Source organism: Pinus tabuliformis, chromosome 9 (assembly GCF_031772625.1).
Source record: "Pinus tabuliformis cultivar Carrire ecotype Pingquan chromosome 9, CPIR1, whole genome shotgun sequence".
NCBI lineage: Eukaryota > Viridiplantae > Streptophyta > Pinopsida > Pinales > Pinaceae > Pinus > Pinus tabuliformis.
The window spans coordinates 859,998,725-860,142,903 of NC_142307.1; positions in this window are offsets into that span (position 1 = coordinate 859,998,725).

A 144,179-nucleotide genomic window follows, 5' to 3' on the forward strand; every position below is an offset into this window, starting at 1 on the left:
CTTCACTGCTGTTCCCCGAAGCCCATTCCTTATGAATTTGATTTAACTTGCCCTCTATGATGGTTTTTTCCTGGAAGATGTTCCCAAATTCAGTTGCATTCCATTCTTTAATTCTGTTTTTGATGTGTTTTAATTTGCTTTGGAGCTTAAACATTCTGGTTCCTCTGATGTCCAATGGTTCACACCACCATTTCTCCAGCAAATGAACAAAATTGGGGTGAGTCAACCAGAACTTTTCGAATCTAAAGGGCTTGTTTCTAGGGGTCCCTAGGAAGGCTGCCTCCAAAGAGATTGGCCAGTGATCTGATCCTCCACTGGGAAGAATGTCAGAATCCACTGTTATTCCTTCAAGTAAAATGCTTTCAGAGATAAGAAATCTGTCCAAACGAGAGGCAATCAGCTTCTCTCCTCCTCTCCTATTGTTCCAAGTGAAGGATCCATTTTTGGGTAGGATGTCTACTAGTTTGGCAGAATCAATGAATTCAGCAAAGAGTTCTGCATCCTTATTGAGCCTTCTGATTCCTCCTTTCTTCTCCAGGAGAGAGGTTATCATATTAAAATCTCTGCCCATGATTATCTTCGTGGTGGGATGTCTAAGCTTTAAACTCATGAGAGAACTAAGAAAAGAAAATTTATCTTCTAACCTTTGCGGTCCATAAACATTTATGCATAAGTAAGTTTCAGAATTACCTATCATTTGAACTTCCGTGGCTACGAACGATCTTGTAGCTTCCATTGAGAGGATATCTACCACTTTGGTGTCCCAAAGAGTAACTATGCCTCCTTCCCATCCCTGACTGGCTACATTTATAAAATCTATAGGTTTACCCAGCCTTTTGCTGATGTTCACCATTTGATTAATGGCACATTTGGTTTCCTGTATGAACATAATATCTGGCTTTTCTTTTTGGAACTTTCTCTTAAGAAGTCTTTGTTTCGCTTGGCTATTGACGGGAAGGCATTTAGAGCCTTCATTTTTCCTGAATTTAATATTAAAATCCCCAAATCTTGCAATACCTCCCCATTTGTTCTTCGGCCTCTTTTCTTTCTTTGCTTCAGACCTGTTGGATTAAGAGAAATGCTCTTTGAATGGTTTCCTGTGCCTTTTGCTATACCTAATCTCCTGTTTTGCCTGTCTAATTCCGCCTTTTGTCTTGCGATGAATAGATCACTGATCTTCCTTATTTCTTCTTCCGGAATATTTTCTAGTCCTTGAGTTCTCCAGTTTTCTTCCATGTCTGGTAGGTTCACCCCTTCCTTCTCTAGAACTTCATTGAGCTCCATCTCCTCACTACCCCCATCGCTGGTTAGCATATCAGTATCTTCATCGCGTTCGTCTTCTAGCTCTTGCATTTGGACTTCTGTTCTGACTAGATTTTCCTCCCCGTCCTTTGTTTTATGGCCTTGCTTGTCTTTTGGTTCTTCATTAAGTTTCTTTTCCCTGTTTGTTCCTTCTGAATCTGTATCGGTTTCCAGAATGCTAAAGGTGTTGTTGGTAATGCCTGGGTCTACCCCTGCTCTGTTCATTCTTTTCCTGTTAGCTCTTTGTCTTGCTTTTGGCTTTGTGAAGGCTTCTTTGCTCTTTGCTGCTTGCTCTGGTTTGTGTTCTTCCCCTATTCTGTTTAAAGGGCATTCTCTGACAAGGTGTCCATGTTCATGACACCTTCTACATTGGAAGGGGATTTGCTCATAATCGATGGCTTGAAAATAGTCCTCATCTCTAAACTCCAGCCATAAGCCTTCATGCAGAGCTCCTGAGACATCCATCTCCACACAGATTCTTGCACAGGAAGTGTATCTTCGTTGCATCGTTGCTTCTGAAGCTTTGATGAAGGTTCCTAGATGGTCTCCTATTTGCTTAAGCGTCGCTAATCCCCAATAGTCTATTGGAAGGGAGAATAAACGGATCCACACAGGAACCTGTGTAAAGGTTTCTTTTTCTGGCACAAAGTTGGCTTTCCAGGGTCTCATATAGAGTCCCATTGATGCAAAGAAGTAAGAACCTCCATCAAAAACCCTGTCCTTGTCCTCTAAGTTCGTAAAAACAACAGTAAAAAAACCTTTTGCCCCTAGGTGTAGTTTAACATCACCTTAAGGTTTCCAATGTTGCTTGATCCATTAACAGAGCACTCGTTCCATTGGCCACAATCTCATGAACTTGCATATTATTGCATGTTCCGACATATGTTCTCTATAGGCTTGAATATCCGGATCTGAGAAAACCACTCTGAGGGTTTCTATTTTTTTTGGTTTGCATGCTCCTTGCGTTGCTTTGTTGGAACTGGGGTTTAGAGCTGTTTCTTTCTCCTCTTCATCGCGAGATTGCTTCTCTGCCTCATGTTCCCCTTCTACCTCTGTTTGGATATTTATTGGTGTTGTGTCTCTTTGGTCTGCATCTGCCCTTTTGTCGCTATTCTCCTTTCCATTACTTACTTTTTCTTTCATTTTTGGGTTGCTTCTTGTCTCTTTTTGCAACTTCTGTGTCCTTTCTTTGCTGGTTCCGCTATTTTCCTTACGCTCTCCATAGCCAGTGATTTTAAATCCTTCCTGCGCTTTCTGTTTCTGCATTATAACTTTCTTGAAGGATGGGGTCCCAGTGGACCCCCCGTTTACCATTTGTCGGGTCAGTCCTCGACCTCTGTTGAGTAGATCCTCTATCCTGTCTCTATGTGCTTCCAGAACTGGTTCTGAGTCTGCAGGTTTGAAGCCCTAAACCCTAGACCTAGAAACTCACAGTTTCTCTCACGACTTCAAAGTTTTCTTAAATTGAAAACTATAGATGATATGCTTTTCATGTATTCCTGAAATCTTGTCTCAGCAATAAATAGGCAATGTTCATTTAGTTGTGGCATCTGCAACATACAATCAATTTTTCAACTCTCTATTTTCAGTGTGCATTCAACATCGTGCTTATAGATAAATCTTGTGTCATCTTTACAGATTGTGCATTTAGTTATGTTTGGGTGAACGCGTTGTATGCATTTACTGCAAATTTGCTGAAAAGGAGGAGAGAAAACATTTTTGGCTTTCAACACTCCTTCGATTTGTGTTTTTTTTTCTGAAGAAAATTGAATTGTTAGGTTCAATAATGTATCATCAAAATGCAAGATTTTGTACATCAAATTAAAACTATTGTTACTTTAACAAAGAAGCTATTAGTAAACATACTTATGTTCTGGACATGACAAAAGATAATAAATGTGCTCTTGCAAATTCATCATTCAATGGCTCAACAAAAGTTGTTTATCTGAAGTGTAACTATTGAATGCCTTTCACATCATTTTTGATCATGTTTTTTAACAAATAGAGGGAAGTCTTCTTTCATTACAATTCATAATATATTTTGAAAAAATGTTCTCTATGACTATCATTCAATAGCAACTGCAGTGAATTGGGTAACATATTTTTGGTTGAGCAGTCTGTGCAAGAAATAATGAGATAAGTTCTACCTTGATAACAATGGAAAACAAACATAAAACAATGTAGTTTCAAAGAAACTATTACCTTTTGTTCAAAATGCAAGTATAGTTATTCGATCAGTAGACTTACAATTGCATTGTCATATGCAACTTCACCATCTTTTATATTGAGTTCAAGTGTCTTTTTATCTTGTTAACAACCTATTACTATTGCTCCTATTGACCCAACTCCATGTGTATCATTTGAGACAATAAGACTTTGTATTGTTGCATCTGGAGCTAGAATGTGTTTTTTGCAAACCTATGCAATTGATTCAACAATGGTTTTGTTCTGTAATACTATGCAACATTTTGTGTCTCTTTGTTCATAAATACCCTTGTTTCTTATCAAAAAATATGTAGTTCGAAAATTGTTTCCAATAGTAAACATATTTTGGAAGCACTCCATAAGATTGTTTTTCATGTTGACTGTGATAGTGAGTTGACCATGGCTATCAGCCAAATCAGCATGGAGTAGTTGTGCCCTTGGAGGAGAGTTATGACTTTTGGTTTGTGCTAGCCCATAAATAACCAATATATTGCCTTCAAAAGTCTTTGCATATGCTCCTGAGCATATTTCAATGATTGACGAGGATGTTGGTTCCATTGTTTTTGGTCTATTTATATGCAAAGTCAATACAATGTGCTTCAAAAAACATTGACATTGATTTAATGCAAACATGTCATTTGAATATACAAACATTCAGTGCAACACAAACCTAAAATTTTTGGATTCTCATCTTCCCCGACTTCTTCTTCCAATAACTATTTGTTAGATCTATGTGTTTCCATGATATTTTTCTAAATGACTGGACCAATCATAGCCAGAAAACAAAAATGCAAGTCATCAAGTTTGAGATAAGTGTATAAAGAACATTTAAAACAATGTATGACCTATGGTGATACATTATATATACATGTATTATGTTTTTATAGTACTATCAGTCATTTCTTGTGGCTATGTAGTAAATGTGCATAAGTTACAATAAAGAAAATGTTTTATAGATTTTATTGACAAATACAGATATAGTTCATTTATGGAAATGTGTTATTAAGAATCACTATGACCACAATTTTTTTCAAAATGAGTTACACAAGAAATAATGAAATATGAACTAGAAGTTAAAGCAAATAATACTATTAAGTATATAAAACAAAATGCCACAAAGTGAAAATGAAAATGCATAAATTGCATGCTAACCATGACACAAAAAATTATAGTTCTACAAGACAAACTGAACAAATTTATGTTGATGGTTCATATACTTTTCAGAGTTTGATATTTCTGTGTTTTTGTTTTCTTCTTGTTTCTTCTTGTCCAAAATATTTTTGTTTTTCAATGTTTGCAAATCAAAGCATATGTCAAAGGTGCACATTTGCAAATGTGATAAATATTGTGACTAGTCAACAATGAAATTGTAGAATATGAACATTGGCGAAATGACTCAAGGTGACAACAAAGATATGGTAAGACAAATTGTATGATGATCTATCCAATAAGCATTGAAGAAAAGGAAAGAAATAGTACTAGCTGAAATGTTTGTCCAAGATCTAGCATTGAGCGATAGTCAGTTTCTGGTTTTTAGGTATGAAAATTGAAACCATTATTTTGCATAAATGAAAGTAGTTTTTTTGTTGATGGCTAGTTTGAAACATGTCCAAATTGAAATCACCAACAAGCACAATTGGGTAGTTTTTGCACGTGTTCTTTAAAATTAATTTGGATGAAATTAATTGTTTCTTTAATGTTTTCATTTGGTGCAATATATACATTTTCAACTATAATGGTTTTTTTTTCAATATGGAATGTTGGAGCTCTTGATTCAACCTTTTTTATAAGTGAAATGATTCTCAAGCACACTGTTATTTATGTAGTATGTGAGAATTCCATGTAAATGGTATAAATGTATGTAGTGATATTTTCTTGGAAATAATGGATTCGATGGAGGTGATTTTTCTTTTGTTTCTTGGAAACAAAGAATGTCATCGCTCTTAGATCATAGTCAGAAATGATATCTTCAAAATGCAATGACAAACTACGAGTGTTCAATGAACATATTGTCAAATCGTCACTTGTTTTACTTTGATACATGCTATATTAAAGTTCATAAAAGGCATTTTGTCTAAGTCTATTTAGCTCAATAGAAACTTTGTCATTGAGGGAAACATTATTATGTCCTAATTTGTTTAATAAATAAAAGGATTTCATATCATTGGCACGAGAAAGTGTAGTATAAACAAGTCATGTTGCCTAAGTCATTTTGGGTCAAAAGCCAAATTGTCCATTGTTAACCCATGTGATCGATGTGTAGTTCGTGAACATGCATGTTGAACAAGAAATTGTTCTCTTGTAAAACTAATTTTGTTGTTTGATTCATTATTCCTACAAACTCTAGTTATAGGTGTCCATGTGGACATTATTCCATCTTTTAAAAATGTGCCATTTTTTAATTTATTTTTTTCCATTGAATAGTGCCAATAGTTAGATCAACAAATTTTATCCAAATTGTGCCATTTTAAAATGTCGTTGATGCTCTAAGAATTCCTTCATCACCATTGACCAACTGAATATTGTAATTTCTACCAATTAGTGCAATAAGCATATTTTATTTGAGCACAATAGAAGGTGGCAACTACATTTTGATCTGTTTATTGTGATTTATATTTGTTTATTCAATTATTATATCATATGCATTAAATATAATTGATTCTTTTTTGATGAGAGAAGACATTATTTCATTATGTTCATGTACATTTTTGTTTAAATGAAAGAGGTATGGAAAAGTTGGATCATTTGGTGTTGATCTATAACAATGTTTGTTCAAGAATGAAAGATCATCATGAGTATGTGAACATGTCCTGATTATGTTTAAGATGGATACAAATTATTTATTGTCTTGTCGTATTACTTGTTTTAGTTCATAAGTTTTCACATTTTCTTTCCAAAAGTTGGAAGGAGCACTAGTTCCTTTAAGATGTGTTTTTTCAAATATCCAACAATCACGTACAGGTTGTGCTTGACATAGGTCACTACAAGATATTATGTCAAGGTTCCCAAACGGGGAAGCTAGAGTATGCATAATTTTTTGGAGTCGATTGTCAATGTTATATAGAAATCAAGACCCAATTAATGAATCCTCATCTATTAATAGAAATTTAAGTTGTTCATATTCTTTGTCAATATATTGAGTGTGTTAGAAGACAATGGCACCATGTGACATGGTGAAAGTGGAAAATGAAAAGCTGAATGGATTGTAACACCATGTGCAATATATGTAGCTTTGCCAGTAAATGCAAGTATTACACCTTTTTAAAGGGTCACTTTGTAAGTCTTTGTTATATGCGTGGTAAAGTGCTTGTGCAGTGAATGTCTTTCCTGTACCTTCACCTCTAGTGATGAACAAATACAAGTGCTTACTAAGATTATTATTTTTCCATAGAACTATTTGTTTGATTATTGATTGTCACTCTTGATTTAATTATCTCATAATTTCATGGTATGCCAATGTGTCCAAATAAAAGTGATGATTAATGAATTCATTGTTTTTTGTATATTTAGTTTGAGTGTTTTTAATTGAATTTTCTCTTGCAAATCTTATTGAATGTCATATTTTTCATTAAAAGAAGCCCTATTGTCAATTTATAATGGAAAGTGAAGCATAAATATCTGGTCACTTTGGGATGAAATCGTAGTAGAAGAAGTTTGAATATCACCCCATGGTGTGACTAAACGAGAAAATTGTTTTTCTGTGACATCGATAATGTGTTTATGAAAAAAGTATGCTTCAACCCATGTTTCTTCATTTTCCTTTAATGTGTATTCATACTCTCTATATGGGATGTAAAGAATCATTTTTTCTCTACAATGGTTTTTTGGGTCATGTGTTCATTGTATGGAATGAATCTTATGACACATGGACATTTTCTTCTTTTTTATGTTGTTTTCATGATTGAATAAGAAGAAACATATCTTTCCAAGCAAACTTGCTCAAGGGAAATGGGACATGCAACACATATATCAATAGTTATCATGCAAACAATGTATTCAAAATTATCGGGTTCTTGTTCTAACAAAATAGGTCTTTTTAGAACATATGTTTGTTTTTCAACTCGAACAGTGTTAATGAAATTGTTTTTTTAGAAGCTAAATATAAAGGCAATGATGGAGCAATGTGGAATTCTTGTCGATTTGACATTTTTTCATATTTAGAAATGTGTTTCTAAGCTTACAAATAGTCTACATTTTGTTGTCTCCGCAAGATATGGAATTTTCTTGAATTTGTTTGAATGCAATTATCACAAAGTTATCCATTTTTGTCATATAAGAGCTGCAATATGTTGTTGTGGCATATGCATCTAAAATAAATTGAGCATTTGTGTTTTCTTGCAACAACGAAGGGATTTTTTTTGCAAACACATTTATCCACACATCGCAAGGATTTCTTTTGAGCAACACAATTGACTGAGTAATACAAAATTCTAAGAGCATAATTTATTCTTGTTTTGTAATTCCAAGATCGACTAAAAACATGGCAAATGTTATGTTTTTTTAATAGGATTTGTCCTGTAGAAGAAACGAAAGTTTATTTTGCATTATTTGGGTATCATTGTTTTCATTGCACAAAGGGTGCAACATACACGTTTCATCAATTGGTGGGATAGGGAAACCAAATGTAAAAGTATAATTTTTATTTTTTTGCAAGTTTTATGTGGTGATGAGTTTGAAATTGAATCATTTGATTCGACAAAAATGTTGAATCACAAGCCAAATATTGGTAAATGAAACCTATGACATCGACATAAGGGATTGTTGATATATTGGTGCATTTTGAATCCAAAGTAATCTTTGGCCATGCTTTGTTCCTCTACTTTGGAATTCTGTAATAAAAAAATAATCTTGCACTTAACCAAATAATTCATTTTTTTTTTGGTTATCAAAGAACGCAGTGACGAGATTGTATGCCTATAATATCGACTACACATGATCGGTTCACGTTTGATCAATGTGTCAATGAATCCATCATCAAAGTTATTTGCTTGATTTGTTATGGAGTCAGTACTTTGTATTTTTAGTGTATTTACCAATGGTTCCCAAAGATGCTCAGCACTAGTGAATGTGACAAAGAAATTCGTTGGGCCAAGATGTCGTATCATTGCAAATATATCTTTTCTTAAATGTTCAAAATAGTCAGGCAATGTGCGAATGCTTCTTAAACATTGATATGCAATGGGTGTTTTTAATATTTTTGAAGATTTCTTTTATTTTTAACATATTTAGCAACTATTTCTTGTCCTTTCAGTTCTCCTTTGCAAATAGAAATCCAAGCTGAGTTAGAAACCTAGTTTATCAGAATACGAATTCATTTAAAGAATATATTTGTAAGTTTTTTTTTTAAATTCACCAAACACGTCAAATATTTCCCAATGTGAAATTTTTTGATATGAAAAGTGATTGATAACATAAATAGGGTGACTTCATCCAAAGAACAGTGTCGGGAAGTTCACTTCTTTGGAGAATTTGTCTTGAAAAATGCATAGGGGATGAAACCCTTTAGAAGGTGCAATTTGTGTTATCCTCGTATCAGGATCATGAATAAGGTGGGACTCTGAATAACCATGTACAAGTGTTTTAGTTTCTGGCTCTATATCATTATCTACATTTGATGAGTCTAGTTCCTTCATTTTTGGACTATTGTTCTGATGATATTGACTACTCTGATAAAAATGTTTTTTCCATTCATAGTTGATTACTATTTGTTCGCTCTTGTTTAGAGATGTGTAGCACAAGTCATGTAATGCACACATCACTTTCTTGGGTCGAATATTTCTAGATAAATAGGCATTCTTGTTTTCTGATTTTCTTTTTAGCATAATTCCCAATGTCACATTGTCATCAATATCTCTAGGTAATTCTCTCTAAATTATATCTAGATAATAAGGAACATTTATGAATGTTCCTGTTAATCCAATTTGTGATATTTTGTAACCAAGTTGTCTTATTTGTGCAAAATCCATCCTTGGTGCCACTAATCTCTCTTCCAAATATGTCAATTGTGCAACGGAGATCAATTTTTTGTTTCGTCCAATATGAAGAGGTGATGAAAATGAAGGCACTTTTTCATTGAGTATTATATTATTACAAGATTTGAATATTTTTTCATTGAGTTTAATGGCTTTGAAGTTTGAAGCAGACATCAAATAACAAATAGTAGATAATATGTCTTTGTTAATAGACTGCATGTCCTTTCCAAACGAAAATCTATCACAAATGAAACATGCATATATAGGTGTGTCGTGGATTGGTTGTAAATATGCCTCGATTTCTTTATTTGAATTTACATGTTTCTTTTGTGCTTCTTGTATTATAGAACCTTGTGCTCATATTGCAGATTTCAACTGATGCAAGTGAGCGTACCACTTACTATATCCATTGGAAAAATAAGTAGATACTTCTTTGTTATTTTATGTCTTCATTGAAAAAGGATTATTTTCCTCATTTGATGATGTGGAATCATTTGATACTTCAACCAATTTTTTTTTTAATATTGTATTGCCAATTGACAAATGCTTTAATTGAGTAGAACGTATAGTAAACCTAGATTCTTTGTTAACAAGATATCTACAAGATACACTTGACATCAGCTTGTAGTTTTCTCTTTCCGAGATTCTTTAGAGAATTTGTGGTGTCTTGTCATTATCATTAATATTTTCAACATTCTGAATTTCCATAATTGCATGGCATTTTGCATGTGATGTAGATATTGATACATGCATAAGGTACAAGACTTTAGAGAAATTTTTTGATGAATGAAATCTTAAGGAAATATCTTTTGTTTCTATATTTTAGATATTTATGTTAACATCAAGGAGTTCACACATCCATTTTATTGCAAAACGCTTTCCCTCTATATGTCCATATGAATATGACATTGATAAGTTTATAATATAAGCTTGTGAGTCATTGATACATTGCTCTTATTTAATATGTCTAACACCTAGGTGTTGTTGTAAGAAATTGATAGGTCTATCATCAATGCAAATGAAACAATTGTAAAAATTTTGTGAAATTGTTTTTCTCGTATTAGACATATCAAACCATGGTGCAAGTGTGCAAATAAAATCAAACAAAGAGTCATGACAGTCATTGAAATTTTTTCGATAGATCAAGAAACCTTGTTCAAATAAGATTTTCTCAATTGACAATATGTCAAACTGTCCAAGTGAGAATTGGTATGGACAACTGCATGGGCCAATTTTTCTATCTATTGAAGCTACATTATCTATTGTTCTATGTGACAAGAGTGGTTCGAAATGTCCACATTCAGGATTTTGGTTATGTAGAAAAATATTATATTGGTAGCCATGAATGTCTGAATTGAACCATAGATATGCTATATAGAATGCGTCCCCCCTAAGCTAATTGTAGATGGAGAACAAATAGAAGAAGGTGTATACAATCATTTCAAGTACATTTTAAGATCATTAACATGATGAAGTTACTAAATGTATTTAGCAGTCATTTTGTATTCAATGAATGCAAAGCAACATCATGTCAATGCGATAAGAAATGTCGAAAGTGATTTAGAATTCCATGTCATATTCCAGTTGAACTATAGCGAAAGTGAAGAAGAACAACTAACGAGTCAAATAAACAATCACCAAGATAATAGAAGAAATGCACTAATCTATGTAAATTGAATCTATATAACTTGTGATCAATTTCTTGTAATTTGGATCCTTTCAACTCAAAACTATTTTTCATTTCCATAAAGTATATTGGGACAATCTCAGAAATTGTCCAAAATTGTGATAATGATTTATAGCATTAAGAGCATGTATTTCATTGAGTGTTCAATCACCACATATGATACTAGAAAAATTTTAGACCTCATATATTATCTAGCGTACACTGTCTTTTTTCCCTGTTTTTTGTTTAACAATACTTTGAAAATGAGCACCTAACACTATGACACAGGAGTAGAATAAATGTCCATAAGGAACCTTGAAAATTTCATTTTTTTCAATTGAAACATAATTTAAAACTAAAGCCATGTATGCAATTTAAAATAATAGCAACATAAACATTATTATCATTTTAACAAATTTCAAAACACAATATTTAATTTGCAAAATTTCGTAATTTTTTTGAAAATTACTGTAAATTCTTTTCAAAATGTATAAATCAAATAGAATCCAAATATTAGTTTCAAAAACAAATTACAATACATATTTCTATAATAAACAATTATAATTTAAAATAACAAGAATAAAACTACTTAAAACAATAATCATATTCAAAAGTTTATTGAAATAATAAACATATTCGAATGCTTATTACTATGAAGCTATAAATTGCACCATGTCTAAGTTACTAACCTATTGTTGCATTATAAATACATTATACTATCAAATAAAATGTAAAGTATTTAGTTTCCTAGAATAATGTAGTATTTGTTTTTTAAAACTTGATGCAAATGGATATAGTTCCAATTGATTGAGCATACCTATGGTTAACACATGAACAACATAGTTTCGACATATCCACATCATAGAAATTGGATAAAGTCTCATAGCTAGTGTGTGCATATGCAGGATTAAATCCCAAACGTAATTGGTGGAAAAAAAACAATGAGTGGAGTTAATAGAAAACGTGAAAATGTGAAAACTAGTAATTGATATTTCTATGTAGCAAGAAGCACCATAGAAACATTATAAGTGTTTTGATCAATAAAACACACCACACATTTTTTTTTTGACAAATACCTATCAAACTTTTTTTCCATAAAAATTATAGTTTGTTTGATATATATATATATATATATATATATATATATATATATATATATATATATATATATATATATATATATATATATATATATATATATATATATATATATATATATATATAAATTTAGAATTCTTCTATCTCAATTGTCTCTTTATGATTTATGACACAATAAAATTAATCACATTAGTCTATAAAATTTATCTTCATGCATAGCCTATAAATAGTTCAAATGTATTCGTGATCACCCACTGATCATTAAGAGATTGACATACTTAGAATGAGACTAGATGTGAACTGCCAACAATTTATGCAAGCTACACAACACTTGTGTACAAAGACAAACTAACATTACATTCAATGCTACTAGAAAAATAATATACATACACACACACACATATATATACATACATATATACATACATATATATATATATATATATATATATATATATATATATATATATATATATATATATATATATATAGACACACACATACATATTGTTCAAATAACAATGACCAAAGATGGCTAATGTCATTTTGTATCATATTGTTTGCTAGACATTGAAAGCATTACCTACTATGTCATAAGTAACAAACAATATTCTTTGGACACATGACTAAACAAAGTGAAATAAAAAATCATTGCCCAATTGTAATCATAGTACTATAACTACATTAAATTGCAAATCAAGGTGGGTAATGTGACTGTATTATATTGTTTGCTAGCCATTGAAAGCATTATCTACTATGCCATAAATAACAAATATCATTCTAGCCACACATGACTACAAAAATTGCAAATAAAAACCATCGCTCAATATTAATCATAGTTCTATAACTAAATTAAATTGAATATGTACTTTAGTAAATGTGTCAATTTGAGCAAAACATATTGCACTGAAATCGTCTAGAAATGCAATATTTTAAGCTTCTATAGCCACTCGTCTTCGATTAAGATTCCAAGTAGACATACATAACTTCTTTTTCACATGAGACATATTGAATCAACAAATTTATCTTTTAAATCACACACAAAAAATTGTTTCATGTTGGCCTTTGACAGTCATTCACTATTCTCTAGACTCAAACAAAAATAATGCATGCAACAATGCAAACATTTGCACCAATTAAAACTGCAACTAATCCACCTACCACGAAAATTACATTCAAACTCCTCATTGTTTTTCCTCTTCTCTGTTTTGTTTGCAGAATCCAATTTATGATTATTAGTCTCCTCCTCCTCTATAAGTTGTTGGAATTATTTTAACAATTGCACAACTACACATTCCATGACTCAAAATCATTCACAATTGCATAGCACTGTTTTATAATAGATTCCACCCAAACTAGTAGACATCACCTGAATCCACTATACAATCAAGTCAAATAATGGTTTAACAATGTAAATAATACTACTCTTTAAAGGCTTTTCAGTATCAACTACAATAAATAATACCAGGACAAATTGTTCTAAAAACTAATTTCATTGGTCGAAGATGTTCAACTGTAAACATATTATACATTGTACTTCGAGTCATATCAAACATCAATTTACCAAAAAATTTAAGTCTAAGTATCTAAAAGTATTTGAAAAACCTTATAATTTTGTTTAACTGTTTATACATTAAATGTTATTAAACAACACAATTGCAAATAACAAAGGTTGTAAGGTTCTTTAATTCCTTCTAGTTCCCATTTTCTTTTATTGCTTTTCACTTGTTTTGAAAAAAAAAATGAACATAATTGCTCCAAAAAAATGTCAATGTTATTCCATAATTCAAAAAAAAAAAATTAGATTCTTCCTAGACATAAATAACCTGCAATTTAACCCCAAATTAAAGGACAAGAATAAAGTTCAATTAAAATTTCTGAAAAATTTGTTAATTTTTGGATATTGCCCTATCTAGGTAGAAGTATTTAGCACTTTAAAATTTAGAGAAACTTGAAATGTGCACAAATGTCCACAACATCTTAATCATTACGAACCCATATCTATAAAATAAAAAGCACATGCATAATCAAATATTTCTCAACTAATATAGAAATCACTTTATCGAATCCTAAAAATATATATTTCAAAGGTCTATTATAAATATTATGAAGGCGGTAAACTAATGCATGATCTATTTACATAAAACACCTAAATAAAATAATTGATATTAGTGATTTGTATCCATGGCTCTATATTTGTATTGCTCAAATCAATTACATTTTTTTTTTCTATAACGTTTATTCATTGAATATCAAGGAATGTGTCATGATTTACAAAAACCAACATTAAAAATAATAAAATGTTTCTAACTATATATCATTAAATATATATATATATATATATAGTTATAATATAATACAAGACAATGTATTTATTAACTATAAGATTATTGTAATTTTCATGTTTATTTACATATTTTTTTTCCTTAAATTCAATATAAAGGAACAAACTAGAATACTAGCGAATAAGAAATTTTAATATCCATGGAATTTAAAATAAGCAAATATAACACAACTTAATATAATAGTTTAATACTCTATTTATTTATATATAAAAACAACCAATTTTAATAATAAAGTTTTTAGCATGATGTAAACAATTAAAAGAATACAACATTATTGAAAATTATATATATATATATATATATATATGGAAATTATTATAAATGAAATTAATTTTAAATATAATTAATTATTTAATATTCCAAATAGTTAATTTACAATATATATATAGTATATTAAGTTTTTATGTTCTTGGGGCGTTGGTAGAAAACACATAGAGCTAGGGTTTGCAGTAGAAGTTCAGTGTTGGGCACCATGGAGAGGCAAGAGGGGGGTAGTTCCACTCCCTCCTACAATCACGCAGTCTCTAATCAATTCAGGAAACCACTAGGGGCTGAAACTGGGGTTTCAGGAGGAGGGAAACAGGCAAACAAAAGCTCACAGGGGTTGGATGATACGCAGGAAGAAGTCAAATGAGAGAAGCGAATAGAAGGAGAAAACCAAAATGCTGACACCAGAAATCGGACTAGACCATGTAAGCCTAGGGAAACCATCACACCCCGAGTGGTGTTAAGTGATCCAGCACTACAGGCACATAGGGAACACATGGCGACTTATGCAGTCATTTGTAAATTCATGGGGTTATGGCCAACGAAGAATGCTTTACATGCATGGATAAAGAATCATTGGAAACCTAAGGGGGATATAGATCTGCACCTTGGATCCAAGGGTTTCTTCACTGTTGTTTTTACAAACATAGAGGATAAAGACAGGGTGTTTGAAGGAGGACCTTACTTCTATGCTGTTACAGGCCTCTATATGCGGCCTTGGGTGATGAATTTTGTCTCGAGGCGTGAGACATTCACTTCGGTCCTGGTTTGGGTAAGGCTCTATTCCCTACCTCTTGATTATTGGCATCCAGAATCATTAAAAGCAATAGGAAATAAACTAGGAAATTTTGTAAAAATATCAGAAGCCACAATGCGAGGAAAGTATACCTCCTTTGCCCATATATGCGTAGAGATGGACCTCTCTGGAGCTCTACCAGATGAAATAATTCTAGAAGTTTTTGATGAAGAATGGGTGCAAACAGTGGACTATGAGCATGTTCCTTTCAGATGCCGCAAATGCCATGAACACGAGCATCTATTCAGAGACTTCCCCTTAAACAAAATGGAAAGCAGAACTAAAGCAACCTCAGGGAAAGAAACTGAAAGCTTTAACAAAGTGGGGAGAAGAGGTAAAGGAGGGAGAAAGTACCAAAAGAAAAGCAACAAGGAAAAGCAATTAAGTTAGAATAGGTTTAAGGTATTAGAAGAAGAAGAGAAGCATGATAAAGCGAACCAGACACCGAAGGACAACCTTGTAGAGAGGGAAAAGGAAGAGAGCATGGAAGATATACCTGAAAAAAACCAACAAAAGGAGGAGTTTTCGAACATTGGAACTTGATAGGGACCAAGAGATGACCTCGAGCGAGGTGGGAATAGAGGATCATGAGCTACAGGATATTCTTGATAGGGAGCATCTAGATCTAGAAAAGTTTCTAGAGCAGGGAACTACCAAAGGAATGGATTCACTACCTCAAGAGGGGTTTAATAGAGTGCAACAAATATTCCTATGGAGAACTCAGGTAAAAGGTTTAGGAGTCAAAAGAAACCATTATAGTCAGGACACCGAAGGGGTGAAAACAATGAAGACAACATCGGGACTAGCTCCTAGGAACCCAGGCAAGAAAAGAGGTACAAAAAAACAGAATGATTTGCTGATAGAATGTGGAAAACTCATGATCAATTCAAGTAAGATGAAAGACCTAACTAGTTACTCATTTACAAATCTTTCTTAATGAAGCTCACAACATGGAATATTAGAGGTCTAGGAAGTAAAAGGAAACAAAGAAATCTTAGCAATAGAATGAAAGAAGAAAAACCAGATATGATTTTCATCCAGGAAACAAAATGTTCAATAGAAAAAATAAGAGAGATACATAGCAAATGGCCTATCAAATATGAATATCTAGAAGTTAAAGCAGACAAAGCAGCAGGAGGGATCCTCACAGTCTGGAACCCTTAGAATCTTGGTATCCTAGATGCTGAAGCATCTAGGAACTATTTATCAGTGGTCATCCAACCTTTGGGGGACAAGGAAGTTTCTTTGCTCACAAATGTTTATGGTCCACAAAAGCCGAAGATAAACTTAGACTTATAACCTCACTGGAGGAGTTAAGAGGAAGACATTCGTGTATCCCCTGGATTCTGGGAGGGGACTTCAATATGATCACGTCTCTATCGAAAAAAAAAAGAGGAACTAGATCACTAAGCAGAGATTCGATAGAATTTCATAATTTCATAAATAGCATGAAGCTTGCAGATACAAAGACAAGTAACGGTATCTTTACCTGGAATAATAAGAGAGGAGGAGTGTCTCAAGTGGCCTCTAAACTTGATAGATTCATTATCTCGAAGGACCTCATCCTCACAAGACATAACTTGGTATCAATGATACTTCCTTTTGGAGGCTCGGACCACTAGCCTATTCAAATTGAATCGTCCTTTATAGGAACTCCAAGAAATAGACCTTTCAGGTTTGAAAACATTTGGCTTACCCATCCTGACTTCATCAGCAATATTGAAAGATGCTGGACAGAAGATATGCAAGTGCAGGGTACTAAAATGTTCTTTTTGAATCGGAGATTGAAACACGTCAAACAAAGGCTTAAAGATTGGAATAAGAATGAATTTGGTAATATTTTTGAAGCCAAAAAAGCAGCAGAATGGAAACTATAGAAAATTAACCAAACCCTCATTACAGAGGGCTTCATTGAGGAGAGTAAGGAAAAAGTTGATTATGTTCAACAAGAATGGGAAGGCTTATGCAAGCAAGAGGAGATTTTTTGGAAACAGAAGTCGAGGGTACAATGGTTAAAAGAAGGAGAAAGAAATAAAAGGTTTTTTCAAAAATTGACCATGGATCATAGGTCACAAAACAGGATTTCAAAGATCAAAGATACTCATAGAAAATAGCTCACTACACACCAAGAAATAGAAGTTGTTCTGGTTGATCATTTCCAAGGCATAGACGAGGAAACTCGCATAGATAGATCTCAATTTATCAAGGACTTCACAATGCACACTCCTAAACTAGTGACAAGAGAAGACAATTATAATCTTAACAAGCCAGTGAATGAAGAGTAAATCAGCGAAGTCATCAAAGAAATGCAAAATGGGAAAGCTCCAGGTCCAGATGGTTTCAACGTTGACTTCTTCAAAGCATGTTGGGAAAGAGTCAAGAAAGATATCCTCGATGTGGTGGAGGACTCAAGGAAAAACAAAATTGTTCTTAAGGCGCTCAACACCTCTTTCATAGCCCTGATTCCAAAGCAGGAGAATGTTATCACACTAGACAGATTTTGTTGTAGATCTAACCTGGAAATATTTCAGAAATAGAAATAAACCCAATAAGAACAAGATCAAAATAGATATAAATGATTCACTTTATTGATCAAACCCTAAAGGTAGGGCAACACCATACATTCACTCCTTAAGGAAGGAGAGCACTCCACAAGCCATATGCCTGTTCATACAATAATTCTTCTCTTCATATCCTCCATGTGGAGTCTCTAGCCTCTATATAGGCCTCATACATACAATATCATGCATCATTACCATGGTTTCCTCATACCATCAACTAATACCATGGGCCCTTTACATTATTATTAACTACTTGTGGTCCCTTACATGACATGGGTTAACCACCTTATTTATTACTATGGCCCATCCCATTATTACATTATTACCTTGGGTACCTCCCTTGGTACCCCATATTATCCCCCCTAGGTATATAACAGATTTAGACCCATAGCGTTATGCAATGTGGTGTATAAAATTATTTCAAAAGTAATTGCGAATAGACTTAAGCCCCCACTCCCAACTCTCGTATCTGAGGAGCAAACTGGATATGTGGAAGGCAGGAAAATTCTTAATAACATCATTCAAGCTCACGAGGTGGTGCACTCACTTAAGGGTAATAAGCAGGCAAGTATGATCATTCAGCTTGACATAGAAAAGGCTTATGATAAGCTGAGTGGGCTTACATCAAGGAAGTACTAATAGCATATGGCTTTGACCATAACTAGATAAGATGGGTAATGGCCCTTGTAACCACCCCAAGTTTTTCAATCCTACTAAATGGCTCACCATTAAAGACCTTTAAGCCCTCGAGAGGACTCAGACAAGGAGATCCGCTCTCACCCTTCATCTTTATTCTCATGATGGAAGGGTTAGGCAATGTGATTAAATATGCCAAAGGAGAGGGCAAAATCCAGGGTCTTAAACTCACTTTAAATGGGGATGCCTTGACCCATCAACAATTTGTGGATGACACCATGCTGCAAGGTATACCCACAGCCAAGGAAGCTCAAGCCTTCAAAAAAATCCTGAACGACTTTTCTAAGGCTACGGGGGCAGAGGTAAGCCTAAGAAAATCAAAGATTTTTTTTTTAATACTGATATTTCTATTTAGAGAAACCTCACAAGAATTCTAGGCTTCCAAAGAGATATGCTACCCTCCAGATATTTAGGAGTACCTCTAACAGACAAACCTCTAAGAAAGGCAGTTTGGGAGATGGCTACTAATAAACTTCAAGACAAAATTAGGAAGTGGACTATCGGGTCTTTGAATATAGCAGGATGGCTAGTTCTTACAAAAGCTATCCTACAAACTGTCCCCATCTTCATGCTTTCAGTCCTTCCAGCTCCTAAAGGAGTAATGCAACACATCAGAAATATCCAAATGGATTTTCTTTGGGGCAAAGGGCAAGAGAAAAAGGAATGGGCTTTGGTAGCCTGGGATAAAATATGTAAGCCAAAGATACATGGAGGTTTTGGATTTGATGACCCTGAAACCCTAAACAAAGTCTTGGGGGAAAAACTATGGTGTAGATGGCTAAAAGAATCGGTTTCCCCTTAGGCCAAAGTATGGAAACATAAATATGCAAGAAATTGGAAAGAAAGGGATTACATTGGGATGATGGGACTCATCAAAGGCTCCCACATTTGGAACAAAGCTTGGGAAGATAGAGCCATAATTTAGAAACACAATTTCAGAGAGATCGGAGATGGAAACCTCGCTTGGTTTTGGGAGGGTAATTGGCAACAGGAACCTAGACTGTTAAAAGAAGAATTTGTCAATCTCAAGAATGAAACTGACGATAAAGGGTTACTCAAAGTAAAGGACTTTTGGGATCAAGAAAGAAATGATGGAAAATGGAGAAAATGGAAGAACCTAGTTTACAGTGATGACTCCCCATTGAAAGCCCAGGCAGAAGCTCTTACAGTTGTCTTGGAACAGAGAAAGATTCTAATATCAACATCTTCAAATCAACTAAGATGGGGTAAAAACAATGAAGGCAACTTTAACCTCAAAGAGGCCAAGCAAATAGCCCTAGGGATAGACTTCCCTAACCCTGATAAGGTATGGAAGGACCTATGGTAGAGCCAAAAATGGATGAAAATTAAAGTGTTCACATGGTTAGTGCAGCATAAAAAAAAATCCGACTTGGGAAAATCTCAGGAAAAGAGGGGTAGCTGGACCATCCAGATGCAAGCTATGTGAATTACAGGAGGAAACTATGGAATACCTTCTCAACCTATGCCCATTCACCTCCACCTTATGGAATTGGGTGGCTTCAATCTTTAGACAAACAAACAAGGACATAAGCAGCATTTCCAGTACCTTGACGAATTGGAGGAAAGTTTTCTCGCCAAATGAAATAATCAACAAGGCGTGGGCTTTGGTTCCAAGCTTTATAGTCTGGGATGTCTGGAAAGAATGCAATAATAGAATCTTCAAGAACAAGATTGGGTCACCACAGAGCATCATGACTCAGATCCTAAGATAGCTCAAAGAGACTATAGGAACCCTTTTAAAAAATCTCCCTGATAACCAACCTCAAGATCAGGATGAGTAGATACTTCTAAATTTGGGACTACATGGGCTTTCCCCCAAGGGCACAAATAAGACAGTAAGTCATATAACAGCTGATAAGGAATTCTGGAAACCTCCACCTTAGGGTTTTATGAAATGCAATATAGATGGATCCTCAAAAGGAAACCCCGGTATGGCTGGTTATGGAGGAGTCATAAGAGATGAAAGAGGTTTCATAAAACCAATCTTTCACTGTCATTTGGGGAAGGCCACCAATAATATGGCAGAGCTCATGGCCATGTAACATTGCCTAGAAATCCTAAGGGACTCAAATCTACATAACATCATAATTGAAGCTGATTCCGAATTGATAATTGATTTGGTCAAGAAAATTGGTAATGGATCAGCACCAGACAAAGTGTCGAGACACTGGAGGTTACTGCAAGTTTATCAACGCATTCAATCCCACCTGCAAAACATGAGAACCCTTAGTTTTATCCATGTGCGCAGAACAACCAACAAATTAGTGGATATTTTGGCAAACGAAGGCATGCTCTGTTCAAAAACCAATATAAGATATGACTGGATAGGGACTCCCCAAGGACATTTGAGGGAAGAATGTTCCAGACAAGCGACCTTAGACAGAGAGCTCTATCAGAGCAAGGAGAATAAGTAGGATGAAGACTATGGGAGAAAAAGAAATTTTGGTCCATAGGGGAAAGCAGTATATGGAAAAGCACGAGAAGGAGGTTAGGTATCCCTCTAAAGTCTGCATTTGGACTTCGGGTGGGAAATTGCTCGTGGAACTTTATATATTAATGGTACTCAGGCCGAAGAATACAAACAGGATTAGGTGGTCCAAAGACACACTTATGGACCCTAATTATATCAAGATTAAAACATGGACCCTGATTCATTGGGACACGAATGCAGTTAAAAGGGAAGCAGGTAGGAGAAATCGCAGCAATCCCTTGCATTTCGCATGGAGAACAACAAGAAAGATAACGAGGAAACTGGACCTGAAATTTTTTAGGCAGGATTTTAATCCAACTTCGGGTCCGAAGCAGATGTTAAGTTCCATGCTAGTCGCACAGCCTCATCAGGATCGCGCACAAATGATGGATTTCGAGCAGGAAAAGTGCTCAGAGGTTAGAACCCCAAACGGACTTGAAATGCTTATTAAATATGGTTTATTTGGCTCATCATGTCCAAATTGAAGGCTAAAAGGTGTGCTTGTTAACCACCCGAAATGATTATTGACCGCTAGATCTGTAGAGGAGGATCGCACGGTCTTTGGAGGACTGTTTTTTATGTTTTGTGGGCCCTCGGCCCGTTGTTTGAGATGATGTCGCGGGATCATAGGCTTTGGTTGGCCGGTCATATCAGTGGGCCACCCCACCTTGGTCTTTATTGTATATTATGTCTCTTTTTTTAATAAATGAATAGAAGGATCCGCTCTTGACTAAGCAAAAAAAAAAAAATTACAATATATATGAATAATTTTAAATTAAAATTGAAATTCACATTTACATCACTTTAAATTAAGTCCCTTTTACTTTTATAAAGTTTATTCAAAATAATTAAAACACTCATTGAAACTTTAATTCATTGCAACCATCCACAATTTTAAGTAAAACCAATAAAACTTAACAATTTAGTAGCTTGCCACAATTTAAAATAATTAGGACCAAAACAAAAAAGAACATGGTCAACAAAGAAAGTAAAAAAGATCTTCATATAAAATGTACTATAAACCAAAAATTAAATATAAATTGATAAAATAACTAAAAAGTATAATAGAATTTAATTATTGTATATACATTTTTAACTAACTTAGTTGTGTATTTTTGACAAGATTATGTATATATATAAGCATCTAAATAAACTTAATGTTTTAGAATTCATTGTCTAAAATTGTAATTTAAATAAATAATTTTCAAATTTAAAACAAAATTGATTTAGGAAAAAAAAGAGAAAAAGAACTCAAACATAAAAACTAATGTATAATAACAACTAATTTTACTAGATATTTAACTTTTAATTCATAACATATCAACTAATGATAGACTTGATTATAGAACTTATTTAATTCGTTTATAAATAATAATAATAACCTCGATTCTAGAAAACAAAACCCAAACTATATTTTCTGTCTATTTTGAATAAAAAAGTACATTACATGTTGAATATGTATGAACATAAAGAAAGCACAGACGATGGAATAAGTTACAATTTGGTAATAAATGACATCATTATTCTGAAATCTCAACACAAATGATAAAAATCATGAAGCAAGAAAATTTCACCACTGCTACTCATTTCCTTGTAAAAACAACACAACACTTTATCTCGCCTAATATCAACATTAATGTATATGTGAATAATTTTGATTAAAATAATATTTAAATACAACGCATATTGCAAGCTTCGTTCAATTTGTCAGTGTTGGCACCAACTTGCATGTAGTATTGTAGTTGGAGTCGATTTGGTCGAGGACTGTCAATAGTTGGGAGTGTCTAGAGAGACCATTCAAACAACAAGACCAACTTCCAACCTAATATTCGGCCCTGACTTCCTTCTTTCTTTCAGTAGGGACCACAAAGAAATATGTATGTATAGTTGTCGATGTTTACAAGGAGCCAAATTGATCACAGATTGTGATAACATCGTTTGAAAGACAATGTTGACCTTCGACCTCGTAGCCAACCCAACCTCTAACTTTCTTCTCGCAAGGCCCACAAAAGAAACATATATGTATAATTGACCTGTTTATAGTATATTATTTTTTTTTCATGTAACGTATTATTTAATAAAATTTATTTAATTTTTTTTTATCAATAAAAAAAATTAATTGAATAAATTATTCTTATAAGATAAAATGTTTAAAAGATGTTAAAAAAAAATAATAATGTGAATATGATTTTTTTCTTTTCTCTTTTTCAAATATTAATGATTTAAATTAGTCAACAATAAACAATATATATATTATTATAAAACTATTTTCTTCCTTCGTTGAATTTTTCTAACCTCACACGAGCTTGCATGAAGTACTAAAGATGGAGCCAAATTGGTCGGGGAGTATCACTGGTCAGGAGTGTCTAGAGAGACCATTTGAACGACAATGCCGACCCCCGACTTTCTTCTACGAAGGCCCACAAAAGAAACATATATATGTATAATTTATTATTTTGGTTTTTCATATAACATATTATTTAAAATACTTTTTTTAACAATAAAAACAAATTCAACAAATTATTTTTATAAGAAAATTTTATTTAAAGCAATTTTACAGAAAGATTATTATTCATTCTATCTAAAAGTTTCAGATAACAAATTCAAAAAATACGTGCAAATTAAAACAAATTACTATTAAAATGTTTAAAAGATATGAACCCGTTATCCCTCACCTAAAGAAAAAAATAATCTGAATATGGTTCATAAATTACAAAATTCGAAAACAATTAACTGAAACGGCAATCGCAACTTCAATATCATTTGAAACTTAACCTTTTCCAAGATGGGTCGGAGGTCAACCTTTTCCTTATGATTCTTCTCCATAAGCGCGTCGACTACCCGACCTCAACTACGAGTTTCCTCAGATTCCAAAGAAACCCAAAAAACTGAAATATAGAGGGATGCCCTTATTCTAAATTTGAATTTTTTTAAACGTTCTCTTACAACCGTGGCTCAAGCATGTTCCTCTATGCATAAAATTTAGGAAAAACATACATTAGAAAATCCCACCATTGGAAACTCAATACTGGTAGCATTGGTCTCAAAAGTTCTCCAATATCGTTTGGCATCAATTCTTTTATGCTTTTGTTTTTCTAGGTGGGAATTATCTAAGACTATAATTTTTTATCAATTAAACTATAACTTTTATTCCAATAAATTTAGTGTTTAGAAAAATAAAGTAATAGCAACAACGTGTCCTATCACAATGGACTAAACGTAAAAGCCATGAGAAAACTCGCACAGGGAGGATGAAACTCTGAACTGCAAAATTAACGATCTAATAAAGCTTATTTATGTATTTTTTCATATATTTATTGCTCAAGGGACTTGTGGAAATGGAAAGATCAGTCAACTTGTGACATTGCAAATTTTAGAAACTTAAAACACTATGTCTATGGGTTAGAGGTCGTTTTTATCAATAGAACTTCGACTCCCCAACTATTTAAAAGACCATGATATCGAGTCTGCGTTGAGACCTTGTTCACGAGTCTTGTAAAACGAAAACATGCATCAACTTCCAACATCGCGAATTTTAGAGACTTAATAATTAACACACCCTTGTGTCTATGCGTCGGGCCCAACTGAGCTCAGATTTATTTTCTTCCGGAGCTAGATATTTATGTCAATAGAACTTCGACCCCGACTATCTAAAACAACACTATATTGAGTCGCAGTTTCCACCTTGCTCACGAGCCTTCTAAAAATGCAAAGATCCATATACTCCTCACTTTGCAACTTTCAGAGTAAATTGCGAGAAATCTTCGCCATAACCACTAAAGAAAAACATGCAATTAGGATTGATAGTCAATTTAAAAGCAAAACATATGGAATCGTCATCGACACCTTGCTTACATGACTTCAGCAAATGCAAATATGGGCCGACCTCTGACCTAGTTGTGGTCTGTCACTACTGGTATAATCCTACAACATTGCATCCAAACCATCGAAACTCGACCCTGCAATGTATTTAACATATCTGTTGAGAAATAAAATCACCCATTAAACCAAAGTTTGATCGGAGTGAGAACTAAAAACCTCACGAGGTTTCAGTAAGCAAAATCCAACAATGCTCTAAATTCTAAAGTGTCACCTGCATAACCAAACACCTTCAGTGTTCCACACAAAAATTTTACTGCAAAAACTTACTTGGTAACAACAAAATCCTGACAACAAGGAGTTATGTCGCACATAAAATGTACGCATAGAAACAAGAAATCCAGCTTCAATGAGCGCCACAACACCAATAAAAAAAAGAAAACAACCCCTTTAAACATCGAAACACCTAAATCAACTTATCCATAATCCATTAACCATAATAAATTCTCCACCAACACTCTTAAAATGAAATTTACACTAAAAGAGCTCAAAGCAACCCAAGTTAACTCCAAATTGTATGAAAGATAGCTATTTCCTATACCTACAATATACAATGAAATCAACCCAGTATATAATGCATAGTAGCTTAATGTCAACCCTCAAAATCCCTTTGGGATGGCGCGTTCCCGACTACACACAAAATTCAACCAAAAACTTAATGTTAACTATATTGCACCTAATATTACACACTAATAGGTTGGAATCAACTACCTTAAACAATGAAATAGTAAAATAAATTTAAACAATGAAATAGAAATAGGCATCCCAAAAGTTGCTGTTTGATGTTGTATAATTATGTTATCATTAATTAAAGGGCATCAGTATTCAAGACTCATCCGTAAGCCTGACATGGAATCAATCCAGCTGTGTGCCAAATTCTTTTGAATACAAAATATGAAAACCATAAATACACTCAATGTCTGGAAAATACTATTTGAATCTTCATTAAGATATGTCTGGCAATAGCCCTGCAAGACCTGCAATCTATCAAATGCCACTTTATTTTAAGACACTTTTACGAAATGGATTTCCAATCATAAACAATCGGTTGTTGCTATTTCCATCTCTATAGTTTCATAAATGCTCATCTTTTACAGCCTAGAGACCTTCCGAATTGAATGCAAGTTGATGAGTAGATCATATTGTACTTCATCTGCGTATTGTGTGCTGGCTTATAATTTATTCTAGTCTTTAGCTTCTACATTCCTTTCATGCCAAGTACGAAAGAATCTCTGTAATTTAGTTTAGTTTTTAGCTTTGACATTTCCCTCAGGTCAAGTACGAAAGAATCTTTCTTTGTTTTTTTTTTCTTTGATTTTACTTAAAAAACAAAGGTTTTCAGGTAAAAGATAACGATAAATAAAATAAAAAATTAATTAATTATTAGTGTGAATAAAATGAAATACTGAATTCCTGTATAATCTTTCTATTATTATTCACATTACCTTTTTATTAATCATATATTTATTATTTCTCTGTACATTAATTTGATTATTGAAGTTTGTTAACATGTATACACTCTCTCTCGACTTGAGCCTCGAACACTAAATCACACTAATTTATTTTAGTTTTTAGCTTTCACATTCCTTTCATGTCAAGTACGAACGAATCTTTCTGTAATTTAGTTTAATTTTTAGCACATGCACGATTTTACCTCAATATGGGATTTTATGTAAAAGATAACGATGGATGAAATACAAAATTTAATTATTTTTTATCTTGAATGAAGTGAAATATTGAATTAATGTATAAATTTTTTTATTATTCAAATTAGTGTAAAAGATTTTCTTATATTTTTCTATATATTAATATGATTATTAAAGTTTATAAACATGTATATATTCCATTTTTAGGGCTTGAATTTACGTTACATAAATTTTAAGAATGTTTGGAATATGGATAATATGAGTATTTCTATTAAACATTTTTAAAATATTAAAAAAAAAACAAATTTTTCTGAAGTTTATTATAACTTAGTTGTGAAACAAAAGATGTGATAGTTATTATTTGGTGATATCTATTAATGTAAATTAGTCATTTCCTTATTCAAGGAAAACTATGTCACTTGGAATCATCATGTTATTCAAAGAAAATTACACCACTTGGAATTATCTGCTTGGTCTCAAAGGTGGCAGGCTTTCACTCCTATGAGATGCCTCTAGGGTTTGCCTTGGTAACTTGTTTCTTGCTCTTAATGAGATAGAAACAATTTTAGGACATACTCCAAACCCATAGACAAAACATCAAATTAAAAAATAAAATATTATATATTAAAAATATAAAATATAAGTTAGATTACAATAAATTTAGATACTAGATATTATTACATTGTAAATTCTATTTTATATTTTATCTCCCAAAAATTAGAGGGAAATTAGGATGCATCCACTCCTATAATTTCTATTTAGTATTTATATTGTAGTACATTAGATTTTATTATATTAATATATTAAATTTTATTTTTGGTATTAATAATTATTTACTTTGAATTTATAAAATTAAATTAATATATTATTACAATAATTATAATATTGAAATTATTAAGTTAAGTCTCACTAGACAAACGATTGAGGATGGACGTCGTTAGCAAGGCGGCCCAGGATCAAACCTCACTGTCATGTCCGTGCTATGGGGACGAGACATGTTAATGCCCCTGAGTCACGGTTTCTAAAGCCATAGGTCAAGCCTGGAAGAACATAAATAACTTGACAAAAAAATATATTAAAATTATTAATTTAATTTGCGTTAATAATTGTATGAACATATTTAATATAATATTAAAATTTTAATGTTCATAAATATTCAATTACAAAATAAAATAAAATGCATATATAAAGTTTTAACCTTTTTGTAAAATTAAAGTTTATATACATAAATTTGAAAAGTCTTTGTAAGCTTGAAATATTATTTTATATGCAATTGGAAAAAAGCTAAATAGTTGGTGCAATCTCTCAATATAATGATAATTAACTACTAAGACGTATATGGTTATGACACATTAAGAAGGTAAGAGATTAAATATGATTCATTAACATTTTAATTCTGTGCTTAAAAAGAAGTGAGAGAAATGCTCCAAATCACCATTGTTTTGTTGGCTTAAAAAGTCAAGGGAGGTTAGTAGTGTGATAGACATTTGGAAAATTAGATTGAATGTGAGTATAAGATGGACAAGGAATCTATGTATCGAACAAGGCTTTGGGTAAGCATCTCCAGCAAACTACAACTATCTTGGCGATTTTCAGACAGGCTCCTCTCTTAGTGATAATACCGGAAGGTAGAGTCTTTCACGAGCATCGAATTCAGGTTTGTGGAACAGGGTTATTGTCTACGAGGTATCAAGGAAGCATTCAACATCTACAGGTCAAGATTCGTATCGATGAGATGGACGAATATCTAGTTGATTATTCAACTATCCCCTATGACTCAATGTTGATCTGGATTGAGTCTCCACCTCAGCATAACACCATGGGGTCACCGGATGTAGATGGTTTACAGGCTTCACAAGTTATCGAACCTAATGTTTTTCTGGATCAGGTCTTTGCATGCTCCACTTCATCATTTTTTGGGAATACCCTTTTCGCCGGTGAGTGCTCCTTAAGGCTTTAGTCTTCTAGTTTCACAGTGAAGCAATTCTCATAGACTCCCACTAATATACCGATTTCGTCACCATCCTCTCTCCAGTGTTTGGAGTCTTGCATAAACCCTACCTCTTCTGTTGATTTTGGTGGGGACTCATCCCACCAAGAAGGATGCCTTGATGCCTTGAAAACATTTGGCTTACCCATCCTGACTTCATCAGCAATATTGAAAGATGGTGGACATAAGATATGCAAGTGCAGGGTATTAAAATGTTCCTTTTGCATCAGAGATTGAAAAACGTCAAACAAAGGCTTAAAGATTGGAATAAGAATGAATTTGGTAATATTTTCAAAGCCAAAAAAGTAGCAGAACAGAACTACAGAAAATTAACCAAACCCTCATTACAGAGGGCTTCACCGAGGAGAGTAAGGAAAAAGCTTATTATGTTCAACAAGAATGGGAAGGCTTATGCAAGCAAGAGGAGATTTTCTGGAACAGAAATCGAGGGTATAATGGTTAAAATAAGGAGAAAGAAATACAAGTTTTTTTCACAAATCTACCATGGATCATAGGTCACAAAACAGGATTTCAAAGATCAAAGATACTCAAGCAAAATAGCTCACTACACACGAAGAAATAGAAACTGTTTTGGTTCAGCATTTCCAAGGCATAAACAAGGAAACTCGCATAGACAGATCTCAATTTATCAAGGACTTCACAAAGCACATTCCTAAACTAGTGACAAGAGAAGACAACTATAATCTTAACAAGCCAGTGAATGAAGAGGAAATCACCGAAGTCATCAAAGAAATGCAAAATGGGAAAGCTCCAGGTCCAGATGGTTTCAACGTTGACTTCTTCAAAGCATGCTGGGAAATAGTCAAGCAAGATATCCTCGATGTGGTGGAGCACTCAAGGAAAAACAAAATTGTTCTGAAGGCGCTCAACACCTCTTTCATATCCCTGATTCTAAAGCAGGAGAATGCTATCACACTAGACAGATTTAGACCCATAGCATTATGCAATGTGGTGTATAAAATTATTTCAAAAGTAATTGCGAATAGACTTAAGCCCCCACTCCCAACTCTCGTATCTGAGGAGCAAACTAGTTATGTGGAAGGCAGGCAAATTCTTAATAACATCATTCAAGCTCACGAGGTGGTGCACTCACTTAAGGGTAATAAGCAGGCAGGTATGATCATTCTGCTTGACATAGAAAAGGCTTATGATAAGTTGAGCTGGGCTTACATCAAGGAAGTACTAATAGCATATGGCTTTGACCATAACTGGATAAGATGGGTAATGGCCCTTGTAACCACCCCAAGTTTTTCAATCCTGCTAAATGGCTCACCATTAAAGACATTTAAGCCCTCAAGAGGACTCAGACAAGGAGATCCGCTCTCACCCTTCATCTTTATTCTCATGATGGAAGGGCTAGGCAATGCGATTAAATATGCCAAAGGAAAGGGAAAAATTCAGGGTCTCAAACTCACTTTAAATGGGGATGCCTTGAACCATCAACAATTTGTGGACGACACCATGCTGCAAGGTATACCCACAGTCAAGGAAGCTCAAGCCTTCAAACAAATCCTGAACAACTTTGCTAAGGCTGCGAGGGCAGAGGTAAGCCCAAGAAAATCAAAGATTTTCTTTTTTAATACTGATATTGCTATTCAGAGAAACCTCACCAGAATTCTAGGCTTCCAAAGAGATATGCTACCCTCCAGATATTTGGGAGTACCTCTAACAAACAAACCTCTAAGCAAGGCAGTTTGGGAGCTGGCTACTAATAAACTTCATGACAAAATCAGGAAATGGACTATCAGGTCTTTGAATATAGCAGGATGACTAGTTCTTACAAAAGCTATCCTACAAACTATCCCCATCTTCATGCTTTCAGTCCTTCCATCTCCTAAAGGAGTAATGCAACACATCAGAAATATCCAAAGGGATTTTCTTTGGGGCAAAGGGGAAGAGAAAAAGGAATGGGCTTTGGTAGCCTGGGATAAAATATTTAAGCCAAAGATACATGGAGGTTTGGGATTTGATGACCCTGAAACCCTAAACAAAGTCTTGGGGGAAAAACTATGGTGGAGATGGCTAAAAGAATCGGTTTCCCCTTAGGCCAAAGTATGGAAACAGAAATATGCAAGCAATTGGAAAGAAAGGGATTACATTAGGATGATGGGACTCATCAAAGGCTCCCACATTTGGAACAAAGCCTGGGAAAATAGAGCCATAATTTAGAAACACAATTTCAGAGAGATCGGAGATGGAACCTCGCTTGGTTTTGGGAGGGTAATTGGCAACAGGAACCTAGACTGTTAAAAGAAGAATTTTTCAATCTCAAGAATGAAACTGACGATAAAGGGTTACTCAAAGTAAAGGACTTTTGGGATCAAGAAAGAAATGATGGAAAATGGAGAAAATGGAAGAACCTAGTTTACAGTGATGACTCCCCATTGAAAGCCCAGGCAGAAGCGCTTATAGTTGTCTTGGAACAGAGGAAGATTCTAATATCAACATCTTCAGATCAACTAAGATGGGGTAAAAACAATGAAGGAAACTTTAACCTCAAAGAGGCCAAGCAAATAGCCCTGGGGCTAGAGTTCCCTAACCCTAATAAGGTATGGAAGGACCTATGGTAGAGCCAAAACTGGATGAAAATTAAAGTGTTCACGTGGTTAGTGTAGCATAAAAAAAAATCTGACTTGGGAAAATCTCAGGAAAAGAGGGGTAGCTAGACCATCCAGATGCAAGCTATGTGAATTACAGGAGGAAACTATGGAACACCTTTTCAACCTATGCCCATTCACCTCCACCTTATGGAATTGGGTGGCTTCAATCTTTAGGCAAACAAACAGGGACATAAGCAGCATTACCAGTACCTTGACAAATTGGAGGAAAATTTTCTCGCCAAATGAAATAATCAACAAGGCATGGGCTTTGGTTCCAAGCTGTATAATCTAGGATTTCTAGAAAGAACGCAACAATAGAATCTTCAAGAACAAGATTGGGTCACCACAGAGCATCATGACTCAGATTCTAAGACAACTCAAAGAGACTATAGGAACCCTTTTAAAAAATCTCCCTGATAACCAACCTCAAGATCAGGATGAACATATACTTCTAAATTTGGGACTGCGGGGGCTTTCCCCCAAGGGCATAAACAAGACAGTAAGTCATATAACAGCTAATAAGGAATTCTGGCAACCTCCACTTTAGGGTTTTATGAAATGCAATATAGATGGAGCCTCAAAAGGAAACCCTGGTATGGTTGGGTATGGAGGAGTCATAAGAGATGAAATAGGTTTCATAAAAACCATATTTCACTGTCATTTGGGGAAGGCCACCAATAATATGGCAGAGCTCATGGCCATGGAACATTGCCTAGAAATCCTAAGGGAATCAAAACTACATAACATCATAAATGAAGCTGATTTCGAATTGATAATTGATTTGGTCAAGAAAATTGGTAATGGATCAGCACCAGACAAAGTGTCGAGACACTGGAGGTTACTGCAAGTTTATCAACGCATTCAATCCCACCTGCAAAACATGAGAACCCTTAGTTTTATCCATGTGCGCAGAACAACCAACAAATTCGTGGATATTTTGGCAAACGAAGGCATGCTCTGTTCAAAAACCAATATAAGATATGACTGGATAGGGACTCCCCAAGGAAATTTGAGGGAAGAATGTTCTAGAAAGGCGACCTTAGACAGAGAGCTCTATCAGAGAAAGGAGAATAAGTAGGATGAAGATTATGGGAGACAAATAAATTTTGGTCCACAGGGGAAAGCAGTATATGGAAAAGCACGAGCAAGAGGTTAGGTATCCCTCTAAAGTCTGCATTTGGACTTCGAGCGGGAAATTTCTCCTGGAACTTTATATATTAATGGTACTCAGGCCGGAGAATACAAACAGGATTAGGTGGGCCAAAGACACACTTATGGACCCTAATTATATCAAGATTAAAACATGGACCCTAATTCATTGGGACACAAATGCAGTTAAAAGGGAAGCACGTAGGAGAAATCGCAGCAATCCCTGGCATTTCACATGGAGAACAACAAGAAAGATAACGAGGAAACCGGACCCAAAATTGTTTAGGCGGGATTTTAATCCAACTTCGGGTCCGAAGCTGAGGATAAGTTCCGTGCTAGTTGCACGACCTCATCAGGATCTCGCGCAAATGATGGATTTCGAGCAGGAAAAGTGCTCGAAGGTTAGAACCCTAAACGGACCTGAAATGCTTATGAAATATGGTTTATTGGGCTCATCATGTCCGAATTTAAGGTTAAAAGGTGTGCTTGTTAACCACCCGAAATGATTATTGATCGCTAGATCTGTAGAGGAGGATCGCACGGTCTTTGGAGGACTGTTTGTTATGTTTTGTGGGCCCTTAGCCCGTTGTTTGAGATGATGTCGCAGGATCATAGGCTTTGGTTGGCTAGTCATATCGGTGGGCCACACCACCTATTGTATATTATGTCTCTTTTTTTAATAAATGAATAGAAGGATCCGCTCTTGCCTAAGCAAAAAAAATAATTTACAATATATATGAATAATTTTAAATTAAAATTGAAATAAAATTGAAAATCACATTTACATCACTTTAAATTAAGTCCCTTTTACTTTTATAAAGTTTAGTCAAAATAATTAAAACACTGGTTGAAACTTGAATTCATTGCAACCATCCACAATTTTAAGTAAAACCAATAAAACTTAACAATTTAGTAGCTTGCCACAATTTAAAATAATTAGGACCAAAAAAAAAAAGAACATGGTCAGCAAAGAAAGTAAAAAAGATCTTCATATAAAGTGTACTATAAACCAAAAATTAAATATAAATTGATAAAATAGCTAAAAAGTATAATAGAATTTAATTATTGTATATACATTTTTAACTAAGTTAGTTGTATATTTTTGACAAGATTATATATATATATATATATATATATATATATATATATATATATATATATATATATATATATAAGCATCTAATTAAACTTAATGTTTTAGAATTCATTGTCTAAAATTGTAATTTAAATAAATAATTTTCAAATTTAAAACAAAATTGATTTAGGAAAAAAAAAACTCAAACATAAAAACTAATGTATAATAACAACTAATTTTACTAGATATTTAACTTTTAATTCATAACATATCAACTAATGATAAACTTGATTATAGAACTTATTTAAGTCGTTTATAAATAATAATAATAACCTCGATTCTAGAAAACAAAATCCAAAAACTATATTTTCAATCTATTTTGAATAAAAAAGTACATTACATGTCGAATATGTATGAACATAAAGAAAGCACGGATGATGGAATAAGTTACAACTTGGTAATAAATGACATCATTACTCTGAAATCTCAACACAAACGATAAGAAGCATGAAGCAATAAAATTTCACCATTGCTACTCATTTCCTTGTAAAAACAACACAACACTTTATCTCGCCTAATATCAACATTAATGTATATGTGAATAATTTTGATTAAAATAATATTTAAATATAACGCATATTGCAATCTTCGTAGAAAATTTCACCATTGCTACTCATTTCCTTGTAAAAACAACAAAACACTTTATCTCGCCTAATATCAACATTAATGTATATGTGAATAATTTTGATTAAAATAATATTTAAATATAACACATATTGCAATCTTCGTTCAATTTGTCAATGCTCGCACCAACTTGCATGTAGTATTGTAGTTGGAGTCGATTTGGTCGAGGACTGTCAATAGTTGGGAGTCTGTAGAGAGACCATTCAAACAACAAGGCCGACTTCCAACTTAATATTCCGGCCTGACTTCCTTCTTTCTTTTAGTAGGGACCACAAAGAAATATGTACGTATAGTTGCCCATGTTTACAAGGAACCAAATTGATCACAGATTGTGATAACACCGTTTGAAAGACAATGTTGACCTTCGACCTCGTAGCCAACCCGACCTCTAACTTTCTTCTCCCAAGGCCCACAAAAGAAACATATATGTATAATTGACCTATTTATAATATATTATTTTGTTTTTCATATAACGTATTATTTAATAAAATTAATTTTATATATATATATATATATATATATATAATCAATAAAAAATTAATTGAATAAATTATTCTTATAAGATAAAATGTTTAAAAGATGTTAAAGAAAAAAAAATGTGAATATGATTTTTTTCTTTTTTCTTTTTCAAATATTAATGATTTAAATTAGTCAACAATAAACAATATATATTATTATAAAACTATTTTCTTCCTTATTTATGTTTATAGAAAACATAAATTGACATAAACATTTTTTCCTTCACCAAATATCACATAGTGAATGTATAATAACAACTAGTTTCATTAGATATTTAAAACTTAAATTATAACATCAAACTCATGATAAAACTGATCATAAACTTCATTTTACTCGTTTATAAGAAATAGTAATAATAATAATAATCATCATAATAATGGCAATGAACCTTGACTCTAGTAAACAAAATGCAATAAAATATATTTTCAATCTATATTGAATAAAAAAACTAAATTACCAACACAATACTTTAATCTCACATAATATCAACATTAATGTATACCACAATAATTTTGATTAAAATAATATTTAAATGAAACAGATATTCCAACCTTCGTACAAAAGAAACATATGTATGTATAATTTATTATTTTGGTTTTTCATATAACATATTATTTAAAACACTTTTTTTAACAATAAAAACAAATTCAACAAATTATTTTTATAAGAAAAATTTATTTAAAGCAATTTTACAGAAAGATTATTATTCATTCTATCTAAAAGTTTAAGATAACAAATCTAAAAAATACGTGCAAATTAAAACAAATTAGTATTAAAATGTTTAAAAGATATGAACCCGTTATCCCTCACCTAAAGAAAAAAATACTCTGAATATGGTTCATAAATTACAAAATTCGAAAACAATTAACTCAAACGGCAATCACAACTTCAATATCATTTGAAACTTAACCTTTTCCAAGATGGGTCGGAGGTCAACCTTTTCCCTATGATTCTTCTCCATAAGCGAGTCGACTACCCGACCTCAACTACGAATTTCCTCAGACTCCAAAGAAACCCAAAAAACTGAAATATAAAGGGATGCCCTTATTCTAAATTTGAATTTTTTTAAACGTTCTCTTACAACCATGGCTCAAGCATGTTCCTCTATGCATAAAATTTAGGAAAAACGTACATTAGAAAATCCCACCATTGGAAACTCAATACTGGTAGCATTGGTCTCAAAAGTTCTCCAATATCGTTTGGCATCAATTCTTTTATGTTTTTGTTTTTCTAGGTGGGAATTATCTAAGACTATAATTTTTCATCAGTTAAACTATAACTTTTATTCCAATAAATTTAGTTTTTAGAAAAACAAAGTAATAGCAACAATGTGTCCTATCACAATGGACTAAACGTAAAAGCCATGAGAAAACTCGCACAGGGAGGATGAAACTCTGAACTTCAAAAATTAACGATCTAATAAAGCTTATTTATGTATTTTTTCATATATTTATTGCTCAAGGGACTTGTGGAAATGGAAAGATCAGTCAACTTGTGACATTGCAAATTTTAGAAACTTAAAACACTATGTCTATGGGTTAGAGGTCATTTTTATTTTCTTCGCTGCGTAGATATTTGTGCCAATAGAACTTCGACTCCCCAACTATTTAAAAGACCATGATATTGAGTCTGCGTTGAGACCTTGTTCACGAGTCTTGTAAAACGAAAACATGCATCAACTTCCAACATCGCGAATTTTAGAGACTTAATAATTAACACACCCTTGTGTCTATGCGTCGGGCCCGACTGAGCTCAGATTTATTTTATTCCGGAGCTAGATGTTTATGTCAATAGAACTTCGACCCCGACTATCTAAAACAACACTATATTGAGTCGCAGTTTCCACCTTGCTCACGAGCCTTCTAAAAATGCAAAGATCCATATACTCCTCACTTTGCAACTTTCAGAGTAAATTGCGAGAAATCTTCGCCATAACCACTAAAGAAAAACATGCAATTAGGATTGATAGTCAATTTAAAAGCAGAACATATGGAATCGTCATCGACACCTTGCTTACATGACTTCTGCAAATGCAAATATGGGCTGACCTCTGACCTAGTTGTGGTCATTCACTACTGGTATATTCCTACAGCATTGCATCCAAACCATCGAAACTCTACCCTGCAATGTATTTAACATATCTGTTGAGAAATAAAATCACCCATTAAACCAAAGTTTGATCGGAGAGAGAACCAAAAACCTCACGAGGTTTCAGTAAGCAAAATCCAACAATGCTCTAAATTTTAAAGTGTCACCTGCATAACCAAACACCTTCAGTGTTCCACACAAAAATTTTACTGCAAAAACTTACTTGGTAACAACAAAATCCTGACAACAAGGAGTTATGTCGCACATAAAATGCAGGCATAGAAACAAGAAATCCAGCTTCAATGAGCGCCACAACACCAATAAAAAAAAGAAAACAACCCCTTTGAACATCGAAAACACCTAAATCCACTTATCCATAATCCATTAACCATAATAAATTCTCCACCAACACTCTTAAAACGAAATTTACACTACGAAAGCTCAAAGCAGCCCAAGTTAACTCCAAATATATAAAAGATAGCTATTTCCTATACCTACAATATACAATGGAATCAACCCAGTATATAATGCATAGTAGCATGATGTCAACCCTCAAAATCCCAAACTGGGATAGCGCGTCCCGACTACACACAAAATTCAACCAAAAACTCAATGTTAACTATATTGCACCTAATATTACACACTAATAGCTTGGAACCAACTACCTTAAACAATGAAATAGTAAAATAAATTTAAACAATTAAAATAGAAATAGGCATCCCAAAAGTTTCTATTTGATGTTGTATAATTATGTAATCATTAATTAAAGGGCATCAGTATTCAAGAGTCATCCGTAAGCCTGACATGGAATCAATCCAGCTGTGTGCCAAATTCTTTTGAATACAAAATATAAAAACCATAAATACACTCAATGTCTGGAAAATATTATTTGAATCTTCATTAAGATATGTCTGGCAATAGCCCTGCAAGACCTGCAATCTATCAAATGCCACCTTATTTTAAGACACATTTACGAAATGGATTTCCAATCACAAACAACGGGTTGTTGCTATTTCTACCTCTATAATTTCATAAATGTTCATTTTTTACAGCCCAGAGACCTTTCTCTACGTCAACATTCGATAGATGCATGATTGAGAACATGCCATGACTTAAAGAGGATGGGTCTCTGGGCGGTTAAAAAAAGACATTCATAAAACTATAGAAGTGGAAATAGCAACAACCGAATTAAATGCAATCTGATGAGTCGATCATATTGTACTTCATCTGCGTATTCTGTGCTGGCTTATAATTTATTTTAGTCTTTAGCTTCTACATTCCTTTCATGTCAAGTACGAAAGAATCTCTCTGTAATTTAGTTTAGTTTTTAGCTTTGACATTTCTCTCAGGTCAAGTACGAAAGAATATTTTTTTTTTTTTTTTCTTTGATTTTACTTAAAAAAACAAAAGTTTTCAGGTAAAAGATAACGATAAATAAAATAAAAAATTTAATTAATTATTAGTGTGAATAAAATGAAATATTGAATTCCTGTATAATCTTTCTATTATTATTCACATTACCTTTTTATTAATCATATATTTATTATTTCTCTGTACATGAATTTGATTATTGAAGTTTGTTAACATGTATACACTCTCTCTCGACTTGAGCCTCGAACACTAAATCACACTAATTTATTTTAGTTTTTAGCTTTCACATTCCTTTCATGTCAAGTACGAACGAATCTTTCTGTAATTTAGTTTAACTTTTAGCACATGCACGATTTTACCTCAATATGGGATTTTATGTAAAAGATAACGATGGATGAAATACAAAATTTAATTATTTTTTATCTTGAATGAAGTGAAATATTGAATTAATGTATAATTTTTTTTATTATTCAAATTAGTGTAAAAGATTTTCTTATATTTTTCTATATATTAATATGATTATTAAAGTTTATAAACATGTATATATTCTATTTTTGGGGCTTGAATTTACGTTAATGTTTGGAATATGGATAATATGAGTATTTCTATTAAACATTTTTAAAATATTTAAAAAAAAAAATCAAATTTTTCTTGAAGTTTATTATAACTTAGTTGTGAAAAAAAAGATGTGATAGTTATTATTTGGTGATATCTATTAATGCAAATTAGTCATTTCGTTATTCAAGGAAAACTATGTCACTTGGAATCATCATGGTATTCAAAGAAAATTACACCACTTGGAATTATCTGCTTGGTCTCAAAGGTCTCAAAGGTGGCAGGCTTTCACTCCTATGAGATGCCTCTAGGGCTTGCCTTGGTAACTTGTTTCTTTACATCTGTGAATGAGCTCTTAATGAGATAGAAACAATTTTAGGACATACTCCAAACCCATAGACAAAACATCAAATTAAAAAATAAAATATTATATATTAAAAATATAAAATATAAGTTAGATTACAATAAATTTAGATACTAGTTATTATTACATTGTAAATTCTATTTTATATTTTATCTCCCAAAAATTAGAGGGAAATTAGGATGCATCCACTCCTATAATTTCTATTTAGTATTTATATTGTAGTACATTAGATTTTATTATATTAATATATTAAATTTTATTTTTGGTATTAATAATTATTTACTTTGAATTTATAAAATTAAATTAATTTTTTATTACAATAATTATAATATTGAAATTATTAAGTTAAGTCTCACTAGACATTCGATTGAGGATGTACGTCGTTAGCAAGGCGGTCCAGGATCAAACCTCACTGTCATGTCCGTGCTATGGGGACAAGACATGCTAATGCCCCTGAGTCACGGTTTCTAAAGCCATAGGTCAAGCCTGGAAGAACTAAATAACTTGACAAAAAAATATTAAAATTATTAATTTAATTTGCGTTAATAATTGTATGAACATATTTAATATAATATTAAAATTTTAATGTTCATAAATATTCAATTACAAAATAAAATAAAATGCATATATAAAGTTTTAACCTTTTTGTAAAATTAAAGTTTATATACATAAATTTGAAAAGTCTTTGTAAGCTTGAAATATTATTTTATATGCAATTGGAAAAAAGCTAAATAGTTGGTGCAATCTCTCAATATAATGATAATTAACTACTAAGACTTATATGGTCTATGACACATTAAGAAGGTAAGAGATTAAATATGATTCATTAACATTTTAATTCTATGCTTAAAAAGAAGTGAGAGAAATGCTCCAAATCACCATTGTTTTGTTGGCTTAAAAAGTCAAGGAAGGTTAGTAGTGTGATAGACATTTGGAAAATTAGATTGAATGTGAGTATAAGATGGACAAGGAATCTATGTATCGAACAAGGCTTTGGGTAAGCATCTCTAGCAAACTACAACTATCTTGGCGATTTTCAGACAGGCTCCTCTCTTAGTGATCATACCAGAAGGTAGAGTCTTTCACGAGCATTGAATTCAGGTTTGTGGAACAGGGTTATTGTCTACCAGGTATCAAGGAAGCATTCAACATCTACAGGTCAAGATTCGTATCGATGAGATGGACGAATATCTAGTTGATTATTCAACTATCCCCTATGACTCAATGTTGATCTGGATTGAGTCTCCACCTCAGCATAACACCATGGGGTCACCGGATGTAGATGGTTTACAGGCTTCACAAGTTATCGAACCTAATGTTTTTCTGGATCAGGTCTTTGCATGCTCCACTTCATCATTTTTTGGGAATACCCTTTTCGTCGGTGAGTGCTCCTTAAGGCTTTAGTCTTCTGGTTTCACAATGAAGCAATTCTCACAGACTCCCACTATTATACCGATTTCGTCACCATCCTCTCTCCAGTGTTTGGAGTCTTTCATAAACCCTACCTCTTCTGTTGATTTTGGTGGGGACTCATCCCACCAAGAAGGATGCCTTGATGCCTTGAAAACATTTGGCTTACCATCCTGACTTCATCAGCGATATTGAAAGATGGTGGACAGAAGATATGCAAGTGCAGGGTACTAAAATGTTCCTTTTGCATCAGAGATTGAAAAACGTCAAACAAAGGCTTAAAGATTGGAATAAGAATGAATTTGGTAATATTTTCGAAGCCAAAAAAGTAGAAGAACGGAAACTACAGAAAATTAACCAAACCCTCATTACAGAGGGCTTCGCCGAGGAGAGTAAGGAAAAAGCTGATTATGTTCAACAAGAATGGGAAGGCTTATGCAAGCAAGAGGAGATTTTCTGGAAACCGAAATCGAGGGTATAATGGTTAAAAGAAGGAGAAAGAAATACAAGGTTTTTTCACAAATCTACTATGGATCATAGGTCACAAAACAGGATTTCAAAGATCAAAGATACTCAAGGGAAATAGCTCACTACACACCAAGAAATAGAAACTGTTTTGGTTCAGCATTTCCAAGGCATAAACGAGGAAACTCGCATAGACAGATCTCAATTTATCAAGGACTTCACAAAGCACATTCCTAAACTAGTGACAAGAGAAGACAATTATAATCTTAACAAGCCAGTGAATGAAGAGTAAATCAGTGAAGTCATCAAAGAAATGCAAAATGGGAAATCTCCAGGTCCAGATGGTTTCAACGTTGACTTCTTCAAAGCATGCTGGGAAATAGTCAAGCAAGATATCCTCGATGTGGTGGAGGACTCAAGGAAAAAAAAAATTGTTCTGAAGGCGCTCAACACCTCTTTCATAGCCCTGATTCCAAAGCAGGAGAATGCTATCACACTAGTCAGATTTAGACCCATAGCATTATGCAATGTGGTGTATAAAATTATTTCAAAAGTAATTGCGAATCGACTTAAGCCCCCACTCCCAACTCTCGTATCTGAGGAGCAAACTAGTTATGTGGAAGGCAGGCAAATTCTTAATAACATCATTCAAGCTCACGAGGTGGTGCACTCACTTAAGGGTAATAAGCAGGCAGGTATGATCATTCAGCTGGACATAGAAAAGGCTTATGATAAGTTGAGTTGGGCTTACATCAAGGAAGTACTAATAGCATATGGCTTTGACCATAACTGGATAAGATGGGTAATGGCCCTTGTAACCACCCCAAGTTTTTCAATCCTGCTAAATGGCTCACCATTAAAGACATTTAAGCCCTCAAGAGGACTCAGACAAGGAGATCCGCTCTCACCCTTCATCTTTATTCTCATGATGGAAGGGCTAGGCAATGTGATTAAATATGCCAAAGGAAAGGGAAAAATCCAGGGTCTCAAACTCACTTTAAATGGGGATGCCTTGAACCATCAACAATTTGTGGACGACACCATGCTGCAAGGTATACCCACAGTCAAGGAAGCTCAAGCCTTCAAACAAATCCTGAACAACTTTGCTAAGGCTGCGGGGGCAGAGGTAAGCCTAAGCAAATCAAAGATTTTCTTTTTTAATACTGATATTGCTATTCAGAGAAACCTCACAAGAATTCTAGGCTTCCAAAGAGATATGCTACTCTCCAGATATTTGGGAGTACCTCTAACAGACAAACCTCTAAGCAAGGTAGTTTGGGAGCTGGCTACTAATAAACTTCAGGAAAAAATCAGGAAATGGACTATCAGGTCTTTGAATATAGCAGGATGACTAGTTCTTACAAAAGCTATCCTACAAACTGTCCCCATCTTCATGCTTTCAATCCTTCCATCTCCTAAAGGAGTAGTGCAACACATCAGAAATATCCAAAGGGATTTTCTTTGGGGAAAAGGGGAAGAGAAAAAGGAATGGGCTTTGGTAGCCTGGGATAAAATATGTAAGCCAAAGATACATGGAGGTTTGGGACTTGATGACCCTGATACCCTAAACAATGTCTTGGGGGAAAAACTATGGTGTAGATGGCTAAAAGAATCGGTTTCCCCTTGGGCCAAAGTATGGAAACAGAAATATGAAAGCAATTGGAAAGAAAGGGATTACATTAGGATGACGGGACTCATCAAAGGCTCCCATGTTTGGAACAAAGCTTGGGAAAATAGAGCCATAATTTAGAAACACAGTTTCTGAGAGATCGGAGATGGAAACCTCGCTTGGTTTTGGGAGGATAATTGGCAACAGGAACTTAGACTGTTAAAAGAAGAATTTGTCAATCTCAAGAATGACACTGACGATAAAGGGTTACTCAAAGTAAAGGACTTTTGGGATCAAGAAAGAAATGATGGAAAATGGAGAAAATGGAAGAACCTAGTTTACAGTGATGACTCCCCATTGCAAGCCTAGGCAGAAGCTCTTATAGTCGTCTTGGAACAGAGAAAGATTATAATATCAACATCTTCAGATCAGCTAAGATGGGGTAAAAACAATGAAGGCAACTTTAACCTTAAAGAGGCCAAGCGAATAGCCCTGGGGCTAGACTTCCCTAACCCTGATAAGGTATGGAAGGACCTATGGCAGAGCCAAAACTGGATGAAAATTAAACTGTTCATGTGGTTAGTGCAGCATAAAAAAATTCCGACTTGGGAAAATCTCAGGAAAAGAGGGGTAGCTGGACCATCTAGATGCAAGCTATGTGAATTACAGGAGGAAACTATGGAACACCTTCTCAACCTATGCCCATTCACCTCCACCTTATGGAATTGGGTGGCTTCAATCTTTAGACAAACAGACAAGGACATAGGCAGCATTACCAGTGCCTTGAAGAATTGGAGGAAAAATTTCTCGCCAAATGAAATAATCAACAAGGCGTGGGCTTTGGTTCCAAGCTTTATAATCTAGGATGTCTGGAAAGAACGCAACAATAGAATCTTCAAGAACAAGATTGGGTCACCACAGAGCATCATGACTCAGATCCTAAGACAACTCAAAGAGACTATAGGAACCCTTTTAAAAAATCTCCCTGATAACCAACCTCAAGATCAGGATGAGCAGATACTTCTAAATTTGGGACTGCAGGGGCTTTCCCCCAAGGGCACAAACAAGACAGTAAGTCATATAACAGGTAATAAGGAATTCTGGCAACCTACACCTTAGGGTTTTATGAAATGCAATATAGATGGAGTCTCAAAAGGAAACCTTGGTATGGTTGGGTATGGAGGAGTCATAAGAGATGAAAGAGGTTTCATAAAAACCATCTTTCATTGTCATTTGGGGAAGGCCACCAATAATATGGCAGAGCTCATGGCCATGGAACATTGCCTAGAAATCCTAAGGGAATCAAAACTACATAACATCATAATTGAAGCTGATTTCGAATTGATAATTGATTTGGTCAAGAAATTTGGTAATGGATCAGCACCAGACAAAGTGTCGAGACACTGGAGGTTACTGCAAGTTTATCAACGCATTCAATCCCACCTGCGAAACATGAGAACCCTTAGTTTTATCCATGTGCGCAGAACAACCAATAAATTAGTGGATATTTTGGCAAACGAAGGCATGCTCTGTTCAAAACCTATATAAAATATGACTGGATAGGGACTCCCCAAGGACATTTGAGGGAAGAATGTTCCAGACAGGCGACCTTAGACAGAGAGCTCTATCAGAGCAAGGAGAATAAGTAGGATGAAGACTATGGGAGACAAAGAAATTTTGGTCCACAGGGGAAAGCAGTATATGGAAAAGCACGAGCAGGAGGTTAGGTATCCCTCTAAAGTCTGCATTTGGCCTTCGAGCGGGAAATTGCTCCTGGAACTTTATATATTAATGGTACTCAGGCCGGAGAATACAAACAGGATTAGGTGGGCCAAAGACACACTTATGGACCCTAATTATATCAAGATTAAAACATGGACCCTAATTCATTGGGACACGAATGCAGTTAAAAGGGAAGCAGGTAGGAGAAATCGCAACAATCCCTTGCATTTCACATGGAGAACAACAAGAAAGATAACGAGGAAACCGGACCCAAAATTGTTTAGGCGGGATTTTAATCCAGCTTCGGCTCCGAAGCTGAGGATAAGTTCTGTGCTAGTCGCACGGCCTCATGAGGATCGCGCGCAAATGATGGATTTCGAGTAGGAAAAGTGCTCGGAGGTTAGAACCCTAGATGGACCTGAAATGCTTATTAAATATGGTTTATTGGGCTCATCAGGTCCGAATTGAAGGTTAAAGGGTGTGCTTGTTAACCACCCGAAATGATTATTGACCGCTAGATCTGTAGAGGAGGATTGCACGGTCTTTGGAGGACTGTTTGTTATGTTTTGTGGGCCCTCAGCCCGTTGTTTGAGATGATGTCGCAGGATCATAGGCTTTGGTTGGCCAGTCATATCGGTGGGCCACACCACCTATTGTATATTATGTCTCTTTTTTTAAGAAATTTATAGAAGGATCCGCTTTTGCCTAAGCAAAAAAAATAATTTACAATATATATGAATAATTTTAAATTAAAATTGAAAATCACATTTACATCACTTTAAATTAAGTACCTTTTACTTTTATAAAGTTTATTCAAAATAATTAAAACACTCATTGAAACTTTAATTCGTTGCAACCATTCACAATTTTAAGTAAAACCAATAAAACTTAACAATTTAGTAGCTTGCCACAATTTAAAATAATTAGGACAAAAAAAAAAGAACATGGTCAGCAAAGAAAGTAAAAAAGATCTTCATATAAAGTGTACTATAAACCAAAAATTAAATATAAATTGATAAAATAGCTAAAAAGTATAATAGAATTTAATTATTGTATATACATTTTTAACTAAGTTAGTTGTATATTTTTTTGACAAGATTATATATATATATATATATATATATAAGCATCTAATTAAACTTAATGTTTTAGAATTCAGTGTCTAAAATTGTAGTTTAAATAAATAATTTTCAAATTTAAAACAAAATTGATTTAGGAAAAAAAAGAAAAAGAACTCAAAAATAAAAACTAATGTATAATAACAACTAATTTTACTAGATATTTAACTTTTAATTCATAACATATCAACTAATGATAGACTCGATTATAGAACTTATTTAAGTTGTTTATAAATAATAATAATAACCTCGATTCTAGAAAACAAAACCCAAAAACTATATTTTCAATATATTTTGAATAAAAAAGTACATTACATGTCGAATATGTATGAACATAAAGAAAGCACGGACGATGGAATAAGTTACAATTTGGTAATAAATGACATCATTACTCTGAAATCTCAACACAAATGATAAGAAGCATGAAGCAAGAAAATTTCACCATTGCTACTCATTTCCTTGTAAAAACAACACAACATTGTATCTCGCCTAATATCAACATTAATGTATATGTGAATAATTTTGATTAAAATAATATTTAAATATAACGCATATTGCAATCTTCGTAGAAAATTTCACCATTGCTACTCATTTCCTTGTAAAAACAACACAACACTTTATCTCGCCTAATATCAACATTAATGTATATGTGAATAATTTTGATTAAAATAATATTTAAATATAACGCATATTGCAATCTTCGTTCAATTTGTCAGTGCTCACACCAACTTGCATGTAGTAGTATTGTAGTTGGAGTTGATTTGGTCGAGGACTATCAATAGTTGGGAGTGTCTAGAGAGACCATTCAAACAACAAGGCCGACTTCCGACCTAATATTTGGGCCTGACTTCCTTCTTTCTTTTAGTAGGGACCACAAAGAAATATGTACGTATAGTTGCCCATGTTTGCAAGGAACCAAATTGATCACAGATTGTGATAACACCGTTTGAAAGACAATGTTGACCTTCTACCTCGTAGCCAACCCGACCTCTAACTTTCTTTTCCCAAGGCCCACAAAAGAAACATATATGTATAATTGACCTGTTTATAATATATTATTTTGTTTTTCATATAACGTATTATTTACTAAAATTAATTATATATATATATATATATATATATATATATATATATATATATATATATATAATCGATAAAAAAATTAATTGAATAAATTATTCTTATAAGATAAAATGTTTAAAAGAGGTTAAAGAAAAAAATAATGTGAATATGATTTTTTTTTTTTTTTTTTTCAAATATTAATGATTTAAATTTGTCAACAATAAACAATATATATTATTATAAAATTATTTTCTTCCTTATTTATGTTTATAAAAAACATAAATTGACATAAACATTTTTTCCTTCGACCAAATATCACATAGTGAATGTATAATAACAACTAGTTTCATTAGATATTTAAAACTTAAGTTATAACATCAAACTCATGATAAAACTGATCATAGACCTCATTGAACTCGTTTATAAGAAATAGTAATAATAATAATCATCATCATAATAATGGCAATGAACCTCGACTCTAGTAAACAAAATGCAATAAAATATATTTTCAATCTATATTGAATAAAAAAACTAAATTACCAACACAATACTTTAATCTCACATAATATCAACATTAATGTATACCACAATAATTTTGATTAAAATAATATTTAAATGAAACATATATTCCAACCTTCGTTGATTTTTTCTAACCTCGCACGAGCTTGCGTGAAGTACTAAAGATGGAGCCAAATTGGTCGGGGAGTGTCAGTGGTCAGGAGTGTCTAGAGAGACCATTTGAACGATGGAGCCAAATTGGTCGGGGAGTGTCAGTGGTCAGGAGTGTCTAGAGAGACCATTTGAACGACAATGCCGACCTCCGACTTTCTTCTACGAAGGCCCACAAAAGAAACATATGTATGTATAATTTATTATTTTGGTTTTTCATATAACATATTATTTAAAATACTTTTTTTAACAATAAAAACAAATTCAACAAATTATTTTTATAAGAAAAAATTATTTAAAGCAATTTTAGAGAAAGATTATTATTCATTCTATCTAATAGTTTAAGATAACAAATCCAAAAAATACGTGCAAATTAAACCAAATTAGTATTAAAATGTTTAAAAGATATGAACCTGTTATCCCTCACCTAAAGAAAAAATAATCTGAATATGGTTCATAAATTACAAAATTCGAAAACAACTAACTCAAACGGCAATCGCAACTTCAATATCATTTGAAACTTAACCTTTTCCAAGATGGGTCAGAGGTCAACATTTTCCTTATGATTCTTCTCCATAAGCGGGTCGACTACCCGACCTCAACTACGAGTTTCCTCAGACTCCAAAGAAACCCAAAAAGCTGAAATATAGAGGGATGCCCTTATTCTAAATTTGAATTTTTTTAAACGTTCTCTTACAACCGTGGCTCAAGCATGTTCCTCTATGCATAAAATTTAGGAAAAACGTACATTAGAAAATCCCACCATTGGAAACCCAATACTCGTAGCATTGGTCTCAAAAGTTCTCCAATATCATTTGGCATCAATTCTTTTATGTTTTTGTTTTTCTAGGTGGGAATTATCTAAGACTATAATTTTCCATCAGTTAAACTATAACTTTTATTCCAATAAATTTAGTGTTTAGAAAAATAAATTAATAGCAACAATGTGTCTTATCACAATGGACTAAATGTAAAAGCCATGAGAAAACTCGCACAGGGAGGATGAAACTCTGAACTGCAAAATTAACGATCTAATAAAGCTTATTTATGTATTTTTTCATATATTTATTGCTCAAGGGACTTGTGGAAATGGAAAGATCAGTCAACTTGTGACATTGCAAATTTTAGAAACTTAAAACACTATGTCTATGGGTTAGAGGTCGTTTTTATTTTCTTCGCCGCCTAGATATTTGTGCCAATAGAACTTAGACTCCCCAACTATTTAAAAGACCATGATATCTTGTCTGTGTTGATACCTTGTTCACGAGTCTTGTAAAACGAAAACATGCATCAACTTCCAACATCGCGAATTTTAGAGACTTAATAATTTATTTTCTTCCGGAGCTAGATGTTTATGTCAATAGAACTTCAACCCCGACTATCTAAAACAACACTATATTGAGTCACAGTTTCCACCTTGCTCACGAGCCTTCTAAAAATGCAAAGATCCATATACTCCTCACTTTGCAACTTTCAGAGTAAATTGCGAGAAATCTTCGCCATAACCACTAAAGAAAAACATGCAATTAGGATTGATAGTCAATTTAAAAGCAGAACATATGGAATGGTCATCGACACCTTGCTTACATGACTTCCGCAAATGCAAATATGGGCCGACCTCTCACCTAGTTGTGGTCGGTCACTACTGGTATATTCCTACAACATTGCATCCAAACCATGAAACTCGACCCTGCAATGTATTTAACATATCTATTGAGAAATAAAATCACCCATTAAACCAAAGTTTGATTGGAGAGAGAACTAAAAACCTCACGAGGTTTCAGTAAGCAAAATCCAACAATGCTCTAAATTCTAAAGTGTCACCTGCATAACCAAACACCTTTAGTGTTCCACACAAAAATTTTACTGCAAAAACTTACTTGGTAACAACAAAATCCTCACAACAAGGAGTTATGTCGCACATAAAATGCAGGCATAGAAACAAGAAATCCAGCTTCAATGAGCGCCACAACACCAATAAAAAAAAGAAAACAACCCCTTTGAACATCGAAAACACCTAAATCCACTTATCCATAATCCATTAACCATAATAAATTCTCCACCAACACTCTTAAAACGAAATTTACACTAAAAGAACTCAAAGCAGCTCAAGTTAACTCCAAATTGTATGAAAGATAGCTATTTCCTATGCCTACCATATACAATAAAATCAACCGAATATATAATGCATAGTAGCATGATGTCAACCCTCAAAATCCCAAACTGGGATGGCGCGTACCGACTACACACAAAATTCAACCAAAAACTTAATGTTAACTATATTGCACCTAATATTACACACTAATAGCTTGGAACCAACTACCTTAGACAATGAAATAGTAAAATAAATTTAAACAATTAAAATAGAAATAGGCATCCCAAAAGTTGCTCTTTGATGTTATATAATTATGTTATCATTAATTAAAGGGCATCAGTATTCAAGACTCATCCATAAGCCTGAGATGGAATCAATCCAGCTGTGTGCCAAATTCTTTTGAATACAAAATATAAAAACCATAAATACACTCATAGCCACGGTATTAAATTGCAAGACCTGCAATCTATCAAATGCCACCTTATTTTAAGACACTTGTACGAAATGGATTTCCAACCATAAACAACCTATTGAATGCACGCTGATGAGTCGATCATATTGTACTTCATCTGCGTATTGTGTGCTGGCTTATAATTAATTTTAGTCTTTAGCATTCTACATTCTTTCTGTAATTTAGTTTATGCTTCAGAGCTAACGTCAATAGAATCTTCAGAGCAGTACGCGACTTAACGCGTAATTAAATAATAGTTATTAGTGGCGTTGCTCTAGCAATATATTGGAGACATTTTTCGGTCAGGTCAAGTACGAACGAATCTTTCTGTCATTTAATTTAATTTTTAACACATGCACGATTTTACCTCAATATGGGATTTTATGCAAAAGATAACGATGGATGAAATACAAAATTTAATTATTTTTTATCTTGAATGAAGTGAAATATTGAATTAATGTATAATTTTTTATATTATTCAAATTAGTGTCAAAGATTTTCTTATATTTTTCTATATATTAATATGATTATTAAAGTTTATAAACATGTATATATTCTATTTCTAGGGCTTGAATTTATGTTACATAAATTTTAAGAATGTTTGGAATATGGATAATGTTAGTATTTCTATTAAATATTTAAAAAAAAAAACAATTTTTTTTAAAGTTTATTATAACTTAGGTGTGAAACAAAAGATGTGATAGTTATTATTTGGTGATATTTATTAATGCAAATTAGTCATTTCGTTATTCAAAGAAAACTACATCACTTGGAATCATCATGTCATTTAAAGAAAATTACACCACTTGGAATTATCTGTTTGGTCTCAAAGGTGGCAGGGTTTCACTCCTATGAGATGCCTCTAGGTCTTGCCTTGGTAACTTGTTTCTTTACATGTGTGAATGAGATCTTAATGAAAGAGAAACAATTTTAGGACATACTCCAAACCCATACACAAAACATCAAATTGAAAAATAAAATATCATATATTAAAAATATAAAATATAAGTTAGATTACAATAAATTTAGATATTAGATATTATTACATTGTAAATTCTATTTTAAATTTTATCTCCAAAAAATTAGAGGGCAATTAGGATGCATCCACTCCTATAATTTCTATTTAGTATTTATATTGTAGTACATTAGAATTTATTATATTAATATATTAAATTTTATTTTTGGTATTAATAATTATTTACTTCGAATTTATAAAATTAAATTAATATGTTATTACAATAATTATAATATTGAAATTATTAAGTCTCACTAGACAATCGATTGAGGATGGACATCATTAGCAAGGCGGCCCAGGATCAAACCTCACTGTCATGTCCGTGCTATGGGGACGAGACATGCTAATGCCCCTGAGCCACGATTTCTAAAGCCATAGGTCAAGCCTGGAAGAACATAAATAACTTGACAAAAAAATATATTAAAATTATTAATTTAATTTGCGTTAATAATTGTATGAACATATTTAATATAATATTAAAATTTTAATGTTCATAAATATTCAATTACAAAATAAAAATAAAATGCATATATAAAGTTTTAACCTTTTTGTAAAATTAAAGTTTATATACATAAATTTGAAAAGTTTGTGTAAGCTTGAAATATTATTTTATATGCAATTGGAAAAAAGCTAAATAGTAGGTGCAATCTCTCAATATAATGATAATTAACCACTAAGACGTATATGGTCTATGACACATTAAGAAGGTAAGAGATTAAATGTGATTCATTAACATTTTAATACTATGCTTAAAAAGAAGTGAGAGAAGTGCTCCCAAATCACCATTGTTTTGTTGGCTTAAAAGGTCAAGGAAGGTTAGTAGTGTGATAGACATTTGGAAAATAAGATTGAATGTGAGTATAAGATGGACAAGGAATCTGTGTATCGAACAAGGCTTTGGGTGAGCATCTCTAGCAAACTACAACTATCTCGACAATTTTCAGACAGGCTCCTCTCTTAATGATCGTACTAGAAGGTAGAGTCTTTCAAAAGCATCGAATTCAGGTTTGTGGAACAGGGTTATTATCTACCAGGTATCAAGGAAGCATTCAACCTCTACATGTAAAGATTCGTATCGATGAGATGGACGAATATCTAGTTGATTATTCAACTAGCCCCTATGACTCAATGTTGATCTGGATTGAGTCTCCACCTCAGCATAACACCATGGGGTCACCAGATGCAGATGGTTTACAGGCTTCACAAGTTATTGAACCTAATGTTTTTCTGGATCAGGTCTTTGTATGCTCCACTTCATTAGTTTTTGGGAATACCCTTTTCGCCGGTGAGTGCTCCTTAAGGCTTTAGTCTTCTGGTTTCACAATGGAGCAATTCTCACAGAATCTCACTGGTATACCGATTTCGACACCATCCTCTCTCCAGTTTTTGGAGTCTTGCATAAACCCTACCTCTTCTGTTGATTTTGGTGGGGACTCATCCCACCAAGAAGGATGCCTTGATGTCGCAGCTTTCAATATTGAACCAAACTCCTCGAGAGTTCAATTTGTGGCAGCAGGTGGACAGGTATCAATCCATGAGGTGGTAATCCCAGATCAGAACATTAGGGTCTCTTTTCCTATGCAAACTTTAGGTTTTTTTGAGGGCACTCCCGTCATATCAATGGAGGACCACTAGTCGGAATCTAGGGTTAGATCACCTCCAGATTCTCACGCACAGGATTGTGGCATATCCAGTGATGGTAACTAGCAGAAGAAAGGGAAGAAATCCAAAAGTACCAAGGTCAGATAAAGAGGTAGAGTGTTGGTATTTGGGGAAGGCATCAAACTGGATGAAGTTATGGAAATGGTAGATTGTGTGTTGGTGGGTAGGGTTTGTGGTAGAGAATACACATCATCTCGATTGAAGAAATGGATTATAGAAATTTGGGGACAAATTTTGGATAGCCTGTCGTCGGTGGTAACTATGACCAGGGGATGGTTTGCATTGAGATTTCACAGGCCAGAACATGCCTCTTGGGTCATGACTAGATATTGGCACATTGAAATGATGCCTGTAATGTTGAAGAGATGGATGCCCCTTTTCGATCCTGAGCGAGAACAGCTGGGAGCTGGCCCCATATGGGTCAGATTTCCAAGTTTACCTCTACAATTCTAGACAGAGGATGTATTTAGGTGTATTGGGAATGATTTGGGGATATTTATCGATTATGATAAATCCTTTATAGAGTCTAGAAAAATTTATTATGCATGCATTCTAGTCCATCTCAACATGAGAGAGGGATTGGTGGAGAGTATGAAGTTGCAATTGTGGAATATCATCAGATTGCAGAAATTGGACTATGAAGGGGTCCCTTTTCATTGTAGACGGTGTCATGATGTTGGACACCTCTACAGGGAATGCCCCCTGATTTCCAAGGATAAGGTATAAGATGACTTGTTGGATGGGAAAGCTAGACTCAGGATGGGAACTGATGTCACGCACCATATGCCTCAATCGAGCTCTGATCATGTTCTTAGACAACACACCATGGAAAAAAGGAAGCAATACTCTATTGCTCGGCCTCCAACCATGATGTTACTCGAGTGGGTGCATCTACAACCGCCCCCCTCTAGGTACTGTCTCCTCTCTCACATCTCTTTCTCCTAATTTTTTGAATGGGATTTCTGAATCCCATCTGATACAAAATATTGTGATTCCTCTTTCTCTTTATGATTTTACTTCAATACCATTCGCCTCGATCTCCATATTTACTTGTTTCCCAACACCCTCTCCCTCTATCCCTGTAGTTTCGATGGCAACTACAATTGTTAGGGACAATAACTCATTGGATTTAAATAGTAGCCACAGATATAATTTGTGATCTCTGGCTAGACCATTTGTTGTCATGGGTCGGGGCATTGGCTTATCGACTCACCTGAATTTACCCAAATCATCCTATGGAAGACAATCTTATATCTCAAAAGCCATCCATAAGGTCAGTATGGATGTTGCTGAAGGTATGAAATTATCACTTGAAGGGGTTCTTAGAGCAAGAGGCAACCCAGAATCAGTTTCCCAATGAAGTGGCTATCTTTTAATTGTAGAGGGTTGGCTATCCCTACCAAGAAACTAGCCCTTAGAAGACAATTAGAATTAGAAAAGGAAGATGTGATTTTTCTTCAAGAGACTCTTGGGAGCAGCTCACATATTTGTTCTATTATGGAGGCATTACGACCAGGTTGGACTTTCCATGCCTTAGATGTACAAGGTAGATTAGGAGGCATTGCTATAGGTATAGATTGTAAATTGATGAAGCTTTTGAATGTATGGGGGAGGGAAGGAGTCCTAATGGCAGATATTTTCTCAGAAGAATTAGGGATGGATCTCAGAATTGTTAATATCTATGGACCCTACCACAATCATGTAGAATTTTGGGAATCCCTCATGCACTCCTCGTTATTAATGGAAGATAACATAATCCTTGGGGGTGACCTCAAATTCTCTATGGGACATGCAGAATCTTGGGGAAATCATGCATAGATAAACAGCCAATCAGATTTCTTCGTCTAGATCCTAGAGACAAATAATATATTCATCATACCTATAACATGAATTCATCCAACCTGGAGAAATCAGAGAATTAGGGATGCCATGCTAGCCAGAGGGCTCGATCGATTTCTTATAGAAGAATCTCTAATGAACAAATTTGACATGATCCAACAATTGGATGGGTCAAGAGGTATCTCATATCACTTGCCAATCTACTTAGAAATTTTGGGATTATCCCCAAAGCATAAGGTTCCTTTTAAATTCAAATCAACTTGGTTAAGAGATGAAGAATTCCATCAAATTGTAAAAGAAACTTGGCAGGTAAACCCATTAAATGAAGGTTAGACGGTGTCCAAACCTTTTTCCAGAAACATGAACCTACTCAAGAAAGGGACAATAGATAGGGCAATGGCCAATAAAATGAGGGAAGAAGAAACTCTTAGAAACATTGAGGATGAACTCCACAGGTTAGAAGATCCAGCCAGCAATAAATATACAATGATGGAAGAAAAATCTCAGATTATTCATCTGGAATCTGAAAGACTTGGGATTTTTAAGGAAATGGAAGAAACTTGGAGGGTTAAGAGTAGAGCCATTTGGTTACAATCTGGAGATGAGAATACCAAATTATTTCAATAGTTCACCTGTAGGTTCTAACCCCGTACATAAATTACCTGCATGCGAATTCTAAAACACAGAAAACAAACACTGCGAAAGCATAACTCATAAAACACATATACACAGAGATTTTCCCCTGGATCCCAAAACCGGGACTACCAGCTTGATTTTTCATTATATTCCTTTCAATGTTATGATACATATTTATACATGCCAAAGCATCCAATACCATGGACCGAAAACCATCGCATCCAAAACCATGGACCTAAAACCATCGTGTCCAAAACTATTTGCAAAAACCATGCACAAAACCATAGGTAGGTTCGCCCAACCTAATATAAGGTCCAAAAAAAAATCTCCCTAGCGTGCTTGCTCTGGACCCCATAGAGGGGGGCTAACTGCCCCCCTCAAACCCCTCATACAAGGGGGGGGCTGCTACCCCCCCACTGCGTAGTTGGCACAACGAAGGGGGGCTCCACCCCCCCTCTAACCCCCTCGTAAACTACGTAGGCTAGTCGTGGAAAGAATATAACACAACCCAACATCACCAAGGATTAGAAAGAAGTCAACACAATCTGGGCACTGAAAGATGAACAGGGTTTAGCTATTCAATCTTTCAGAGGTCTTGCAAATATGGGAATCTCTCATTTTAGAAAATTATTTAAAGCACATCAAGAGGCCACACTAGCAGAAATACTAAAAATTGCAGGACTTTTTCCCCATTTTGTAGATGAGGAGGTAGATGAGGAATTAGATGGGCTAGCGACTATGGGCGAATTGGACATTGTGCCTAAATGGTTTATGAAAGATTTAAGATTCTTGGCTCAGATGGCTAGCCTTTGGAATTCTACTTACCTTTCTTTGATATGATTGCACATGATATTCTTAAGGTCATTGAGGACTGTCAGGTGAATTACCAAATGTATGATGCATTTAATACAACTTTTATTTCACTTATCCCCAAACCTAACAACCCCAAATCCTTCAATGAATTCCAACCCATATCCCTTTGTAATTGTATATACAATATTATGGAAAAAATCATTGCAAACCACATCAAGCCTATCCTTTCGCAGCATATACCACAAGAACAATTCACCTTTTTAGAAAATTGTCAGATCCACGAAGCTATAGGTATTTCTCAAGAAGGATTACATTTTATGAAAACAAAAAATATGAAGGCCATGATACTCAAAATTGATTTATCGGAGGCTTTTGACAGAACTAGTTCCCTATATTTGAGGATGTTACTGACTCATTTGGGATTCCCTCATGCTTTCATAAATTGGATAATGTGTTGTATATCCACAGTTTCATAAACTTTCCTCATCAATTGGTTTCACTTCCAGTTTCTTTCATGCAAAATGTGGATTCACGCAGGGATGCCCATTATCACCATTACTCTTTCTATTAGTAATGGATGGTATGAGTAGATTAATCACCGAAGATAAGAACCAAGGAAGACTTAGAGGTGTCATAATTGCATACAACATCATTTTGTCACATCTCTTATTTGTGGATGAAATCCTCGTCTTCTTGAATGACAAGATAAAGACTCTTCTGTGTTCAATACCACACTTAATTTATTTTGCAAAGCTACTGGGATGGTCAGAAATCAAGAGAAGTCTACACTTACCACTATTGGATGTTCTCAGCTTGAAATCGACTATGATCTTCATATGTTTCCATACACAATACTCCCCTTTGAAGACGAACTTAAGTTTATGGGATTCCACCTCAAGCCCAACAACTACAGAATTGCTAATTGGACATGGCTGGTAGCCAAGGTTGAAAAAAGAATAAACATTTGGCATCATCGATGGTTATCTCGAGTGGGATACCTTGTTCTTATCAAATCAGTATTAGAGGCAATTATTGTTTATTGTATGTCATTGGCTTGGATCCCAAAAGGAATTATATCCAGAACTCAACAGTTATGTTGCAAGCTACTATGGAGAGGTGACAATGAACATAAACCATTTTCATGGATAAAATGGGAACAAATTGCATTACCAAAGAAATGGGGAGGTTGGGGAATGAAGAATCTAGCTTTCTTTGCAAAGACCCTTGCAACTAAAGTGGGATGGAAGTTACTCTCCACAAAAAATCTATGGATAGAAGTGGTCATAGAAAAGTACATTCACCCTTAGTGTATTGATGATTGGATCAGGAGCCCCAACTAGAATAGATCTTCTATATCAACGATTTGTTTTGATTTTTATGGAATACATCCGTTCCGTACTGGCTTGGAAAGTTTGAGTAGGCACCAAGGTTTGCATCGAGACGGATGCTTGGTCTGGAAGCATAAACACTCATATTATTCCGCCTGATCTCATTCACCATCTCGATACATCTGGGATAAGGACACTAAACCAAATAAAAAATTCTAACAATTCCACCATATTTGGTCAAGCTTGGAAATCCGCACTGAACTTTAGGATCCAAGATAGATGGAATCAGGAATGGTCTACTTATACCAACGCACTCTTGGATGCTTAAATTCGGATTCAGTACACTTGAGGATGAATTAGTCTAGGCCATATCTCATCAAGGTAATTACTCTCCAAAAGCAGGATATCCCTTTATATACGCAAATCATGAAACCATAATACTATTTGGTGGTGGCTTCCACTATGGAAGTTAAAAAATCCCTCCCAAAGACAAGTTGTTTATGTCATGTCTACTTCACAATAAATCACCTATAGGTGATATCCTTCAACGTTGCTCCTTCCAAGGTTCCACTTGGTGCATTCTTTGTAGATGTTGTTCAGAATGTATTGATCATGTATTTTTGCGATTTGAGGTTGTGACTCAATTATGGAATATGATATATCAATCGATGGAAATTACATATATATGGGTGGGATAATTTGTTTGCTACACTTGGGAATCCTGGTGGAATTAGGTTCACACTACAAGGCTTCGTAACCTTCCCCTAGTAGTAGGATGGAGTATATGGATTGCTCGAAATAAACTCATTTTCCAGGACAAGGAACCCTATTGGAAATGATCAATATCCCATATTATGGCTCTGCATAATTTTATCCTGGATGATGACATTAAGCATTAATAAAGCCAAATTATTGTTGTTGAAACCATCAATAAATCTATACCATGGATTTATTTCGATGGTTCAGCTCAACAGAAAGAGGGTGGTGGTGGAGCCATATTATATCTTAGTGATGAAAACTTTTACAAAATGAGTATGGGTTTAGGGAGAGGCACACACAATTATTCTCAATTCAACAACCTCAGACTCCTCCTTATTTTTTCTTTTGAGAAGGGATGCTGGAAACTTCAGATTTTTGGTGATTCCAAACTTGTTATCAATTGGTTCAATCTACAGGATGAATGTCATGTGCACACACTCAGAAATTTATTGGAATAAATCTATGCTATTAAATCACGTTTTGACTATATTTATTGTCGACACATCTACAGGGAGAGGAACCAGCTTTCTGACAACCTTTCCAAGGAATTCACGCAATAACCTCCTGGTAGTTGGATGATACAGGAACAACATGGACATGATATTTACCAATATTATCACAGGCCTTTCATGGATCAGCATCCATAGGGAGCACCTATGCCCTGATGATACATAGATCTTTGATGGATACCTCATAGTAGATAGTTTACATTTTTGTGTCGGTTTATAGAACTATATATGTACATTTATGTTTTGTATACCAGTATCATAGCACCTTTTATGGTTTATGTAGAATCTCTACAGTTGTGGCTAGGCCACCAATTTTGACATATGCACTATATGCAACATCTACAGTATGAAATTTTCAATATTTAACATAATGAAAGTTATGATTTTTCCATTCGGAAAAAGGATGGAAAATATAAGAGAAAATGATTTTCATCATCAACCCTCATATGGTTTCATGATAGACTCTTTCATCCCACGGTGTTTTGGGAATTGAAAAATGATGTGTATCAATATGAAGTTCATCAGAATTGGTTCTAATATTAGCAATGCTTATTTTCTTCATAACTCTACTCAAGACGAAGAGATAATTTTGGTTTTGGAGATTGGGTTTCATCACTTCCTTATACTATGGTAGTTTCCTTTTTCCTTCCAGCTCTTTATATCCCTACATTTTCTCCTGAAATTTGGAAGTAATAATATTTTTAATATTATTCGAATTCTTCAAGGTGATCTCATCCTTATTCCCCAATTGTTTAGTGAAGATTGGGTATCCTTATGCTACCCTCACTTGAGTCTAAGGTGGGGAATTTAGCTAGAGTTAGAAGTAATTTTAGGAGTCCTCTTTCCATTATGTTGTATAAATTCTCCTTATACATAAAATAATTAGTCATGGCCATGCTTTCAAGAGGTGAACACTTGTTAGGAGATAGGGTAGGGAGTATTTTATTTAATCTTGAGGTTGTATGCTATAATAAACTGCTTTTGAATTTCTTCAATCTTCCTCCATGACTTTGATATGCTATAATCCCAAACCTCACATCCATATAAAATAACAATTGTGACAAGAGTCTCAAGGAGAGAATTCTTTTAATACCAAATCCCATTATCTCCTAACTTACAATTGTTTTCAGGGCCATAGTAAATTTGTCAACCTTCATTTATATTTTTCTCAACGCTATAATTCCAATTGAGCTTATGATGAATGTAAATTCATAGATATTTGTATGAAGGAAATTTAACAATTCTTGGATGATACAAATGATAATACCTCCTTGGTATATATAGGAGTCTAAGAGGTCACAATATAATCAGAGCCTACATAAGAATAATAATGTAAGGGCACAACAATAACAACATGGGGGATAGATGGGCGCAACAACAAAAATAAGAGGAATACAATAGTATTATAAGGAACTAAATAGAATATGGTGACTTGAAAACCTTCGATAAAAGGGTTATTCAACATGTCAAAGCCCTCAGGAAAGCGTCTAAACCGATTCAACAAAATCTATGAAAGATGCATGCTTCCGTAGAGATAGTGGTAGAAAAAGAATTAAATAAACTTCTAGCTACAAGGATCATCTTTCCTATGAGGCACAATGAGTGGTTTGCCAATATGGTTCTAGTTAGGAATAAAAATGATGATATTTGCCTATGTGTGGACTTCATGAGCCTAAATATAACATCACAAAGTATTTTTTCCTTCGTATGGATCAAATCCTTCAGTATGTTGCAAGCTCCAAAATGTTATCCACGTTTAATGGATTTTCAAGGTACAATAAAATATTAGTGTCTCACCCCGACCATCTTAAAACTACTTTCATGACTAAGTGGGGAACATATGGATTTTGGAATATCCCTTTCAAACTTATAAACACATTGGCCACCTTTCAAAGTGTGATGGATATAAAATTCATAGGATTCATTAAATAATATGTGGTCATGTATTTAGTTGATGTGATAGTCTAGTCCAAAAGGATGGGTGATCGCTTGCAAAGCCTAGGACAAATTTTTGATAAATGCAAGAATTTTTGGATCTTCGTGAACCCTAAAAAATCCTTTTTTACGGTCACCAAAGGAAAAATATTAGCATTTATTATTGTAACACCCTCTTCACACATCTACCCAACTAACCAGCCAACTAGGGTAAACATGCGAAGAGAGGCTACTACGATTGGATTCAACGTCTTATGTGACCTTATGGAAGTGGAATTGAGGGAACACATCAACCAACCTATCCACATCAGCAAAAAAACCCTCAAGAGAGATGTCAGCCACTCAGACATCTTATCCCTAGATCCCACTGATGTTTTGGACATCTTAAGCCTCAATCTCTCTCATGTTATAAGCATGACAACATCCAGAAACCCAAAGTCGCTCTCATCAACTTGTCGGCAAGCATCCAGAGACACAATTTACCAGTGTTATGCCAGCCTTCCCTAGATATGAGCCACCCTTTTAGGCCCATAGCCCAGGTCATTACCCATAATGGAATGATAACCTAGGAGAAATAAAAGAATAAGGAAACAATAATGCAAAAGAAATAAATTAAACAACACATTAATCATATCCGTACAAGCCATGACACACATTTCATCAAACATGTCACAAGCATAAATCTACAGGTGTAAACAACATAATTAAACATAGGGATTTTGTACTTATCTAAGAATCGCTAAGAACCATTGTTCCCTCAATTCATTTGCTGCATTACCATGTATTATGCCATAGATACATTATCCATTAATTTACAAGTAAAAACATGTTGAAAGCTATACATAGCTACTGTCATAAAACACACATATAACCAACATAATAACAACATAAATACTCATGAAAGTACAACCATATAGACCACATATAATCGATCAAAATATTCATAGAAATACAAGGGGAAATAACATTTCATTAATGATGCAAAAACCAAAACCAGGATAGGACCTCCACATTCCACCCGACCATAGAATGGTTGAGCCTAATCTCTCTCCAGCCATTCACCCCCGTGATATATTCCAAGCATGAATGTGGGACTCAAACCAAAAGAACCAACTAGGGCATCCTGAGGCTAAACCACCTCACCCTCATTAATAGAAACCAAGCTTTATTGTAATCCATCCTGAATCACTAGGCCAACATAATAAACATGTCATAACAGGCTTTACCATGATCTCCACCCAATGACTAGGCCAAGCAAGCATGGATGCCACCATATTTTCCACCTACATAGTGAGGAATTTTCTTGTCATCTAGTCTCTTATGCTTTACCGCAATCCAAACCAGATCAATAGGCCATAAATAGAGACCCACTCTCCAAGCTTTATCACATATCCCAAACCCGAGATTACTAGGACCAATGGAGAGCAAACCACCTCTTGGATTTACCGTATATCCTTCCATTCAGAGACAAGGATTCACAAGCCCATCGAGGAAAAACAATCTTGGCTTTACCACAACCCACAGTCTAGCATAGGGGTCACTAGGCTAGTGGCTTTACTGTGATCCACAGTCTAGCTCAAGTACCATTAGGCCATGTTCTCTATCATTCGGAGATCCACCTCACATAGCTTTGAATCCATCTAGAAATCCATCTAAACCAAAACATGAGAACCCCATCACACAATGGCTATCCGAAAATGGAAAGGCCAGGTTGAAAACACTGTTACACCTGGAAAGACCCATGCCATAATAGAAAAGAACCACATGCAATATCATGCATGCCAAATCTAGCAAGGAAAATACACATTCAAATCAATTACTACAAATAATTTTGTTATAGCTGCTTGATCCTACCTTTCCCAGCTTTATCTTTACTTCCTCTTGCCTCCTTTGCCTTTCTTGATCCAATACCTAAGTGCTCCAAGAAAAATCTAAGTATCCAAGAGTGAGAGAGATGTAGAGAATAATGAGAGAGCTCCAAAACTGAACTGACAAAATGTTTCTAATTGATAATCATAAGCCTTTTTATGAATGAGGCCTCTATTTTCTTCATTTCCTATTATTTCCTTCAATTTCCTCCTCACATGCAACCTACAACCTTTCACCTCATTTTTCTCCTAATTTCCATTATTTTCATAAATAAATGTGCCAGAAATGCCATTTTTCCTTTCTAAAGCCTTAGTCATTTCCTTTGCCAATTTCCTTAGCCATAAACACCATGTTGTAGCGGCTACAACCACCCTCCAAAATTTTGGCCTGCACCAATTTCAGAGCCTCCCATGAAGAGTTTCACTTGATGATTTCACACACTCGGGTTCACTCCGTGAGCTCATGTGAGTCTTTACATTCACCTTGCTTGTCCATTGCATCCAAGTCTCTACATGGTGATGTCCAAGTCATGCTTGCGGCCGTGTTTTGGTTATGCTCAAAGTCTTTGCTTCGTATGTGTCTGTTGTGTTTGCCATGAAAGCATCTGTCACACTTACACACGGAATCAGATTCACTGTTGTGCAAGTGTCATCTCGATCATGAACAATCAACCACGAGTGTCACGCTTGTCGCTTACATCGTCGATCAGTCATGTTGAATATGTGTATCTGGATGGTTCGGTCATTTCATTGTCAATTTATGCGAGTGTGTGTTGGTATGATCACATATGCATCTTTCGACTAGTCACACACTTAGTCATTTTCGTTGAAGTTCTGACGACTATACTCCTCACTGATAGCCGGGCCATCACCCTGCTTTCAAATTGATTGATTGTCAACCAGAATAGTGCAGAAACAACAAGCTAGTCCTTTCAAGCTGTGCTCCCTGCAAGCAACTCAATCACCACTCATGCTAGCTACCCAGACAGTTGGAACCGGTAGTCACCCCAAGACTGACTCCCCTCAAAAATTGTGCAGAGGCCATTGACCTTACCTGTTGAATTGACTGAGGAAATTATGCAGAGAGGCCAGATAGACACCAAGTTCCCATCCCTGTCTCCTTCAGAAAATTGCATAGTTTTCCCAGTTAGTCATCCAGACAATCGACCGACTGTTCATCTTAGAAATTATGCAGTAATCATGAGCAAGCCTTCCGTTGCCCATCAGTTAGCTTAGCTCATAAATTGTGCAAAGATGACCAGCAGGCCAACCTCAGTGCAGTTTTCCCAGCCAATAGCTCCTAGCAGCATACTGCTTGTTCCCCCCAGGAATTGCACAGTTTCTGCTGCTAGTGACTGAGCACCCAACTGCCAGTTCCCTCTGGGAATTGCGCAATTTTGGCTGCCAGTAACCCCATCAGCCAACTAGCAGTTCCCTCTAGGAATTGCGCAGTTTTGGCTGCTAGTGACCTAGCAGCCAACTGGTATTTCCCTCTAGGAATTGCGCAATTCTGGATGCCAGTCTCCTGGGCAGTACCCTAGAAAAACTACGCAATCCCTGCCTACTAAGCCTTCATGCAAACCACTCCATTCTTCTGGAAAATTGCACAAATATAGATGTCCAGCCCCTGCTAATTGTTCATTCCAGAAAATGTGGAGAGCATGCCTGCCTTGCACTCTTACAACCCAGATTGTCCCTCCCAAACTTTGCGCAATTTTTCCTCCTAGCCGAGCCAAACCTTGTAGACTGTCATTATCGACTCAGATTGTTTATCTCCATCCCTCAGTGATTCTTACGCAATTTTCATCAGCAGTTGCCAAAGCCATCATCCCGCATCACAACCCTGTTGCCTTTCCCAGTGACCTGCATTTGAATGATCATGTGTCATGGTAGACTAGGAGGTTTTGGATTTGATGTTGTCTCGTCATAAGTGATTGCAAGTACAGGTACACCAACAAACATGTCAAGATGACGAATGGTATGTACGAAGGGAGCACATGCATATGGATAGGTTCACCAATGGATGAACGAATGAAGCATGCGAAGTGGACGAACGCGACAAACATGCACCTTCACAAACAAGTGAGCCTGTCAAGCCTTCTAGCATGAAAGCAAGGAACACAATGCTAAAGCTTCATCAAGTGAACCAAGGACCATCGAAGACTCCATGCACTTCGTCATGCGAAGGTGAAGCTATGATAAACCATGAATACATCCATCACTCAGTAGCACTGTAGCTCGACATGCACTCCAATAGAAGCACGAATGTACCAGCATTGTCATGTCAAGTGATGTCGAGTCAAGTCATGAGTCATGCTGCCCACATCTCCACTATGGGCTTGTTGTCAATCAATGTGATGTAACATGGAAGTCGAAGAGACCCGCTTGTTGAACATAGAGTCATGTAAGTTGAAAATTCACAGAAGGTGAACAGTCATGAGGGTAGTCGAACAACCACAAGGGTCAGTTTCACACTTGGCTATAAATACCCCCCTCATTTGTACATGAAAGGACTTTTCACCTTAACTCCTCCCACATAGACAAGAGAGTCTGTAATCTTTTCTTTGAGGAGTAAGTAGTGGCTCCAACACCCTGCTGACAGGGTTAATGATGTATGGTGTAACGATGTGTCTTGAAACTTTCGCTTAATTCAAAACCCGTAACAAGCCAACACGTTTTCTGACATGTATTGTATTTGTTGTAAGACTGAACTTTAACACTTGTAATGCATGTTGCTTTAACCTGTGTTCTACATCTAAGCTAATTCATTTATTGTAATACATAATTTATTAATGGAAATGTGTTGTATATGTTATTAATGATGTCCTATCCATGTCAACTATTCTATCAGACATCAAACAAACCTTTCACATAAACCTTGCTGTAACAATTGTTGCACTCATTCGGACTGATCCGTGAGTGTTGTATGTGTTATCTTACCTTATACATTGTGACTTCCGCATCCGAGTGGATTGCTCCGCCGGAAGATGTGTATTTCCTTTTGTGTTGTGTGTTCCTAGCCAAGTTGGGACTGATCCCTTTCAACCTGAAACTCACCTTCACTCTCTTCCCCTCATAATGAAAGAACCATTGACATAAGTACACCTAAACTCACTAGGCATGTGAACCTCACTTCTGGAAGATGAAGTAGACCACTCTCATGTGCTCACAAGCAAGAGTTGAGGCAAATACTTAAGACAATGGAAACTGGGCCATCATACCGGATGGGACTCCCACACCAAATGGTGTGAGGTCTAGTTGGGACTTCATACCAGGGTGATCCCCTGAATGTTAGTGGGTCCAGCACCGTCAACATTTCTGGTGCTAGAAGGAGGGAAACCAATTGTACATGGCTGAAATTCCCCTCACACTCATGCATCAATCATCTTGTCAAGGCAGTAACTCGCACTCCCTCTTGCACGACTCTGCAGTTGGTTACTCCTCACCTTCCATAATTTAACACAATATTTCATATCAACACATTTGCTCCGTCCATCCCATCACTTTCTAGTTCACAAAAGCATTCAGACTAATCCCAGGCATACAACATCTTCCACACACATCTAGGAAGCCAAAAGCCACCCCCGTAGGAGTTGTTGTATCATAAGTGGAAGAAGCAGTCCTTGCCACAATTGAAGGTCTAGGGGAAGCTATTGAAGATGAAGAGGAACCTCCAATCTTCTTAGAAGACGAACAAGGCACTCTTGTGATCCTCGGATCGAACTCTAGTATAAGAGGTGGAGGGGAAGGTAGCGGAGGAGGTGGAGGCAGAGACGAACTAATAGACTCAGATCTTGAACTATCAGACTCCGAAGGAGAGGAAGAAGATGAAGAGATGGCTGACCCAAATCTTGAATGGATGACTCAGGGACCATTGTCTCTCCCGGTTGTTCTACACAAGATGCCAAAATGAACGGAGAGAATGAACATCAAGTTCAATCCTGACAACACGGTGAAGGCAGAAGACCATTTGGACAAATTTTACCTTCAATTGCAGACCCTTGAGGTTTGGCATGACGATGTAACTTGTATATTGTTCCCATGTACCTTGGACGGTCGCGCAGTTGTGTTGTATCACAGCGTTCCACCAAACTCCATATAGAACTGGGGTGCATTCAAATGCATGTTCCTTGAAAATTTTGCTAATGGAAAGACCCCAGCTATGTTACTAAAAGAATTGGGTAGCCTAAAGATGGAGGGGAAAGAAAAGGTAAAAGATTTCAACCAGAGGTTTACATGCATATTGAAAAAATTTGCAACGGACACCAAACCTCATGACTCCATCATTGTTGATTACTACAGGTCTACACTGTCGACCAACATTATGAAGTTCGTCAAGCGTGCTGTGAAACCAACACTCTTGGAAAACTGCAAAGAGGTTGTTGTTGTTATCGAAAAATGCCTACGCGTGATTGGATTCATCAAGGATGATGAACCAACAAAGGACTCCTAAGATGCGAGCAGGAAGTCCCAAGAAATGGTGAGCAAGGGTAGAGACAAGGAATAAAATGATATTGAAATCCTAACTCTCCTCATCAAGAACTTAACAACTGAAGTGTTTGAGCTTAAACAACGGAAAACAAACATATTTGCAAGGAGTTATCCACCTAGATAGAGACAGGGAAGCAACTCATCAAGAAACAACTAGTCCACTCAAGAAAATGCATAGAGCTTTGTGTTCAATGTTGATCAATGTGAAGATCCCAAGTTCTATTCGTTCCATGAAGAACATCACCCCGAGAACTTCTGTTCGGATTGGAAGCAAGTCACAAACTCAGTATACAGTCATACACTCGATGCAGAGAGTGGTATGCAGAAGCAACCGGATGACAGAGATTATGATGAAGGTATTGCACCTGTTGAAGCATCAAGTTCTGGGCATGTGGTGAATGCATATCAGTGCTCACAAGCAGTGCCGAAGACAAACACCGAGAAGCATCCCCCAAGACAAAATGACCGTTACAATCTTAGGAGTAAAGGGGCTCCCCCTACACTTGGGGAAATGAAAGAGAAGATTAGACTACTGATAAGGAAGGATGATCCACTGGTCACCCCAAACCAGAAAACACAAAACAAGTCCGGGAAGACAATGACGGGCAAGAGTACTTCCATGAGTATCAAACTCCAAAACACTCCACTGGACAAGACGAACATATATTCTACTCTGAACACCTCGATAAGTCTACCACCTCTAGAATACAACATTGTTGATGACATGAAGAAAACTCGAGCAAACATCAATTTGTTCGAGTTGGCTAAGATCCAGATTCAACGAGATATCCTGCTGCGTGAACTGGGACAGACAACGCAACCTCTACCAGCAATGGAGAAAGAACACCTCCCAAATCACTTTCCACTATGCTCAATACACTCCAGATGGAAGAAGAACAGTCAGGTTGCCCCCCTTTCCTGCTATCTTTTCAATTTTTCAACTGCAATGTTCACAACTGTCTGGTTGATTTCGGCACGTCAGCCAACGTCATGCCGCTCTCCATTTCTGAGAAGATCAATGCACGATGGAGCACAACATCCATGAGAATCATCCAAATTGACAGAACATCAATACCAGCCATTGGTGAACTTCGAAATGTGATCATCCGACTATCTCATGACGGTCGATTTCACCAATGCATCAACATAGTTGTTATGGACATACCGGAAGAATATGGCTTGCTACTCAATAGAGATTGGTCCAGCAAGTTAGATGGATATTTTGCTATAGACTGGTTTCACATGTGGCTTCTGTCCAAGGGAAAATGCAACCAAATTTGGGTGTTATCCGAGAGGTATATGAAACATAATGTCACTCCCCTTGACGGCGAGAACGAACCGTTGGCCTTTGTAGAACTCATGTTTGGAAACTACCTCCTAGAAAAGACATTGGAGTGTTATCATGCATGGCTAGCTCCAACCTCATCAGGTAAGCAGTTGGGACTCCTTCCTCACCCAACTGATGATAATGAAACTTGTACAGTTTGTTTTTCCGATAGTAGCAGTAGCAACAACAATGGTAGTAGCAGCAGTACCATCATGCCAAATGGTCCATATACAGACAAGCTGTCAGTCGTGAGTCTTGAAAAATCAGGAACATATGATGGCGCAAGGACCGAGTGTATCACAGCCATCCAAAACAATGAACCATGCATGACTTCAAGTTTTTTGAAGATCGAAGTCACAAACTATGATTATGAAGTACTCATATTGAACACACGAAGGACTAACACCATGAACGAATAGAGAAACGTGGGAACCCACCATTATCTGAAGATGGCCAATCTCGGTACAAGTTACACACTACAATAGCAACCAACTGTTGACCACTTGATCAAACAGTACTGAGATGGGTCTACACGAGTAGATGATGACCTGAGTACCCATTGCACCTAGCCAATCCAACATGATATTCCAAGTAAAGGAGGAGACAAGACCTTGCAACAAAGAATAGGTAACACATACATGTTGTTTATCCTCCTTTTGCCAAAAATATTGACTAACAATTTAAGTGTTTGGATTACTTGCAAAGTTTGTCATCATACTTGGTTTTATAATTCAAATCCTACACGTAAGAAATCTGGAAAGATCCGCTTATGCATTGACTTCAGAAACTTGAATCCTTCCAGGAATAAAAATAACTACCCCATGCCATCATCTGAGCCCATGTTGCACACAGTACCTGAAACAGTGGTGTTGTCTTCACTTGAATGTCTTCTGGAATTCCACCAGTTTCTGGTAGTGGAGCTCAGTGGACCAACACTGGTCCACAATAAACTTGGCTCACACACCTATCATTTGCAATCACTTGATGGGAGGATTGATAATTATCCTGTCAAAGGTCAAGTCCTCAAACACTAGTTTTAGTAGGACGGTCTGTGCCCATGCCATGTACATAGTCTGCTTGCTACTTGTTGTTTTCATTTCGTTTGTTTTGCTTATTATCCTTGCTTTTTCTTTGTTTGATTGTTCACGTTCATTTTCTTTGTTTGATATATTACTTTTTTTGTTTCCGGAAATAAGTGTTTCCAACTACTACGTTCTTGCTTTTGAATAGAGTATGTGGTTTAAATTTGAAGAGACTTGCAACACTGCAACACTTGTCTCATCTTGTGTCCATTTTCTTTGTGCTTGGTTACAACCTTCGGCCGATGAAGTCCTGAAAAAACTATGAACTATCTGTAAGGTAAGCTTTGGTCTAACCATGAAACTGTGTCCACACTGGGAAGCCCCATGCCTATACTCAGCTTTCTTCTTTGTGTGTTTAACTTAATCCAACTAGTAGAAATGGATAAGGGGAAAAATCTAAACACGAAAACCTATGTCAGAGGTCTTACATGCTTCTCTGAAGGAACAACCTCTTCTACTCTCAATAAGTGAGGATCCCTCTTATGCCCTAAAAACAAATAAGTGCCTATGCACATTTCTCTTAAAAATTAAAGGCAAAAGAAGAGAAAGGCTTCCTGCGCAGAGAGGTAAAGCATGCAACTCCATCGGGGTAATGACCAGGCTCACTGGTAGTGGAGCAATGTGTTTGTTCCTTGCATGACTCTGTCGGGGTACTGTCCAGGCCTATTGGTAGTGAAGCAACACCATAGATGAAAACTTATACTCTGAAAATATTCAACTCGCGAACTAAAATACCCTTCCCGGATTCGAAACACTGAGATCTAAGCTGAACTTTTGATTGTGTTTGACTGAGTTGGCAAAGGGTGAACCATGTATGTCCATGGGGTAAGTGGGGAAACTGAAGTAACCTACACAGTGATTCAATACTCCCCGAAAGACCAAGGCCCTGTGCTAGCAATGAACCAAAACAGAGAAACTAGAGTTCTACCAGTGTGTCACCAAGTGTTGTAGAGGCTACAAACACCCTCCACAATTTTGGCATGCACCAATTTCGGAGCCTCCCCTAAAGAGTTTCACTTGATGATTGCACACACTGGGGTTCACTCCATAAGCTCGTGTGAGTCTTTACATTCACCTTGCTTGTTCATTGCATCCAAGTCTCTGCATGCTGATGTCTAAGTCTTGCTTGTGAGCGTGTTCTAGTTATGCTCAAAGTCTTTGCTTCGTATGTGTCTGTTGTGTTCGCCATGAAAGCATCTGTCGCACTCACACACAAAGTCACATTCACTGTCGCACAAACGACGTCTTGATCATGAACGATCAACCATGAGTGTCACACTTGTCGCTTACATCATCGGTCAGTCATGTTGAATATGTGTATCTAGATGGTTTGGTTGTTTCGTCATCAATTCATGCGAGTGTGTGTTCGTATGATCACCTATGCATCTTTCGACTGTTCACACACTTAGTCATGTTCGTTGAAGTTCTGATGACTAGAATCCTTACTAATAGCCAGACCATCACCCTGCATCTAACTCGATCAACTATCAACCAGAACAACGTAGAAGCACCAAGCTAGTCCTTTCAAACTGTGTTGCCTGCAAGAAACTCAATCAGCACTCATGCTGGCCACCCGAACAATCGGACCCAACAGTCACCCTGAGACTGACTCCCCTAAAAAATTTGACCTTACCCACTCAACTAACTGAGGAAATTGCACAGATAGGTCAGATAGACACCAAGTGCCTGTCCCTGTCTCCTTCACAAATTTGCGCAGTTTTCCCAATCAGTCATCTGGGTAGTCAACCGACTGTTCATCTTAAAAATTGCGCAGTACTTATGAGCGGGCCTTTCGCTTCCCATCAGTCAGCTTAGCTCAAAAATTATGCAAAGATGATCAATAGGTGGGCCTCCCAGCCTTAGTGCAGTTTTCCTAGCCAAAAGCTCCTAGCAATAGACTACCTATTCCCTTCAGGAATTACGTAGTTTCTGCTTCCAGTGACTGAGCACCTAATTGCCAGTTCCCTCCGGGAATTGCGCAATTTTGGCTACCAGTGACTTAGCATCCAACTGGTAGTTCCCTCTGGGAATTGCACAGTTCTGATTGCCAGTCTCTCAGGTAGTTCCACAGAAAAACTATGCAATCCCTGCATGTTGACCCTTCATGCAGCCCGGTCCGCTCCTCTGGATTGCGCAAATCTAGCTGTCCAGCGCCTTCTGATTGTTCATTCTAGACTGTCCCTCCCAAAATTTGTGCAATTTTTCCTCCCAGTCAAGCCAGACCTTGGAGACTGTCACTATCGACTTAGATTGTCTGTCTCCATCCCTCAGTGATTCTTGTGCAGTTTTCATCAGCAGTTGCCCAGAGCCATGATCTCGCATCACAGCCCTGCTGCCTCTCCCGGTCCCTTACATCTGAATGATCATGTGTCATGGTAGACTAGGAGGTTTTGGATTTGATGTCATCTTGTCATAAGTGATTACAGGTACGGGTACACCAAAAGACATGTCAAGATGATGAACGAGATGTACGAAGGGAGCACATCTAGATGGACAAGTTCACCAATGGATGAATGTACGAAGCATGTGAAGTGGACGAACGTGACAAACATGCACCTTCGCAAACAAGTGAGCCTGTCAAGCCTTCTAGCATGAAAGCAAGGAACACCATGCTAAAGCTTCATCAAGTGAACTAAGGACCATCGAAGACTCCGTGCACTTCGCCATGCAGAGGTGAAGCTATGATACACTGTGAAGACATCCATCACTTAGCAATACTGTAGTTTGACATGCACTCCAGCAGTAGCACGAATGTACCAACATTGTAATGTCAAGTGATGTCGAGTCATGTCATGAGTCATGTTTCCCACATCTCCACTATGGGCTTGTTTTCAATCAATGTGATGTAATGTGGAAGTCCAAGAGACCCACTTGTTGAACATAGAGTAATGTAAGTTGAAACTTCATGGAAGTGGAATGGTCATGAGGGTAGTCGAACAACCACAAGGGTCAATTTCACCCTTGGCTATAAATATCCCCGTCATTTGTACATGAAAGGAATTTTCACCTCAACTCCTCCCACATAGACAAGAGAGTCTGTAATCTTTTCTTTGAGGAGTAAGTAGTGGCTCCAATGCCCCACTGACATGGTTAGTTATGTATGGTGTAACGATGGGTCTTGGAACTTTCGCTTAATTCAAAATCCTGTTAACAGGCCAACACGTTTTCACACATGTATTGTATTTGTTGTAATATTGATCTTTAATACTTGTAATGCATGTTTCTTTAACCTGCTTTCTACATATGAACTAATTCATTTGTTGTAATGCATAATCTATTAACGGAAACGTGTTGTATATGCTGTTAATGTTGTCCCGTGCGTGTCGATTGTTTTGTCGGACATTAGAAAAACCTTTCACATGAACCTTGCTATAACAATCATTGCACTCGTTCGTACTAATCTGTGAGTGTTGTACACGTTATCTTACCTTGTACGTTGTGACTGCCGCATCCGAGTGGATTGCTTCGCCGGAAGTTGTGTATGTCCTTTTGTGTTGTGCGTTCCTAGCTGAGTTGGGACTGATCCCTTTCAACCTAGAACTAACATTCACTCTCTTCCCCTCACAGTGAAAGAACCATTGACACAAGTACACTTACACTCACCAGGCACATGAACCTCACTTCCTGAAGATGAAGCAGACCACTCTCCTATACTGACAAGAAAGAGTTGAGGCAAATCCTTAAGACAATGGCAACTGGGCCATCATACCAAATGGTACTCCCACACCAAACGATGTGGTTGGGACTTCATACCGGGGTGATCCCCTGAATGTTGGTGGGCCTAGCACCATCAACACACCCAAATGAACACCATCTAGGATTTCTTTCCCAACATTTAGCTTGGTATAAGTGTCCCATTAACTGTGGTTATTATCTTTTCCTTTATTAACGTCTATTACATGGAATTTTCACCAGGGTTGTTACAGAACCCTCCCTCTTGGGGAATGTCATCCTTGGTGTTAGACCACACCAAGACATCAACAAAACCACTGAAAAGAAAACATACTACCCATGGAGCTTTATAACATAGGTTGATGCAGTATTTACAATTATCACCCTGCTGAAAAGCAAACCAACATAACAACATAAAAACATGACATCATAATGACATGAAACCCATACGGCTTATTGGATCTTTATAACATAGCTCATGGCGATATTTACATCCATATACATACATATACCAAACATCTTCAAAACATATACCAAGACATATGCCACATCATATACCAAAAACCACACCAAAACACCAAGCCAAAATTGCTTTGCCTCAACCGAAAAACAAGGAAGGGTACATAGCCCATATGTGATCCATCATCTCCCATGTAGCTTCATTGTGCCAAAAGTGATTCCACTGCACTTTAACTTGCTTGATTGCTCAGTTCCGGAGCATGAGCACCTTTTTCTGCAATATACACTAAGGCTTCAGCTAGAATTCTCCATCTGGTTCTACCTGCAATACAAACCAGTCAATCACATGATCAACATCTTTAATATAACTCTTAAGCAGTGACATATGGAAGACATTATGGAATTTCACTATCGGGGGCAGCACAATTTGATATGCTACTGACCCAATCCTCCCAACAATACTGAAGGTTCCACAAAACTCTAGTGCCAACTTGCCACATGATCCAAACCGTAAGGAGCTCTTCTTCAGTTTGATGTGTAAGTACGCTTGTTCCCCAACCCGGGAGTCCTTGAACAACATATTCCTATATACATAGTTTTTCTTCCTATCCTGTGTTGCGTTTAGATTTTTCTTGATTACTTGCATTTCTTGTTCCATGTTTTCCAACATGTCTACTCCAATCAACACCCTATTAACCAGGTCTCTCCAACTGATGGGAGTATTGAAACTCCACCCATACAATGCCTCAAATGGACTCATCCTCAATGACTCCTGATAACTATTGTTGTATGATAACGCTTCCAAGGGGAGATACTCTTCCCACTTCTACTACTGATGCATCACATACATCCTCAACATGTCCTCCAATATCCTGTTGACCCTATCTTTTTGTCCATCTGTCTGTGGATGATAAGCCACGTTGAAGGCCAAATCTGTGCCCAAACTTGCAAATAACTCCTTCCAAAACTTGGAAGTGAACTTCACATCCCTGTTTGACTCGATATTCTTTGGAACACCATGAAATCTGACAACATCGTAGATGATTATCTGTGCTACATCACTAGCTGAGAATATAGACTTCATTGGAATGAAATGTGCAACCTTTGTCAACCTGTCCACAACAACCATGATGGAATCATGTTGTCTCATTGTCTTCAGAAATCCTGTGATGAAGTCTATGGAAATTAGTTTCCATTTCCACTATGGAATCAAAATTGGCTGTAGTATTCCACCTATATGTTTACACTTTTCCTTCACTCGTTGAAAATAAAAACATCTAGCCACAAACTTTGCTACATCCCTCTTCAAATTTTACTAATAGTAAAATATCTTCACTATTTTTAGTGTCTTCTGATAACATGGGTGACTTGAATATGGTTTCGCATGAAACTCTCTCAAGGTCACCTTTTTGAGCTCACTTCTATCCAACACCTATATCCTGTCTTGGAACCTAAACAATGCATCTGCTATAAGAAAATAATCCATACCCTATTCACCTGCACCTGCACCTGCACTTGTACCTGTGCTTGTACCTGTACTACCACCTATACCACTACCTGTACCTATACATGTACCATGACCCATAGTTGTACCTGTACTATCACCTATACCTGTATCAACACCCTGCTGCAACCTATGCACAATGTCCATATACCTAACATCCTGTTGACTTTCCCGCATGATCCTATCCTATAAGTTTGTCCCATAGAAGCTCATAGCTTCCAAGTGATTTACCTGTACCTGCCTACTAAGAGTATCTACCACCTTGTTCTCTTTACCTTCGATGTACCTAATCTCAAAATCAAACTCACTGATCGTGGCCAACCATCTAGCCTTCCCGGCGTTAAGATTCCACTAGTCAAACAAATATATCAACCCAATATGATCACTCATTACAAACCTCCTTCCAAGAAGATAGTGCCTTCACATCTTCAAGGCATGTATGATTGCTGCTAATGCAAGGTCATTTGTGAGGTAGTTATTCTCTTGCTCATTCAGCTTTCACGACTCATAGAATACCACCTGTCCATCCTGCATAAGGACTCCACCAAGTCCTCTCTTTCAATCATTTGTACATACTATAAAATCTTTGTCTAGATATGCAATCTATAGAACTCATGCATGTGTCAATAACTACTTAAGCTTCTCAAAGATAGCCTCACACTCCTTTGTCCATTTGAACTTCTTACCTTTCCTTTGCAATGAGGTAATAGGATAAGAAATATGCGAGAATTTCTTGATGAACCTCCTATAATATCCTGTAAAACCCATGAAATATCTCACCTCATCCACACTCTTAGTTTCTACCCACTCCATGATGGATCTTGTCTTCTCTGGATCTACGACAATGACCTCCTTGGAGACCATATGCCCCAAGTAATGTACCTCACTCTGAAAGAAACTACACTTGCTAAGCTTAACATACAACTGATGCTCTCTCATTCAATATAAGATACCTTTAAAGGGCAGGTTGAAACCATATAAAGAGAATCTTAGGCAAATTAATTCTCTGTTACTTCCATCAATTGAAAAAGAGGTAAATAATTTACTCCAGGCAAAAATCATTTACCATTGATGTATTCGGTATTGGTGGAAAATTTATTCCATGTTAGGAATAATAATGGGGAGATAAGGTTATGTGTTGACTTTAGAAATTTGAACAAGGCTTAATTAAAAGTCAATTACCCTCTACCAAAAATGGACTACATGCTACAAAAGGTGGTAGGTTTGGCCCAGATGTCTATGATGGATGTTTTTTCTAGATACAATCAAGTGAATTTCCACCCTAAAGACCATAAGAAAACTACTTTCACCACACCTTGGGGAACATTTATGTAAGAATTCCCTTTGACCTCATAAATACAAGAGCCACTTTTCAAAGAGCCATGGATATAACGTTTGTAGGAGAATAGGAAAAAATTGTGGTAGTTTACTTGGATGACATCACCGTGTTTCAAAAATAGCTATAATTCACATTAAACATCTAAGGCTCACTTTTGAGAAATGTAGAGAGAATGGGTTGTCTTTAAATCCGAAGAAATCTCAGTTCACTCTAAGTGAGGGAAAATTGCCAGGGAACATTGTGGCAAAGGAGGGGGTGAAGATTGATCCCAAAAGGGTGGAAGCCATCAAAAACATCTCAATACCAAGAAATAAGAAGAAATTCCATGTTTTCTCAGGAAGAATCAACTTTCTAACAAGGTTCATACAAAACTACGTTGAGATAATCAAACGAATTACAAAGATGTTGAGGAAGGATAAGGAAGTGAAGTAGACTTCAGAAGCTTAGGAATCATTTTCCAGAATCAAAAGGGCTTTCACAAAAGCTCTTGTATTGGTCAACCTTGATTATTTAAAACCATTTTTATTTTTTCCTTTTCTTCCCCTCAAACAGTGGTTGTTGTCTAACTGCAGAATAATGATGAAGGGCATGAGCAACCAATTGCATTTTTTAGTTAGGTGCTAAGGGAAGTTGAGCTAAAATACAATATTTTGGAGAATAGGTTGATGCCTTGGTCAAAGCCCTGAAGGCTTTTTAGAAGCTATGTCTTGCAATCAAATATAACTTCCCGTGTTCCTACAACTTTTGCGAAAGATATCCTGGTGCAAGGTGATAGTGAGGGAAAAAGAGGAAAGTGGATTGCAAAAATACAGGAGTATGAAATGGATATCAAACCTACCAAGTTGATCAAGGGGAAGGGGCTAACTAAAATTTTGTCTGAAGCAAATTTCCAAGCATTAGGCATAAACTTACTCACTAGAAAATATGGGGAAGGTGAAAAATTTGAGCAACAATAAGGGATTGAAACCTCAACCCAAGAAATTCACATGAAATATATTGTGTCCCACTGGTATAAACATATTTTCCATTATCTACTTAGTTAGAGGTGCCCAGTTAACTTTGAAAAAATTAAGTACATGGCTCTAAGGTTGCAAGCCCATAATTTTTTTATCTCAAATGGCCAATTGTATTGGAAGGACCCAGTGGGGATTTTACTCCTATGCCTCGTTGAAGAAGAAATCAACAAAATGATTGATGGATTCCATAATTGTGTTTGTGGAGGGCATTACAGCTGGAGAGCTACAACCCACAAAATTCTCAAGGTAGGCTTTTATTAGCCTAAGTTGTTTGCTGAGGTGTATACCTATGTTCAGGCCTGTGAGAAGTGCCAAAGATTTGTAGAAAAGAAGAAGTTAGCGCCTTTTCCTTTAATCCTTGTTTTTGATGAAGAACATTTCAGGAAGTGGGGGTTAGACTTCATTAGGGAAATACATCCACCTTCTAGCGGTCAACACAAGTGGATACTCACAGATATAGATTACTTCACTAAGTGGGTAGAAGCATCCCCAAACATAAATGAAATGGATGTTGTAGTCATTAAGTTCATGGAGGAAAATATCCTTTCCAGGTTTGGCTGCCCCAAGAAGATTGTCACTAAAAATGCATAGGTTTTCAAGTTAGACACGTTTATTGTTTTTTCAAAAAGTATAGCATCATAATGGGCCATTCTACCGCCTATTATCCACAAGGAAATGGATTGGATGAATCTTCAAATATAACCTTAGTATGGATTTAAAAAAAAATATATCAAAAAATCTGAAGAACTGGGATTCACAGCTGAAATTTTCCCTATGGGCCAACAAGGTTACTGCCAAGAGGTCCATTGGGAAGTCCCCTTTTGAGTTGGTTTATGGGAAGGTTGCAATCTTCCCCATGCAGTTAGCTATGCCATTAGTTAAATTCTTGAAATATGTTGAGGAGGAACAAAATTCTATGACCAGAAGGATAAATCAGTGGGCAGAACATCAAGAGAGTAGAGAATGGGTGAATCAAAGTTTGATCAATTAATAGGAAAAAATGAAGTCTCTGTTTGATAGAAAGGAAAAAGACAGGTATATGCAGCCAGGAGATTTAGTGCTTAGATGGGATGTCAGAAGGGAAGACAAAGGAAAACATGTCAAATTTGACCCCCTGTGGTTTGGACCTTTTGAGATTTCTGAAGAAAAAGGGAATAATACCGTCTTGTTGGAGAATTTAGATGGTGAAGTGCTTGAGCTACCATTGAAGGGGCAGTTTCTCAATCCTTACTTTCAACACTGAAGAATTCCACTCTCATCCATTGTAAATATTAGTGAGCCATTGTAAATAACAACAATGTTTTATGCTTTTTATTATTTATTTTTGTTTTATAGAGGTTTAAATAAAACTGCATACCCAGGGAGTAAGGCAGCAATCTGAAGGTTCTCAATGCATTGTATACAATACATTGTCCCCAGTTGGAGCTAATGTTGTTTCCCTCTAGTACTTGGGTAGAGAGAGAGAGATAAGAGGTCAAAATCAAGATCCCTAACTAAAAATAAATCAAATGAGTGATGGGGGCAAATTTTCAGGCCCTAGTGCCATGGAAGAGGTTCCAAAGTTCAAATCTGCGCCCATGGAGCCCCCACCAAGTAAGCAAAACCGACTAAAATGAAAATTGTAGCATACGTGTCTGTTTGGTTAAAATCCAAATAGGTTAACAAGTGGATCGCCATTCATCTATGCCTGATCAGCCCCCGGAAGCATTTGGGGGGGGTAACCTGCGCGGGTGATAAGTATGTGCTACCCCATGGAGTTGACAAGTCAACTTGGTGGGCCCATCGATCTAGCGACCCAGATTGATTTCGAGGGCTAACCGATGGATCTAGCGTCCCGCCCTCCCATCCTCCGAAGGATGGTGGGGAACCCTGCCACAATGGTTGGTCCAATAGCACTAATTCAAGCTAGCCATAAATTCAAATCAAAATAGTAACACATTCACCCTCTTCTACTCACTCTAACACTATGGCAAAGGTGTAAGAATTTTGTTAATCCTCCCGTGCTTCATCATCAACCCAATGGCGTTGCCTCCAGAATTTGATTCTTATGACTAAGGATGTCGTTGATCATTTTGGTCATAAAATTTTGATTTTTTCTTTATGTAAATATTTTATTTAAAAAATAACTATGTCATTTAGTTAGAATTTTGTTTGTATAGCTGTGTCACTGAGCACGTTGATATTTTGTTATGATGATTCACTGCCAAATCAAGAAAGAATATTTTGTAATGGGATCTCCCTCTAAGGCCCTATATAAATAGTTTATGATATTGAACCAAGGGTTTAGAATTTTGGTTTTCCAAGAGAGAAGCTCTACAAGTTGTCCATGAAATGTATGCTCTGTGGAAGATTAATAAAAGTTTTTGGTGATTCTAGCTCATATAAATGTGCAGTATGTATTTCTTCTTGTGTTTTTTCCATATGTTTCACTCTTCTTCTCATATTACATGTAATAGCAGTTGTTGGATATGTTTTTCATGGAATTATGGATTCATCTAGGTCTAATGTTGATTAAAGATGCCTATAACTGATATGAATTGTTATCCTTAAAATGTGCTCCATGTATCTTAACACTTCATTAAAATCTCCTTCTCATACGTTTCACGTTGAACTTCAATGAACATGATTCTTAGGTTTAAGCCATGTGCGTTGGTTTTCTCTCCTCTTTATTTCTTCCATCTAATATACTACAAATGACCTATGAAATTGCATGTGTATATGATGTTGGCCGCTAGAGCCAGATATTAATGCTTCTATGAGTTATGTTTGACGTTCAATATTGTATTTCTCCTCTTAAGGAAGGTTATGAATAAATTTCATCTCAAATATGATAAATACCGAGTGTAGTAGGAAATATCAACATTTATTTGAAGCACTCATTAAGATTTCCTGGGCACTAGTCTCCTTTCAACCGAGAGGTTGTATCTAGTAGCTACAACAAATTGGATATACACATGTACAAATAATTATGGTGTTATTGTCAGGCTCCAAAGATCACCTGTACAAAATTCCTTACATTGAAAACATTTGTGATGGCATCTGCGAAAGGATTCCACCCTTGGGTCAACATGCCAGCTCCCAGATCAACCACATTCACACCATTGTCATATTTTGGATTATGTGAGGTTGTGATCATTAATTCGGTAACATATCTAGTTTTCAATGACCTTAGAGCAGTCAGAACAACAACAATGAATACAGTTGATGATAAAAGAAATCCATTATATTGAAACCCTATTGTCCCATAAGAAAAATCGAACAAAATATTTAAAAGAAAAAAAATGGAAGCAACCATCATGACATAGATCCTAAGGAAAAAATGACCCCAAAATCCCATTTGCATAAACAATTCGAAATTGACATTTAATACTTTATTTTTTGCAGTATAAATAATATATGGGGCTTGACCTCATAACAACTTGTGGATAAATGTCAACCACTAATTATTAGACATTTTTGTACAGAGGGACACATTCAACATCATAGGTAGGGGAAAGGATGGTCCATCAACAATTGTATTTGTGTGTGTGTTTGTGTAACACTTTGATACCTAGGGACACATTCAACATCACAGGTGATGGAAGGCTTAGGGAAGGTGGTTGGTGGATGGAATGAGGCAAGGGAGTACCTAGGACCACTTCAGAACTCAAAACCAAAGTGTGAGATAGATGGATTTTCTCAGCAAGCTTGGAGAAGTATTCTTGTGAAATGATGAAATTGGTCTGGGTTTTAGTGAAGGAAAGGAATGATCATGGGTGGATGAAGTTGGAATGAGGTTGTTGATCATGAAATCTCTGTGTACTTCTAAAACACCTGCACTACACCAAACATTGACATTTACCCAAAAATCATGTAAACAAGAAGCATTTCAATTAAATAGGGAAAACAAAATTTCATGAGATAGCTGCCTACTTCACGCATGAGGAAAAATTGGAGTATGATATGAAACATTGATGAGATCTAATGTAATATTGAAGATAGAAGAAATGATAACTAAATCCTACTCTTGCAAACTGATCAAATGCTGGCCTAGGTACAGAAAAACCCTAAATTCCATGAGGAAGTAGAAAACTGTCTTTTTGAGGCTGCATAGGAGTTCTTTCCTCAAACCATGATCCCCGAAGGAAGGAGTGAGGCCAAAACTACCTACTAGAAGATTTTTTATGTTCCTTTATCTGTTCTAAGATACTACCGAAGTAGAGCACAAATGGAAGAAAACTAATAAGAAAACTAATCAAATATACACCACTTTCAATGGAATAATTATAAAGACAATTCAACCATTAATTTATGAAATCAATCTAAGCATACAAATACAAGAAGAGGAGCCTTTGCTGCTAGGGTTGGGACCTAACCTAATAGCTTCAGTCCTCTGAGTTAACTCAGTGCTAGATCAAGGAAACACTCATTCTCCTTATCAAAACATAAAATTACATAGCAATGTCTTCCACAAGTCTTGAACTTGAACATGACTAGTGTTTTTACAGCAAAAATTTGAATCCTAATGAGGATATAGGCCTCTTTATTTATACAAATGAAGTCTCCAACGACTTCCTTAAATATAGGGAGGCGCGACTCCCAAACTCGAGATAAACTAGCTCTTTAATCACTTGCTCAACTGCCTTTTGATCTCCATGACTTGGTTGATTATACTCAGATCTAGTGTGATTGATGGAGGAATATTCAAATCATTGAATGAGGAGGATTCACCTCCTACAATCACTCCTTGTCTCATTCGAGTTTCATCCTTTAATTAGCCAAAATTTCCATGATTTTCTCTCAAAAACCTGCAATTAATGCACATTAGTCCACTAGGCATAATATCTCACTTTGACTCATCTCTCTAAACAAAATACAATCAAACTATGTAATAAATTATGAGAATAGTTGATTTAACTAAGCTGGAGGTGGATTAAGTTCCATATAGTTACCTAATGGTGAGGCTCATCATCACCCCCCTACTGAAAGTGTTTCTCATCCTTTGAGCAACTCAATCAATATCCATGGCTTTCATTGCTCTAGTGGCCTCCTTGACATCCCATGCTTCTGTTGTAGTTTCCTCTTCTTGTGCATAAAATCTTGCCTTCCTTTCTATCTCTTCCCACTGATTTCTTTCTTCCTCTTCCTTCCTTCCTTCCAAAATTCCTAAGAGCAATGGTGGAATGAGTCTTAAGCCAATCCAATTGACTTTGAGTCTTTGGAGATCTTGCTTCTACATGGGTGTCCTATTCAGTGCTTCTCTCATTCTGTGAGGAGAATGGTATTCTCTAATTTTCAAAATGTAACGAAAAGTATTCCATCTCCTTTGACAATCTTGCATGCTTTCATCCCCTAATAGCCTGAGCATATCCTCAAAGTGTGTGATTTCTTGTTCTTGGGAAGCAAGCTACCTGGGTACGAGTTGAGGGTCATTTGCAATCAAGTTATGTGTGTTGATGACAACCATGGATTTGACTACTCAACTCTTATCATGAGACGTTTTGTTTCTTCCCTTTCCATTATTTTCTTCATTTTTTTATCCCTTGCTTCTCCATGGTTCATCCATGATGCCAAATCCATCAACTATAAGTCCCCTAGTTTTGAATTAGGGTCCCATACATTTAGATTTGTCAAGGCCAAGTTATGTAGGTAGAACTCAGACAGTTTAGCCCTATCCTCCAATGTGATTTCATCACAAAGATCAATGAACTGTCTATAATCCTGAAATGGCATAGTCCTTCTCTATGCTAAAGTTTTGATTTGGAACTGCAACCACTATTCCTTAAGGTATAATGCATAGGACTTAGCTGACATCCTGTACTAGATTGTCTCTAAGGATAGACTAGCCATGGATTCCAATTGATTCTCTCTCTTGTAGATCTCCTCTTAACCATGCATTTTCTTCCTCCAACTAAGCTTTCATCATTGCCTCTCCATCCCTCAGGCTGCTCAGTTCTCTGCCCATCTCTTTAACTTTTTCCTCCATGTGACCTATGTCCTCCACTCCTTTGGATTTGGCACTCTACATCCATCTATGTGTTCTTGCCCTTTCTTTCCCAACCTTAAATAATAATGGGATGGAAAATATTTGTGGAATGACCCTACCCCCTTCAAAAAATTTGTAGTAGGAGTCAAGGTTAGGTTGAGGACTAGGTTCCCTTAACTCTGGATCCTCTTTCTTTGTTTCTTGCTGCATACTCCCTTCTTTGTCCAATTTTTGAGTTTCGTGTAGGTTTAGCAAAGTTTCCTGTAGGATTGTCTCTGCTTCCTGTAGGTCCTTCTGTGTATCTTGTAGGAGGACTTTTCCTTTGGATGAGGTAGATCTAGTGAGAAGCCACCTAACATAAGTGTTAGGAGACTTGGGAGAGGCTTTTCCTGATGATCCTCCTCCTTGAGATTTCATAAGAGGAGCCATCTTCTCCTACTGTTTAGGTGAGTATTCAATGACAATAGGAACCTTGGTGGGAGTTTGAGGTTTTCCCTGCCTTATTCTTGTACTTTTTCTTATCCTAAAGTACAATGGATTTTGTCTCTGTCTTTTCCCTTTTTGTTTGATAGGAGTACTAAGGGCAGTGAGGGCAGCTGTTGCCCCTTTCTCAGTGGGTTCTAGAGATAACTTAGGTGATTCCTCCTTGTCTTCTACCTCCCCTTTTTCATTTTACTTTTCACTCTTGTCTTTCTCCTCTTCTTCTCCCTTTAGTTCCTCACTCTGTTCATCAGTTTCCTCCTTTGCATCCTCTTATGTCTCTTCGCCACTTTCCTTCTATTTTTCTTCCTCTTCTTCCTCATCTATTTCCTCTCCATCCCTCTCTATTTCTTCTTCCTCCTTTTCAGTTTCTTCTTCATCCCTTTCACTCGCAGTGGGGCTCTTTTCATATTCAAGGGCTTTTATATCTTCCTTTGTCTGCATGTCTCTTAAAGTTGCCCATGTGATAGGGATTCTGAGGTTTTGGTGGCCATCTTTTATGATAAGTCTAATTAACCCATGATGGGTAGTTTTTGATGGTTTCCTTCCTGCAACTTCATGCTCATATCTATCATTGATTGAAGAAGGAAGTAGGGTATGCTGAGCCTGTTTTGAGGAGGTGTGTCCGCTCTAAACCTCAATTCTTGGAGAAGCGTAAAATGGTAACCATATACCACACTGTACCTACCTTCACATGAGATATAATTTATAAGGTGGTATCTAATTTCATTCCAGGTATATGGTAGGCTTGCTCTTCTGACTCCATTTTTGTCTTCCATGGCCTTCTCTCCTTCTAAAAATAATTTCTTCTTTGCAGTTTGGCTATTACCCTTATCCTCCTTTCTCTAAGGCACTCCTAAGGGAAGTGTGGTAATTCTACCTATGATTTCAGGGGTGAATTTTATAGAGAGGACTTTCACCACAATAGTGGAATGGGTCCTAGTCAGTGGAATGAGGGAGAGAGCAAAATCTCTGGCTACTTCATCATCATACCCCCTCAATTTCTCAAAGAAACCCATCCAATTGTGCCTTGTGAATATCTCTAGCACAGGATGGTGCTGATGAATCCTCACTGTGTTAATGGGTTCCCTCTTATTAAATCCCCTTGTCATTTTCTCTGATGGATGGAGGGTTGTATATGTCTGATACCAAATTTAATGAATGAGGAATTTCAAATGAAAATTTTGTGTATACAATTCCCCTATACTGTAATCTTTTTCAACACAATAGAAGGTTTATATATATATATATATATATATATATATATATTCTTTTCACTGGGAAATTGTGGGGAAATATAGAGCCTACCTCCTTATCACTAATTGATGAAGCCAACCTCTATTTTTCCCTTTTAAAACTACTCACTTCCAATCATGTAGGTGCTCAATTATATCCTGTAGGATCTCTTGTAGGATTTCCTATAGGATCTTGTATGTGGTCTTGCGCTAGAAAAAAATGAATTCTGCCTTTCCTGTAGACTGCTTGAGGGCCGACAAAAAGTTTTCTAGTGTGTAGCCTCAAAAATGTGAATGCCTATATGCATGGGGATCAATGTTTATTTCCTCATATGGGTGATTTATGTGGGGTTGTGTGCTGGAAGCCGAGGTACGAGTATCCATTTTTGGACCGTTGGTCCCACTACCACATCATCATTCTCCTCTCCTCGTAATCAACTCCCACTTCAGGCATCCATAACTTAAACAGTTTTGACCTCATCTCTCCTTTTCCTTGACTTCACTACTATCACGTGTGTAAGAACTAACTATCTTCTCCTCGTTGATTGAGCGAAGGTGACCAAGTTAACTAGCCACCTTTTGCTTATAAAACAACTCTTTCACAAATTTTACATGTTTCATCATATTATGCTAACGAGAGAGTGGAAGCGAGATACTTACCTATGGTAATGATGCCTTGATGCTGTTTGTTGAAGAATGAAGTCTTTTCTATGTGTTTGTTGCATGTGATTTTCTCCTCTCTTTTTTATTGTCCTCTAATGGTTTTCTTTGATGTGCAGGTACTTGGATGTTGATGTTGATGATCCTGATGCTACTGCTAGGCTCTGGAGGAGCTTCTCTGACCTCTGGATCTCCATGCTTGAAGCTGACTGCAACCTGTGATTTTTTTGTTTTGTGGGATAGGCTGCTTCAGGATTTCCTACAAGATTTCTTGTAGCTGCTTCTCCCTCAAAATTTTTAATCATTTTCCACTTCTGGAGAATGAGGATGGTTGGCGTGGGTAGAGAAGGGGTCTATGAATTTGTGAATGAGGAAAATATCCTGCAGGTGTTCTCCCCTTGTTCTCTATCTTCATCCTCTTTTGTCTGTTTTTTCTTCGAAAACTGTAAATTTTTTTTTGGATGAATGCAGGGGTGATCATGATGGAGAGAGGTATGGTGATGAGATGGTGAAGTATATCTATATATATATATATATATAGATATATATAGAGAGAGAGAGAGAGAGAGAGAGAGAAATATATATATATATATATATATATTTCTCTCTCTCTCTCTCTCTCTCTCTCTCTCTCTATATATATATATATATATATATATATATATATATATATATATAGATATAGAAATATATATTTGACATCGGTAGGTCATTCCCTTGCTCTAGGGTTACTTCCTTTAGGATTCCCAAGCCACTGTAATTCCTACAGGATCATCCTATAGGTTTTCAGGGAATCCTGTAGGTTTACATGGAATCTTGTAGAAACACAGAACCCTTGCAAACTGAGATAAATGAGTGGAAAAATGGAGGGAATGATGGAATGATGAAGGATAATTAATGGAGAAATAAAAAAATGAGCTGGATAGGTCCCTTTTTATTCTCTCTTGTTGCTCTGATCCTCCTCCTACTGACCTGCAAACAATATTTTCAAAGTTTTCTTTTTTCTCTTTTTGAAAGCAACTAGTCTGCCTCCAAGAGGTTTTCATCCTAGTTTCTTGCCCTGGGTGCCTCAAAAGAGGTTTTCACCCAGACATCTTTTTATTTCTCTTTTCTTTTTTGTTTCGACACCATTGGGCTGCCTCAAGAGGTTTTCAACCCAATAGTGGGACTGAGGTGCCTCATGGAGGTTTTCACCTGAGTCTCCTTATTTTTCTCTCTTTTTTTTCTTTTTCAGTGACTTGATGAGGTAGAAGTTGAGACTTGCTCCACCACCATCACTATTTTGCTGATACCATCAATGAACTCTTGCTTTGACAATGGCTTCTTGTAAACCTTCAATCTATGCCCATTAACAAGTAAAGGAATAGCCTTTGCATCTATGGTTCTAATCTGTACTGAACCATTATCATGACATCTTTCTATGACATAAGGCCCTAACCATCTAGTCCTTAGCTTGCCCTTAAAGTCTCTATATCTGGAATCATATAACAAATCCCAATCACCTTCTTGAAATTGTTTGTCCTTGATGTTCTTGTCATTCCAGATCTTCCTCTGAATTTGAGTCACCTCTATTTGCGGGAGGGCCTGCATTTTAAGCTCATGTAACCCATTCAGCTGGAGAAATATTTGTTTTTGTGCACCGCAGAGATCTAGATCTAGTTGGGTTGCTATCCTCAATGTATTGTACTCAAATTCAATGGACAGCAGGACCTCCTTCCCATAGACGAACTCATAAGGGGTGAACCCAGTGGTGGTCTTCTAGGTGGTATTGTAGGCCCAAGTGACCTCAACTAATCTATCTTCCCAATATTTTCTGTTGCTGCTAACCACTTTAGTCAGAATGCCCTCCAACACTCTGTTGATCACCTCCACTTTCCCATTAGATTGTGGGCGATAAGAAGTGGATGTTCTATGCTTGATCTTGTGTTGCCTTAACAAGTCTATAATCATGTTGGATGTAAACTCGTTGCCTTGATCAGTGACCAGTTCTCTAGGGTACCCAAACTTGTAAAATACATTTTTCCTTAAGAACTTAGCCACCTTCTCCTCTGTTGCTCCCTTGATTCCCTTTGTTTCAGCCCACTTGGTCAAATATTTAGTGCACACAATGATGTACTTCTTTTGATTCGATGGAGGGTCAATTAGCCCAACGAAATCCATGCCCCACTTGTAAAATGGTTCGAAATTCACTGAGTTTGCAGAGGAATTTCATCCCTTGGAATAGGCTTTCCCATCCTTTGGCACCGATCACACTAACTAGTATACCTTCTCACATCCTGATGAAGAGTGGGCCAATAATAACTAGCTTGTAACACCTTGAATGTTGTCCTCTTGGCTACAAAATGACCTCCACAAGGCCCATCATGACAGGTTGGAAGGATGTCAAAGACTTCCTCCTCCCTGACACATCTTCTCAACATCTAATCTGGGCATAATTTGAAGAGGTTGCCTCCAATCCAAGTGAATGGGGCGCTCTTCCTCACAATCTTGCTTTCTCTTTGGAGGACGAATTCAGTGGGAATTATGCAGGCACCAAGTATTTTGCTATATCAGCCAATCATGGAAAGAGAACTGAAATGGCAAATAAGTGTTCATCCAGTAACTGATCATCAACCATTCCTTCCTCCCCTACAAGAAAAGTTAATCTGGACAAAAAATCTGCAACAACATTTTCCTTGCCAGGCTTATCAACAATAGTTAGATCAAACTGTTGTAATAAAAGTAACCATCTAATAATCTAGGCATTCACATCAGATTTATTCATTAAATATTTAATTGCAGCATGGTCAGTATGTACAAATGTTTGATAACCTGTAATTTAATGCCTAAATTTGTTCAATGAATGCACAACAACTAGGAGCTCCTTTTCGGTCACTGTGTAGTTCATTTCGGCCTTTGACAGATTCTTATTGATAAAGTAAATGGCATAAGTCAATTTGTCATCTATCTGGCCTAGAGCTGCTCCTATGGCTATGTGTGAGGCATTAGCACGTATATGAAAATGAAGGGCCCAATTTGGGCCTCAGAGAATAGGTGCAGTGGTCAACTTGTCCTTCAATGTGTTTAAGGCTTCTTAACAGCTTTTTGACCATACAAATTCAGAGTCCTTGGCCAACAACCCAAATAAAGGAGAATCTAACTTGCTTAAGTCTTTTATAAACCTTTGATAGTATCCAACTAAACCTAGAAAACTTCTGACATCTCTCTGTTTTTGTGGAGGTGGGACCCTTTGATTGATGGCTATTTGGTTTAGGTCCACTTGCAGTCCTTGCTGGGATATTGAATGAACTAGAATAGTCCCTGCAGTCATCAAAAACTCACATTTTTCGGGACTAAGGGACAGGTTCATTTCAATGCATTTGGTTGTATAGAGCCTCTTGGAAATCACACCCATAGGGTGTGAAATCATCCATATAAATCTCTACTTCATCATGGACTAGCTCGAAAAAGATACTCAAGACTACTCTCTAGAAAGTGGCAGGGGTATTTCATAGGCCAAAGGGAAGGACCCTATAGGTGAAAGTACCCTAAGGAAAAGTGAAGGTGGTTTTATCCTAGTCTTCTGGGATGATCTGGATTTGATTGTACCCGCTAAACCCATCTAGGAAAGAGAAAAATGTTTTCCCTGCCAGGCCATCTAGCACTTGGTCAATGAAAGGTAGAGGGAAATGGTCCTTTTTTTTTGCTTTGTTTAACTCTCTGTAATCAACACAAATCCTCCACTTCCCATTTTTCTTTGGAACCAACACCAAAGGATAGACCCACTCACTGTCTGAGATAGGGTGAATGAATCCTGCATCTAACAACTTTTGCAGTTCTTCTTTGACTATATCCTTGAGAGCTAGATTCATTATCCTTTGGGGTTGTCAGATTGGTTTGAAACCTTCTTTGATATAAATCTGGTGAGTACACAGCGTGGGGTGCACTCCCTTAATTTCCTTGTAACTCCAAGCAAAGGCATCCAGATGTTCCTTTAGCATGTTGCAAAACTTTTCTTCTTAGTGTATAGAAAGAGATGGGTTGATTTTCAAGGTTCACTGAGGGCCAAATTCTATGGTTTTGACACTGGTAGGATTTGAATAAGCTAAGCATAGATTAATCTGATGGTTGTTCTCGGTTTCCTTTACTACTTCCTCTAAAGACAATGTGCTGGGAGTTGGACTTTGGAGTATGTGTTCCATCAAATAATCTTCATCTGGTTGTCCTCCTCCCATGGTTGTTTCTAAGGTATAGAGTTGGGTTGAATAAAATTCATCTTCTTCCTCCTCTTCCAGACATAAAGGTAAGTCACGTTCTAGAGATGGCTGAGTAGGAGGGTATAGGACTAACTTCTTGGACATATGCCCATTTTTAATATTCATATTTCCAGCCCTACAACTAATGTAGGCATGAACAGTGGCTAACCAAGGTCTCCCAAGGATGAGAGGGTAACCAGTAAGCTTAGCCTTAAGCTGGAGGACTAGGAAATATGTAGGGTACTCCGAAGAGTCAATGGAGACCATCACATCCTCCACAATCCCCTCAGACGTCATTGTGGAACGTCAGCAAGTTGCAAAACTGTTGTGGTCTTTCTCAAGGAACCCTTGAGATTGAGCTTGAGCATAGTGTCCTTAGTCATCACATTAATGGCAACCCCAGTATCAATAAAAGCGTGTGGGACAATGGTGCCATTGATGTGCACATCTACTACAAGGCTTCTAGGGTCCAAATACTTCGAACACATTATCTTTCCTAGCATTAAGTCGGACATCTCTCCAATGACATTAATGACAAGAGTGTCTCTTTTTCACCTCCCTGGATGTTCGAAGCACTTATCCTTAATCAAATTGTTGTAAATAGGTACATATTTTATAGCTTGGAGAAGTGGAATTTTGACATATATTTTTCAATTCTCCCAAAAGTTCAGTCTCTTCTGGGGTAGGTTGGACTGTATGAGTTAATCTCTCAGGAAAGGGTGGTGGATTTACTTTAGGCATGCTTTCCTCTCTTTCTTCCTCACTCTCCCTAGGTGGAGGTAGAGGTTGGTTGTCCGGGAGTACTCTCCCAGATCTCAGGTTGATTTCCTGAATCTCCACAGCATAAGTAGGATAGGATGTCTCTCCACTGTATACTTGTTGTGTCTATCTGTTGTTCGGGTTCGGATTTGGCTGGGTAGGCATCTGGGGTTGTTTAGGTGGAGTAGGGTGTAAAAGATGTGGTTGAGTAGGTGGTGAAGGCAATAAAGTTGGAGCATTATTGTATGGGGGCCTCCACCCCTGGGGCGGTGCATTCCATTGAGGCTATGGTAGAGCATATGGCTGAAATGACTAGCTGGTTGGCTGGGAATGATACTGAAGTGCAAGGGACCAAGGAGGAGGTGTAGACTAGTAAGGATGAGCAGGGCCCCCCCAATAGGGAATGGATGTGGTCTGGCTAGGGTTGTAATAGGCATGGGATGACCCTTGCATGTCCGGATGGTATGGCTAAGGCCCATGAGGTCCCCTTTGATTTATGTAGCAGAACTATTCAGTCACCCCTTTAACTCTGTGATACATAGCTTTTAGTCCACGTAGAGAAGGGAACTTGTCTGTGGAGTGGTTTTGTTCACAGAATGAGCATACTTCAATCAATTTCAATGGACATTCATTCCTAGGGTGCCTCCTTGTGCATCTAGGGCAGAAAATGGCTAAGGCTCTCTTTGCTTCCTCTTGTTTTATCTTAATGTGCATAGTGTCCATATGTAGAGCAAGGGTTTGCAGCATCTCAATCTTGAAATCTTCCAGCATGTTTCCAATTTCACCCTTGATGGATGTAGTGGAAGAGGATGGACTGGCCATTGGTTGACTACCCCTGCCCTTTTTCTTAGCTGCCCTAGAATGGTTCCTAAAGACAGTCTTGACATCTTCATAGGGTAGCTAGTAGATGTCCCCTCCTGCTAGCAGGTTTATGGTATCCCGAAGATCTTCCCTTACCCCTCTAATTAGGACTAACTTCAGTGACTCAAGGTCAAGTGTGCACTTGACACTTTTGTAGCTAAGTTGGAATCTTTCTTCATAGTCCTCTAAGGATTCATCATGCCCTAAGGTCATCCTAAAAATTTCGTCTTTAGTTTCTTTAGACCTGTAGTAGTCTCGATACTTGTTGTTGAAGGCTTGTTGTATCTGAGCCCAACTTGTGATGCTATCCCCAGGTAAACCCATGAACTAGCGCAAAGTTGCATCTTTGAGAATGGATGGGAATAGTTTCAACTTCTGCTCATCATTGGCGTAATCATAGGTTCTACATATGACAACAAACTCAAACAAGAAAGTGACTGGATCTTCTGAGGTCAGGCCATGGAAATAAGGAAGGGTAGAGGGTATTATATTCTTCATCTTAGTATCCGCATTAGTTTTTCTGATGGGAAAGGCACCCTCAACTCTTTCTCTATTTCCTCTGTCATTTCTATTTTCAACCATTGGGTTAGTTGGAATGGGTTCTTCTTCTTCTTGTCCCCCTGTAGGCCCTTCAAATATCTCTGGTTGTTCACCTAAGGGTTCCTCCAATTCACAACCACCGCAAAAGAGGGAAGGTTGGTTGTTTGAAGCGGTGGGGGTATTTGGCAAAATTTTCCCTAAGTTATCCCTATTCCTATGAGGCATGAAAAAAAGTGTTTTTGGTTTTGTTTTGTGTTTTTTTTCAAGATTTGAAAATAATTGTAGAATTGAAATTGCAGACTAAACAAAAATTAACTACTTGAATTAAAACTAACTTGCATAATGGGAAAGGAATGTAAAGAATTATAAATGGAAAAGAAAGAAATCTAAATTACTTTTGCATAAATGAAGCTAATAGCAGAATACCAGAGACAAGAAATGGAAGAAAGAAAGAAGTAATCACATATTACTCCGACACCTCCCTGGAAATCATGCAAAAAAGTGATGAGAACCAGTATTGCACCAAGAATGCTGCAATTCCTGGGGCTACCAACTTTACTTTATGAACCCGGGGTTCGTACAAGCTTGGAGGTGATAGTGTTCTATGCACAAGTAAATGTGATGGGTCTGCTCTTTTTCATTGCTAAGCGGGAGATAGAACACTAAGTTTTTTCAAACCAGACTTCTATGGATTCAAAAGAATCTTGATTACCAATGAGGAAAAGAGAAATCTACATTAAGAGAAAGCTTGTCTACTGCAGTAAGGAAAAAGACTGAAATCAAATGCTTAAACACACCATTTTCTAACTAACTGCTGAGAGGCTATGCTTCAAAAGAATGCTAAGTTAACATGTATGCAATCCTACTGTCCTAAGCACCCCGGATGCGGGTGGCATTGTGATATTTAATGGCGAGCCACATGCTGACCATGGGCTGCCACGTGATGGCGCTCCATCTTTAAATGCTGCAAGCCGCCGAAACTTCACAACGGCAGCGGCCTCTGAGCATCCTTAATGGAGCCGAGGGAAGGAATGGCCGTCATGCGAGGCGCATTCAATGCTGGTCATCTCATTCGAAATGCTATGCGGTTTAAGTATGTGGTCTATGTGGGGAAGGGAGCTCATTCTAGCAAGGGGAATTCACAGAGCGGATAGGGATTTTGCTGTGAGCTGGAGGCCGAGAGAAGGGCGGAGGTCTATATCATACCTGCGCTCCCTGGTATGGTCAGTCGTCTATTTATACTTTGCTCTGTCTCCAATTGGGGATTGCACGTTGTGGGGAGGGCGCAATTACAGTGCCGAACCTCATCTGCAGAGGAACGAAACAAAGGTTTGGTGGCTATTATGGTGCGGGAGAGGATGCCTTGTCGCAGAGGACCAGATATTCATCATCACTGTTGTTGTTGTTATTGTTACCGGAGGATGGGAGCCACCCCTATCCCGGCCTGTCAAGTCATGGAAGTGGGCAGCTCCAGTGGAGGGGAGCCCAAGCTACCTGCATTCGGCTCTGTTATATTCACTCTGGGAGGCTCTGGGGATAATCCAGGCATCAACGCACACATCTCTGTGCTTTTCACTCGAATTCAGGAGGAGAACGCAGAAGAATCATCTCTGGTCCTGGTGGAAGACAACAATGCACGGGGTAAGGGTAAGCTCCCAATGGGGGAGACGTCTATTGAAGCAGAAGGCTCTGCAAGGGGTCGCGGGAAGCTCCCAGTGGAGGAACCGGCGAGTGAGGAGAGAAATTCCGGGACAGACCGCTCTCAATTCTCCAACCAGCATCGAGCTCCCGCGCATCCAAAACCAGAGCACACTCCGACGGCGATGGAAGAAGAGCCAGAGGATTAGCTCTGAAGGTGGCCCTGGGTTTTTTGCCTTCCTCTCTCATCTCTGGTTTCGGGGTAGGAACAATCTCAATTTCCTGTTTTTACTTGGTCGTCTGTGCTTTTTGTGGCAAGTCACTGTTTGCAGTCTCCACCTTTGCAGTGGGGGCGATGTCTCTTGTTGGGCGGAACTCCTTGATGAGTGCCGGGTTTTTTGTATGTCCTTGGTTTTGAATCCGGTGTCCATAGTCTGTCTGGGTTGTAGGTATCTGTGGAATTGCCCCTGCGTGGGTTGTTATGGAACTATTTTGGAAACGCTTAGTATTTTAAATTTTGATCTCTGGGAGCTCATAGCCCTGCGTGGCAATGGAACTAGTCTTGAATATGCAGCCCATGAGCCGCAGTTGGCCTTGGGCAGCCAGTTTCTCTGAATGTAAAGTTATCTGTATATATTAATAGAAAAGTAGTTAATCTTGCTGAGAAAAAAAAAATCCTACTGTCCTAAGCATGAAAATTCAAAACATCAAACATTCTACTGTTGTGCATGTAAATGAATAAAATAAATATATTTTTCTTTTTGACCTTTTTTATGTGAAAGTGTGAAAGCTAATATCTTTTGGTGATGTGGCAGGTGGCTTAGGGATGATGGTGAATTTTCAGAAGGATTGGGATACTAGTAGGGGTCCTTTTCCAGCTTCCTAGATGATTTTTCATCAATTCAACCTCAAAATAGGGCACTACAGGTAAACCTAAAGGATGTCCTAATGCGTTCTACATGATGTCCTGAAAACCTACAAGATCCCCTGTATTTATACAGGATACAACTGAGAGAAAGAGGAGGGCTGTTGAAGGTGATGGAAGGCTTAGGGAAGGTGTTTGGTGGATGGAATGAGATAAGGGAGTGCTTAGGACCACTTCATAACTCAAAACTAGAGTGTGAGATGGCTGGATTTGCTCAACAAGCTTGGAGAAGTATTCTTGTAAAATGATGAAATTGGTGAGGGTTTTAGTGAAGGAAAGGAATTATCATGGGTGGATGAAGTTGGAATGAGGTTTTTGATCACAAAATATCTATGTACTTATGAAACACCTGCACTGCATCAAACATTGACATTTACCCAAAAATCATGTAAGCAAGAAGGATTTCAATTAACTAGGGAAAACAAAATTACATGAGCTAGTTGCCTACTTCATGCATGAGGAAAACTTGTAGAATGAGATGAAACATTGATGAGATCTAATGTAATACTGAATATAGAAGAAATGATAACTAAATCCTACTCTTGCAAACTGATCAAATGCTGGCCTGAGTACAGAAAAACCCTAAATTCCATGAGAAAGTAGAATTATGTCTTTGTAGGGTTGCATAGGAGTTCTTTCCTCAAACCATGATCCTTGGAGGAAGGAGTGAGGCAAAAACCACCTACTGAAAACCTTTTGATGTTCCTTTATCTCTTCTAAGCTACTGTTGAAGTAGAGCACAAATGGAAGCAAACTAATCAAATCTACACCACTTGCAATGGAATAATTCTAAGGACAATTCAACCATTAATCTATGAAATCAATCTAAACATACAAATACAAGAAGAGGAGCCTTTGCTACTAGGGTTGGGCCCCAACCCAAGAGATTCAGCCCTCTAAGTTAACTCAGTGTTGGATCAAGGAAAGTCTCATTTTCATTATCAAAACATAAAATTACATAGCAATGTCTTCCACAAGTCTTGAACTCGAAAATGACTAGTGTTTTTACAACAAAAATTTGAATCCTAATGAGGCTCTATTCCTCTTTATTTATACAACCAAAGTCTCCAACGACTTCCTTAAATATAGGGAGGCTCGGCTCCCAAACTCGAGATAAACCAACTCTTTAATCACTTGCTCGGCTGCCTTTTGATCTCCATGTCTTAGCTGCTTGTACTCTGAGCTAGTGTGATTGATGGAGGAATATTCGAATGAGTGAATGTGGAGGATTTACATCCTATAATCTCTCCTCCTTCTCTCATTCTAGTTTCAGCCTTTACTTAGCCAAAATTTCTATGATTTTCTCTCAAAAACCTACAATTAATGGACATTAGTCCACTAGGCATAATATCTCAGTTTGACTCATCTCATTAACAAAATACAATCAAAATATGTAATAAATTGTGAGAAGAGTTGATTTAACTAAGCTAGGAGGTGGATTAAGTTCCATATAGTTACCTAATGATGAGGCTCATCACTTACCTCTAACCTCAATTGGATGCACACAGGTAAAAATAAATATGGTGTTATTATCAGGATCCAAAGCTCACCTATACAAAATTCCCTACATTGGCAACATTTGTCATGGAATTTGCAAAGGTGATGTAGGTCTACCCTGCAAACCCAGAATCTTCATTCTTCTCATGCATAAAAAAAAAACGCATCTCCAAACATTTGCCCAGATAAGACTCCTTCTGGCAATTTGTACACACTCAACTGCGGAAGCTTCTCAATTAAAAGTCATAAACTTAAGCATCTTCATTAGGGTACTCATTCTGTACCAATTTCTTACACGCAGAACAAATACACAGAGGGTCTGCAATTGACTGCTACCACGACGCCTTTGAGTTGATAATCAAACTGTGGACTATTAATTACCAATTCCAAAGTAAATACGCCCAGCTCCATTTTGGCTCATACTTGTATGACTTACCAGTACATATCCCTTCCTTGGACGGCCCTCATCTCTGGTACGCTTTTACTATAGTTCGCACCGAGGATTAACAACCTCTGCGTCCATCCTTTGCCGTCATTCATCTTCACAATTTCATTCGATTCAACTTCATCATCGAAGGTCTGCTCATCGTTTGCTCTGGTTCAAATTCTCTGGTTCTGCCTTAATTTGTGAATCCACTAAACTGCTCTCGATTCTCCAGTCGGTTAATGCCAATCTGCATCGAACTTTAAATGAGTTCTTCTGCATTTCGATTGAACTGCGCCAATCCTTGAAACCGACTCTGTTTCCATTGTTTAAGTGCGCCCTTGCCTTTTTAACACGAACTTGACATTGGTTAAACAGCTAACCCATTCAACGCCGTAATAACCATCGCTCAGTTATCAATCTAAATCTTCGACCAGGTTCAACTTAATTAAGGACCAAAGCCCAATGTAAACAATGGTCTGGCCATTCAATTTACTCACCTCTCTTCCAACAATAACGCAGGATCTCAGCGCAACGTTATTCATCGATTTTCGGTGTCTGGTTTCACCTTTGTCACAACTGTGGAAGACTTTTCTCTACTTCCAGAACTCTCGACCATAAAACCCATAATTCTTTCAAACCAGAACTATATTGCTGCTCAGTAATATGAAACATGAATCGATCCTATTTAAAATAGACAGAGCTTAAACAACTATGTGCCCTTTTAATGCAAACAGGGGTTTAAATTAACAATTACCCATCACTCCTTGATCCCTCATTCGATTCACATGAATTTATCATTCAAGCCCCAGTTACAGTAGTTAAATACACAAATTCTGAATCAATCAATGCAGTTCTAAAACATAGGCTTCATATTAACAATGAAAAAAAATGCTTACAAACTTTGTCTTGGCCAGATATTCAACATTCTTGGCCTTTTTAGTTGCCAGGAGGCTTACAAGCTCTTTTTCTTTTTTGACTGTTCCAGCCTCCCTTCTCCTCTCCCTATTCTACTCTACCTCCAAAAGGAAGTTATACATCAATGATACCTAACTACTTCTTTCCACACAAGAAAGAATTAGTTATTTAGTTATAACTTCAACATTTAACTAAACTAGACCACTTTAACTACTTGCCCTTATTGAAATTAACACAAATTCAACAACTACGTCTTCCTCAATTCTTGCATTTAGCCACAACATGTGACCACCCTGTCACATTGTTGGCCCGGTCTAGATGCTCCTGCATCAGACTCTCACGCTTGAAAACATTCATGATCTCCTGATCATGTGCTTTCAAGAAGGAATGAAGAAAAATTCCTCCTGGATCCCAGACTTTGTCCTGGAGTTGTCCATATGCTCTGCTCCTCCGTTTAGGCTGCATGTCAGCTGCTTTCTGCTTCATCTTCCCTCTCTGGTCACAATAGTTTGGAGCTGAAATAAGTTTGCCATCGTGTTCAATCTCATAATCTTCTTCTTTAACTTCATGAGTCCTGACCACCTGTGCAAGATTGTTTTCATGCATAAATCTTTTAGTCACATCTTCTCCAAAAGACAAACCAACCTCTCGTTTGCTGGGTCCATGCCCTTTATGGAGCTGTGGATCGCTACAAAGTATTCCACACATCAAACCTTCTTCAGGGGGCTCGCGGAATCGAACAATTTCTTTGATATCTTTCAGTCTTATACCATCAACGCTAAAAGGACTTTGACGGACAACAGGTTTTGGCGGGTTTGTCAGGTTATTATGGAGTGCTTGGGGTATTAATATGTTATTAAGTAATTTCGGGCTAATTATTGTATTAACCTATTCCAAGGGGTATTTTAGAATTAGATTAGATTTTTTCATTGATTTTTACCTTTAACTGATTTCCTTATATCGTATTAATAAAGGCCCCCCTTTTTTAAACCTTATAAGTAATAAGATAATTAACTAATAACCTAGTTAATTTTAAGAATTAATTATTGATTAATTAAATAATTTTTTTTTTAAATTAATGATAAGAGGTGATCTAGTTTTACCAATTGACCCTTAGGTTTAAATGATAAACAAGAAATTATTAGAAATATACCAATAACATTGAGTTAATGGATATACTATTAGTAATAAACATGCACGTTAATTATGGTATTTACCTTAGGTAACTATATTCTAGGAATATTAATGATTTAACTAGAATACTATAAATTATTAGAAAAAATATAGATTATTGTATAGTACTTACTAGTTTAATTTCGAATGGGCCTTTACATTTAATATTAAATTAAAATGATTTATTGGATTTAAACTTTTACCTATTGTAACTAAATTCTAAGAACAATAGTAATTTAATAACTATTTATTTATATTTAAATAATTTGGGAATAATAATATAGGTTATATGAAGATATAATTAATGACCATTATATTTAGTTTACCATAATTTATTAATGACCATTATGTCTAGTTTACCATTGGATCCTTGGATATAAACAATTATTATTATATAAATACACAGTTACCATTATAACTAAATTCTAAGATTAATAGTATTTTAACACTATTTATTTGTAATTAAATAATTCAAGAATAATAAAAAAAAAATAAAAATATATATATATATATATATATATATATATATATATATAAGTTTTTAATAATTATGTAGATATAATGACCATTATATTTAAACAATAAATTTATTTTATTATTCAATTAACGAATGATAATATGTTTCTATTAATAATAAAAATTATTAGTTTGACTATGATCCTCAGGTCAAAATTAGCCGTTGGAGTCTCTGCACACTCTATTTAATCAAGCTAAGCCAGATTAGTTCTTCAACTTGTCCTGACGATGAACCACACTGGTTGGTTCGAAACGCGTCGACAAAAGATTGATTATGTGATTTTGCCGAAGATTATTAAACAATGTTATGGATCACAAAAGTCTAAACTCCTTAACAAAAATATTGTTATGGAGGATATCAGCGAAAGGCATGCAGCAAATCGCTTCAGTGAAAAGCTCAACCACACTTCCGCTGTACTTGGACTTGACTTCGCCCTCAAAACTAATAATCTGGTTCTTACTCCTGCTTTCACGGTTTCCTCTTGCAAAATAGAGTCCAGTTGGACACATACACTTGAATACGAATAGCAAAAGCATATCTTCAACATGGATGTCATCACAAACAGTGAATCGCCTTCCGTTCGGAATGTTGATGTCAACCAACGATGGCATCGCCTCCAGCAAATCTTTTACTTGTAATAATGTTTGGGACGCACACCTTCCGCGCATATTTTCCTGTTTCCCGAAGTCATCCATTACTGTTATATTTTCTCCTTCTATTCCATGCTGTCGCTCCACCTTTATTGAATGAAAATTAATGGAATCATCAACAGAGTGATTCTCAAAACCATTCGCTGAGATGGCCTCAATAAATCTAACTTTTTTGACTGCTGTTTTGGTCTCTTCAAGCTCTTTGGTGGCATAAGGACCATTTGGACAAATTCCTGTAATTTGCTGAAAATATTCTAATATTTTATTATTCACCTTCTTATGTTTGCTTTTTACATTTCTGTTACTTTTCTTCTTGCGGACTACAGAAGCACCATCATTACCACTGGCAGCAATTGGAATGCTTAATGGCATACTCGTTTCAAACTTAGAACTACCTGACATGTGGAGCCCATCATTTTCAGTAACCAACTCCACAGAATTTTCTTCTTGAAAACAAATTCTGGGGCGAACCCAAAATCCGGTTTCCCCAATAAAACCACCTTCAGGTCTGTGGGTTAGCGGCCTATAAGAGTCGCTTCTCAATCTCCTCTTCTTATCTTTACTGGTGCCACGCTTGCTATCAGTGCAACGGGGGTTTTCTTCCAAAATTGCCACATCGGTTTCCTCAACAACTTCGTTTCCTTTGCTAGTCTTCAATCCCACCTTTGTGCGACCTCTTGACTCTTTTTTTTCAGTCTTGGCCCCTCCATCATCTTCACTGTCAGTAGACTGTGGTGGCTCTTTGACCTTTTCTTCTTCCTTCATTTGACTGCTCGACTGAGTCAAATGTTTCTCAGCACCGACAACAATACCTGCATTGACCAATAAATTGTTACTTTTAAAGAAATAGGACCTTTCGGTCTCTTTTGATGCTTCAGGCATCAATCTCCCATCATTTACTTTCTGGGCTTCAATAGATCTTGCTTCGAATTGCTGGTTGCTTTCGTCTTCATCCTGCTGATTCACAGTTTCTTTAATGTCCCTATAGACACAACTTCCTTGCGGATTCTGATCTTCCATCTTACTGCCAAATAACTTCTGCTCGATTCCTCTGATTTCGACATCATATTTGTTAATGTTGTTTTTGAAACCTACAGTTACATCATTATTTGAAAATTTATGACATTCATTCAACTCCATAAATGTTAAAAATATTTCATCTCTTTCATGCACTGTAACCGTAATTTCTCCTGGATCAGATTCTACAGGTTTTCCTCCTCCATCAGGTTCCTTTAGCCACCGTTCCAAAAACTCGATTTCCCTCTGAAATCTTTTTAGCACTTCACCACTACCTTCACTCTGGCAATCTTCCTGAGTTATCCTGGTTTCAACATCATTACATCGAAAACTTTCGTCAGCAATTTCATTAAACAAAGACATTTGTTTACCTCCTTGGAATTTTTCTTCGGCATTTCCACGTTTCTCCTGTTCCATAACAGCTTCGATTTCCTGTCTTATTCCCAACAAGAATTCATTTGTGATTTCTTCTTGTTGTGATAAATCATTACCTTCCTTTTCTGAAAGGATTTCCCTATCAGGCTTTACCTCAAACGTTTCATTTTCCTTTGTGATAGTTCCATCAGACTGCTCACCATCTTTCGCGCATCCTGCAAACATACATAAACTGTGAGAAAAATTGCAAGACTGCATAGCCTCATCTGCTTCTCTCGCCAACACATCTTCAGATGCTTTTGAACTATCCCAATAGTTCATGAGATCCTCCTCTTTGGTCTCTTCACCCAGACTTTCACCCTGTTCTGGGCCACAAATGGAAACATCCATTTTTAACTCAGCCTCTTTGAGTTCTCCACAACTTAACACCTGCTCGAGCTTCCTTAGCTCTTCTGCCAACTGTATGTTTGTCAGCGTTTCTCTCTTTGCGTGTAGCTTCTGCCACTTCATCCTCTTTCTCATGGTCCAACCATGTGTCCGGTTTTTCACATTCTCCTGTAACAACTCCATCAATAACTCAAGTTGCACTGCTATCTCAACTTTCTCTTTCTCATACTCTTCATCAGTCAACTGCTTCCATATGCCATTTGCCTTGGCATCCTTCTCCCTCTTTCTACTGTGGCCTCTCTCTGAACCTTTGCTCCCTCCTTTATGACTTTCAGTAGTCATCTTCTTCGCCATGAGTTTCTCGCCCATGAGTTGCACCAAGCCTCTACAACAGCAAGCTCTCCTGCTGCCACTTACCTCACCAATCCTTCCCTCCGGATCTGGTCTTTTGGTAATCACTCGGTCCTCTACTGGGACCTTTTGAGCATTTCTCCTTCAGGCTTCTCCCATATGCAACTTTCAAGAACACACTTGTCCTTTTCATTCAACCTCTGTTGAATCTTCAGGTTCTGCCACATTCACTTAGAATCCTTTGTTGGACTCCTCTATCACTGCTCTACAGCTGTGATCTGCTTCTTCCCGCTGAGACTTTCTTCAATCTGCTTGCAACCTGAACTCTGCAAACAACTTTCAAACCAAATTCAAATATCATCTGACAACTCACCTTCAAGATCCTGTTGATCTTGCTTCACTTCCTCAACTGCACTTGCATATCTGCGTTGCAATCTTCATCAGCTCCGAAATCTGGCATTCATTCATCACATGCAGTTAACTCAATTAAAAAGAAACTTGCTTCGTCACACAGAGCTATTCCTACTCTGATACCACTAGATGCAGGTCTACCCTGCAAACCCAGAATCTTCATTCTTCTCATGCATAAAAAAAAAACGCATCTCCAAACATTTGTCCAGATAAGACTCCTTCTAGCAATTTATACCCACTCAACTACGGAAGCTTCTCAATTAAAAGTCATAAACTTAAGCATCTTCATTAGGGTACTCATTCTGTACCAATTTCTTACATGCATAACAAATACACAGAGGGTCTGCAATTGACTGCCACCATGGCGCCTTTGAGTTGATAATCAAACTGTGGACTATTAATTACCAATTCCAAAGTAAATATGCCCAGCTCCATTTTGGCTCATACTTGTATGACTTACCAGTACATATCCCTTCCTTGGACGGCCCTCATCTCTGGTACGCTTTTACTATAGATCGCACCGAGGATTAACAACCTCTGCGTCCATCCTTTGTCGTCATTCATCTTCACAATTTCATTCGATTCAACTTCATCATCAAAGGTCTGCTCATCGTTTGCTCTGGTTCTGCCTTAATTTGTGAATCCACTAAACTGCTTTCGATTCTCCAGTCGGTTAATGCCAATATGCATCGAACTTTAAATGAGTTCTTCTGCATTTCGATCGAACTGCACGAATCCTTGAAACCGACTCTGTTTCCATTGTTTAAGTGCGCCCTTGCCTTTTTTAACACGAACTTGACATTGGTTAAACAACTAACCCATTCAACGTCGTAATAACCATCGCTCAGTTATCAATCTAAATCTTCGACCAGGTTCAACTTAATTAAGGACCAAAGCCCAATGTAAATAATGGTTTGGCCATTCAATTTACTCACCTCTCTTCCAACAATAACGCAGGATCTCAGCGCAACGTTATTCAACGATTTTCTGTGTCTGGTTTCACCTTTGTCACAACTGTGGAAGGCTTTTCTCTACTTCCAGAACTCTCGACCATAAAACCCAGAATTCTTTCAAACCAAAACTATATTGCTGCTCAGTAATATGAAACATGAATCGATCCTATTTAAAATAGACAAAGCTTAAACAACTATGCGCCCTTTTAATGCAAACAGGAGTTTAAATTAGCAATTACCCATCACTCCTTGATCCCTCATTCGATTCACATGAATTTATCATTCAAGCCCCAGTTACAGTAGTTAAATACACAAATTCTGAATCAATCAATGCAGTTCTAAAACACAGGCTTCATATTAACAATGAAAAAAAATGCTTACAAACTTTGTCTTGGCCAGATATTCAACATTCTTGGCCTTTTTAATTGCCTGGAGGCTTACAAGCTCTTTTTCTTTTTTGGCTGTTCCAGCCTCCCTTCTCCTCTCCCTATTCTACTCTACCTCCAAAATGAAGTTATACATCAGTGATACCTAACTACTTCTTTCCACACAAGAAAGAATTAGTTATTTAGTTATAACTTCAACATTTAACTAAACTAGACCACTTTAACTACTTGCCCTTATTGAAATTAACACAAATTCAACAACTACGTCTTCCTCAAGTCTTGCATTTAGCCACAACATGTGACCACCCTGTCACATTGCTGGCCCGGTCTAGATGCTCCTGCATCAAAAGGTCTTTCATTCTTGGGTCAACATGCCACCTCTAGGATCTGAAACATTCACACCATTTCCAGATGTTGGATTATGTGAGGTTGTGATCATTAATTCGGTAATAGATCCAGTTTTCAATTACCTTAGAGCATCCATAAGACCAACAATGAATATAGTTGATAACAAAATCAATCCATTGTATCAAAACCCTGTTATCCCATAAGAAAACTTGATGACTATAACATTGTAAAAAAAATATTTAAAAGAAAAAAATGGAAAGAACCATCGTGACACAACTCTTAACGCAAAAATGGCCCCAAAATCCCATTTGCAGAAACAATTTGAAACTGACATTTAATAATTTATTTTATCCTCAATACAAACAATATATGGAGCTTGACCTCATAACAACGTGTTGATAAATTTTAACCACTAATTATTAAACTTTTTTGTATTGAGGGACACATTTAACATCACAGGTAGGGGAAGGTCAATCAATAATTGTATTTGTGTGTGTGTTTGTGTAACACTTGGGTACTGAGGGACACATTCAAAATCATAGGTAGGGGAAGGGAAGGTCCACCAAAAGTTGTATTTGTGTGTGTCTGTGTAACACTTTGGTACCGAGGGACACATTCAACATCACAAGTAGGGGAATGGAAGGTCTATCAACAATTGTATGTGTGTGTGTTGTGTAGCACTTGGGTGGACATATTTTTAAAGGATGTTAATTTTTAGATCTATCTTAAAGAGGCCATGAGAAGACAACTGTGTCAGCGAAAGTGGGGTAGTGTTATAGCCCCCACAACAGTTTGATTCCTCAAAAAATTGGCTGGCACACTTCCACAAGGGAGCCATTGATAAGAAATTGAGCCATCATGGCTTCTTAGTTAAGCTGATTGACTGAGTGGTCACATGACAAAAATACCATGTGACAAACCTTTGGTTCCATGAAATACCATTAATAAACTTTCAGGTACATTATAGCATGTCAGATAAACTTTGATGGAAGGAAAACCAATGATAATTGAACTATGGAATATGAATATTGAAACTTGTCTATGTTTTGAATCCAAAAAAGATTCCTCTTTTGGATTTGAAACATCGATAGCTTTCAAATATAAATATTGAATTATTTATCTGCAAAATGCAACATCATTGTGGAGAATCTGAGTTCTTCATCTGTAAAAGCACACCACAGAAACCTAAAGTCTACCAATATTCAAACCTTCAAGTGAGCAACTAATTTCTCTTTGTCAATAAAAACACCTGTGGATTCAACCATATACTTTGTGTCGACCTCACCCTATGGTATTTCCTCAAGATTTATACCGCTTCCAAACCAAAATGCAAAAAATTTGACAAATGGGAACAAATAGACAATGTCATCACACACACTCTGTTCATGCCTAAGCTCAAGCAATAATTGACCTATGAAACATTTTTATTGATTGCCATAAAAAATTTTATTATCTAAAACCAAATACAACGACTGATTTTCTCCAAAGAGTAAAATTTTTTAGTCTTTGACCTTGACTTCATGACGCTTCCATTATCTGTGGACACTTTCATACTTGAAAATAAGAGAAGCACATAAATTACTACAAATATATTCAGTCAGAAAAATATGTTAGAAGAAAGAAATCAAATGAGTTAATAAAATTTTCATGTTTTAGTTTCTCTGTAAAACATAAATTTTCTTGGGAATAAATTAAAGAATGAAAAAGTCTACATATTTTTCTACTATACCCTTAATGGCAATTACATACCTCTCAAGATATAATGAGAATATGATCATTTTGGTATAGTAGAATTTGCCTAGGCCATTCCATGTTCTTTGATGCAATGTGTTCCTCATTAATAATTTTTTTCCTTAGGTTTAACGAGTGGAAAAATTGTGCTTTGGGTTGTGCTTCAATTTTACATATGCTTATCTAACACCAATTGGTTCTCCTTCATGTTCTCCTTGCACTTCTTCAGTAACCATCCTAGATGCATCTTAACTATGGATCTATCAAACATCGAGATGGATCAAATGTATTTTCACTCTAAAATATGTTTGCATATCAAGGGATTTGATCCTTCTCAGCGCTTGTTAAATATAGATTTAATATGGATCTAGTTTGATTTAATTATCTCTACCATACAAGGCTTGTACTTAGATTTTGGACAAGATTATGTTTCCTCATCTATGATTTTGTTGAACTTAAATTGTACTCTTCTGGCATAGTCATTCCAACAATCCTTTGAATCACCTTCCAAGGCTAAGAATGACCTTTATATTTTTTTCCAACACTGTTTTCAAATGGTGATTTTCAGAATTTGAAACATCAACAGTGGGGAAAATACTATTATTATGAAGAAGTTCAATACTTCGACCAGTCATTTTATGGATTCCTTCACATCTTACTTGGGAGTCCTCACATATCCTAAGTTTCTCCTATTTTTCTAATACCCAGAAGAAAGAGATTGAAGAGGAGCATTTTCACATGGCAATTGAAATATGGTTTTCTGGGAGACTAATTCATTCCTCAAATGATAGAGGATCTCTACAAACTCTTGGTAGCTAGGGCCTTCCTAATGGAATGCATATTAACCCCCAACCTACATATTCAAATGGTTTTCCAATTCCTTTCCACTTTATGAGAGGGAACCCTACTTTTTCTTTGCTGAAGGAGAATAGAAATTTAAGTTACTTTTTCATAATCCTTTGAAGAATTCCTATAGGTATGTGTGCCAGAGTGTTCCAATAGACTAGGATAGTCATTAATACTTATTTAACCAGAGTCAGCCTGCCCCCTTAGGTCAGACATTGATAATTAGTGCTATGAATTAGAGTTAAATTCCCATAACATCTTCCCTAAAACTCTTAACTCTTCTACCACTAAGATTAATCCTATAAAAAGTTCTATAATCCAGACACCATCACGTGGTTTTTTTTCATTTGGTATGAATACAATGCAATTTTAACTCCTTTTTTAATACCTCTACCATTAGATCTTCATTTGCTTCATAATTTTTGAACATGGTGAAGAAGGAATTCATTCTAGTTATCTTTGTTATGTGGGTCGTTAGGGGGTCTTTTAATTTTTTTGGAAATGTACAACCCTTAAATTTTCTAGTCCTTGAATATCCTCATTTGGCTTCCATATTCCTTGTGTATTTCCATATTATTTTAGAGCTTTTCATATGCATGAAAATTTTTAGTAATTTCATCTCCTTCAATGAGCGAGGTTTCCTTGCTTTTCTTTTACCATTCCATTCTTCCCATCCCAACAAGTTATACAATTTTAGGACTATGAGGAGCATATTATTCCTCTTGTTGTAATTGAAATTTTGAGTGAGAAGACAATTATGATGTCCCCAGAAATGTTGCTTTGGGTAGGGATTTGTTGTTGCAGGTTAGTGTAGAATCCATGGAAATTTGTTGTCACTTTTCCAAGGGCATATCATTTAAGATTTAGCCATGGTTCTAAATTGTGGAGAGACAACCAATTTTTTAAATCCATCTGGGCTTAAGGTGGCTAAAGAATCCATTTTGTACAAGTCTTCCATGAACTATGTTCCTATCTTGTCTCATCAATAATTGTTGTATATAAATGATCTATCTTTGTCATCAATGATCGCGATGGGGATGTTTCTTTGGTCATGTTTTATCCTCTAATTTGTTGGCACCTGATACCTACAAGATTAGATACTAAGCCTCAAAGTTCTAGGTTAAAATACCATAAGATAGGTGAAGGGGAATAGATGATAGATCAAGAGCTACAAAATTGTAGGCTTTAAAATGTCACAGAATTGTAGTATGGGAAGTGTATTTAATTAAAAAAAAGAATATTATTCCTTTTGGGCACCAATTTGTAAGAACATAGTATGCATCACTTCCTTGGAGATTCTCACCATAACAAAGAATTTTCCCTTGCACCATAAACAAAGAAACCAAACCCTTAACAATATGGAAACAAAGCCCATTCATGCATGTTGGAGAATAGGTTGAAGAGAAGAATGAACTCAACAAAACTCATAATTGGATTGACAACTAATTGCTTTTATTGTTTAAAGAATTAAACAAAAGGTGATCCATCCAATATAATTAAATTAGGAAGCTTAAAAGTTGTCACAATATCCATAACTCCACCTTTCATTTAGGAATAAGGTACTTGGATTGTTGTTTCTTGGTAATGACTTAGCATATAAAAATAAGCTTCATCATTCTACTAGAAGGCTATTGTTATAGACAATTTTGTGCCTTGCAGCATCAGGCATGAATTGTCAATAATCCAAGGGATCCAAAGTCCCTAAACATGATGTTCCTACCCCTAGAGGAACAAGGTCAGCAAACCAACAGCTCTCAGATCAGTTCTCCACCTGAAAACACTCAAAAACAAGCAATCCTGAAATCAAAGCAGGTGCTCCACTAGGCTTCTGCGCTGAAACTCAACTCCTCCATGGTGTACCTGCGTTGCAAAGCAGGTAGAACAAAGGCCACCTGCGCTGAGCGAGATGGGACTAGTGGCACACTGAGTCATTGCTCTGGAATCTTCCAAAAATGACACTTGGATCAGGGATTTCGCCTTGTGATGAGTCAGAGGCTCTGTTTCTCCAAGTGGAAGCAAGGTTCTCCAAGTGGACTCAAGAACTGAAGATCAACTGAAGAGAGAAAGGACACAAGGCAGCTACACATCAGTTGCAAGCTGACTCATCCTTTCTCAATTCATCTATATATTGAGCTCTCTCCTATGAGCTCAGGAGGCTGGAATTTTTTGCAAAGTAATGATATGCTGTTGGTTTCACTATAGAACTATTGGGTGATTGCTTGAAGGAGGTGAAGAGGAGAAATTCTTTCTGCTGGGAGGTGTTGCTGGATTGGGGCCTTCAATGGTTGTAACACTCTCAGAACTTTACTTCTTCCATTAATAAAAGCTATTGAGGTTCTTCTATATGCATTTGTTTCAATGATGTATTGTGATAATTGTATATTTGATTTATGCTAATCCTTGAATCAGTTATGATTGCATGCTTCTTGTAGTTTCCTTCTTTGTTATTTTGCAGGATCTCATTGTAGCTGGGCCAGCAAAAGAGCAAGGAGCTGGGATCAAGCAGCAAAGAGAAGAGTTTGGATTCGACATTAAGCGCAAGGCAACGGTTAGTGCATTTCTTCATTCTCTCTTGCTTTCATAAAGAAGTAAACCTTAAGTAGTTTTCTTTACAGTTGTTGCTGAGGTACTATCACCCTTAGAGTGGGATAGGGTCATCCGAGTCGGATACTTTTCCCTACAACAAACTGGCGACTCCGCTGGGGATCATATCTGTTTGATTGTTTGTAGTATTTTGCTATTCATTTCCTGAACAAAAGAGTACCAAATCGAAAAGCTTTTGACTATATCAAAAGCGAAGTAGAGGGCAGCTACTCTAACTCATTTCTGAGCATGTTCATGATTTGAAGAGCTGATCTACAAGGATCCTTGTAAGATCTTAGTGATATCTTTTCATCTTCCTTGTCATCCCTTAGTGTGTGCTTGACTGATAGCTTCTGATTTGAGCAAAAACTGTGAATTTTTGAGAAAATTGTGACCCGGAAACTGAGAAAACGCAACTTTCATTTTCCAAAGCAGGTAGTACACAGGCTACCTGCTTTGCAACGCAGGTCCCGAAGGGGCTACCTGCGCTGAGAGCCAGACTGGCTGTGCAGCACCTGCGTTGGCCCAATTTTGCCTTGTGCATTTGGGGTTTCCTCCCTTTTTCTTGCCTGTTTTCACTATAGATTTTGCAGCCAGTTACCAGTATTGTACCTGTTCTGAAACCAACCTTACTTGCCATCATTCCGCCTCTATTATATAACGAAATTGTACTTGTTCTTTTGTATTTCTTACATCATTTACAATTTCCCATAACGAAAGTGAACTAGTCTTGCTTTGGCCTCTTAGATCTGAACCTGTGTTAGGCATTTTGCTGGTCTAAAGAGTTAGCTTGTTTGCTGTCCATAGCTGATTAATCTTTTTACTTTCGTCATTATGGTTTGATTTCATGTATTTCCAGTGATTAAACAAGTAAATCTTAAGGCGTCTTTTGATTTTGGACAACCTTGTTTGTTTTCGCTTTAAATCGAAATCAAAGTTAAATAACAACTTTCTTTTTGTAATACATCAACATTAAGAAAGGGAAAAGAAAATACATGCATTGTGCATTTTGCATTTGAAAAAGGTTTGCATGATGATTTAGGAGAAAGTGCATTAGTTTGTGCTGTATGAACTGTGTGAAAAGATTTGCCTTTCTTCTCCCTCAGTAGTTAAGATTTTCATCAGTCAAAAAGATTTGAAAAAGCTTGTTTCTCATCTTAGGCTGCATTTAGGATTTTTGTCATATACATCTCGTGGTGAACCTTGAAAGGAAAACTTTAAAAAGATCAACTTAAAATATACTGAATGAACCTAACAATGCATTGAAACATAACGCAAACACATAGAGGTCTAAGCTAGAGACGTGTTCCGGCGTCGTTAAACGTAGTGACTGTCGATCTCTACGAAGGTGGGTGATTCCTCCTGAGAGTCGGTGGCACTAATACGGACTTGTGCTCCCACGTACCGTCGAGTATATATTGGGAGACCCCTATAGGCATATATCCTTTATCCTTAGGAAGCCGTGTCGGCCGCCCTACTGATCGCAATGCAGTGAACACAGCATTCACGAAGATTGACCACACGTACCGTAAAACGTATTCCGTGGTTTTGCGAAAGGTTTGGCACACCCTCTGCCTAGATCTCCAGAGCAGTTTCTTTTGGCCTTTTTCAAACTCTATAACTTAAAAATTCCAACCGAGCATTTGTCACTTCGGGCTCGTTAATACATCGAAGGAGACTAGAGTCATCTTTAGCTTTTTCTCGACTCTTAAAACATGAAAAAGCAAAGTTATGTTTAAAAGCGTCTAATAAAATTCATTCAAATCGGAAACGCAAATTTTCCCCTTTATATTTTAGTTGATCGAGTAATCCGCAATCGTGGAAGAAAGTCAATTGAATATCCGTCGTTCTCGGAGGCTTGCGAGTCAACCGTCTTTGTCTCCGGAATCGAAAACAGTCCGGACAAAGCGAGCTCGTCGAACCAGTTCAAAATCTCCTTTAAAAGTTAGAACAAGTGTTCCAACAACATCTAAGATTCTGGTTACTCCAAACATTTCCGGAAACCCTGCCTCTATAGAAGAAGTTCAACCGCCGCAGAAGGACAGTAATACTGATCCTAGTCTAGGGGCAAATACTTGTATAACTGAACCAGTTCCATCTGTAACTGGTCCAGAGAGTTTTGTTCCTCAAACATCTGTCGCTGTTGATACAACCCCTTCTTCGGCACCGGAAATCTATTACGGACCTGACGGTCTTCCTCTTCCACCTGGTCTGATTGCGATAGAGGAAATTATAGAGGAACCGCAAGTATCCACTCCAACTCATTTTGGAGTAGGGGTCACTCTATTTCCTGCTACAACAGAAGTTTGTCCATCACCAGTGGAAGTTCCTGTAGAATCACTAGGCAATCAATTGGATAGACTCAAAATGTCTGAACAACCGTCGACATCTAGGACTGTGTCAAATGACACGGCGACGGCAGAATTACCTGCTGCAAATCCAACAATGTTCACCGGCATACCATCTGTCCCAACTAGCTCTCAGTTGCTAGAAGGAGTCCACCAAGGGACTATCTCGGCAGTATGGTCTGTTCCTGTTTGTTCCGGAGTAATGTCTGGTAACTCTTATGGTGAGACTCAACAAATTGACCCTTTTGGGAATCAATTTAGGCCATCCAGTCCTCCAGGACAATCAATTGCCTTGAGTTCTGGATTACCACCGTATGGGGGGCAGTACGCCCTTTCATTACCCCCTCCGGGAGGGTACCCATACGGGAGTTCTCAACCTTATTTAAGTTATGGTGGAATTGCAACGAGTAGTTGGGTACCTATGCTATCCCAGCCACCAAGAGTTGTATATTCTATGCAACAGTGTGTACCTGTGACGAACATCCCAACTACACCGGCTATTGTAACCGTGTCGCAAGTTCAAACGATGCCTGTTGTATGTCAACCTCAGATTTCTCAGGTTCTCATGCAACAGCCCCTTGACCCTGCGACCCAACCACAATCGCCTACTGGTGGGGCGACACAAGTACAATCGGGTACAATCACCCCACATCTTGGTCCAATGGTTAGTATAGCACAACAACCCATGGTATCGCAACCGTGGATAGTGCAATACCAACAGCCACAATTCCAACAAGTGTACCAAGGTTCTGAACAGCAAATCTTTGCGAATACTGGACAACCATATATCCAAAATGGTCAAAATCAACCACTTTATGGTGGTCAAGTCCATCAACCGTATCAGTCATACCAACATCAACTCCATTATGCTGGTATGCAAAGACCAACTGTTCAGGCGATTCCATCGTACCCTGGATACGCTTCCCCTAACTTGAATCAACAGTTACCATTCGTGGCGACTTTAGAGTTGCCTGATTTACATCGGTTAACCAATGATCCAATTGCTTACGCCCCATGGTGGCCAGTGATCCCGCACAAACTCCCATCCGACATTCCTAAATTTAATGGAAATCCAGGTGAAGACCCGTCGAATCATGTGATGACATTTCATCTATGGTGTTCGTCGAACACTTTAAATGATGATTCGATAAGGCTTCGCCTCTTTCAGAGGACATTGACAGGTCCAGCGGCGAAATGGTATATAGAATTGCCAAGAGCTTCGTTCGACAATTTTAGCTCCCTTGCCACGACATTTTTAACCCACTTTCAATTACCGATAAGGTATGAAACGGGAACAGAGATATTGACTAACTTCAAACAGACAACCGCAACTCATATATCAGATCATATACATGAGTGGCGACGTCGACGAAGAATGGTTAAAACATACGTTCCTGATCAGCTTTTAGCTGAGTGGTTTATAAAGTCGTTACTTCCGGCCATAACGGAAGATGTGGCAAAGGGGGGAGTCGTAACAGAAGAGCAGGTTATTGCTCGTGCACAATATTTGGACTTAGTATATACTCAGTCCGGCACGCTCTATGACAAAATACCAGACGCCCCTAGACCAGAGTTTTCAATCCCTCCTCCTCCTAAATCAAATAGTGACTCTCATGCCGGCGATGGCGTGATTGGCACGGCAAACACGAATCCGAAAAGGACCAATCAAAAGAAGGCCCGTAAGGATTCGAATCAAAATGCGCATGAAGAAATTCTTGCTTCGGAAGTAAATGCCGTATCGACAGATAAGGGCAAAGAAACCAATCAACCAGGAAGCAAGAAGAAGCAAGACAAGGGGAAGAAAGATCGAAGAAAGTCATCTCCTCGAAAAACTCCTCATAGAGAGGAGAAACCACCTGGGGGGTGTCACATATGTGACGAGGATCACTGGATGGCAGATTGCCCGTACAAAGCTGAGTTTAAAAGATTCGTGAAGAATTCGCATACTCCAGCTGTGTTGACTGATCCATTTCCCGATCCAAGTCAGAATCTGGTTGATAGTGGAAATGCTTCCCCATCACAAGTTATGATGTTGTCGAGTTTTAAGCGCCAAGATGATGCTTTAATTTCAACATTAAACAAAAGCTATGGGAATTCACAATTGTTGAATGGCGAGAGAAAAGGTCGATCAGGCAGTTCGACCACAACTTCGACAGAAGTTGTGCCGCCATCCAATACAAGAAGCGTTCCAACGATCCATGGAGGCGATCATCCTCTCCAATATATCGGAGTAATTTTCCAAAAAGGCCCTTCTTTAATGGGCACTTTTGCCCCGCCACCGCCAAGTAATCTTGCGGAGATGGGTGCAATGGAATACGAAGCCTTCTATTTTTAATGGATCTAAAATTTACGAGGATAGTTCTTATATCATGTCAACCTCGTTAAAAAATGAAATAAGGAGTCAAGAGGATAGTTCTTTACGACGTCAACCTCATTAAAAAATGAAATGTCCCCTTAAAAGTTTAGGGGGCATACGCCCCGTCTGCATTATTATGCTGGGGGCATCCATCATTGAGCAGGGTTTGGTCGCATTCAAGCTCGTTAAAAAATGAATCCATCATCGAGCAGTTTTAGCACACAGTTCATGCTCGTTAAAAAATAAACGCAAGATCCGAGCAGTTTTAGCACATAGTTCATGCTCGTTAAAAAATAAACATAAGATGTGAGCAATCTTCCCCTAGAGTTCAAGCTCACCCAGAAAAAAAGAACCGGTAAATAACCTTGGTAACTGTAACCTTTGACAGCCATATTAAAGCCCTTGGTTGTGTTCTTGCAGTCTCACCTCCATCCGTTCATTTGGCCAATCGTTCATCTCCATATGTTTGTTTACCCATTTTGAGGAACAGCTGCGAAGAGTGATTTCACTTAGCCATCCTTGTGACACTGCCGTGATTGGAATATTCCAACCTGTACCTGGAATCTGCTGCTATCCCTGTTTATCACTCGTTCCTCAAAAGACGAGTCTTCTTTGAGCTCTTTTCTCCTGACTCGTAAAATATGAAAAGTTTGTCGAGTTTTGGCCTTCCAGCTCGTTAAACGACCGGAAGAGCTATCCCTCCTCTAGATTTTAATCTTTTTGGACCTGAGGGATTATTGCACAAAAAGATCGAGCGCTTGTTTTTTTTCGGCTCGTTAAAGCAATCAAAAATTCATCCCTTCTGTATTGTTTTATACTTTTTCGGACTTAAGGGATTAGATGACGAAAAAGGAATTCTGGAGTTGACTTTATGTACCTTTTCAGACTCTCTAAAAATGAAAAGGACCGAGTTATCCTTGTCGTTAGACTCGTTAAATTCATTAAATAGCGACAAACTTGTCTTTAGACGAGAACGAGTTTCCCTATCGCTAGGCTCGTTAAAACATAGCGATGGGCTTGCCCGAAGGGCAAGTTATAGAACAAGCATATGTTATCCTCCTCAAGCTTGATAAAAATAAAGAGGTACTGGTCAGCAATGACTGGGGAAAAATTGGGAGAACCTCACAGCTTTAATGGTAGCAAGTCGCTCTTGAACATGACACTTTGTCCTCCGTATCACATCGGGTTGGGTTGTTTCATTCACCGGTCTCATCACCATGGTCCTCGCCACACCATCCACATTTGGGGTAATGCTACCAATCCATCACATCAGTGTCGTTATATGTTCAAGAGATGTTGTTCTGCAAAGAGTCAACCGTGTCCCATCCACTGCCATACATTGTCCTTCATCCATTTCGTGACCGCCACCCTGAATCATACATCACAGTTTGTTTTTCACCTCATCACAATCACTAGCTCCGTTCCGTGTCACTGATGTGGGATTCATTAAGGCCCTCCTTTGACGGATCGCTCCTTGTCGACATCAGCTCATTATCCAAGGAGTTGATCTAGGAACAACCCCTTTAGTACTTTGAAGCTTGCATGCCTCAATGGCAAGTTTCTCACTTCCGGCGACAGGTATACATCAATGACCTTCGACCAGAAGATTTTGCATGGTGGTCGACGCCAAGTCCTTTATTCCCACCATGTGAATTGTACTGCCGTACCTTGAGGGTCATCATCCTTATCGGTGATTCCTCTCGCGCTTGTTAACGGTTTGCATCATTGACCGGTAATCAAGCGATGTCTTTCCATGTTCGACTTCAAGAAATTCTCACATGGATCGACTTGTACATCGAGTGAAGATCGGAAGAGATTGAAGACCTCGGATCTAGTTTCATCCATCCGGGCTGCGATATATATTCAGGATATAAAGACATTTGATGTGTACATCATTGCAGCAGATGATCATCCTTCTCAAAGGATGATAATTTCAACAGAGAATTATCAGTCTACCATCAGACGATCGTCTGTTCTATGTACCAAAATGAATTTATAAAGCTGAGCATGGGAATGCCCGCCTCAGCTAGATCATGAAAAAGTATGAAAAATAATGTATTGTATTGTATCTTATTACAGGACACTTCTCAGCAGATTGAATGAACTTCGGATGCTCCTAATAAAGCATTTCACCCGATAAACGACCTCATACTTTAGGGGGCATCTGTTATAGACAATTTTGTGCCTTGCAGCATCAGGCATGAATTGTCAATAATCCAAGGGATCCAAAGTCCCTAAACATGATGTTCCTACCCCTAGAGGAACAAGGTCAGCAAACCAACAGCTCTCAGATCAGTTCTCCACCTGAAAACACTCAAAAACAAGCAATCCTGAAATCAAAGCAGGTGCTCCACTAGGCTTCTGCGCTGAAACTCAACTCCTCCATGGTGTACCTGCGTTGCAAAGCAGGTAGAACAAAGGCCACCTGCGCTGAGCGAGATGGGACAAGTGGCACACTGAGTCATTGCTCTGGAATCTTCCAAAAATGACACTTGGATCAGGGATTTCGCCTTGTGATGAGTCAGAGGCTCTGTTTCTCCAAGTGGAAGCAAGGTTCTCCAAGTGGACTCAAGAACTGAAGATCAACTGAAGAGAGAAAGGACACAAGGCAGCTACACATCAGTTGCAAGCTGACTCATCCTTTCTCAATTCATCTATATATTGAGCTCTCTCCTATGAGCTCAGGAGGCTGGAATTTTGTGCAAAGTAATGATATGCTGTTGGTTTCACTATAGAACTATTGGGTGATTGCCTGAAGGAGGTGAAGAGGAGAAATTCTTTCTGCTGGGAGGTGTTGCTGGATTGGGGCCTTCAATGGTTGTAACACTCTCAGAACTTTACTTCTTCCATTAATAAAAGCTATTGAGGTTCTTCTATATGCATTTGTTTCAATGATGTATTGTGATAATTGTATATTTGATTTATGCTAATCCTTGAATCAATTATGATTGCATGCTTCTTGTAGTTTCCTTCTTTGTTATTTTGCAGGATCTCATTGTAGCTGGGCCAGCAAAAGAGCAAGGAGCTGGGATCAAGCAGCAAAGAGAAGAGTTTGGATTCGACATTAAGCGCAAGGCAACGGTTAGTGCATTTCTTCATTCTCTCTTGCTTTCATAAAGAAGTAAACCTTAAGTAGTTTTCTTTACAGTTGTTGCTGAGGTACTATCACCCTTAGAGTGGGATAGGGTCATCCGAGTCGGATACTTTTCCCTACAACAGCTATTGCATTATTTTCATTAGATAAACAGAGTAGATTGAGGCATTCCATTCCAATTCCATCCCATTAAATTGATGGGTTGAGAATAACTATACAGTTCCAGCTACCAAGACTCTAAAACACCAAAACCTATGAAAATTGTCTTTCATGGTCATGTAAAATCTATGGTATTAGTTAGCTAGCCTCATTCCCAACTAAAATTACTTTTCCTTATTACTTTGGGTTAGAGGATACACCCAAATTTCTCTTTTATGGGTTAAGAGAGAAAAAATGGAGTTCAATGTGATGGGCATGTGGTCACTATGTTAGTTGTCAAACTCAAAGTTGGAAATTTATTATCAATATTTGACAGTTATTTCTCACAAAATGATAGTTATGGCACTGAATGGCTGACTTGGTCATGTTATGGGTGCATTTGTTTCTCAACCACAATTAATCGATGTTATAGGAAATCCTATTATTATATTTTTTGCACGTGGTAAATACCACATGTGCAGTTACCAAGATTGGTAAGTTGTACACATGGGGTGATGGTAGTCACCATGTGGTCTTAAGGGGCATGGGGACAATTTTAGTTGTGGGATTCCTAGGAAAGTATCTAGTTGTTTAGAGGGTGTAAACATCAACTAAATTTCTTGTGGAATGTGGTATATTTCCTTAAGAAAAATCAGTTCTCAAATGGAGCCAATATTCATTCAGAAGAGGATACAACAAACTTAGAAGGTCATTAGGTCATCAATTAAATTAGTTACCCACTTTTGAAATCATTTATGTATTGCATTAGTGTGGTTAGCTCATGAATATATGTGTTCTATGAAAATTTCAACAGTTTTACATTATCAGAACATTTTGGTTATGTGCTACATGATACATTTTTAGATAGCACATTCATCTATGAAGAACACCCAAGACCTACCAACCATCATACAATGGGTGAAGACTTGTGCTCGCAACCCATTTCATCATTCTTAACTAAATGGTATTTAGATTATTCTAACGAAAACACCCAAGAGTTGTCAAACATCACCATGACAGGTGAAGCCTTGTGTTTCCAACCTATTTCATCATTCTTAACTAAATGTATTTATATTATTCTAACAAAAATATGTGGGAACTGGATGTGGAGTAAATATTCACAATAAAAAATAAAAAAATGTTTGTATTTAAATTGTAATTTAGTTGTTTCTACCTAATGTATTTATACACAAACTCAATATTAAAGTTCTAAAACATTTCTTAATATGATTACCTTTTGGTTAGAGCATAAAATTAACAATAATATATTTTTGTAAACTTCCTATTGCTAATGGTGAAATGATAATGTAAAATCTTTATTTACACTATTGCTACTCATGTTTTTAAATCTAAACTATTATTAATTTGTTTAGAAGACAAACTCACTAGGCAAAGTTGTTTCTGCAGAATTCCTATTACTAATGGTGCAATGAGAGTGTAAACACTTGAATACTACTCAAGATGAGAAGTTTGAATGATAGTTACTAATTTTGAATTCTTAATTTGACATAAAATATCATACAATACAATTTTTTCTAGTTGTTGTAGATGATCTTAAAAGAACCTGGGTATAAAAGGTGAGATAACAGCCCGAGTCTCTAGATAATAGTAACTGAATATATATTCAATTCTTATATATTTACGACCATTATGTTATATTCGAACCACTAGCAAAAACTAAGGGAAAAAGCCTAAAAACGCAAGGGTGCAACCACATTTTAAATTTACTCGAAATATGAATATACATAGAGGAAAGTAGTGGGAGACCCACTTTAGTTTTCCAGCCATTGAATAAAAAAATTTCAAGTGTAGCTTCTATTCAAGTAGTGAAAATGTGTTCAAGTGCTCACCTGTGCAAAATACAAACAGAAATGTACATCCATTTCCCTTTTGTTTGTGTACATGTATACACACAAATCCCAGGATGGGCAGTGCAAACATACAACACATTAATCGGTTACAAGTTACAAACAACATATGCGGTGCAGGGATCAAAGGAAGATCTATGTTTTTAAATTAAGCAGTGCTCACTTGTGCAAAATACGAATAGAAATGTACATCCATTTTCCTTATGTTTGTGTACATGTATACACACAAAGCCTCGGATGGGTAGTGTAAACATTCATCACGTTAATCAGTGACAAGTTACAAACAACATATGAGATGTAGAGATCAAAGTTTGATATATGTTTTTAAATTAAACTACCCATTATAAAAGACATATGAAGAAATAAACTTGCTCATTTTTCTTTTAAGAGTAGAGAAACACTACTTTCATGACTTTAATGTAAAATGCAGGTAGATATATACATCAAGAACAATCCACAATAACTAAAAGACTGATATGAAACACAATAGGCAACTAGTCAAACCTATAATGCTTATCAACTGCTTCAAACACCTCCCAGGGGCATTTCATTCCCTTAGGAAACACAACCAAATCTCTAATCAGGTCTCAACATATTCCTTCCAGCCATCTGGGTATACCTTCGCTCTTACCTCCAACAGATAACATGTTTCAATTATATAATAGGTCCAAGGTAACTTACTAGGAGGGCATTCCCACCTGCATACAACACTCGTTTCTTTATTTCCACTTAACTCAAATGAGAACTCGGAATAAAATGAGGGAAAATCACTCTGGTGGAAAATGCCCAAATTTCATTTAGTGCTAACATCTTTCTACGAAAAATCGTGTTTTTGTAGAAATATGTTCCTTTAAGTACAAGATCTAAAACTTTTTGTTTCTTTTCACACGGAATGCTAGCCGATAAGGGAACCTCCTTGATTTTTTTAATAGAGAAAGTTTTGAAACTGAGTCACTTTCTAAAACCCGTGAGTTGAAAAAGACTATTATTTGGTTTTTTTTTTTTTTTTTTACAAGAACGGGTATGGGATTATATTAGAATTTGGCCAAAATGCCTTTCACCGGTTACATTTGATCGGGCATAGCCCTTAAACTTTCTTCCACTAACTGATCAAAGGCCCCAAAACTTGGGAAACCGCAAGATTTACTCGAGACTATCGAGTCTATCTCCGTTATTTTCCCTATCTTAAATAGACAAACAAACTGATTCAGTAAAATGCAGAAAAACATGACAATCTTTATGGAATGGAGTCCCAGTTCTCAATTCCGTCTGCCAAGAGATAGCCAGCGGGAAGTGGAACTGCCCTGTTGGCTTCCAAATCAGCAGCTTTATTATTGTCCCTCAAAACGTGGAGGAAGGTTGTAGTCCGGAAAGATTTCACCAAGGTTCTGATTCTTGAAATCACTCTTGCCAGTCTAATGTCTGCAGGAGAGGAATCCTCCACTAAGACTTTGATAATGGATTGAGAATCTCCTATAATACTGACATCTGAGAGACCAATAGCCTTTGCTTGCTTAAGACCTTGCAGAAGTGCCAAGGCTTCAGCTTGCATGCTGGTAGACTGCCCTAATCCCCAAGCGAACTTTGCCACAGTTATGCCCTCTTTATTTTTTATAATTCCTCCTACCCCAGCCAATCCAGGATTGCCTTTCGCTACTCCATCGAAGAACAAAGAGAATCTGGATTGCCTGAGGAGCAAATCCGATAGATCATTCTCCTTCCCTCTGAATTGCCACTCTTTTATGACCTTGTGATGCCTTGTTTCGCCAGAGAAATGGAGGTCCATCGAGGCACCCCATTCTAAGTCTTGCTGGCTCAGATTCAAATCCGGCAAATGTTCCCCCAGACTTTCTTTCCAAAGGAATTTTGTTTTGGTGATGATGAACTGTGAATTTAGACTTTCATCTCTAAAAACTCTTCTATTACGCTCGAGCCAGATTTGCCGGCAAGAAAATTTCGGAAAGGAGAGCCATGCAACTATGAAACTTTCATTTTTTGGGAGTGTTTCTGGGTAGTAATTCCGCTAGTTTGCAAAAAGATCTGATATAGACATGGGTAAAATGAATTCAGATTTCCAGTAGCTCAAAAGGCCATGCCAGATTTCTCTTGAAAATTTGCAGTCCAGTATGATATGCTGGGCGTTCTCCTCACTGTCACAGCATAAGTGGCATCGAGAGGGACCATGAAATCCTTTCTTCTTCAATCTATCTGCTGTTAAAATCCCTCTGTGGCATAACAGCCAACAAAATGAATCGACCTTAGGCATGGATTTGAAATTCCAGATCCCGTTCCAAACAGCAGGATTAGGAGGGACGTTAGGACGATCATGAAGGCATTTATATCCCTGCGCAACCGTGTAAAGCCCTGGGGCGGCTCCCCAACCACGGGCATCCTTCTTACCTATGCGCAGAGGCGCCATACCGTTTAACAAAGAAAGGAGAAGATCACATGCTTGAGACAGCTCAGGAGGGATGGGAGGGAGTCTCCAACGCAACCAATTTCTGCCTTCCCATTGTGAAATGTCCCAAAGAGTAATGCAACCTGCGTTGTCCAACCACAAACGCAGTGCATGTAGAGAGAAATGGGATGATAAAGGAGGGTGCATCATAATGCTGTCATCCCATATCTTAATTTCTTTGCCGTTTCCTGGAATCCAATATGCTCTGTCTCTGATTAAAGGGGCTGCTTTGTGACAGAGTTTGATCAGCTGCGAGCCTGTGGTGGGTAGTAGGGCGTCCAGACATCTCTTCCTCTTTCCCATGAAATATTTCCTCCATAGAGCTCTTTGTGCCCAACCTGGATGTGGTCCAATGATTCTCCAGAAGATCTTGGCTCCCATGGCTATGTTTTGGAGGCTGAGATCTTTGAAGTTAAGGCCTCCTTCGCTCTGGGGCTTGCAGATTTTCTCCCAACTTACCAAAGGGATTTTCCTGTCATTGTGATTGCCCCCTTTCCAGAAGAACTTGCGAATGAAGGCTTCCATTTTTTTTATGATGCCTGAAGGGGCTAGAATTACAGAGAATTGAAAAATGGGGAGGCTACTGAGAACGGATTTGATGATGATAGTTTTGCCAGCAAGGTTTAACCATGAGAATCCCTAAGCTTGGACTTTGGCCTTAGATTTGTCCAACGGAGGAATCCAATCTCTGTTGTATGCCAATTTGCAGAAGATGGGGAGGCCCAAATAAGTAAAGGAGGACCAGTTGAGGGAGGCAGTAAAGCCCAGAATTCTTGAAATGGCAGAAAGGGTGGAAGTCGAGATATTCCAGCAAAAAGCTTTGCACTTACCATTGTTTAAACTGCTACCTGTAGCTTCACTGTAGTCGTCCAAGACCTCCTTGAATCTTAAAGCAGATCTGGCAGAGGCAGCCCCTAACAAGAGGGTATCATCCGCAAACAGGGTGTGGTTAACATTTTTAACCCCTCTGGCTATATTGAGCCCCAAGATCTCTTGGTCAACCAGTTTCTGATCCAGGTAGAAACTCAGGACAGAAACATGAAGGACGAAGAGGAGCGGAGAGAGGGGGCAACCCTGCCTAAGCCCTCTTGAAGCTTTAAAAAAACCAGCTGCTCTCCCATTCACCAGGGGGGCGATCCAAGGATCAGCAATACAAGCACAGATCCATTTTAAAAAGCCCATTCCAAAGCCAAATTTTTTCAAGACTTCCCAAAGAAAGCTAAGTCTGACCCGATCAAAAGCATTAGCCAAATCTAATTTAATTACCATACCTTTCTCTTTGCGAAGCTGGCTCAAGTGAATCGCCTCTTGCACGAGGATGAAGTTGTCAGCAAGCTGTCTCCCCTGAACAAATCCACCTTGGTTCTCCAGGATGATGGCTGGAAGAATACCTTTTAGTCTGTTGGCAATAACCTTTGTGATTAATTTGTATCCAATATTACAAAGAGAGATGGGGCGGAACCGATTAAATTCTTTAGCACCCTTTTCCTTGGGAATGAGGGCAAGAAAAGCTGAATTGGTGCTGCCCCCAATTTTCTGGCAATTTTGAGATTTCAAAATCATTTTGTAGAGGTCTTTCTCCACAATCTACCAGCAGGTTTGAAGAAATCTTGCAGTGAAGCCATCCGGGCCTGGGGCTTTGTCAGGCTCCATGTCGGAGAGAGCATCTTTTATTTCTTGTATAGAGATCTTCACTTCAAGCTGTTGATTCATTGAAGGTGAGATCCTAGGGGGAACCGCCTCCAAAAATTTAGAGTTTGGGTCCGTCACGCCCTCTTCTCTATACAGGTTTTGAAAGTGATTGAAAGCTGCTCTCTTTATGCTATCAAAGTCTTTGTGTGTCGAGTTGCCATCTTTGATTTCTGCGATAGAATTGAAGCTCTTTCTGGCTTGAGCTTGTTTGTGGAAGAAGGCAGAATTTCTGTCTCCTGCTTTAAGCCATAAACTCCTAGACTTCTGTCTCCAATGCTCTTCCTCCGAAAGGCAAGCTTTATGGAAGATTTGCTGGAGCTCAGCTTCCTTATCTAATACTTCTTTAGTGATTTCTACATCTTCACTTTGGGCATGGTGCTGGGCGAGATTGTCTTGGGCCTGCTTTCTCTCTTTTGCAGGGGAGGGAAGAGATTTGGCCCAAGTTTTAAGAACCGCTTTCAGTCTTCTAAGTTTTTCTTCCCAAATGAAGAAAGAAGAACCTTTCACTGGTGTATTCCAGCAGTCTTGAACCAAATTCAGAAACTTTGGTTCCTTGACCCAAAGAGGGTTGAATCTGAAGGGGATGGGGCCAAGATCTTTGTGGCCCAACATCTCAAGAAAAATGGGCTTATGATCTGAAACACTGCATGGGAGGATATGCAATCTGAATTCTAAGCCCAACAAAAGGAAGGAACTCTGCACCAAACATCTATCAAGTCTAGCAACAATGTGACCAAGACCTATTATTTTGTTAGACCAGGTGTACTTACCATTTTCTGGGGGGATGTCATGTAGATCCTAGTCCTGCATGAGGTCTTCCACCCATTCCCTTGCAGGGTCCCTTATGATTTTGCCTCCTCTCTTTTCCTCCATGCACAAGGTAAGGTTTAGATCCCCTGCAACAATGATGTTTTCCAAATTTTCTGACTGCGATAGATGTTTGATGGAGTCCCAGCACTCCCTTTTCTCCCCTATATTTGTTGGAACATAGACATGGAAAAGACTGACTGCCTCCCTCGAGTCCAAAGGTTGGAGCTTCAAAAATAGCCAGTGGGTGTTGTGCAACTCGGTGACCAGCCTATACTTGAGAGGGTTCCAGAGGGAGCCCAGACCCCCAGAGGCTCCCCGTGCTGAAACTGCATGTCCGCTGCTTCCTTTCCAAATTTTTTTACTGATTTGGAGAAACTCCTTGTCCTCCATTTTGGTCTCCTGAATCAGAAGAATGTCTGGGGCTTCTCTTCTTATAAGGCTTCTCGTTGCTTCTTCTTTCACTTTGCTCCCCATTCCTCTGCAGTTCCAGGAGACAATCTTCATCATTTATTTTTATGATGATGGGCTCCCTTGGAGCCCTGCGCTTGGTTTTTGATCATCTTCGGATTTTTGCCAAGGAGTTTCTCCAGAGTGGGCTGACTACCCTGAAGCTTGTCTTTGTAAGTTTCCTGATCTCTCTTTTCTCTAGCAGATTTGCAACCCCTTGTAGATCTTCTGACCGATGTCTGCGTATCTCTTATTTCTCCATCCTCCTCAGACTCCTTCGAGTCATGTTCCTCCTCGGAGGCTTCTGTTTGCTTATCCTTGTTTCTTGCCATGGCGCTTTCTTCAGGTCTTGCTTCTGCTGAAGTCATTTTTTCTAATGGTTTATCTTGCCTATCTTCTTCCTGAGGAGTCTCTTCAGCAGAGCTTAAGACCTCATACCTATTTTCTTGGCTTTTTGGTGGGGGAACATTCTGGGTGGAGGCAGGCTAGGGGCCATGAACCCTAGATTTCTTATGAGATGTCTTTGGCCTCTTGACCTGGTTCCAGCCCTCCTCCCTTCCTTTCTCTACTTCCCCTTTGTTCGGGCACCCTCTTGCAAAATGACCATAGATGTGACATTTACGACGTTTGAAAGGGAGCTGCTCATAGTCCAGTACTTTCACATGCGTCCAACTACCAACCTTTAATTTGATGGCATTCGGAAGCCCCACCTCTAAGTCCACCTCGACACAGATTCAGGTGTAATCGTACTGATCGTTGTTGTTTGCTCTATCAATGAATCTTCGGAAAGTATTTCCTATGTGCTTGAGGACTCCCAGTTCCAACAATGCATTGGAAGATTAGGGAGCCGAACCTAGACAGGGACTGCCGTTGGGACATCCACAGCCGAATCGAAGTCAGGGGTCCATTTGTTGAGGTAGAGGCCCTGAGGTCCCATGAAATAGGGCCCATTCCTGAAGATCAGGTCTTTGTCCTCCTTTGTGTTGAACTCGAACAGGAAGAAGCCTCTACCCAGAAAATAAGAGGTGACTTTGTTTTTGATCAGCGGAACCCAGTTCTTAACGACCCAGTTTTCCGTCGATTTTGGCGAGGGCCAAAGGCCCGTGAATTGACCCACCAGGGCACGATCTTCCAGGGACAAAGCGACTTGGATCGGGCCCTCAGGAGGGAGGTTTACCTCCAGAACATCGTCGAGCCTTTTGACAAACTTAGCGACTTCAGACTTCTTCTTTTTGGGCAGCGAAGCAAGTAGAGAGGAGAAGGCTGCTTCAGCTTCCGTGGATGGAGCTTGCGAGGGACCAATGGGCGAGCCTTGGGCCTCCATGGCAAAGAAGATCAAATCGGAAAAACTGATTTGCACCAAGCAAATATAGGAAGCGAGGCATCTCAAGACCGGGATAAAGACGAAGAGGATCCGATCAGACCCTGCAGGAAGAATCTTCAAGGGCGCAGATCCAAGCAGTTCTGGCAAGAGATCAAGGGGCTCAACGAGATCTTGAAGAAGAACAGGAGAAAAAAGAAGGATCCTAGCAGATCCGAGAGACCCAGAGTTCAGGAGGACCAGGGTCAAAGGTGGAAACGGCCGAGAGGGCAGAGCCTAGTCTCAGGTTGCGCAGAGCAGGTCGCAGTAGGAGGCAGCAGTGCTCAGCTATCATAAAATATTTTTTCACGACTATTATCTGGATTTTAGGATAAAGTACTTGAAAATTTATTTATCCTATGTATTTTCTTTCCTGGTCCTAATGGCTATCGAAGAAAAAATAATAATCTCTTTGTTGATAAAGATTGTATCGTAATCAACATTTTATGTTTGAGGACACTAGTTTGTTATAGAATCATAGGAAGGGATACTAGATTTAATCACTTTTGGAAGACCACAAAAGTGATACTTCCAATTTGTTGTCATCAATTTGTTTTTTCATCTTATAACTTATACATCCAAACATGTCTGTTCTGACAACAAATGAGCTACTTTGTAGGGTGTTTGTTAAGAAGTTGATTCATATTAGTAAGGGTAAATTTTTTCAAGTTATATGATGAAAGCACTATCGAAATGTGACTCGTGAGACTTGTTTAACAATTTCTTATTTCAAAAATGGTGTTAGAAAGAGAAAAACATTTTCTTTAAACTTTTATGACATTTTCTACATGGTATTGAAAAATATAGGAAAATTATCTTAATTATAGGTAGTGGTGTTCACAAATTCCATCAACTAGATCAAATGTTGCTCAACATTGCCTGGCCTCGCTCCATTAAATAACTATCCATGTCCTTGAAATTGTACACAACCACCATTAGGTCAATTTCCAGCTATATAGACTTCCCATGTACATTAGAAATCCATTATTCATGATGGAACAAATAAAGGTAAAATCATCAGCAATCCAATCAAATTTAGGTGCAATGGAGAATTTGGTATACTCAAATTATCCTCTAAGTATCCTTGCAGAATATAATAGTGGAGAAATTGATATGGTTTCCAAAGCCAAAATAATCATTTCAACATGCAGGTTGTATAAGTTGTGTCATGTGTTTGGTCAAACTCATAAAGTTTTCCTTAAATTCAATTACTGACAATTTCATCTATAGTTATTCATAGCTTGAAAACAAGTTTTATAATCCCTCTAAAATTCCTTCAAACCATTCAATTGATGTGACATGTTTAGCGCTGATGAATTTTGGAATCAAACACAAAAATTAACACCCCTGCACTTCTACACGTAAAATGAATAGAAATAATCAATTAAAGGACCCTCTAAACAACTAGAAGTTAAAATATATGGGCACAAAAGGCATGGTAAAAACTATAGTCTTATAGACCTGAAATTGTTTATAACCATGGTGGATCTATACATATGAATCCATGCATGATGGATATCAAAACACAACACATGTATAGCCAATGGAGGTTGCAATCTTCTTAAAAAATAAGAGATTATGAAGTTCATCCCCATATTCAGTCAGTGGGGCATTGATATATGATGCCCTATACTCCATTTTCTTCAATCCACCAGTAGAAATGTTGAAAATTTGTAGAGCATGAAAATTAAAAAGGAGAAACACGTCAAGATATTCCAGGGTCAAATGGAGAGAAAAATGAGAGAAAATCACTCTAGTGAAAAATGCCCAAATTGCATTTAGTGCTAACTTTGCTAAATTTAAATTTTTTAGGACAATACTTTCCCCATATCTTATTAAACATGCATATAGTTTTTGGAGGTCGATGTAAAGGTTGTTGGTTCAAGAATAATCACATACGTAAATGATGGTCTGAGGGTAAGTGTTGAGCGAGGAACAACAATTTGCAAATCCTATATAGAAATGGGGAAGAGTAGTTTCAACAATACAACATTTTCAAGAAACACAAACTTTGAATGAGGATAGTGCCTTTGTTAGGTCTTACACCATATTATTAACAATATAAATGAACCTACAACAAATGTTATCCATTCATTTCTCATGCTTGATGAAGGCTATTTGTGGAAAGGGTTGTTTCATAACATAATTGTAAAGATTTAGATTTTTTTAGTGGTTACTGCAGGTTTTGTGATGAAAGAATAACATATAGCCTCTTTAAGCACAGGTTGGTAATTGATTTTGATGGATTGATTTGGAAGCTTAGATTTTTTAAATAAATGCAATTTCAATTTATTTGGAGATTGGTGCTTATGTCATGAAAAAAAAAAATCACGTCTGCAATATACCATGTGTAACATTTATTTTAGCATAAAAATGTCATGCTCCTATGATATGTTTTACCTCAAATTTAGCTACCATGGGAAAAATATTAGTCCTTGAAGAAGTCTCTGATTAGGATTTTTATTTCACTTCTCTTAGGAGAATATCCTAGTAGGCCTTATAAATGTTTTATCAACTAGTTTTTTCCTCCATTCCTAGTCGACTAAATTTTACTTTTATATGCAGAGATTTTGATCTCAAGAGTTTTAGTTCTAAATCTTATAAGTACTCTGTTGTAAATTGTAGAATGTCAACTAATGATATGGGATATAGAGAGACAAAAGATACATTATGAAGGGATAGCTCTCAGTTTCATTCTTAGCAATGTATGTTGTGTTAAGGTTGGACTATGTCTTCCAAGTTATCTAAATCGATGCACTGAAGATGGTTCCTAAGGGGATCATGGTTCCTAAGGGGAATATGGTTCCTAAGTGGATTCCAAAGAAAATACTTCTCCACCCATCAACCGGTGAGGGATTCTACAGAAAATAATTCTCCACCCATCATCCATTGAGGGATTCGAGAGAAAATACTTCTCCACCCATCAACCAGTGAGGGATTCCAGAAATCGAAATATCCACCTTCACTTGCTTCAATTATTCCAAAGATTTTCCTCCACCCTGAGGTTTTTTCTATAAAAACTCCACTCGGCTGGGAATCCAGAGTTTATGACAGTGAGTCTAGGGCATCCTGAGGCCTCCACCCATTATTCGATGAGGGAGTCTAGAGGTACAAACCTCCACCCTTAGCCAATTCAAGAACCCTAGAGAGTTAAACACTCACTAATTTTAATGGAAGAAAAGGGTTCCACATTTGTTACACCGCATTATGAAACATAAAGGATATATTCAGGTATCCTCATACTCCACCTGTTGGAAGTGGCTTAGCCACAAATATTTCTACATGCTACCTATCCTTTGGAAGGTAAGGTCCAATGTCCAATAATTATTTGAGGAATATTCCAAGAATTTCTATAAAAGGAAAGGGTTATCAAGTCCTTGCCCTCTGAAGGGTGTGGTAATCAGGTCAATAGCCTTATTAAAATTCCACACTACTTAAAAATGTTGTAAAGAAAACTCCCACCACCTAGTTTACATGGCCGTTAGTGAGCTAATAGAAGGTAAGGATCACAATTCTTGTTTGATTTTCCAACAAATCATTTGCATCATGGGAATAAACCCTAGAATTCATATTTTAATTGGGTGCAAAGAGTATCATGCAACCTCTGTTAAGAATACAATTTAGTGGTATGCTAGAAACTCAAATTTGCTGCCACAACCTTGACCTACTTTCCTTTTGGTGTATCTCCCATGAATTTTTAGGTTAGCGTGATTCAGCCAATAGACCTTCGAGTCTAAGTTTTCTTTTCTCTTCCATTTTCTTCTCGACTTCACCCCTTCGCTATCTTCCCATAACCCCCCTTCTAGCTTCCCCTCCTTCCTCTCCTTTCCTTCGGGTTAGTTCTATAATATTCCAGGTGTTAAGATTTTTCCCTACCATGTGTTTTTATCCTTCAAAATATTTATGAGTGCTTGTGGGATTCTTAGTTGTGTACTTGTTCTCTACCATTCCTTTTCCCCTACTGGCAATCATATGTGATTAGATTCATCTTGGAGTTGGGATTTTGGTTCCATATCCCATCTAAATCATATTCCAAAATATCTTATGCATTCATGATCATGCACCATACTAGGAGTTAGGGTTTGTTTGTTTTTTTTTTTGTCTTGATTATAGTTTGGACTAAATTAGAGTATGCCCTTGTAATTGTGCACAAAGGGTTATGTTAAATATTTTATTTATGTTATTATTGTCACTTATATGTTTTTGAGACTCCCTATAGCTCCCTTTGTTGTTAAGATAGATTATTGCTTTGTGGATTTAAAGCCATATCATAATTATGGTGTTATGAGTTAGGAGAGTGTGTTAATCAATAAATATAAGTGGCCACCTTAAAGAGGGACCATTATGGAGATTTGGTCAATGGTTAGGGTTTTTATTAAGTTTATTATATTCTAGAAGGATAACAAAGGGAAGTGCTTACCACAACCCTACGAATGCAACTTCGACGTATATACCAAGATCACCAAAAAAGAATTTACCATATCCATACATTGCAAGGTGACTAAGACTACATTGACATTATATAAATGCATGTACCATGACTGCTACCATTAGTACAATACTACATGCTTTGTAGGGTGACTAGGGTCATTACATCACACTTCACAAATTCACCCAAACAAAATTTTTCCAACAAAAGGTAAATAAAGGTATAAATTGGTATGAAAGGGGGCATATTTCATCAAATAACTCAAGGATAAACTTTAGCATGTGATTTCTAGAATTGTGTACTAGTGAGAAGGCATCAATGAATTTAGACTTAGGGATAGAATAGGAATATGTACCAATGCATTTTACATCTATCTAGGAAAATGGGGTCAAATGGGCTTTAATGGGAAGTGGACTTACACTAGAAAACATGGTAATCTTACTAAACTATACAAGCTAGAAGCAAATCTATTCCAATGCAGGTATGAAGGAATTTGGTAGGGCCTCCATGATATGATGTTGTTGCTCCTTTCTTTTTCAATGTCTCTGATTCCAACCCCAATCCCACCAACTAGAAATAATTCAAAGGCATGAAAAATTGCAGTTGGGTTCTCCATTGATGGGGTAGTTGGACTAGATTTTTTGGTATTCCTCTGTGTTGGGTTTCTCAAGCATAGGAAAATCTCCATTATTAAATACATGGAACAATAGGTAGATTAAGAAGAGGAAATACAAACTTCCATTGTTGGAGGAAAAATAAAGGCTCAAACAATAGGTGGCACAAGGACACATCCCATGATGGAGAGTGAACAAAATACATAAGTTATGGCTAATTATAAGTAGGGTAATATTTTTTGTGATGTTTTCCAATTATTCATTGAGGAACAAAGGTACTTGCAGCATCAACAGAAGTAAAATTTAGAATCTAATAAGAACAACATAGAGCTTGGTATTTATTGTTGAATATCTTATCACCTAGCCATTATTGTGTTGACTCATCTTGTTTTAGTACCTATTCTTATTTTTCATATTCTAGTCTTGGGTGCCCAACAGAGTCATATCATCAATGCATTTTGATTTTCACTTTCATGGATCTTCTCACTTTCTCTTGATTTTTGGACTAATTTTTAGTTATGAAATGATGTCACAACTCATCTTGAATTGTAGGAGTATTATGATTCATATCGTCGAAGGATTACAAGGTTTCTTCTCTTTATTTCTAGATTAAATTTTAGTTACGAAATATGTCCCTTCTCTAAATCCACCCTAAAAGGATGCAGATTGAGCCTAGTATTTCAATTTACTTGGAAGGAATTATTATGTTGTGGTCGCTAGGGATTTTTCCCAAACACAATAAGATCACATCAATATGGAAACATTGTCATCCACCAAAGGGGAGTATGTGGTTCAAACCAGTAGTATAACTAAGCATGAATAACCAAGGGATAATTATGATGGTGACAGGGCCCAGTGGATAAGAGACTGGTTGATAATATTTTCCCCTCCTCTACTAGGACTCACAAGTTTTGAAATGCTTGTAAGGGAAAGGGAAGCTATTTTAATCAAGTAGCCTTGCCACTAATTTCCCAATCAAAGTATATAATGACATTGACTACTTGGCAATGACCCAAATAAGAATGACCATACTATATTCCCTACAAACTCCCCAATAGATTGAAAACTTGTCTATGATTCTTAAGATTTCTTCCCCTTAGTGGAAGCCACCCAAGGAGTTACATTATTTCTTTATCATTACAGGGTCTAGAAATTCCCTTATCTTAATATTTGTTATGTGTTGACATAGTTTTTGACATTAAATGTCAATGAAAAAATAGTATAGATCCAAATCATTTATTGTCTACATGGAGGGAGATGGGAGATGGTCAAAGAAACAAAAAAAAATAGACTTATATTTCTATAAACTTTTTGAAGCAGTATATTCCATATTTTATATTTCAACATGGCATGTTTTGACTGGAGCATCTTGACAGTAAAAATGTGCCAAAACCTAATAAATGATTAGAGATTTCAAAAACTCCAATAGTATTATGGTTAGGGCAGGTACAACAATCAAGACACAAAAATTGTGGCTAAGATAGGCACACAAATGTCATCACTCTTCAATATCAAGGCCTAGGTAGGCACACAATCTGCATAAAAAATTGTGGCGAGAGCTTGCACACAAGAGTTAGATGTAATAAAGCATCATGGAAGGAATGATAAGAATAATATATGACACCATCATGCTAAGATATTTACTAGGCAGAAGAAAAGAGTTGAAATTTAATGTTTCAGTGAACATGAATTTACAAACCCTAATCATATGTTAACTTCAATGGAAATGATTGTTAATCATTTACTCTGGTATTTAGCTTGATGGTGTCTCAAGGATTTTGGTGTTGTGATTGTCAAGGTAGTGAATGTGTCCAAGAGAAATTGTGGTTGGCCAACCTTTTCCAACTTGTAAGTAGTTAAAATAAGGGTGCATACAAAGTTGTAGAATTTGTGTAGTTTTGGATAATCCAATAAAAATCATAAATTGGTAGTTTACGGTTCTCCAATTCAAACCCTTCATAGTTGGTATGGGGTATCCTGGCTTAAAACATGTGTGTTATTTTCAAGATGATAAACAATTTAATAAAATAATATAATTTTATTAAATGTCCAATGAGTGGCCACAAAAATTAGGTTAATGGTTAAGCTGAAGAAGTTATCTCAACTAGTTATCATCAGTGTTAATGGGAATTTGGCTAGTTCCATGGTGGTAGGTGTTAGGTCCCAATAATAATAGTGATTCCCCCATTACTATTGTCATTGTATCCCTTATTATTATTTTTGTGCCCCTATTGTCCCCATATTGTTATTATTGTGCCCCATAGAAGCCCAATATTGTTATTTTTATGCCCTTATATTATTATTGTTAGGTCTGCTTTGGTTATATTATGACCCCTTAGACTCCTATATATATAAAGGAGGTTTTGTCATTTGTATCATCCAAGAATTGTTCATTTGTGTAATGTAAAGGAGGTTTCCCCTTGAAGAGGCTAATTTATAAGTCATTGATCTATCTTTTCTATCGTTTTGTGAGTTGGTTTCATAACATTTGGTATCAGAGCTTGGATTTTAGGGTTTCACAGCTCCAAGCAGGTCATCGTGGAATTTTCATTCCAACATTTTTTCTACAATGTTTCTGAAGCGAAAAAAGAAAACCCCTTTGAGTCGAAATCTCGCTAAACCACAGGTCCGAATTTCAGATCTTGTCTCACTATATTTTCAGAGATATGATCCAAGGAAGTTAGGGTTTGTGTAGGATCCCGAATTATATCGTAAACAGGTGACCTGGGGAAAATCGTCATAACTTGTTTTCTTAGCATCAGACTGAAATTTCATAAGAAGTTAAAGAAATAGGATGGATTGTCGTGTTCTATGTATTAGTTTCAGATCCTGAGGTCAAAACAGTGACACGTGGAACTTCGTACAAGCTCTCTCTATTGAACTAGTCTCTAATCAGGTCATCATGGGAGATTTCGCATAAATCTTCATTGGAGAATCCAATCTTGATCAGACTTGTGGGGTTAGAAAGAGTACTCAGAGGGTTACCGCAAGAAGAAATTTCAAAGCTTGAAGATCCAAAATTAGAGAGATACAACAGATTCAATATCAAGCTCATACAAAGTGAAAAAAGGTGTGTAGTTTTTTTAATTTTTTGCATAATTTTGGTTTGAAAAATTAGTTTTAAGGAATTCAAAGGGCATAGTGAAGCATTATTATTAGTAATTGATGTCCCGAAGAAAGAAAATGGAAACACCTAGTAAGCAACCTGAAAGCTATAGCATGACTCATGAAGAAGAGGAAGAAATGCAACATGATATATCAAAATTACGAGACCAAGTGCAACACATTTCACTTGCACAAAAAGTAACAGAAGCTAAGATGGATGGTTTAAAGAAAGACACAGAAGCTAAGATGTATGGTGTGGAAGCTAAGATGGATGGTTTAAAGAAAGGCGTAGAAGCTAAGATGAATGACATGGAAGTTAAGATGGATGGTATGGAAGCTAAGATGGATGGTGTGGAAGCTAAGATGGAAGATTTGAAGACAGATTTGACAAAGGTTCTACAATAAATTCTTCCTAATGGTGAAAGGGTAGTAAAGAAAACTCATGATGAGAGCAAAATAAATGTTAATCATGATTTCATAGACTCTAACATTGGATGGAAGAACCACCATGTTCCAAAGATCGATATGAGGAAGTTTGATGGAAAGGATCCCATAACATGGATACTACAAATGGAGCAAGTTTTCAATCTCCATAATGTCAAAAACACACAAAAGGTACGCATTGAAACTTTATATTTGGAACCAAATCAATTTGTATGGTATCGATGGATTTGCTCTAGTAAACAAATTGTCACTTGGGCTATTTTTACGGATGAAATGATAGCACATTATGAGAATACAAAAAACAACACTTTTTTTAGCCAATTGATAAATATCAAACAAAAGGGTTCAATGATGGAGCACATTGGGGACTTCCAAAAATTGAATATAAGGGTAAAATATATTCCAGAGGAGCATAGGATTGATGTGTTCATAGGGAATTTAAAGGATAACACCCAACATGAGGTTCACCTTGGGAACCTGATCCATTGGAGAAGGCGTTCAAGTTGGAAATAAAAATAGAAAGCAAAATTATGGAAACACAGAAGCCTACCACTCACAATCATAAATATGGAAGTGTTGTGTCCCCTAGCCATCCACAACCTACAAAGTTGACACCACAAAAATTGGAAGAAAAAAGAGAAAAAGGGCTTTGTTACAGTTGTGATAGCAAATACATTAAAGGTCACAAGTGTGCTAAGAAGAAATTATTTTACATATATTGTGAAGACGAGGAAGAAAAGCAACAAGAAACATCAAAAGAAGAGGATATACACCAAGAACAAACCCTAGAGAAAGAAAAAATGAATCCGACCATATCTTGTAATGCATCGGCTGGAATTAACTCTCCTCAAACTATCAAGATAGAAGGGAATATCAAGAAGAAAAAGGTAGTAGTGTTGATTGATTCGGGAAGTACCCATAATTTTATTCATTGTAAGATAGCCAAGGAATTGAATTGCTTCCTATATGCAACACCAGAGTGTCAAGTGATGGTTGCAAGTGGAGAAACCATATACTTCTCAGGAAAGTGCCATAATATCAAGCTATCCATGGGAGAATATCTATTGAATAGCCCAATGCTTTCCATTCCAATGAGTGGTGTTGATGTTGTACTAGGAGTCCAATGGCTACAATCCTTGGGTACAATAGCTTTTAATTTTCAAGAAATTTTCATGAAATTTTCTTTAGAAGGAAAGGAAGTTGAATTAAGGGGTATCGTAGGGAAACTGGGAAAGATAATCAGCTCTAACGGAATGACAAAGCTTCTAAAGAAAGAACAATGAGGAATAATTGCACAATTATGTTCACTAGAGGTTCCCACATCGAAATCATCTATTTCTCCAGATCTCCAAAAAGTCTTGGACAATCATTCCAAGGTATTTGAGACTCCCAAAGGTCTCCCACCTATTCGTGATCATGATCATTCTATTCATTTGATTCCAGGAAGTGTTCCTCCAAACATCAGGCCTTATAGATATCCCTATGCCCAAAAGAGTGAAATTGAACGTATGGTTGCAGAAATTCTAGAGGCTGGTATAATTCAACCTAGTCAAAGTTCTTTCTCTGCTCCAGTAGTATTTGTTCACAAGAAGGATGGATCATGGTGCATGTGTCAAGATTATAGGGAGCTCAACAAGCTCACTATTAAAGATAAATTTCCCATTCCTGTCATTGATGAATTATTGGATGAATTACATTGATCAATTTACTTCACCAAGTTGGATATTTGTTTAGGATACCATCAAATCAGAATGAAGATTGAACACATTCCAAAAACAAAATTTAGAACTCATGAGGGTCATTATGAATTTTTTTCATGCCTTTTGGCCTTACTAATGCACCTTCTACATTTCAAGGTTTGATGAATTCCATTTTCAAACCCTTCCTTAGAAAATTTGTATTAATATTTTTTTATGATATACTAATCTACAACAAGTCTTGGAAAGATCATGTTCAACATGTTGACGTTGACAGGGTGCTCAAACAATTGGAGGAGAAACAATTATATGCAAAAAGCTCCAAATGTTTCTTTGGAGTATAAGAGGTGGAATATTTGGGTCATATTGTATCTCATGAAGGTGTTAAGCTAAACCATAGAAAAATTAAAACCATTAAGGAATGGAAAATCCCCACATCCATAAAGCATCTACAAGGATTTTTCATGTTTACAGTGTATTATTGCAACTTTGTTAAGAATTATGGGAGAATAGTAGCACCTCTAACAACATTATTTAAGAAAGATGCATTTTCATGGACTCCAGAAGCAACGAAGGCCTTTGAACATCTTAAAGAGGCAATGTGCCAAGCACCGGTCTTAGCTACACCGGACTTCACACAAACCTTTATTGTGGAATGTGATGCCTCAAAAAATGGAGTTGGGGTTCTTTTAATGCAAGAAGAAAGACCCATTTCTTTCGAAATTCATCAAATCAAAGGAAAGTATTTACACAAAGCTATTTATGAGAAGGAAATGTTGGAAATACTACATGCACTTAAGAAATGGCGACCCTACCTAATGGGAAGACACTTCAAGGTAAAAATAGATCATGATAGTCTTAAATACTTTTTAGAACAAAGATTATCTTCAGAAGAGCAACAAAAATGGGTCGCAAGGATGTTGGGTTATGACTTTGAAATCATCTACAAAAAAGGGAAGAAAAATATTGTGGCAGATGCACTCTCAAGAAAGGATGAGGATGTGGAAGCATTTCTTTGCGCCATTTCTATTATCCAACCAGATTGGATGAAGCAAGGGATGAATGGAAGAATGGCGAAGAAGTTTGGGAACTCATTCAAAAGTTACAACAAGATCCCAATACATCTGATACATTTAGCTGGAAAAATGACTCGTTATGGTACAAAAATCTGTTATACCTATGTAAGAATTCCCAACTCAAACAAAACATTCTTAGGGAATTGCACACCTCTCCCTTAGGAGGGCACTCAGGATTTATAAAAACTTACCACATGGTTAAGAAGGATTTTTTTTGGGATGGCCTTAAATCGGATATTCAAAAGTTTGTGGCAAAATGTTTGGTTTGCCAACAAAATAAAGTTGAAACAATTAAGACCACAGGTCTATTACAACCTTTATCCATTCCAATATAACGTTGGGCAGAGGTTTCAATGGATTTTATCATAGGTTTACCCAAGTCCGAAAGAAAGAGTGTTATCATGGTGGTAGTTGAAAAACTTACCAAGTATGCACACTTTTGTGCATTATCTCATCCATTTAAAGCGAGTATAGTTTCTACTGCATTTATGGAAACAATTCAAAAGCTACATGGAAACCCAAAGATTATTGTAAGCGACAGAGATCCCATTTTCACTGGAAATTTTTGGACATAATTATTTTCTTGTCTTGGTACTTAGTTAACTCATAGCTCATCTTATCATCCTCAATCTGATGGGAAAACTAAGATAGTAAACAAATGTTTGGAAGGATATCTTCGTTGCTTTGTATATGATAAACAAACACAATAGGTCAAATGGTTGCCTCTGGCTGAATGGTGGTATAACACTTCCTTCCATATTGCCACAAAAATAACCCCATTTATGGAACTTTATGGATATAATCCACCATCCATCACATCATATTTATGAGAAAATTCTAAGGTTCAAGCAGTGGAAGATCACATCGAGCATCAACAATAAGTTCTCCAACTCTTAAAGGATAAACTCACCTTGGGGCAGAATAGAATGAAACAACAAGCAAATCAACATCATAGCGAAAGAAGTTTTGATGTAGGTGATTGGGTATTCCTATGGATACAACCATATAAACAAATGTCCCTCAAGCAAGCTAAGAAGGATAATAAATTATCACCAAAGTATTATGGTCCATACAAGGTGTTGCAAAAGATAGGTACTATGGAATACAAATTGGAGCTTCCTGCAGCTTCATGAGTGCACCCAGTTTTCCATGTGTCATGCTTAAAGAAGGTTATAGGTGACAAGCTCCCAGTTCAAACAATATTGCCAGAACTTGATGAGGAAGGAAAAATCATATTGGAACCTAAAGTGGTCAAAGAAACAAGAACTCGATAGCTACGAAATTGATCAATTTCAGAGTATATCATAAAGTGGAAGAACTTACCCGTTGAAGATTCCACATGGGAGGATAAGAATTTTATACAAAATCATCCAGAACTACTCAAGCATTGAGGACAACAAATTTTTGAAAGAGAGGGGCATGTTATGTCCCTATAACACTAGTGATTCCCCCATTACTATTTTCATTGTATCCCTTATTGTTATTTTCGTGCCCTTATTGTACCCATATTGTTATTATTGTGCCCCATAGATGCCCAATATTGTTATTTTTGTGCCCTTATATTATTATTGTTAGGTCAGCTTTGGTCCTATATATAGAAAGGAGGTTTTGTCATTTGTAACATACAAGAATTGTTCATTTGTGTAATGTGAACGAGGTTTCCCCCTCGAAAAGGTTGATTTCTAAGTCATTGATATATCTTTTCTATCTTTTTGTGATCTGGTTTCATAACAGTAGGTGTGTAGTTAGAATTCCCTTGGCTGAGGTGCATTAGTCTATAAATTTCTTACTATCGATTCCATCTAGAAATGTGTGAAATCATTCCCTGGGTTACCCCCTGAGGTTTACCTTGGAAAAGAATAAATGAATAGATCACATACTAATTGCGTGATGAGGTGCATTTGTAGCCTTAGGATAGGCATGCCAAAGAGGAATTTGGATTGAGCACAAATATTCTTCAGGGTGAGTAACCATACAATTGGGAAATTAAGTGGATCATGAAGTAGTGTGATGGAAAAATTGGGTCCAACGTGCCTCTCTTCATGTATTTGGTAGAGAGGTATGATAGAGCTTCCCATATCATGGTGGACCAATTTAAGCATGGATAAGATGAATCATGTAACCATCTCACTTCATCTTCACAATACACAACAACATGGTGGCTTGCGACCACAAAGGTGAGAGTGAGCCTATCTGAGCTGTCTTGAGGGGAAGGTTTTAAGACTAAGTTTTATATGTTATAGATTGAGGATTTGTGAGGGTTGAGTCTATGTGGAGAGAAAGAAGTGTGTTTGTATGGAAATGTCAGTTCTTATGAACATTGGTGTGTTAGCATTATGGCTCTAGTGTTGTCCTTGATGAAAACCTACTCTAATGTCTACCATATCTTGATGATTGATGCTTTCATAGATTATATGAATTGATGTGCATAGTGCGTGTGTGATATACTTGATCAGAGTAGGATAGTCTCAAGAAATTCTCTTGCACAATAAGCTCAGGAAATACTCTTGCACACACTCTTGCATAATACTCTCAAGAAATAAGTGCACAAATGTAGCATGCACAACATGATAAATTTTGACTTCGATAGTTAGTGCATAGAAATTAGTTTACCTTGGGCATGTGGCATGCTAAGGGGTTCACTTATGGATGGATAGATAGTTTTGGGTGCACATATAATGTGTCTAATCAAGATGAGGACACCAACACACACATTGCGTGATATATTGAAACACACTTCATGGATACACACATCATATGACACACTTGGATGAGGATTTCTAACACACATGATCTAATAGATGAAGATCAATGGGCTCTTGGCATTGAATTTCCTCTTAATCAACCTTAAGAATATGTGTTTGTGGGATACTAAAGAATAAGCCTAATTTCAGTAGACATTGATAAACACCTCCTAAATTACTTTCACTAAATGCCCCTTCTCAATACATCTTTCTAATAAAATAATTCCCTATTTTAGTAGATTAAAATAAAAATATGTTTACATAATCATGCATATAGATGCATATCTTATAGAATAATCCTCAATGTACATATGACTAATAACAATTAATGGGGCATGAATGCCCCTCAAAGAAACCCCGTAGGGAAACACTAGATATAGTCCAAACAATGCGTCGCCACTCATCAATTGAGAAAATAAAGCATGCAAGCCTACATAAAGGAACCCTTAGAAAAGGGTGCATCTATCAAATTCCCAAACAATAGGAAACTAATTATAAATCTAGCAAAATAGACACGTAGGCCTACACAAAAGAACCCTTAGAAAAGGGTCCATCTCTTCAATGCCCAAAGATAGGCATCAATCCATTACAAAACAGATGAAAACCCCAACATATAACCATGAAGAAAATGACACAAGGCCACCTATAGAGCCACCATGGAATAACCCAGAGTAGATCTGAGCCTAGAATTCCTACAAATTTTGACTGATTCTTTCAATGGTGCATGATTTCCCACAACAACATTGATTTGCTGCATGCAAACCTTGTGCTGAAATGTGCTAGATTAGTATGCATTGAAATGCAAGTTGTTAAAATTAACATTGTTATAAAAGAGTTGTGGCATATATATTACTTTATTCATAACCCCTGCTAATCATGAGCATTGTTTAAGTTCTAAATAGGCTTGCAATTCATGTGTATGGATGGTTGGATGGTTGTTTAAATGTTGTGGTGAGTCCTTTTTAATGGTCATGAACCATGTTGTTTGGTGCATTCAATGCTCTCTATGTTGGAACTATGTTTTTGTGTGTTAAATGCATTGGGAATTGTGAAATGATGGGTTGTGTTTGAAATTTCACTAAACACTACCTTCCTGGTATTGTTGGAACCAGTTTAAGGATTGAATGTTTCCTAACATTGAGATCCAACACACAAGCATCAAGCCTGTGTGTCCTTGGCCCCTATAGAGCCCGTGGTGCGTTGATATGAGCAAGATCTAAATTGAATGGTGCTTTTGAATTGTGTATACGTTGTGTTGAATTTTTGGAGGACTGAGTGCTAAATTGGGTTGGATACTCTTCATTTGGATGCTTGTGAAAACTGGTTCGTTGGAATGATACCCATATAATATGCATTGATGTATATTTGGTTCATCATTGTGCACTGTTTGGTATCATAAGTTTATTGCAACGGTGTGCTACCTATGGCAACAGCTTTGAACAATCCTTTATTGAACATGGTAAAACACCTAGTAAAGGGAAAGGTAAAGCACTTGAATCTTCTCATTATGTTGTGGCACATTACAACATTAGACTAACTGACATTAGAGGAAATTTCAGCCTAAAAGTGCCCATGAAATTTTCATGTAATTTACATGTAATAATATCTAAACCATTCAAAATCCTTAAAATTTAAAAGAGGTACATGTAAATATTTAGAAGGGAAAATTAGAAAAACTGCTTTTTTTAATTGTATGTTTGGCTTATCTCCTTATAGTTTTACTCAAATTTCAAGTGTAGACACTTGTTGGATGCGGAAGTAAATTCCACATCTAACAAGCACCCATTATTCATACTTTTGAGAAGACCCACATTGATAAAAATTGAAGGTACATTTAAAAAGCGTGTTCAACACACTTTTTAATGTATCTTCAATTTTTATCAATGTGGGTCTTCTCGAAAGTACGCATAATGTGTACTCATTGGATGTGGAATTTAATTTTTCATCCAACGAGTGTATACTCTCGAAATTTGAGTAAACCTATAAGGAGATAAATGACAAATAAAATTAAACGAAAGTAGGTTTTTTCTTTTCCCTCCAAAATTCATAACTCTTACTTTATTATTTTAAGTATTATTTTATTATTTTAAGTATTAGTTTATTATTTTCCCTGAGGAGGTCACTTTTAGGCTGAAATTTCCTCTAATGAGACTTATTTATAGCTTCATTTACTTCATGGAGAGATGTTTGGTTTCTTGATATAGGAGAAACATGCCACATGACTTTCAGAAGATATTTCTTTGAAGAATTCACTGATAATATTGACGAAGAAATATACTTTGCAGACAAGTTAAAACTCAAGCCATCGGGGCTTGGCACCATCAGGGTCAGATTTCTTGGACTTCCAGACTTTCTTCTACATGATGTTCTACACCTCCCAGACCTGAGGACAAGCTTATTGTCTTTGGTCCACATTAGTGAGCAAGGACACTCCATTCATATATTTGATAGAAATGTTGAGGTAAACAAAGCATCAAATTACTCACTTGTCAAGACTGGGATAGAAGAAGAAAGACTTTTGAAGTTGCAAGGAACCTTTGCTCGTGCACAAAATGTTTCATACAGTTATTGTTTTGATGAAGGTACACTTCCATAAAGTCTTTTATGGCATGCTATATTTGGACATCTGAACTATGAGAACGTTCATTTTTTGAAGAAAAATGGTGTTACTAGTTTTCCAACTATTCCTAGGAAACATAAGTAATGTGATGCTTGTATCTTAGGAAAGCACAAAAAAAAGCATTTCATGATTCTCATTTGAGAGCAAATAGAAATCTTGAAATCATTCATTCTGATTTGTGTGGCCCTATGAATGTTCCTTCTGCAAATGGGAATAAATATATGATGACATTTATTAATGACTACACCAGAATGTGTTGGGTTTATTTATTGCAAATCAAATCAAAAGAATTTGAAACATTTAAGTTTTGTGCATGAATTGAAAATGATGCACAATATCATATTGGCTCTACTTTTACCAATAATGGAAAAGAATATACTTAAAATGAATTTGAAAACTATGTTCGCTAGCATGGATCAAACATCAAACAACTGTGCCTTATAATCCCCAATAGAATGGAGTAGCTAAAAGAATGAACGGTACAATCTTAAATATGGTATGTTTAATGATGTTTTTCAACAATGTTAAGTTCATGTTTTGGGTTGATGTGATTCTATGTGCTATGTCTATAAATAGTAGGTGTCTATCTTATGCTATGAGAAACAAGACTCCCTATGAAATGTGGTATGGCCACATTCCTTCAGTGAGGCATCTCAGGGTTTTTGGTTCCACCTGATATGCCTTGATACCTAAGGAACAGAGAAACAAACTTGGTGCAAGGAATCACAAATGTATCTTCTTGGGGTGCTCAAATACCTCCAAATCATACCATCTCTATGATGAAGTGAATAAGAAGTTTATAATATCTAGAGATGCAATATTTCTTAAATCTTCCAATACTGACAATGTTGTTGAGGAACAACTTAATTACTTGGATAAATTTAGAGATGCAAAGTCTTTTCAAGAGTTTGATAATGAGATTCCACAAATTTAAGGGGGGATCCCTATACTGGATCAATATGTGGAATCTCCTTTTGAGGCACTCTCTCCCCCACATGAAGCTCCATCCACTAATCAAGATGACACCTTAGGTGATGTGATTGAGAGAATTGGGAGGTTAAATCTTGATTCAGCCCCATCTCAATCAACTGATCAACTTAGGCCATCTCAGAAAGGTCCTCCAAAATGGCTAATAAAGAAATGTGAAAGTGTTTATCCTGATGAGGTTGGAAAGACAAGAACAAAAATCTCAACTATAAAAAATGGAGGTGATGTAGATGATCTTGATTCACCTGTTGATATGGATGTTTCTTATGATTGTGAACTAAATTTTTCGATGTATTTTGAACTAGCTTCCTTCAAAGAAGTCTCTTCTCATGATGATTGGAAAGAAGTGATGCAAAAATAATATGATGATTTATTAAAGAATGACACCTAGAAGCTGGTTTATCCTCCATTGGGAACCAAACCAATAGGTTGCAAGCATGTTGTCAAGAATAAGTATAAAGTAGATGGCTCACATGACAAGCATAAACCCAGGCTTGTGGAAAAAAGTTTTGAACAAAAAGAAGGGATTTATTATGAGGATACTTTTCCCCCACAACAAAATGGACTACCATCTCGACACTCTTTTCCTTGGTAGCTTAGAAAGGTTGGAAATTACATTAAATGGATGTAAAAACTACTTCTTTAATGGAGATCTAAAAGAGAATGTTTTTATGTCCCAACCAGAAGTATTTGTTGTGAAGGGTTGGGAACACAAAGTATGAAATCTTGTAAAATACTTTTATGGCCTCAAGAAAACACCACAAGCTTGGTATAATAAGTTGAATGAGAATCTTCTAAAACTCAATTTCAAACATTATGATCTTGATGATGA